At 39.6% G+C, this 144,179-nt stretch overlaps 1 protein-coding gene and 1 long non-coding RNA gene across 3 annotated transcripts in view; both read left to right on the forward strand.

Annotated features, from left to right (window-relative positions):
• The first annotated feature begins 10,909 nt into the window (after nucleotides 1–10,909).
• On the forward strand, nucleotides 10,910–110,258 carry PLPP3 (phospholipid phosphatase 3). 2 transcript variants are annotated; one of them, XM_058175113.1, is made up of 7 exons: nucleotides 11,589–11,686; nucleotides 51,695–51,774; nucleotides 53,817–53,974; nucleotides 76,942–77,225; nucleotides 78,401–78,458; nucleotides 95,903–96,079; nucleotides 108,713–110,258. In XM_058175113.1, the coding sequence occupies exons 2-7, from the start codon at nucleotides 51,741–51,743 to the stop codon at nucleotides 108,833–108,835; spliced, it is 834 nt and encodes a 277-aa protein (XP_058031096.1). In that variant the 5' UTR covers nucleotides 11,589–11,686; nucleotides 51,695–51,740; the 3' UTR covers nucleotides 108,836–110,258. The 2 variants fall into 2 exon arrangements, with proteins under 2 accessions (XP_058031094.1, XP_058031096.1); XM_058175111.1 differs by lacking the exon at nucleotides 51,695–51,774 and having other exon boundaries at nucleotides 10,910–11,686.
• Nucleotides 110,259–143,050: 32,792 nt separating this feature from the next.
• Nucleotides 143,051–144,179, forward strand: part of LOC131195258 (uncharacterized) — an 8,587-nt gene continuing 7,458 nt past the window's right edge. The window contains exon 1 of the long non-coding RNA XR_009154389.1: nucleotides 143,051–143,143. This is a non-coding gene — a long non-coding RNA (uncharacterized LOC131195258). The remainder of the gene's footprint in view (nucleotides 143,144–144,179) is intronic.

Genomic DNA, 144,179 nt, shown 5'->3' on the forward strand with positions numbered 1-144,179 from the left:
TTGGAAATCTGAGAAAGCCAGACATAGAACTAATAGCACAGTGGGTTCGTGATGCATGGGAAGATATTCCAGAGGACATGGTGCAACGTGCCTTCAAGAAATGTGGCATTAGTAATGCTATGGATGGCAGTGAAGACAGCGCATTGTATGAGAGTGACAGCAGTGATGATGACGACTGTGAACTCAGTGATGACGACAACGTATATGCGGATAACATCACAGAAGCTGAAGTAGCTGAAGCTCTGTTTGGACAAACAGATGATGAGGAGGAGAACTCCAGTTTTGAGGGATTTTAGCTCTCGTTAGCTTGGTTGCTGTTACTTTTAAAGATACTGTATTTTTGATACCATATTCTTTTTGGGGACCCCCTTTTGCACTTTTATTGTTTTCGTTCAAATAAATATTCATGTTATTTTACTTGGCTCTATCTTTATTTTTTACATTGACCAGTAGCTGCCTCATTTCCCACCCTCGGCTTATACTCGAGTCAATAGTTTTTCCCAGTTTTTGTGGTAAAATTAGGTACCTCGGCTTATATTCGGATCGGCTTATACTCGAGTATATACGGTACTTGTATATAATAATGATTTCTGTTAAAAAAATCAACTATGAATTAAAGTTTTGACTATTTGATTAAGCCATGCAGGATTATGTATTTAATTTCATATAGCACATCATTTAACCATGTTCCACTCAGACTCATATCTAAGTCCAGATAATGAAACACATTATAGATATTGTCTCATTTTGTCCCAAAAGTTTAGGGCTTTCAAGAAATATTCATAGGATCAGAGCTACGAAGTATGATCTTGTTTCCATTGCTTACTTGGATGAAATTCCCATCAAATGTCATGAAAATCTTTTTCATAAGGATTCCAAAATATCAAATCAATGTACTGGATTTACATTTAGTTATAATTAGATATTGATTGGAATTATTGCCATTCACTTAAAGTTGACAGGTCCCTTTAAAATCTCTGTAAGCCAAATCTAATTATGACAAAAACAGCACTCAGCCTATTGACTACTAACCAAGTCTGTTTTTCATTTGGAACACTAGATACTGCTGAAAAGAGTACAGCTTGATTAAAGACAGTTTTACTAACTGATCACAGTTTTAATCAATCACTTTTGCACAGTCCTTACATATGTGTAAAAAATTTCTGAATCTAGTAGCACATTTATTTTTAGATGGGAGGCACATGTTTTATGGGATTCAAAGGAGGTGCTGCTCCACATGTGAGAGACATGAGAATGTATCCCAAAAGATAAATAGAATCACTTTGGTCTAGTGGTTAAGGCACTAGACTAGAAAGCGAGAGACTATGGGTTCAAGTCCTGACTTGGCCATGAAAGCCCAGATGGGTGATCTTGGGCCAGTCACTCTCTCTTAGCCCAACTCACTTCGCAGGGTTGTTGTGTTGTGGGGAAAATGGGAGGAGCAAGCTGTGTTTGAATATGTTTCGCTGCCTTGAGTTATTTGTAAAAATAATAAAGACAGGATATAAACAAACAAAGAAAACATGACAAATCTTGCCACTTCCATCCTGAATGTGCATTTGTGTCAATAATTTTATCTAAATTTGATTCTCAATTAATTGGAGGCATATTTGAACCTATGAATAGTTTTAATGAATAATTATATACATGTAATCCTTATGTTATAACCACAATTGGCACCAGAATTTCATTCACTAAGAAAGGCAATCGCTAAGTAAATCATCATGTGACCAGATCCGATTTCACAACTATTTTTACTATGATAGTTAAGCAAATCCAGTTTCCCCAGTTGACTTTGTTTGTTGGGAGGTGGCTGGGAAGATGACAAATCACAATCACATAACTACAAAACAATACACATAATAGATACACCTATTTCCTTGCAAGAAGGGACGCGGTGGCTCAGGGGCTAGGATGTTGAGCTTATCGATTGAAAGGTCGGCAGCTCAGCGGTTCAAATCCGTAGTGCTGCCGTGTAACGGGGTGAGCTCCTGTTACTAGTCCCAGCTTCTGCCAACCTAGCAGTTTCGAAAGCACATAAAAATGCAAGTAGAAAAAATAGGGACCACTTTTGGTGGGAAGGTAACAGTGTTCCGTGCGCCTTTGGCATTGAGTTACTCCGGCCACATGACCACGGAGATGTCTTTGGACAGCGCTGGCTCTTCGGCTTTGAAACAGAGATGAGCACCACCCCCTAGAGTCGGCAACGACTAGCACGTATGTGCGAGGGGAACCTTTACCTTTACCTTTACCTTATTTCCTTGCAAACCTACTTTGGTTTTCTATTTAAATATATATTGAATTGGTGTAGGTTTTTTTTTTATGAATCATCAATGCATTTTGTGATTTTGTGCACTTAGTTTCTAATAATTGTTCTGGATTTTTCTGCTATTTTCTTCATAAGGCTAACAGGTCATCATTTCCAGAAAATTAATACCGGTACGACTTTTAAAAGAAAAAAAATTGTAAGGTAGAAAAATTCTGAAATATTCTTTTTGCGATGTTGCCTATTTTAGTGCTAAATAGAAGAGACATTGTTTAGAATCTACTAGGATCTGGCAAGATTGAAGTTCCTATTTACAGCAGAAATACAATGATTGTGGATCCAGGAGATTGAATTTCATCTACAATTATGTCATGACATTGCAACTCTCCTTAGCATATTAAAAATGAGGAGCATTTCCAAATTTATTTGGAATAAGGCAACAGTTCATGAATATTTTTTATTATGGTCCCTGATTAAAATTGCAAACAAAAGGCCCCCATTAAAAACAAAGTAAGAATAAATAAATAAAATATTACAATTGATGCAAAAAGTGGATGATCAAATCTGCTGATTTTACAGCACAGGAGACTAAGACATACTGATCTGATAACAGCTATACATAAAGATCAGAATTTCCAGCATATTTTACCAGGTAAGAAATTATAAAGTGGGTCTCTGATATACCATGTTTCCTTGAAAATAAGACCCTGTCTTATATTTGTTGAACCCTGAAATAAGCGCTTGGCCTTATTTTGGGGAGGTCTTATTATTTTGGGGTGTGTGGAGCAAGATAGGGCTCTTCTTGCCATCTTACCTCATTTCCAGCTCTGTCTCCCTAACCCTAGCCAAAGGAAATGGCGGGAACTGGCTGCATATGCATTTAAATATTTTCAGGGAGGGCTTATTTCAAGGGGAGGGTTTATTTTCAGTGAGGGCTTATTTTTGGGGAGGTCTTATTTTTGGGGAAATACGGTAGCAGGACATGAGCTATACTTTCAACAGCCTCTTGTCTACAAGGGGTCAAAATTAGCTCATAGAGCAGTGGACTCCCCAACCTTTTTGGCTCCATGGACCAGCAGCAGTGGCGGAGCGGAGGGGGTGGTTTTGTGTGCGCAGCCTAATTCTTCTCATGAGCAAATAAAGCTTGCCCACAGTTTTGTGGTTTTCCAACTCGATTGCAGAAAATATGACTTTACTAACAGAGTGGTCAATTCCTTGACTGCACTACCTGACTCTGTGGTTTCTTCCCCAAACCCCCAAAACTTTAACCTTAAACTGTCTACTGTTGACCTTACCCCATTCCTAAGAGGTCTGTAAGGGTCGTGCATAAGTGCACCCGTGCATCCTAATATTTCTTTTTACTTTACTTTTACTTTACATGTATTCAAATTATGTTTATACTGTTACCTGTTATCTTATATATGCTTCACAAATAAATAAAAAATAAAAAAATAAAAATAAATAAAAATTTATGTAGTATAATATCTTGCTGGTTTGTGGGGCAACAGTTTATCTCATATGAGTAAAAATCTCTCCCCCACCCCACTACTTTCTCTCTATTTCTAATGGTTAAAAAACAACTCTTATTCAGTCTAAGAAACATAGAATTACAGGTAGCCCTTGAATTACAACCATAGTTGAATCTGAAATTACAGTTGTAGGTTGTTGCAGTTGTTCAGTCAAGGCATTACATAACCAGACCCATTTTTTTTGACATTTTTGCAGTAGTTGTTAAGCAAATGCAGAGGTCATTAAGTGAATCAATTTTCCCCAATGGCCTCCCCGCCCCCCAGAAACTGGAAGCCAAAAAAAAAAAAAGGTCACAAATCTTGGTCATGTGACCATGGGGGACTGCAAACAACTGTAAAGGTGAGCTGGCTGCCAAGCACCCTAAATTTTATGGCATGACCATGGTCCTCATAACTTCAAAAACAAGTCATAAATACCGTTTTTTTGGAGGGGGGGTCCATAAAACCTTCAAAGGTCACTAAGCTGCCCATCTTAAATTGAGAACTACTTGTAATGCAGCATTGTTCAAAAAATGAACCCCATTTAGTATCAGGGAGCTTCACTTTTAAACACAAAATGCAGTTCTTACCTTCCAGAGCAAGGTGTGGATGATGGTAACTGTTGTCTAACACATACGGATAGTGTCTACCGTGCTGGGAAAGGCTGATGTAACAGTTGTGCTGTTTTGTATCAAGTTTCATTTCATTTTCACCAATGTCATGTCGGACACTGAAGAAAGTCATCGTGATGGAAGTCTCTAAAATATGCCTACTGTCAACTGACGGGTTTTTTTTTTTTTCATTTTAATAAAATGAATGTCAGAATCTTCTTAGCAATATTTTCTTTTATTATTGCTAATTCAATAAATAAACTCTAAGTTTATTCAGAGCATGTTCTCTAACACTTTACGTCAGAAATAGACCCAGTATGGTGTAGTAGTCAAGGTGTAGGAGTGATGTTGAGGTAACCTAGGTTCAAATCCACTCTCATTCATGAAAGGTCACTGGATGACTTTGGACCAGTCACTTTTTCTCAGCCAAGGCCTTCCCAGAGTTATTTTTTAGGGGAAAGTAGGAGGAAAGAATGCTAACTATGCTGCCTTGAGCTCCTGAACAAAAGGTAGGGAATAAACCTAGCAAGTAAACAAATAATTGTCCACATATATGACAGAGAAGCTAGCCTTAGTAAAGAAGGCCAATCCTTCACCCTACAATCATGTTGTATTAAGCTAGAAGCAAGCTTCCTTGAATACAAAAGATTTAAGAGCTTTACGTGGGATTGCTTTGTCAAAGGATCTTACTGCCAACTCCACCCCACCTACTCCACCCTGTATACTGCTAGTAATGTAGCTATAAGTATAGTCTTATTGAGCCTCTCTTTAAATAGCATTATTTTATTACTGATTGGTTTTCAAATGTACTGGGTTGAAACTGATTAATGTTCCGTGGGACCTCATTGTAGAATAGATAATGCTAGATAAAATGGATGTAACCAATGAGTTTATGTCTCCTTCCTTGTGCAATGCCCTGTCCTAATACACGTTGGTTTACCCAAGCAGATTGCCTTTTGCGTGTCTACACAAGGATGCAAGAATCTGTTCCTTCATACCGGAATTATGCTTCTTGTCTTGCTGCATTGGGAACGCTGTGTTGTAGCTCACTGCCAGTCTGAATAGTTGCACCCAAATGGCTGTTGGTCCAAGGCCAGCCTTTTTGGACGAGCTGAGATAAGATTCTGTCTGAATTTTGAGAAACACATTTGGGGACAATTTTTTTTATTTCCTTGGCTAAATGAGTATTGCATCCTTACACAGGTTTTCCAAATGCAAAATTTAAGAAGTTTATTTGTTGGATTTACACCATCCTATTTATTTAGGAGCTTACAAGGGCACACATCAGGGATATGCAACCCTAGCAATTTTAAGTCTTGTGGATTTCAACTTCCAGGAGTTGAAGTCCACAAGTCTTAGAAGTTGCTAAGTGGCATACACAATTCTCCTCCTCCATTTTCCTGACAACAATCTTGTGAGATAGGTTAGCTTGAGTGAGGGGGTGATCACCTAGTAAAGGCCAAAGGTGGATTAGAAATTGAGTCTTCCCAATAACTTAACAGCATTTAGCACAAACTAGCCGAAAATAGACCAATCAAGTCCAGGCTGATGAAGATTAGATTTCTATGTCAGATGTAATCTAACACTGAGCCAAAATCTGGTGGAGAGGGCTGCAGCCGGTACTGTTTTTATCACAGTTTTCATCTCTCTCAAACATTCTTAATTGCCAATCTGGAAAAAAAAATCTTAGAAGGAGCTTCCTGATGATGCCTTCTGTTTGTATTTAACTGAAGTGTGGGATGCCAAGAAGACAGTAAACGGCTGGAAGAAAGATAGTTGTTGAAGTAAAAGCGTGACCCTTAGTAATGATAGTAGCAGCTCCACTGAAAAATCTTGTGATGGCAGTTCCCAATTAGACCTTGCGTTGGCTTGCAATTGAAATATGGGAAACCAAAATGGCTGGGGACTGTTAGAGAGATGATTGTACGGTAAAGGACAGAACATTCACACACATCCCTCTTGGTTGTGTTACAGTTAAATACGGGCAAATGGGCAAGTAATTTATACAGCACCCATGAGAATCTCATTAAATGCAGGTAGCCCTCAACTTATGGTCACAACTGAGCTCGAAATTTCTGCTGCTGAGACAGTTGTTAAGTGATTTGTGCTTCATTTTATGGCCTTTCTTGCTACAGTTGTTAAGTGAAGCACTGCAGTTGTTAAGTTAGTAACATGGTTATTAAGTGAACCTGGCTTCCCCATTGACTTTGCTTATCAGAAGGCCACAAAATTATCTTGATCCCGGGATACTGTTATAAATAAAGTGTCCAAATTTTGATCAAATGATTGTGGGGATGCTGCAATGGTCGTAAGTCATTTTCTTCAGTGCCATTGTAACTTGAAACGGTCACTAAATGAACTGTTGTAAACTGTTGAACTGTTGTATGGACCACCATATCTCTTTTTCTTTGCCGGAAATTTTCTCTCATCAAACTAACTGGAAATTGGTATGAAAAAATGCAAAATAATTTTTCTGCAGGTCCCTAATTTGGAATGAAAACGCTGAGGTTTTCCTGAGGAAAACGCTCCCTAAATCCATTGAGGATTTTGATTTCCGACTCCACAAGTCAAAACTGCTAGAAACAACCACCAATAATCAATGGTTTTAGTTCAGAGTGAATGTCAGATGTTAGTAAGCCAACACTGCATATGAATTACGTGAATAATTTTACTAGTCGCTTTCAAATTCCCCCTATTAAAGAAAAAAGAAAAAAGAAAAAAGGAACAGGCATGTTAAAAGCATTAGGCGACATGTGCACTAGGCCATTACATTGTACGAGTCAAATCCATCTTAATAATGTAAGAATTCTGTGTCCTGCCTTTGGAGATACAGAATTATTCTCATGCCAGGCATTTAGTAGAAGCTGTATGATTCCCAAGCAGCTTCTAAAGATTAGGTTAAAAAAAAAAGCAAGAATAATAATCTTAAATGAATAATGTATCTGTGATCTCACAATTTGGGAATTGCTCTTATTCAAATCCCAATATTTCAATCATTGTGTACCATGTGAACAAACCAGCCGAGTTTTGCTTAAGGGACATGCTAGATGAATAATCCAGTCAAGGATAATGCATTCTCTTTTCCCCTATATACAGGTAATTCTTGACTTACAACAGTTCATTCAGTGATCATTCAAAGTTATAGCGGCACTGAAAAAAGTGACTTATGACCATTTTTCACATTTAGGACCTTTATAGCATCCCACGATCATGTGATAAAAATTCAGAAGCTTGGCAACTGGTTCATACTTATGACCGTTACTGTGTCCCAAGGTCATGTGATCCAATCTTTTGACAAGCAAAATTAATGTGGAAGCCAGATTCACTTAACAACCGTGTGTATTAACTTATAAGCTGCAGTGATTCACTGCAAGAAAGGTTGTAAAATGGGTAAAACTCACTTAACAAGTGTCTCACTTGACAACAAAAATTTTGGGCTCAATTGTGGTCATAAATTGAGGACCATCTGTACCAAAATAACGCCTAAACTTAAAACTTGGTTCCATACCCTTTCAGTACATCTCTAAAGGAGTGCCTTGATTTAATTATTATTCTATTTGGGAGGCCGTGCTTTGTCTTGAAAAGCTTTCTCCCTCCATTTCAGTGAAATAAATCAATTTTAAATCTTCATGCAAAATAGATTAACCAGCAAAGGTAAAACTACATTCCTTCTGGTTTTTCCCAGTGTAGACTACGTTAGTTCTCTTCCACAAAGTACAGGTGAATATGATCTGTATTTGGACAGAGTCATCATAGATGTATATTTTTGCCTCAATGAGTGACCACACTTCAGAATGGTGGTGACAATTATATTTGTGCAATGGATAACAGTATATGGGCTGCCTGTGTCTGCTCTGTATATCTTATGTAGCAAATCCTATATAAATGAAACTTTTAGTTTTCCTGGAACTGTAATTACCGTATTTTTCACTCCATAAGATGCACCAGACCATAAGACGCACTTAGGTTTAGAGGAGGAAAACAGGCAAAAAAATTTGGCGTAGCAGGTGTAGTGAGGGCAGGAGGCAGAGCCTGAGAGGACCACAGATAGGTGTCATCTCGTGTGCCATCTCTGCCTATTGACTCCTGCACGGCGGAAAGAGTTGAGCAATGACAAAGAAGTGGTGGGGTTCAGCACTGTAAAAGGACCCCGCTGCCATGGCCGGACTGCTATTCACCAAAGGACCATAAAGGACTTTTGGAGGGGGGTAGTGTGTCTTATTGGAGCGAAAAATACAGTAATTTATAAGCAAGATTTTAGAATTCTGGGCTTTCTAAAATATTTCATCTTAACTTTAGTCTCTCTCTCTCTCTTTTTTGTTTGTTTGTTTTGTTCTGAGCAGAGATATTCCATTTTATTTTCTAAGACACATTTTTTGCCTATCTGGCTATCAAGGCCATCCTTCAAAATTTAGAGGCTGTCAAAGGCGGTTTGTTTTCTAGCATACCAACTTTCTATTGTTTAAATAGCATTTAAGTAAACATTTTTTTAAAAAGTAGATTATGTCACCAAGGATTGTTTATGGATGATTTAGTCCCCACAAGCACCGTGGGTTCAAATCAAATCAAATCAAATCAGCAGGTAGATTTATGGTGGTGAAAATCTCTTATGCAGCATAGACAGCTCCTGCACACAAATATCTTGTAGGTTATCAGGTTATTTTAGATATATAATATGCAGAGACAAATATTTTGAATATGAAAGATGCATACAAAAGGTCCTGCCATATGCAGGCTGTCGCCACAGGAGACAAAATACTGCTATGTTGTGATTGTCTCTGTCTCCTTCTCTTTAAAGAAACATAATTATGGATTAATGTTGATCTGGATAATCCAAATAACCCTTATTTAGACTAATCTGCCCTGTTCCAGGATGCTGAGTCTCTGAAAGGAGACAACAAATGGATTTTTGGGAAAGCATTCCAATGGTATGGTAAAATTTGGAAACCTTTTTTAAAATAATAACTCTGTTTGGTTATTATCATCCTAACTGAAGTTTTCATCACATTTTCTTTCCCAATGTATTTGACAGAAAGTCTAATTTGACAGTCGCTATTAGTCATTTCCAAAGGCAATTGACTGAGTTGCAGGAATGCCAAATGATGGGAATGGTAATAGCTCAAGGGCTGCACTGCAAAGCACCAGATTGGAGGAAGAAACCCATCCAGTTATTATTCCATGTGTCTGTGCATGTGCTGTAGGGAAAAGAAAGGAGAAGGGAGCAACAGTTATCACATGACATGATTCTCTGGAAGCAAATATCGTTCTCCATTATGACTACCATGTTCTTTGTAATCCCTGGAAGGTTATTTTGAAAGAAATGCAACTCTTAACCATGAGTGTAAGGGACAAATATTTGTGATCAATTAAATAAAACCTCCACATGCAATTTGCTCTCTGATGCGTAGACATTTTGCACGTATTTAAAATTAATTCTATCTCAGGATTACTTCTCTTATTAAACTTAAACTTAGACTTAGAATAACTTTACTTTCCGAATGTACACTAATAGGCATACATTAAAATGAAATTTTGTTGCATACAGCTCTCAAAGGGTCACCATCTCCAATATACATTACATAAATATGACAAAATAAATAAATACAAAATTATGCTGTGTCATATAATATACTCACATATATTATATGACACAGAGAAACTACACTCTAGTTTGGAATGATATGATTTTAATATCCCGGGATGATTCCAGATTCTATAGTAACATTTTAAAAGCCACCTGTTTAAACCAGCATTTCTCAACCTCAGCCACCCCTTTTAAAATGAGTGGACTTCAATTTCCAGAATTCCCCACTAAACAATTTCTGTGAGGTTCCTCAAAACCCTTGCTGCTGAACTGCAAGGAAGAAAGAATATTATAATCTATCTTTAATGTTGATACTTTTCAGCCTTCTGGTCAAAAGGGACCAAGCAAACACCTGATTCGAACCCAATTTCTTTAGCTTTTTGTGAAACAAGAGATTCTGAAGCCAGTGTCCCGCCAAATACGATGGAATGGGTAGCAGCCCCTTTACAATCCCAACCCACGTGTTCCCGGCTGCAAAGTGATCTCCGTCTCCCTCTGGCTGTGGATAATGGGATTTGAAGTCCATTATCTATCCCTCTCGAAGGAACCAGGCTGGGAAAGGCTGCTTTAATAAATGCGTGAAATCCTCCCTCACTGTTTTTTTTGTTTTGCTTTGTTTTGCGCTGAGACTTTTCTTAAGCGGCGGGACATCCACCGAGGAGCCTGAATTTATTAGTCGCTGGCCTCAGGCGAGTTGAGGGTAAACAGTCCGCCTTAAAACCGGCCTGCCTGTTGCTTTACGAGTCACCGCTGGGGGCGCTCGCACGCCGAGTTTCTGAATCGCTTTCGCCTCTTTTCGCTCCGCTTCGGGCGGGGACGGGACGGGGTGGTGGAGGAGGGGAAACGACCGCGAAGTTAATTATCATATCTGCCAGTTGAAGGAAGGGGGTTGTACTTGGAAAGCGCACAGTGGAAAAAGGACCTGACGAAATAAAAGTAGCGATACAACCAAGCTCGATCCCATAGTACCGGTGGCGGCTCTAGCAGCGGCAAGCGCGGCTTCGGCATATTTTGGGAGCTTGAGCTCGGCTTGCGGGCGAGGTCCTCCTGGACGCTCGCCCTTCTCTCTGCCCCGGCCCCCCAACTCCATTCATTAGCAAACCAGCCTCCTGGCTGAGAAGGACTGAGCTAGTAAACCGAGCTCTGGGTCGCCGGTCGGGAGTAGCCGGATCACAGAACACGCTGTGTGTGTGCGCGCAAAACTTTTTTTCCCCCCTTCCCAACTTTTGGAAACTCATCCTTTCCAAGGAGTTTTCATTAGTCTTCATCAGGACTTCATAACGATCGAGAGGAGGGGAAGGGAGACCTTTCTGCGGTCTGGAAATTTAATTCTAAGCGGCAAGTCAACCCAAACAAAGCTTGCGACCCCCTCGACCATCGCCGCCTCCTCCTCCTCCTCTCTCCTCCTCCAGCAAGCGAAGATCCGGACGCGAAAAGTCAGCTAGCAGCATCGTTTCCAGCGCCTGGATTTTCTGCTTTTTTTTTTTCATTTTCCCCTCTGCCTCCCCTTTCTATCAGCTCGCCCGAAGACATTCGTTACTTGGGAAGGCGATTTCGGCTCCCCCTGCCCACCAAAACATGCAGAATTACAAGTACGACAAGGCGATCGTTCCGGAGAGCAAGAACGGGGGCAGCACTGCCTTGAATAACAATCCGACCAAAAGCTCCAGCAAGAAAGCTTTGTTGGTTTGTCTCGACCTCTTCTGCCTCTTCATGGGTGAGATTTGAACCGAACAGATCCTTTCTCCTGATTTAATTCTCTTTTTTTCTCCCGGATATCTTTCCAAAAACAAAAAAAGGGGCAATCCCAAACTTCCAGCCTCGGTCGTTTGCACAAACTTTTCTCCTCCTTTTCCACAACCTCCTTGTGAATACTAACCAATTCTCCCGTTTTCACTCTTCGATCGCTCTGCCTTTTTTTTTTTGCAAACTTTCATTCCAACCCCGTTTCCTGCAAACTTTTGATGGCCTGAACTTTCTCGCACTGATTTTCTGCAAGAATATCGTTGTTTGGGGGCTTGTTTGCACCCTGTTCTCACTGACCCTAGGAGAGGCTCCGCGGGTGGGTGGGTGGAAGATCTCAAACTCTCCATTGTCTTGCCTCAGGTGACTGTGTGTAAATTATTAGCCAAAGCCCTCCTTCGATTTGAGGCACGTCCCCTCTTTGGCCCTCTCCCCCTTAATGGGCTTGATTTTACTGTAGGAAAGCACCTAGCTCCGAGATTGACTCGAAATAAAAATGGATGTCCTACTACTGAGCTGAGCCTCGTGTAAACAAAGCATCACTTCCCGACTCGCAACTTTAAAGGCAACTGAGCAAATGAGGCGCCGTTTCTGTGGGCTAAATTCATTTGGTTGCTCCTGATTGAGCTACTCAAATTTTCCGGGGCGGGAGGGGTTGCTTTTCATGTGTTCCAGGTCTGAAGTGTGTATGTGTGTTTTAAACTCAAGGAAGGATCCTATTTGCAGCCGTAGTAACAAACTCGGAAAAGGTTGTTAAAGGGGTTAGGAGGGTTTAGGGGGAGGGAAATATGTACACACACCCCTCATCATAAATCTACACAGAATGGCAGTGCATCAAAGCCATAGTAATTGGTGAGCTTGAAAGTTTGTTTTGTGGACTTCTGAGGGAATTGAGAACTTTGAAGTCAGCAATATCCCTTTTAAATAAGAGTTGTCTTCTGCAACATGTGGGAAGGGGCTAACATTAATTCCCTCCTCCTTGCAAAAACTCCACTGTTTTAAGCAATTGTGTGACATGCCACAATCTGATAGAAAGCCTGCTTTTGGGCATCTAAAACTTACACTTTTAGACATAGGGACCCTCCCAGACAACATTTTGGATGATCATAGTAAGGGCTCATTATGCTTCAGTTCTCATGAATGACAGGCAAGTGGTATATGCACATAAATGCAAAGGAGGATGAGACTTGCTCAGTACATAAGCAGATGTTAAAGGATGTTTAGAAGTTCTGTCTGTCCCTGGTAAACATTGATCCTCTTCATTAACACTGCAAACTATCCAGTATTGAAAGGTGCCTCTAACTTCTTGACTAAAAAGAAAGTTTTTCAGGTAATTCTGCTGATACTGCAGAGAAATAGAACAGATGGCCATGAATGCTATATGACATTTGTACTGAGCTGTTTGTTCAAATAACCCAGTGTGGAAAAGAGAAGTATGTACTCCAAATTTGTTATGATAACATGATCTAAAAGATTGTTCCTTTCAACCATTTCTTCTCCATTTCTAATATATTAGATGTATGGATGACTTCTTCATTTTAGGGTATGCTGCTTGAAGGGATTTTACAGCTAGTAAAATAAATAAGTTTGTACTGAATTGGGATCATATTAAGGTTATTTCTGACTTTATCCATTTATCAAAGAGCAACTAGCCTCTTTTCCCCAAAACTTTATTAAATTTCAAAAAAGTATAAATTATAAAACAAAGAAAAAGGTTAAAAAGAAAGGGAAAAGGGCTGGGAAAGAAGTAAATACATGCTCTGATGAACTACATGATTTGCATACTTATTCTTATGTTGAAAATATCATATGATAACTATTAGTAGCAGACCACAGAAAATTTAGTCATTTATGCTTATTAAGAATCTGGCTTTGTTGACCTGTAATTTAATTGCAGCTGTGCAGTTTGCAGTATGATAGATTTATAATGATGTATATATATCAGATGGTTGAACAATTAAACATCTTTTAAATGGGATAAGACTATGATTCTAGAATTTCTAGTGATTGTGATTGGAATTTCTGGGATTTGAAAAGCCAGACCAACAAACTTGGGTAACAAATGAAAATGGTCCATTGGAAATAGAACATTCATATGACTCACTCAAAGTATTGCACTTTAATAAAACTTGCAGAAATGTGATCTTATTCTATGCAATTAAGACAATATATCATATTGTTAAGCATATTATAATCAACATTAAGCAAGAAGTAATATATCTTAACAGTCTTCGTGATTGGTGTTTATATTCCTAAATGCAAAGTTAATTCTATGGTAAGCAAATTAGTGGCCATCTGCTCCTGTATCACTCAAGTAATTATAAGAGATTCTGAACATAAATGTGTTTTTTTTATTCAAATGATGTTATCTCATTAACTTCAGAAAATACAGACACTCTTAGACTTCTGGCATACAAAAATGACATTTTGAAGCAAAGAGATTATTTAATAGTATGTTTATACATGTGAATTCCTTAGTCTCTTTACAGGCTAAACAAATCTCAGACTTATTTTCCTCTTAGAGTTTTTACATTGTTTCTCCCTCATCTGCCATGCATAATAATCTATGGAGGCTAATGCAAACTGGAAAAAGAACCTATCTGTAAATGAAGACTAAGGGCGCTGCTATGGTCTGTTGAATAAGGTGCAATTAAAGGTCTGATCCTGTTTCTTAAACCTAAAATAGCATATATTTTGGGATTGCAGCTTCCACTGTATTCCCCAGCTATTAATACAGGGGATGCAAATTGATTTTGGCTACTGGGTTGCACAATTTCCTGTCAGTGGGTAACATTCCTGGAAAAAAATCACAGGTTCATGATGCCACCCTTTGTATTTATGAAAGGCACTTTATATAACTATAAAATGTTTTTTACGAAACAAATCTAGAGTAACATTTATTGTGACACAGATTCTTTATAGACAATATTTTCTTATGTCATTCTGCTATTGCACTCTTCCAACCAGAGAAGTTAGAGGCTGAATTCTCTCCAGATAAATTGGGTTTCTTACTTGGAATTGTGAGGGTTGTGGGCACCCTATTATTATTCTTGAGCAAATGTCAGATTCAGTAATGTGATATGCAGAAATCCTTCTACAAATGATTGCTCAACTCACTGTTTTGTACACTTTTCACCAAGTTAACATTAGATACAATCCTTTAATGCTTTGCCCACTGTGAGATTGCTAAGCAGGTAAATATACGCTTATATTTCCTTGCTTTTATTTTAACATACTCCTGGACGAATGTTAAATAGAAAAATATATCATCAGGGTGACTTATATCATTTGAGCAGTTAAGTCATTATACTGATTTGTCATAAAATTAAGCTAGATGTAGCTGCCCTGTGAAATAGGTTTCACTCTAACCATTTAATCATAGTTCTCTCCCCTAATACTTCCTTCATCACACTGAAATAGTTCATACTTTAAACTAAACCATAATGTGGTTTATTTAACTTTACCTTGGCATGTTCTGGGAACTCAACTGTTATGGATTGTAAATTGTAGTCTAATTAACATACATGGACCTAGCCATTTATGATTTATTTCAGGCCTTCCTAGGAATAATTCCCATTGAATTCCTGATAGTTTCCTTCTGAATGAAGTTAGGCTGTCATTTTAAGCACAGGACAGCTTCTCTGCCTTAGAAGAGACACTTGAAGTGGGAGCTCTTTGGCCAATAAATCAACACTTGTTTAAGAACAGTAATTATCTGTACAGTGTTCTGTAATGAAGCCTCCAGCTAAACACTGTATTGTCATTTGCATATTCCCTAAGGTACTTCTTAAAAAATGGCTTAGTTATTGAAAAATGTAGCAGTTACAATTTTTATCCTGATGTTATGATAATATTAACAATGCTTTACTTATTCCTCCATATTGTAGCAATCAATTAGCTTTCACATAAAAATACAGTACAATAGCATGTCACTTTAATAACCACATTCATAACATAGATGGTCTCTGCTTTGAGCATATTTTTCATCATTCTGACAGTTTGGCTAATTTCTGAAGACCTCTGTTCATCTGGTTCCTATTATTAGGCGCTAATATATTAGGCAAAGATAATAGATTCTGCCCCCTCTTTGGGTTTTTTTGTTTTTTTGTTATCCCCTACAAATATGGACCTCAAGGATCTGGAAGAAATATATTTACCATATATTTTTTTTAAGTAGAAACATTCAAATACTATCAGCTTTTCTAAACTGAAAATTAAACTCCCTGATAGGTGTTTTGCTTTTATCAGCATTTAAAATATTTATATTGTAGAAAATGTGGTCCTAAATTCACTTATGGGAATAATTCTCACTGAACAAATTATTTTACTTGTGAATAAATGTTCATGAGGTTGACTGATCAAAGTGGTAAGAAGTATATTCTAATTCTTGAAGATCCTTGTGATTACCAGCCACCAAACACTTAGATGCTTCATTAATACATTGGGGTTTGTAAATAGACATGGATAAGATTATTCTGTTTTTTTTTAAAAAACTCAAGATGGCAAACATATCTAATGCTTCTTCCTCCAACTAGTCTCCCCATTATAGCAACACTATGAGGTGAGATGGACTAAGTGAGAGTGAGATGGACTAAGTGAGATCCCAGAACCACCTAGTCAGCTTTCATGCCTAACATGGGACTAGAAATCACAGTCTCCTGGTTTCTAGCCTGGTACCTCAACCATTAGACCAGATTGTTCTGGTAATGACTGGCAAAATACATGGTCATGGGATCAGTGACATAACATAATTAACAAAAAGCCTTTTGTGTTCCAGCAGGTCTTTCTATTTAGTGTCATTTAGCATGTTGACACTTGGAATGAAAAGCCACAGCTTAATGCTAGCCATTTCTACTACTGTAAGAAATAAATCCCATTGATTTTAGTGGGACTTACTTAATCCAATTAAATAATCCCTTTGGAGTATTATGGCAAAGTGCTACTCATATACCCTTAAAAAAAGTGAAAATATGAATGATTTTAAGATTTATGAGCTGACGAGCATGAACTGGCATCTTGATAAAGATCTATAGGATTATTGAGTTATCAAGCATCAGCTGAATTTACTTCTCCAATGATCTTTGTAAATGTAGGAAGAGCAAGTGAATAACCTTTTCCTGTGAGCACTCAATTAAGGACACTTAAAAATGGGCTGTGTATTTTCCCACATATCCTTGTACTATCTTTTACTTGGCTATGGGCCAGTGTTTTCACTCCATGATGACAATTAAGGAAACAAGGTTTTTGTTGTTGTTATTGGCTTCCCTTTTCTTATACATAATATATAGATTCAGATTGTCAGTCCAATTACTGCCAGTTGCTAATTTTCAAATCACTTTTTCTAAGGATGTAAAATAAATGATGGAATGAAAGTTGATAATGAAAGTTGGTAATTGTCTAATTTTAAATTCATGGAAATCAATGAATGGTTCAGATAGCTATTTTATGGCCAAAAATGTTTCTGTAATTAACAGTTATACTCATTAGGATTTCAGTAGGACTTACTGTGCTAAGGGTTTAAAACTTTACCAGAAGGTTAAGAACAACATTAATTAGTGTTTTGCTGAGATATTGGGCAAAGTTTTTTCTTTCCTCTGCTGGGTGTATACCAGATGAATCTTCAACCATAAAATCCTATTCCTGTAGGATTTTAATCCAATGATCGTTTAACATGGTTTTCAAAACAAGGAAACTGTTGAAAAAGAAAGGTTAGAATAGATTTTTTTTTTTTATTGGCCAAGTGTGATTGGACACAAGGAATTTGTCTTGGTGCATATGCTCTCAGTGTACATAAAAGAAAGATACGTTCATCAAGGTACAACATTTACAACACAATTGATGGACAATTACTTTAAAAGAGTTCTGCTAATTTGTTTTATTTTATTGGTATTCCACTTTTATTATTTTTACAAATAACTCAAGGCAGTGAACATATCCAACATACCTTCCACCACACAACAACCCTGTGAGGTAGTTGGGCTAACAGAGAGTGACTGATTCAAACTCGTCCAAGTGATTTATTTCATGGCTAAGACAGAACTTGAAGTCACAGTCTCCTGCTTTCTAGCCTGGTGCCTTAACCACTAAACCAACTGGATCTCAAAAACATTCATAAAGAAAACAAATATATTAGATTAGATTCTGTGGACAGCGAAGAAGCTTATTGACATTACAACTGAGTTACAGATGGAGTGGCCTTGGGCAAATTGTTGTTTCTGAGCCTGATTTCTCCAGTCTCCAGTCAGAATAATAATGTCAGGGCAAATGAGGTAGGAATCATAAAATACTTTGAAGAGTGGTGTGATGCTTTTTATTACTTTCTCTAGAACACATTCTTGTTTTATGATGATAGATGTTGTATACTATTTAAAAATACTAAAATGCATTTTTGAAATCCCTTCTTATACAAATATACTTAGAATCCTGTACTTGGGTAGCTTCTAGTGAAGTCTCTGGCTTGTCATGTCAACACACTGGAAATGCAAACTGGTTTATTTTATTTTTTACTGTACAGCAATAATTAGTTTTCTAGGCATGATGAAACCACCTGAGTACTCCATTTTTTGTTCTTTAAAAATTGTGAAACTGAAATAAATCAGTACATAAAAAGATATCCTGTATTGGAATAGTAGTTTGTGTAATGTACCAAGTAACAGGAGGAAAAATGGTAAATAATTGGCTTAATTGGATGCCAAAAAGAAATACATTTAATTAGTATGTATGAACTCTCCCTTCACCCAATGTAAATCATTATGATTTTTTTTCCATATTCTCTAAACTGCTTAGCATACAGGTGAAAGAATAATAATTAACACTAGAGTTAAATATCTTCTCCTTTAGAGCAGTTGCCACTAATTCAATGGGACTCACTCCTAAAAAGGGGAAGGAGATTGCATATTTATCAATAAAGATGAATTGAAACAAAAAAAGTTATTGGGTTCAAAGGATATTTATTCCATTTTTGTTGCTTACAAATTATACAGCCTTTATTTCTGAATGCCGTGTTTCCTGCCAGGGTTAACCATTTTATCTGTTTACTTACCAATTTTTGAGACTGCACAGTCATTATATTTAGATCCTATTTAAAACCCCAAGTTTTAATGACTGTGTGATCCACCAGCTAATGGTTTGGTTAAAGTTTATACTTTCAGTACAGTATCCTTCATAAAATCCTGTACCTGTATTAGATTACTGTAGATACGAAAAACAGCCTTGGAGCAGCAATGAATAGCTTGTGCATCTCCCCATTTGCCATGCTGTGCACCTCCAGGCAATCAGCAGCTACATTATCTGCAACTGCTAAGCTTCAGCTTCCACCAACTCTAATTTGCATGACAAATGGAAAGGGATGATCTCAGGTCCAACCAGTATCAATTGGAGATCTCCTTTGTACTTTTTACAACTCTGATCCATGAAGTGTTTAAAAACATTCAGCATCTGCTGGCAAAAAAGCATTGAAACTTGCTTCTCTCCGGAGGATGCTATGGATTGGCAGATCACAAGTTTTTATGTTTATGTTGCAACTGATACTTACATTCAACTACTGAGGATCTTTTCTATTGCATCAATCAGTTACTTAAGACCAAGCAGGAGCTGATGAGCCGATAATGCCTTTGTTACCTCTAAAGTTTATCCAAGTAGGTGAATCCCATGAACCATTTTTGAAGTGGATTCAAGCATGGTAGTGCTAAAAATAAAAAAGACACTTATTTTATCTGAGATATTTTCTAGCATAAAGGATATTTTAAAAAGATAAGCAGTCTAGAAGTATTACTTTGGCATTACCCAAAAACAATGAAGGTTGGCAGTTCTAAGAATGTGATTGTGGAATTCAGTCTCATTCAATCAAGAGAACAGTTGTCTAGCTTGTTCACTACTATAAATCTCAATTAATGGAAAACAAGCGCATTTTTGTCAATCCAGGAGCAGAGGGTCACTTCTATATTTTTAAACACATTTGCAATAAGAGATTATTTCGTATTTAATAGGATCAAAGCTGTTGGGAAATCAACAGCATGCTTTACATCATTCTTCCTAATCTACTATTAGATTTGAGATGCTACTCAGAGGTGTTAGATTGCAGATTACATAATTCCCAACTAGTATTGCTTAAAAGTTGTTTTTATTTTTTTTCTGGTCCTTCTACATGTTTTCATTGAATATATTGCAAGTAAAATCTGCAGTTAGTCCCAAATGCGTATGGTCAGTGGTGAAATCCAATTTTTTTTACTACCGGTTCTGTGGGCGTGGCTTGGTGGGTGTGGCAGGGGAAGGATACTGCAAAATCTCCATTCCCACCCCACTCCAGGACCAGCCAGAGGTGGTATTTGCCAGTTCTCCGAACTGCTCAAAATTTCAGCTACTGATTCTCCAGAACCTGTCAGAACCTGCTGCATTTCACCCCCGTATATGGTCCAATTTTCCAAGTTCCATCGAAAATACAAAATCATAAAATATGGTATATAAAAGCCTGATTTAAAGCCTAATCCCATAACTAGCTCCGACAGTATACTACAGGCTAGGTATTATTAAAGTTTCTCTTTTGAAGACTGGAAGCAAAAACTAAAGAGACAGCTGATACCTGTCTCAGGAGTAGTATTCACTTACTTTCCCTACCAGTCCGTGCACATGCTTTGCTGGCCTGCACATCTTCCGCGCATGCACCCGGCCTCAAAAACATGCCTAAATAGGATGGCATAGAGCCCAGGTGGGTGATTTCTGCTACCGGTTCAGGCGAACTAGTCTGAATCAGCTGAATACCATCTCTGATCGTATATAAATATACAGTAGGTTTAAACCTGGACCATATGTCCAAGCAGCGTATAAAATTACTAGTTTTGAATCTTGACCCCTTTTCCAAATCAACATGATTATCAGCATTATCAACAACTTTAACATCCATAATGAAGGAATCATGTGAAAATAATTTGACAGAAAGTAGTTCCCAGCAGGCAGGAATGGCTTGCTCCAGGTCCTGGCACTAGAGAGTTCCATCTGGCAACACCAAGAAGAGAGCCTTCTCTGCCATGGTTCTCGCCCACTGGAATATCATCCACCCACTGGCCTTTTGCAAGGCATTAAAAACTTGGGTTTGCCATCTACCCTGAGCCCCTGGCAGTAGTAGTGAGCCTGTTTCATGGTTAATTCGTATGTAGGATGTTATGAATGTTCTTGGCAGCTATTTTATGCTTTTGATTTTTTAAAAATGTGAGCAATTTTATCCCATTTTTATTTTGTTTGTCATTATCAGTTGTCCAGAATCATGTATATCTAATGAGCATCCATACAAATGTATTAAAATGCCGTAAGATATTGGGAAGGTAGAGGTTTTGCTAGATTGGTGGCTAGTTACAAGTGTAATGTCTAATCAATAAAAGTAGCTTGTGAAATTGCCAGGGGTTGTCATCACTTTGAGAAAGGCAAGTAGAAGGCAAAATGGATTGTTCAGCCAAGCTTGTACGGATTTGGGGTGGCAATTAGCACACCTGTGGTCAAGTACAACATCACCAATTCAAGATAGATATATACACTGCTTTCTTAGCTGAATACCACCAAACCTCACTTAATGTTCTTAAAAAGTACAGTATTTGTTGACTATTAAATTTAAAGGTAAAACAGCAAAATAGCTATGGCAACTTTTACTTAAGCCTCTATTCTTCCTAGCCTTTTTCTTGATTTTGGTTTTTCAAACTCAGTTTGCTTAGTAAGAGGCCTTATTCAGTGACCAGTGGACTAGGTGAGGTCATGTTTTTCCCTTCCTATTATGAATACCTATAGGCATCAAGCTATTAAAATGTAACAACATCTGCAAAATCAATCATGAGTGTCATGGCTTAGAAGTTTCAATACACAGGATTATTCTTGGGATTTTTGTAGATGATGGTTTCAGCATCCCAAATCCAGATTTACTTTTTCTCTAGGATTAGGATGTTGGTTACTAGGGTCTAAATTTATTTTGGATGACTCTTGTAGCTTCACACAAATGAAGATAGCCCTTTGTGGAAAGCTGCATTTAAGTGTCCATCAAACATTCTGCATAATATGCCAAGCAAGGAATTAATTCATTACCAAGTGGCAATCTCCTGTCTTCTGCAGGGACTTCCTCTAGAGAATGAAACAGGTCTTTTCAGGCTCTGAGGATCTTCTGCCATGAAATAATGCCAACAGGTGCTTCTTTTACATTCCTATCCAGTGTACAGAAAGTTCAGGTTTTTCTCCAGTTTAAAACATTTTGATCTTCTCTGTGATCCACAACCATAAGTACTGTACTACATATCTTTTATTCCAGATTTAGATTAGTGGCTGTTATACTCTGGGGAAAAATGGGATCAAGAAGTTAAGGCAGATAACCTGGTCCTCAGTCAAACCTTAGGAAAGGCAGCTAATTCCCTACTGAAGATTATATTGTATTGATTATATATATTGGATTTATATAAAATACATTTTAATTTGTCCCATTGACCCAACCTGCTGGATAAAATCTGTCTTGTGTATTCTTATAGTGTTACGGTATTTACTGCAGTTTAGAAATTAGCAAGGTTTCTTCTGTTCTCCTGAAGCTGTGTTAGGCACTGTGGATTGAATTAATATTCCAAAACATTAAGTTATTTGTGTCTGCTCTTATTTGTAACAGGTGGGTAGTAAGGTTAGGTCTGAAAGCAGAATCTTCAGTTGGGAAGAAAAACTTCAGAAAAAAATGGAGAGAAACTAATTATGATGGATCCCCTGTTTGGTCCAGATTATTTCTGGTTCCTTTTCCCCAAGCCTAGAATTCAGTAAATACTCCGAGTAGTTTCAGTATTTTCTTAGAAGCAATAGCTTCAGGTGCTAATTCTATGAATGCTACTTTGAGTAACACGTTAATGCACTAACTTTTTTTAACAGGCTACTTACAGCTTCCCTCAATTGCTATTCATGAAAAATGGTGGCAGTATTGCATCCCAGCCACAAATCCACCAGTGTCTTTTATTTTAAAATGGGGTTCGAGTGCAATTGTTTTAAGTAAACTTCTTTTTTTTTAAAAAAGTGAAGATTCTGCATAGGTTTGATTGGGAACAAAATAACATCTTCAAAATTGGTATTAATTCCCTTTCCAGAGTCCTTCTCCCCCCCCCCCCCATTGTAGGCTTCCTCGGAGTTTAGACATTCTGCAATAGAGGCAGGCCCACCCTTTCTTTTCATGGGTTTGCTGAAGCGTTGAATTCAAAAAAAAAAGGGGAGAAAACGAAGAGAACGTGAAGTATGCGTGTCCCAGCTCTTTGAAATCTTTGTCAGCTGTTTCCATTCTTCTGTGTGGGGAAAAGAACAAGGGAGGTGGAGAGGCATTTTCCTGCTAGTTTTTTCTTTTTCAGTGCTAAAGCTGTTAGCAGAGGTTAGTTCCTGTGGCACATAATTTGCACAGAAACCTGACTGAGCTGTCTTTCCCACTCTTATGCTCAGTGTAGGCATTGTACAAGCCTGGTCTCCATGGCAACTGGCCAAGAACACCAAGCTAAGGTCTTCTAGCAAAAGAGACCCCGTTGCCATGGTTTTCAGGCAAGAATAACACCATCCCAGAAGCCTTTTGAGGTAAACTGGTAATTTTAATGCAGTTAATTGTATTTCTCACCCAAGCAACCTCAAACAGACTTCCAGTGAAAAATTCTTTCTTCCTTGCAAGTCATCTTCTCCCACTGCCCAGGATCTTCATTAGAGACGGAATTATAGCCAATTGGACAAGGAGGCATTGGTGGCTGTGGCTGGAATCAGGAGATTCCACGAGTATGTCTATGGGCGCTTCTTCGTTTTGGTCACAGACCACAAGCCCCTTTTGGGCTTGTTGGCCGGTGACCGCCAATCGCCTCCCATCCTTTCACCCCGCATGTCCAGGTGGACCGAGTTCTTGGCGGCATACAATTACCGACTTGTATACCGTCCAGGCCGGGCAATTGGCCACGCAGACGTCCTTAGCCGCTGCCCGCTTCCCGTTGACCCGGCTCCCGTTTCCTCGGTGCTACTCCTTGATGAGTGGCAGGGGCCAGTATCGGCCTCTGACATTGCCAGAGACACTACCTCTGACCCTACCCTATCCCAAGTTATTGACTGGGTACTCAGGGGGGTGGCCATCCGCAGCCGTACCTCCGGAGTTCCTACCTTTCCAGCGCAGACAGCATGAGCTGTCTGCGCTGAACGGATGCCTCTTGTGGGGAAACAGGGCAGTGGCACCCGAGGCGCTTAGGGTGCCAATTTTAAATAGCCTTCACGATGCCCATCCTGGCATCGTACGCATGAAGGCCTTGGCCCGCAGCTATGTGTGGTGGCCCAAATTGGACCGCGACATAGAGCTGTGGGTTGGACGATGCCAGCGCTGCCAAACCTCCAGACCAGCGCCTGCAGCCGCCCCTGTCAGGGACTGGGAAGTCCCCAGTCGCCTTGGTCCCGAATCCATTTGGATTTCGCGGGACCATACCAGGGTCAAACCTTTTTAGTGATCGTCGATGCCTACTCCCGCTGGGTGGAGTTGGCACGAATGCAGTCCACCACAGCTGTTGTGTCTTGTCCGCTCTCACTGCAGCCGGGGTCTGCTTATCTGCTCCCGAACACGGAGGAATGTATGCCTCCCGGCCCCAGTTCTGGCTCCATGCCCAGACAAGCTGCAGAGGAGGGGGCACCTCCCGGTCCCAGCCCTGGCTCCATGCCCAAGCAGGCTGCAGAGGAGGGAGCATCCCCCGGCCCCAGCCCTGGCTCCATGCCCAGGCAAACGGAGCAGCTAGACTCCTCCCCCTCCTCCACAGCATGTGAGCCTGAGGAAAGTTTACTTCCAACAACAGCTGATTGGAGTGACCCTCGCATCAGAAGATTGGATAGGCGGAGGCAACAGAAGGAAGGGAGGGGCAGGCCTTAATGAGTGCTGAGTCATGGAGCCACACCCCATGGCCTATATAAAGGATCTGCTTTCTGGCAGTCTCTGAGTCAGGCAAAGTCGAACTTATCTTGCTGAAGTCACTTACTGGTCTCCTGCCTGCTCTGAGGACTTTGCTAGGACTTTGGGCAGAGCTGCAGAGGCAAGCCTGATTCGGATTTCCCTGACCCGGCTGTCAGCGGAGGAGTGGGACACGACAACAGCGGAGGCGACCATTAGGGTCTTAGAACGGCTTTTTGCAACCCATGGGTTGCCTGACATCGTAGTGTCGGACAGCGGGCCCCAGTTTACGGCGGCACCCTTTCAGACCTTCCTTGCCAAGCATGGCATTCGCCATGCCCCTACGGCGCCTTTCCACCCGGCCGCTAACGGCCGGGCAGAATGGGCCGTAAGATCGGCTAAAGAAGCACTGGGCCGTTTGGGGCCTGCAGATTGGCACGCTAAAATCTGCCAGTACCTCCTGGCGCAGCACGCTTCTCCCTGCCCAGTTACGAACCTGAGCCCCTCTGAACTATTAATGGGGCGCCGGATCAGAACTAACCTGGACCGGCTCCATCCATCTTACTGCCCAGAGCGATGCCCTCGCGGGGAGGGTGGAACAAGGTCCTTTGCAGTAGGGGACTTAATCTTTGCTCAGAATTACGGGTCACCCCCAAAGTGGGTGGCCGGCCGCATAGTAAGTTTAACCGGACCCTGCTCTTACAGGGTCCGATTGGAAGACGGACGAGAATGGAGGCGGCACATAAATCAAATCCGCAGGCGGCTCTCTACGCCCCAGGAGGCAGACCAACAACTTCAAGATCTATCAACGCCGCCTATTGCAAACCAACAACTACAAGGTCCATCAACGCCCCCCATTGTACACCAACAACTACAAAGTCCACCAATGCCCCCCATTGTAAGCCAACAACTCCAATTTCCATCAGCGTCCCCCATTGCAAACCAACAACAACCAAGACAGCACCATGCAGCTAACAGAGACTATATACAGGCCTCCGGCTCACTACGTCCAGGGCCCGACTTCAGTCTGGCTCCGGCTGTCCCACAAGCTGTTCCGGAGGGACTCCAACCCTCAAAACCCGGAGCGTTCTCGGCGGGGGACTTACCAGAGGCACTGGGTTCCAAGCTGATGACAGGTCCTGAGTCGGTGGCGAGAGCAGCGTCCCAAGCCAGGCCCGACAGAGCCTCGGCACCTCCTTCTCTGCCGGGCGCCGCCCCTGTACTCGGGAGATCTGGGCGGAGTCGACGTCAGCCCGTGCATTTGTCTGACTACGCATGCGCTAACTGGGAGGGAAGGGGTGTAGAGTCCTCGGACTTACGACGCCGGCTCGAGCCTTGCCAACAGCAGACGGCTGCTGATTGGTTAAGGCGCGAGCCGACTAAAGAGCGGGAAAACCGCAGCGCGGCTATTGGAGCCGCCTTCTGACAGCCGGCTATTTCAAGAGCTGTCAGAGTTCTCCTCACCAGTTCTCCGTTCGGGTTCTTGTTTTATCGTTGTGCCAGCTCAGCGCCTGTTGCGCTGAACAATAAAGCCTGTTTGTTCCATTCGTTGTGGCCTCATATTACCAATGCCTTACAGTACATAATAGACATCATACTAAATTTCTTTAGAATCAATACTTGGCTATTAAATATGACCTTTTTCAGATTTGAAGTGGCTTTTTCTGTATCCTGGAACTTCCTTGGCCTTGCTTTCTGGGAATTTTTGGCAACATTTCTAAGCATTTTGAAAGGTGAAGTCCCCCACACATCTAGAGGAAGACTGCTTTGAACCAAACATCTGACTTCATAGCCCACCATGGACCCTTCCTCTTTATTCACCCCCTCTACTCATTACTAGAAAGGCTAAATTGTCTCTCCCTATAACTTAAACCCTATACCATAACTTAGGCCCGTGATGGCGAACCTATGGCACGCGTGCCCAAATGGCACATGGAGCCATGTTGCCCGGCACGTGCGGTGTCACCCATTCCTCTTCTGGGTTTCTGGCGTGCATGCACGTGCAACAATAAGCTGGCCTTTTTGCATGCAGCAGTGCTGGAAACTAGAAGAGCTGGTCTTCCGTTTTCCTGCGTGAGCATGTGAGCCAGCCAGCTGGTCGTCGCATGTGCATGCGTGCCAGAAACCCAAAAGAGTAGCTGGCTGAAACGGGAAGTTCATTTTCGGGTGCACACATGCGCCCTGGGCAGCTCCTCTTCTGGGTTGCTGCCTAGACTTGTGCGTGCGCGCATTCCCTTTTCGGCACTCCATGCCGAAAAGGTTTGTCATCACTGACTTAGGCCATATCAAGATACCAAGTGAGAATGCTTCTGCATTTATCATTTTAAGCAACAACCCTGTTTTCATCTTAGCATACTGGACAAATAAATGCAGAAGCATTCTCAGTATCTTGATATGGCCTAAGGGCTGTCTACAATTCCTTAAGTGACAGAAAAGTAAGATTGTGTTTATCCCTCTCCCCCACTTCTAATTTCTATTTTGCCATGTTGAAAAACCAGAAAATGATTCTGTCTTTGTTTCCCTTCCCATTAAGCTTCACTTACTGACAGGACAATCACCACCAGTCTCTCTCTCTAACAAAGGATAGGTGATACAGACCAGGTTTATTTAGATGCATAGAATGGTGGGACACTCAACTAAGACATAGCATGTACTAAGAGGGATGGCCAGTTCTGTCTGATGGAGTCGGTGCTCCTAATTCTGTCGTTTGAACTATTTTTTGAACAGGAAATTTTAGGAAATTCTTCCTAAAAAATAATAAGTTGCTTTTCAGAATTAGCCCAGCTGGCAAGTAACAGATATGGAGAGGGCTTGGAGTTGACTGGTAGATAAGAGCAGTGATCAATAGAATAGTGTTTCAAGAAAATGACAGTTCCTGGCACTAAGGTGATATTGGTCTTTCCTGCGACCTAGGATGAATCGCCACAGAAGGCAATTCCCAATGATCAGAAGGAAAAGATACTATGGCAGTGTTCAATGTGGCCAATAAAAGCTGGGCTGATGGCCACTCCATGGTGAATCAGTCAGCAGGTGACCATTGATCATATCCACAGTGAAAATTTTGCCAGATGAAGAAGAAGGCTACTTTAAAGCCAGGACAGTTAAAGATGACTAAGCTGCCCGCCCAAGTGTGGGGGATGAAACAAGGGCAAGATCATGAGATCGTGACAAGAAAATTGATTTCTGGGCTATATTTTTGTCCTGTTTAGGGTGAACAGAGCAGAAGAAAACTGTCTCATTCAAAGATTAAGTGGGTTGGTTATTAAAGGCAGAAGGAGAATGATGAATCACAGACACAAAGCCTTCTCCTATGCCACCCAAGAATTGTTTATTCAGATAAGGCAAACAAATAAACCGATGTTATCAAACTTTATCTTCAGAGTGAGATGTGTCTTGAGTTCTGTTTTCATCAGAGGAATAGAGGAACTGAGGTTTTCTGGGATTCTAAAATTGCCTTTTTCAGACGTTACCAGTTGCTCAGAAAAGGAACACATGACAAGCTCTTTTAGTCAAGATTAGTTGATATCAACAAGCCCCTCTTCCATTTTGATGTAATTATTTGGCTGTAGCCCATTAATCAGCAACACTGTCTGCTCCTGGAATTCCATTGTGTGTGTCTCTCTGTTTGATTATATCAGTAGTCTGCCTGGTGCTTTGATTGCATTTTTGAAGGCTTAGATTGTATTGCCAGTGGCATATTTATACAAATAAGCTATTTATAGTTTGGGGCACAAACGAATCAGAAGCAGGTGGGAAGCCGAGTTTCGTACGAGGATCCCTAAGGCTTTACCAAATGGGCGTATTCCTTTGCATTTATTTTATTGAGGTCTTTACGCTGCTGTCAAAGTGGCAGCACTTTTCAGATGCTGGAAAACTGATGCCTAATTATAAAAATCTTGTGAAGTTTACAAGTTCTGGTTTGTCTCTGGTACTTGGGTTTCCTTCAAGCAGGTGGAGAAAGGCCCCTAAGACACCAGGCTAATGTTGTCATTAAATCGCTGGGTTGTGAAATCCAAAACCAGAGAGCAAGGGCCAAGTTAGACATGACTAAACATGACATCTCTTCAACAGCGTAGAGTGGAGCTGAGGCTAATTTTGAGAACAGGGGTGCTGGTGCATGAAGAATGGAGAACATTACTTATCCATATATATTTTTCTAGACCTAACCTAGTACCTTCTAGATCTATTGTATTATAACTCCTATCATCTCATCAACACGGGACCGCTACTTACGGGACCGCCTGCTGTTACCACATGCCTCCCACCGACCCGTGCGCTCCCATAGAGAGGGACTTCTCAGGGTGCCGTCCGCCAAACAATGTCGGCTGGCGGCCCCCAGGGGAAGGGCCTTCTCTGTGGGGGCTCCCACTCTCTGGAACGAGCTTCCCCCGGGTTTACGTCAAATACCTGACCTTCGGACATTCCGTCGCGAACTGAAGACACATCTTTTTATTCGCGCGGGGCTGGCTTAATTGGATTTTAAAAGTGAATTTTAGCAATTTTAAATGGGGTTTTAATTGACGATAATTTTTTAACATCAGGCTAATTTTAAATAAGTTTTTTAAGGGTATTTAAATCGTGTATATTTGTATTGTTGGTTTTATTTTGCCTGTACACCGCCCTGAGTCCTTCGGGAGAAGGGCGGTATAAAAATCAAATAAAATAAATAAAATAAAATAAATAATAACACAACTCTAGTAAAGAGGGATCATAGGAATTGTCATTATTGCAACATATCACTGCAAAAGGAAACTACCAAAAAGGAATTTGTGCAGGATAGCATTACCTGTTCTGTCTTAGACACACTTTAGGGCCTGTTCACCGCCCTGAGTCCTTCGGGAGAAGGGCGGTATACAAATTAAAATATTATTATTATTATTATTATTATTATTATTATTATTATAGATTTCACTTTTGCAGTAAGGCTGTACAGATAGTCCTCAACTTAAGAATAGTTCATTTAGTGATGGTTCAAAATTACGATGGCACCGTAACCATTATGATGGCACCGTTTTTCACATTAATGACACTTTTGTATCCCTTGGTCATGCGATCAATATTTGGATGCTTGGCAACTGGATAATATTTATGACAGTTGCACTGTAAAGGGATCATGATCAGCATTCATGACCTTCTGACAAGCAAAGTCAATGGGGAAGCCAGATTCACTTAACAACAATGTTACTACTGTAAATTAAAAGCTGCAGTAAATCACTTAACTGTGGCAAGAAAGGTCGTAAATCGGGGCAAAACTCACTTAACAAATGATTCACTTAGCAACATAAATTTTGGGCTCACTTTTGTGGTCGTAAGTCGAGGACTACCTGTATATAAGTACAATCATATAACCTCATTCTTGACCAAAGATCCATTCCCCCACCCCACCCCCAATAGATTTGTTAAGGAGGAAATGATGGAGTAACCACACATTTTTTCCTCATCTATCATTATTAAGCAATTATCTGCCAGGAAACATTCTGTATACATCTATTCTGTATATCTATTCTGCAGCTTTTCTCAAATCCTCAGAAGGCTTATCCAGATATTTGCACATATGTGAGGCTAAAAGACAGCTATGTTGTACACAAATTCTGTGTCTGTGCACGTTTGTGTCTGTGCACGTTTGTGTCTGTGCACGTTTGTCTAAAAGGGCTTTAGACCGCTGTCCATGATAGGGAACTCTTTCATATCAGTGTTCCTAGTCACATTTAGGACTGTAAATGGGTTAAGTCCAGGGGTGGTATTCACTTACCTTCGCTACAAGTTTGTAAATGTAAGAGAGTGTGTTGCTCACTTTGCTTGCACGTGCCACCTCTGTGCATGCACAGGACCTTCCATGCTTGCTCAGAGCATCAAAACCAGGATGTGACTACATCCGGGAGGGTGGGCAGAGCCTTGCACCACCTCCGCTACCGATTTGCCCAAATTGGATGTAATCGGCTGAATAACACCATTGGTTAAGTCCTATCTATTATTTACCCTCCTTTTATAGTAGTGTCTATGAACAGCTGGGTAAAGGCAGTTACTTGAAATTAAGGCTTTTGCGCATGCCTGTATGCCACCTCTATTTTATTCCTATTTCATGCTGAGTCTTTCTTGGCCTGTGTCTTTGTGGTTATGTCATTCAAGGTTGCATTAGTTTGTGAGTGAGTTTTTAGAAAATTATATTTTCCAATAGCCTCTGTTCTCCTAAAGCCCAAAGTTTGCAACACTTTCAATCTTTCCCTTTTTTAAAACTTGACATGAATTATTCACAAACCCAAATCTTTGGAAAAGTCAGATGGAACGGCCCATTTAAAGGAAGAGAAAGAAGCATCCTCACATGCTTAAAGTTACAAAGAAGTTTCCTGAAGACTTGGCTCTGTCTTTTCTTGGAAAAAATATTCCCCACCCTTTTCTTTCTCTATTTTGCATAGCAAACTGTATACCAGCAACCATAGGCTTTGGGCAATTCTCTAGCATAAACTTTGCTTGGAATGTAAAAAGTGAACAAACAATGGCTAAGTTTGGGATGGTGTTAAAAGACTACTTGCAGTCAGAGTGTATTTTTTTAATTAAGTCTTTTCTCTGAAATTCCAATCTTGATCCATGCTGTTTGGCTTGGTCAAAATTCCCCAGTGCCAATGAATGAATCCTAACAAAAATACAAAACTTCCATCTAGTGCTAGATATGCCTCTTATGCTGCTATAGTGCTTGCTGTGACAGAGCATTGGAAGCAGCCAAAAACGTCTGGTTGCTCAGAAACATCTTCAAATCATTATTATTTTTTCTGGAGAAAATGTATATGGTATTAAGGAGCATCTCTCCCAATCTTTACTTCTTGATTAGGAAGCTGAGTCTCCGTGCCACCCATTGTCTCTCGGTAATGTGAAACAAAAGTACTCTGGCTTACATTCCATAGAAGGCAATTTAGCTGCCATCTAATTGGAAAATGATTTGCTTGCTCTTCCATAAAATAAATGCCAGCATTGGAAGAGGTATTTTCCTTAAAATGGAGCAAGAAAAGGAAGGCTTAAATTTTTCCTTCCCGAGTTGTGATCCAAATAACTATGAACTTGACCCTCAGCAAATAATCTCTACATTATTAATATTTATTTACTTGTATTCTGCCCTTATTATTTTTTACAAATAATTAAAAGCAGCAAACATATTCAGCATACTTTCCTTCTATTTTCTCCACAACAATTTCCATGTGAGGTAGGTTGGACTGAGAGAGAGTGACTGGCTCAAAGTCACTGCTTTCACGGCTAAGGTGGGACTTGAACTCATGGTCTCTTGCTTTCTAGCTTGGTGCCTTAACCACTAGACCAAACTGGCTTTCCCCTATGACTCTGCTTTGATCCTTGAGGCAAAAACTTCCCACTGATTTGGATATTGCAGTGTTAGAAGAGCTTTGCCATCTGCTTCCAAAGTTGTCTTCACCTGGCAACAGAACTAAAAGCGCTGTGTGAGAATCAGATTATTTCAAAGCACTGATTTGGATTTCAGATGTGTTTCCACACTGAATGGTAATGTTCCAACTTTGCGTTTCAAGCAGAGAATCGTTGATAGCATGGAAAATATGGCTCTGCCACCTACGGTTTTAGTGCAGCAAGATTAGTTTAGGTCTGGGGGGAAAGGCTATATAAATGTATTCAGGTTGTCATTTGGTATTAATATATGGGTCATACTGACCCTGAAATACTGTTTTGAGTGACAATGGGAGCTTTATGAATGCTTATCCTTAGATCTTTGATTGAACTTTCATAAGCTGACACTAGAGTATCTTGGTATCATTGAACAATCATTTGTCCTTGGCAGTCAGTGAAAATGATGCATGTGCAACCTGTTGTAAAATCATATTGCCAGATCCCAGCTGTCCTGCTGTAAATATTCCTGATGTGAATCTTCAGCATATCTCTCTGGAATCAGAATTGAGACTGCCATTTCAGGACCAAGCTGCATGTCATCTTAACTTAATGGATTTCGTTTGGGATGGATAATTTTTGATCCACATTCAGGTGGATAAAAGGAAGACATTTACCAGTTACTTCCACATAAATTATATGTGTGTATGCTCTTAACTCAGGCAACACCCAGCTGGCTTTATGCTTGATGTGGGGCTAGAAGTCACGATCTCCCAGTTCCTAACCTGGTGCACCAAACTGGCGGTTTCCCCACAAGCTACACAAGAATTTTTTTTTCACACACAGTAATACAAAGTCACCTTGATCCCCACAATGGACGAATGGTTGCAAAAATTAATGGAGTTATCAGAGATGGCTAAATTGACTGCTTTGGTCAAAGAAAAAAATAAAAATACATTTATTTCTACTTGGAAACGGCTTCTGGACTTTGTGCTTCAGGTGGGAAAAAAATGAAACTTTGATTTGGGATTTTACTGATTAGATAGATTTGTTGTTATACAGTAGAAATGGCTAGTTTAAACTATTATGTAAAAGTAAACATTGAGGTTTGATGTTAATGCCTTATTTTATTGGCATTATCCAAAGGAATTCGCAAGTCTTTTCTTTTTTCCCTTTTCTTTCCCTCACTTTTCTCTTTTTTCTTCCCTATTTTTCCTATTATTTACCATATTTTTCAGATATAAGACACACCTGACTGTAAGAATCACCTAAATTTAAAAGAGTAAATCAACAAAAAAAAGTTTTGGCCTCTGGGCACCCCATTTTTGGGCCTTTTTCCAGCTTTTTTCCAGCCTTTTTTCGGCCCATATTCTAGGCTTTTTTCTGCCCATTTGGGGGGGCTTTTTCGGCCCATTTTTGAGGCTTTTTTTCAACCTGTTTTTGAGGCTTTTTTCAGGTCTTTTTTTCCAGAAAAAATTGGCCAAAAATCCTCAAAAACAGGCCAAAAAAAGCCTCAAAAATGGGCTGAAAAAAGCCTCAAAAAATGGGGCGTGCGGAGGCAAAAAAAAAGATGGCCGGCAAATGGGTGGGGATTTGCAATATTTAGTCTATAAGGCACACAGACATTTTCATCCCCTTTTGGGAGACAAAAAGATGCAACTTATAGTCCAAAAAATACTGCACTTTTGTATTTCCTTTGTATTTCCTTTGTATAAACTAATAAAAACTGATAGGAAAAAAATAATTATTTTTTCACATTCATAGACAATGTGAATTGCAGCTGTATCAGAGGAGATCCTAGATCGTAGTTTTGAGAGGAGGGGGCAAAAGGTTAAAAGCCATGACATGAATCAGCCATTTCATGCTGGCAATTTGGGTGTGCATCTGGAGGAAGATCAGCACTCCAGGCTGGAGCATGGTGGTATGTATTGGCTCTCACTGAGCTTTTTAAGTCTAATCATTGGTATTTATTTAGGAAAATAAATGTTTGGATTTTTTATAAGCAAGGAATTGGCAGTTGCCTTTCTGTATGCTGCCAGATAATATTGGTTCAGCAGACTATTATGGAAAGAAACAAATTCATAAATGTAACTTCGGAAAGACAAGATGGAAATGTATGTTGAGGTCAGGCTTTACTATTAAAAATAAAAGTCATACAAGTGACCTTTTTTAGAACGCATTAATTTACGCTGTTACCTCATCTACCGATTTATTTTAAAAATGACAATCACGGCAGTTGTGGCCTTTTTTGGAAGTGTTAGGCTTTTTGAACACTGAAGTGCACATTAGCAAGTAAGTTATGGATTAGAAAATTATTACAGAGAAGCTAAAGGAAAGAATCCAAAAATTTCAATATGAAGAGCTTTGGTCAACAACAACAACAAAATAAATAAAGAAAAGAAAAGCTGGAAAAATAACATGCTTTAGATTTACTTTAGAATACAGTATCAAACTACTAAAGAATGAAAACAGCCCATTTCCAGCTTTGTGGTGCTTCTTAACGAGGTATCACTGGAAAATGATGCTTTTTCATGATTTAACCTGGAGTGGGAAAATTTTATATCTCTGGTATTAGTTAAGGATAAAACTTTCATTGAAAATAGTTCTGTGCTATTCTTCGTTCTGCTCAGTGGATTCCTCCAGGTTTTTTTTTAATTGGCACTAGAAAGAGCTTCTTGATAATAAATATGTCTTAGCACTGATGCTTGAAAATCTGTTAAGGGGAACCATCGACCTGCTAAGCAGATCCTTCCAACAGCTAAGGCCCACCAACCATATTACAGGATTAAGGGGTTCACTTGCAGGGTCTGCTGAGTTGGGAGGCAACAGCAAACAAAGAAGTTTTTCAGTGGCCAAGTTGAGGTTTGGCTTTGCTGAAAACTGTCTGGGGTTGGCGCAGGACCCAGAACTCTTTGGTGAGGAACAAAATATATTGGGAATATGCAGTGAAGTAGAAAGACACTTAGCAGAGCATGGCGTTTAATGTAAGCTGATAAAGTCAGCTTCAGGGAGCTACCTCACTTGTCTTCTTTTTTTCCCAGCTTCTCTTCACCCTTCTGGGACATCTCTTCCCTTACTCAAACTGTTCTTGAGTTGGCTGTCTAGAATGTTATTGATGCATAGGATATCTGAGTACAGCCTAGTAAAAATCAGGAATTTCTACTGAAGTCTTTCATGTAACATAGACCATCAACCTACATATGTGAGATGTAGGTTGTTTTTCTGTGGAGGGAACTTGCTTAGTTTTACAGTGTAAATTCCATTCTATTTTTTTTTTCCAGTGAGACATAATACACTAATTACTGCTATGTGTACCACATTTCTTCCTCTTTTTCTGACTTGAATCCACATTATAGAAAGTAATTGGAGGAAGATGAATTGTGTTACGAAGCAGGGAGTAACTAAGTTCTTCTGTTATATGAATAAAGCCAATTACATTTTTATTTTTATTTATAGACCCTATTGTTTTACAGGGTTTCTTTTTTAATTTGAGGCAGAATGGTTTGCAGAATATTAATCATTCCACATCTCTATTCCACCGATTTAGCTCTACATTTACCCATTATCCTTGGGTTCTCCATTAATTTTCCACAAAGTGACATTTGCTATTAAATGAGTGTAACCATTCTGTTTAAAGAAATTAATAATATTGTAATGTAAATGGAGGGGTAAGGGGAAGCCAACCATGTCTAAAGCTCAGTGGTGAAGTGCCAAGTTCATATTTTCCTATTGTTTTCCTAATTTATTTTAACAATTTCTAATGATTTATTTATTTATTTATTTTGGGAATGGTTAAGACTTGCCACCTTCGATGCATGCTGAAATGTGTAAAACACAAGGGGAGTGGGGCATGGAAAGGAAGGTTTGGTTACACTAAAGACATTATGATTTCAGCAAGCCACACACTAGAAGATTTTTCTAATCTTTTTGGTAACATGAAGAACACATGTGGATTTAAGCTTAGGGAGGTCCTTAAATCACTGAAGAACACTCCAATTTTTATTTTTTATTTATTTATTTATTATTTAAATTTTTATACCGCCCTTCTCCCGAAGGACTCAGGGCGGTTTACAGCCAGATAAAATGACAGTACTATTACAAAATAAATACTATTAAAAATACCACTAAAAAACTTATTTAAATTGGCCGCAATTAAAATTTAGCAAATAATAAAACCCATTAAAAACCCATTCAAAACCCATTTAAAACCCCTTAAAAACCCACGAATTTTAAAAACTAATCCAGTCCTGCGCAGATGAACAAATAAGTTTTAAGCTCGCGACGGAAGGTTCGGAGGTCCGGAAGTTGACGAAGTCCTGGGGGGAGTTCGTTCCAGAGGGCGGGAGCCCCCACAGAGAAGGCCCTTCCCCTGGGTGTCGCCAGACGACACTGTTTCGCTGACGGCACCCTGAGGAGTCCCTCTCTGTGAGAGCGCACGGGACGGTGAGAGGTATCCGGTAGCAGTAGGCGGTCCCGTAAGTAACCCGGCCCTATGCCATGGAGCGCTTTGAAGGTGTTCACCAGAACCTTGAAGCGCACCCGGAAGGCCACAGGCAGCCAGTGCAGTCTGCGCAGGATAGGTGTCACACGGGAGCCACGAGGGGCCCCCTCTATCACCCGCGCAGCTGCATTCTGGACTAACTGAAGCCTCCGGATGCTCTTCAAGGGGAGCCCCATGTAGAGAGCATTGCAGTAATCCAGGCGAGACGTCACGAGGGCGTGAGTGACCGTGCACAGGGCATCCCGGTCTAGAAAGGGGCGCAACTGGCGCACCAGGCGAACCTGGTAAAAAGCTCTCCTGGAGACGGCCGTCAAGTGATCTTCAAAAGACAGCCGTTCATCCAGGAGGACGCCCAAGTTGCGCAACCATTCCATCGGGGCCAATGACTCGCTTCGACAGTCAGCTGAGGACTCAGCTGACTGTACCGAGATGCCGCATCCACAGCCACTCTGTCTTGGAGGGATTGAGCCTGAGCCTGTTTCTCCCCATCCAGACCCGACGGCTTCCAAGCACCGGGACAACACTGATAGCTTCGCTGGGGTGGCCCGTGTGAAAAGTACAGCTGGGTGTCATCAGCGTACAGCTGGTACCTCACACCAAGCCACTGATGATCTCACCCAGCGGTTTACATAGATGTTGAACAGAAGGCGAGAGGATCGACCCCGCGGCACCCCACAAGTGAGGTGTCTCGAGCCGACCTCTGCCCCCCTGTCAACACCGTCTGCGACCGATCGGAGAGATAGGAGGAGAACCACCGATAAACGGTGCCTCCCACTCCCAATCCCTCCAACCGGCGCAGCAGGATACCATGGTCGATGGTATCAAAAGCCGCTGAGAGGTCTAATAGGACCAGGGCAGAGGAGCATCCCCTATCCCTGGCCCTCCAGAGATCATCCACCAACGCGACCAAAGCCGCCTCAGTGCTGTAACCGGGCCGGAAGCCGGACTGGAACGGGTCTAGATAGACAGTTTCATCCAGGTGCAAGGGAAACTGATATGCCACCATACTCTCTACAACCTTCGCCACGAAGGGAAGGTTGGAGACCGGACGATAATTACCTAAAACAGCGGGTCAGGAAGGCTTCTTGAGGAGGGGGCTCACCCCCGCCTTTTTCAAGGCGGTCGGAAAGACTCCCTCCACCAAGGAAGCGCTCATAATAGCCTGGAGCCAGCCTCGTGTCACCTCCTGAGTGGCCAGTACCAGCCAGGAGGGGCACGGGTCCAGTAAACATGTGGTGGCATTCAACCTCCCCAGCAGCCTGTCCATGTCCTCGGGAGCGACAGGATCAAACTCATCCCATAAAATATCCCCAAGACCACCCTCAGCCGTCTCACCCGTCACTGCAATCTTGATCTAGACCTCCGGTTGAACGATTTTATCGATAGATAACCGTTAAACTCCTCAGCACGTCCCTGCAACGGGTCATCCCGCCCCTGATGTAAAGGGAGCGAGTCACCAAACAGGGCGGCTGGGCGGTTATCTGCCGATGCAATGAGGGAGGAGGCGAGCTACGCCGCTTCCTCATTGCCACTAGGTAAGCCCTAGTATAGGACTTCACTAGTGTCCGATCAGCCTCGAACGGCCAGACCTCCAGGAACTCTCTAGGCGCCTTCTCCGCGCTTCATCCCCTCAACTCCTCGGAGAACCAAGGAGCCGGTTGGGACCCGCGCCGGGTCAGAGGTCGCAAAGGCACGACACGGTCTAAGGCCCCGCCGCGCCCGCTCCCAGGCCGCAACAAGTTCCTCAGCCGAGCCGTGAGCCAGACCGTCAGGAAATGGCCCAAGCTCCGTCCGAACCCCTCCGGTCCATCAGGCGCCTGGGACGGAACCAACGTATCGGCTCCGTCTCCCTGCGGTGGTGAATGGCGGTCAGAAAGTCCAGGCGAAGAAGAGAGTGATCTGACCATGACAAAGGTTCAATGACTATTTCCTTTAAGTCCAGATCTCTCAACCACTGACCAGAGACAAAAACCAAGTCCAGAGTGCCACCCCCGATGTGAGTAGGGCCATCCACTACTTGGGTCAGGTCCAAGGCCGTCATGGAGGCCATGAACTCCCGAGCTGCCGTTGATGACGAGCCGGAAGATGGCAAGTTAAAATCCCCCATGACTAAAAGTCTGGGGGTCTCAACTGCCACTCCAGCCAGCACCTCCAAGAGCTCGGGCAGGGCAGCTGACACGCAGCAAGGAGCCAGGTACGTGATCAGCAATTTTGTATCTAGTTTCTAGCTCACTATTGTAAATGTAAGGGACTGCTTCTAATAAATACCAGAAAGAGAATTAGAATTTCCTAGTAACTAAAACATAAAATCTAGAACAACATGTATGCATGTTTCCTGTGGTTTGTAAACTTGAAAGCAAACCAACAATCTATCAGTCGAAGTGCAGGTAGTCTTCCACTTATGAAAACCGTTCAGCCCAAAATTTCTGTTGCTAAGCAAGACAGCCGGAATAGCTCAGGCTGTTAGAGCCTGTTATTAGAACACAGTAGCCTGCAATTACTGCAGGTTCAAGCCCGGCCCAAGGTTGACTCAGCCTTCCATCCTTTATAAGGTAGGTAAAATGAGGACCCAGATTGTTGGGGGGGCAATAAGTTGACTTTGTAAAAATATACAAATAGAATGAGACTATTGCCTTATACACTGTAAGCCGCCCTGAGTCTTCGGAGAAGGGCGGGATATAAATGTAAACAAAAAAAAAAGAGAGAGAGAGTTGTGCTCCATTTTATGACCTATCTTGCCACAATTATTAAGCGAATCGCTGCAGTTAGTAACAGATTAAGTGAATCTGATTGTCAGGGTTCCAAGTAATACACCCATAGCGTCAAAATGGCCTCGGTCAGATCAGCTTCAGGCTTGACACTAATTTCCACATTGACTTTGCTTGTCAGTTGACTTTCACAAAAGGTGAACATGACCCCGGAACACTGCAACCATCATAAATATGAAGCAGTTGCCAAATATCCGAAATTTTGATCACTTGACCATGGAAATGCTGCAATGGTTGTAAGTGTGAAAAATGGTCATAAGTCACTTTTCCAGTGACATCATAACTTCGGTCACTAAACAAATGGTTGTAAAGGGAGGACTGTCTAATCCCTACTGCTGCCTTGATGCCTTCCAGATACAATCTGGAATATTAGCATCACGAGTAACTCCCATGGCTAGACTTGAAGGATTATGTGAAAAGTATAACTTAAAACATCTTCACAGTTCCATATTATATATTTATTTAATTAATATACTTCGATTTCCCAAGTCATTTCAGAAATGCAGTTCACTGTTTTAGATTGGATATGAAGAAATCAATGAAAAGGTACACTCCAGGTTTTGGGAGTTTGTGTGTGTGTGGTGTTATGTTCTGCTACTCTACAATATTAATCCCGAGGACTCTTTGTCTTTTAAGGATTTTTTTTGTCTGTGGGGCACTTAAATATGAATAGCATCTCAAACTACCAAGAATCCTCACCGTTTTATAAAGAGACTTATTGTCTCTTTCACTCATTGTTCATAAGACAATAAAGCCAAAAGTAGGATTTGTTTAAAATGCCCAAATTGCTTGGGTTTGTACAGCACAGCAGATTGAACCAATGTTAAACCAATTGTATTATGCCTTAACATGCTTACCAGACATCAGTTAGGCTAGCATCAATTACAGGGTATTTTAAATAGGGTTAATTACAAGCCGTGTACTGTAGTCTTTAACTTTACAAGTAAGTTTGGGTCAACTCTTGTTTAGGATCTTCATCAACTTCTTTCAGTAGAGATAGTGATAGAGATGTGATTTGTACTATAATCATCTGGCTTCTGTTGCTTGTAGAATATGGAATAGAGGACTGCAGGGTATGATCTCTAAAAGACTTTGATCAAAAGACACAATAGCAGTGCTGTAGGACTTAATATACTATACCTATAATTTAATGGTTGTACATGCCTAGTGCAAGCCAGTGGACTTAAGGCCATTTGAAGAAAAAAATCATTGCTATTTACCCAGTTCTATAAGTATATGCAATATGTGTATTACCTTTTGGTAAAATAAGAACATAATTGAATTTTTCTTCTGAAAAAATAAATAAATGTGTCTTGACTATTTAATATTTGCCATTCCTTTAAAACTAGAGTCATTTAATTGCCTGCCTGATAGGGCGTGTCAAATTTTTCAACTTTCAATTTCCAAACATTAGGTCAAAAGTTGTGACATGCCTTGTGGCTTATAAAGATATTTTGGTTACTTTAATATAATTTAGATGTGCTCGGTCAGTAACTACATAAATAAATACATAACTTTTTAACATTTGTTTGTTTCATTTACAATCCCCTTCTCCTGAATCATATGGCCTATTGTTTAAACTATTTGCTTAAGATTAAGGTTGGCAAACATTATAATCTATGTTGAGCCTTCATTAAACTGCTAAATGACATCCCAAGACCATTAAAGCTCTCAGCCAATCCAAGCATCTATCCATAGCAAGAGCAGTCAAATATAGTTTATCATGCTTTCATTCTCTGGTCTTTTATCTTCAAAGGTAAATTTCATTTACAGGTAGTCCTTGACCTAAAGCCATTCGTTTTGACTGTTCAAAGTTATAATGAACTGAAAAAAGTGACTTATGACCATTTTTCACCTGACTGTTGTTGCTTCCCAATGGTCACATGATCAAAATTGAGATGCTCGGCAACTGGCATGTATTTATGAGGGTTGCAGGGCCCCAGGGTGCTGTGATCTTTTGCCTTTTGCCACCTTTTGACAAGCAAAGTCAACAAGGAAACCAGATTCACTGAACAATCATGTTGTTACCTTAACACAGTGATTCACTTGACAACTGTGGGAAGAAAGATTGCAAAATGGGATAAAACTCACTTAACAACTGTCTTGCTTGGCAACAAATTTTGGCCTCAGTTGTGGTCGTAAATTGAGGACTACAGATTTAGGACTCAAAGAACAGTCTTTTGAGAATAGCTTGGCTCTGGTGGGCCTGAAACAGGACCATATCCAAGATACTGAAATCCATAATCTTGCAATATATTACTGATATATGTGCTACTTACACGTGAATGTGCACACATATCCACACATTCCTTTGGAACACTACCGATTTGTTTCTGAAACTATACTATATGTTTGGTGTGCAGGTTACTTCATAAGTTTTTGCATTCATGAATCTCTGAATGAGCAGACTTGGCACCTTTTTGTAGACTTTAATCTAGCAACAGGAAAGATGCAGTCTGTTTATACATTCCTGTAGAGAAATAGATTTTTGGTTGTTGTAATTTGACAAGCCTTTTCAAATGCCTGTATAAGAAAAGTAGGAAAAGAGAAGGGGAGACTTTGGACAGGTTATTTTTTTTTAAAGTTTCAATTTTCTCAGCAATTAAACCATCAGAAACATTTCTTTGCAGCTTTTAAGCACATCTGTTTCTAAGAATGATTGGGAATAAGATTTTAATTGTTAAAGCCAACCTTTCGAAGAATCTGTGTCATTTAACGGGAGACAAGAAAGGAACTGAACTTTCCAGAATGAAATTCTGAGGGATGAAGGATACGCATCTAAGTTTGAGAGACACTCTACTGTTGTGTTATATCTATTGTTTAGATTACATTTATCCTTGATATATTTTATTATTGTACAGCAACATTACAAAAATGTTCGGTAATGCTGCTACCTATAGAGAGGCGTTGTCTCCTCTATAGACAGCAGGAGTGGTCTTCCTTTAATAGACTGTGGTAGTACTCTATTGAGTACTACCAAGTTTAGTTGCTGTTTGGGGGCTGTGTGTGTGCACGTCGCCCTCCCTCCTCCATCCCTTTGTGATTGTGGCATTTTCTCATAGCTTTGTTCCCAATCCCAATGATTAGATTTCATCTGGGTGCTTCTCCTTTTTTTGCTTTTCCCTTTTCATGTCCAATTTGACAAAGAGGGTTGTTGAGCAAAAGGATTTTCCATGAAAAGCCTATGATTTTCAGGCAATCATACCAGCCTGCTCTCATGGCAGTGCCATGGTGAAAGGGAATAACATTATTTGGCCCGGAGCCCTTAAGGGGAGGGGAAAGTGCTGAGAACAGAGAGGTCTTTGTCTAACATGTACTGCAATAAAATGCAAAAAAAAAAAAAAGTGAGAAAAAGGTTGCTATTCCTCAAGGGCTTTTTTCACTTTTTTTTCCTCCAATTTATTCACACATTGCCTGACCGCAGGGCACAGCATTGTTGCAGGAGGTCTGAACAGGAAAGTTGGACATTATCCTTTTTTTATTTGTAGAACATATATATAGCACGACCCAAGAGGACAAGCGAATTGTAACTCTGTTACTATCTGTTCCAGTGGGGATTTAGGAACAAGCTTCAGATTTCGACTGCAATATATGAGAAGCACATGTACAGAATAATTTCTTATTCTGTGAGGCTGTTCAGCCTGTTTTGACGATTTAGAGTTATCCGTCTTTCCCTCCTCTGAACGCAAGATGTTCAGCAGAATGAGAATTCCTCCATTAAACCACTCAGTCGTGATTCTGTGTGAAATTACATTCTGTAGCGATTCTATAGAAACCCTACTGTGGAAATGCAGATAGCAGTATTTTTAGCCTCATATTAATTAAACTTGCTCTAAACATCTGATTAAACTTTTAAAAAATGTCATTATTCTGGAATCCCATTTAGACAAAGTTCTTGATCAGTGAATTGCACAGGATAAAACGTCATGGCTGAAAGTCAAACCCGAAAGTAGAGATGAGAGTTGGAGGTTTTGAATTGCTCCAATATGGGTTCTCTCATTCCAAAATGAAAGAAATCAACCGAGGGGGAAATGGTCTTTAGCTGTCTTTGTTCAAATCCAGCAAAAGGGATGCATAGTAGCAAATCTGGGCCTAATACAGTGAATGCCATTATGTGTCTTTGCATCTGATTCTGTTTAACTGGAAGGTTTTTATATCACAGGTATATATGAATTTAATCTTTATTGCTAGTTGCTTTCTAGGTTGGTCAAGACTTACCAAGACATTGTGCTACCGAAACTTAAAGCCAAATTTTGCAAAAGGATGTGTTCTTCCTTTCCTATACAAAAGCTGTCTGGATTGGCAATTGAATCTTATTTTTAAACTGTTGGCAGTGGGGTAACATTCATCACTGAATCCATGACAGCAGAAGGTTTAGAGCAGTAGAATAAGCAATGTTTCCACCAGAAGGAATGACAGTAGGTTTCACAATGATCAGAGGATCCCGCCTCTGTCACTTAGGGTGACTGCTTTCTTTTGCCTAATGAAGGGTTGGCCTTAATGAAAGCCCCTTGGACAGTTTTCTATACTTTCAGGGTAAGAACTCCCTACAATGAAAGCTAGCGAAAGCAAGAAAATTGTAATTGGCAGCAAAGAGATTAGGGTACATACATTCCTAATCTAAATGAGCAACATATGCAGAAAACTTTTTTTAAGAAAAAGGGAAAGGCTATTCTGCTAGAAGGGGAAGTAAAGAATCAAGAGCAAAAAAAATATGGTCTTTTAGGACTAAGCTGAATATTAGAATATTTTGTTTTATGAACAGAAAGCAAGAACAGACAATAAACTCGCAAGGCTCGCAAGTTTTCATAATTAAGCGAAGAAGAAAAGAAATCTGCCTAAGACCGCAAAAAAGTGGAGTTATAAAAGGCAGATGAAGGACGAACATGAAGTAGTTGTGGCTGTATAGTACTGTGGACAATGGGGCTAATGTAAATCCACACACACACACATGTGGCTCATATAGATTTATACAGGTAATCTTCGACTTCACACCATTCATTTAGTAACTGTTCAAAGTTACAACAGAACTGAGAAAAGTGACTTACGATTGGTTTTCACATGACAGTTGCCTCATCCCCATTAAAATTCGGGCATTTGGCAACTGACATGTATTTATGATGGTTGCATCTGTGGTCACCATTTGTAACCTTCCCAGCTAGCTTCTGGCAAGCAAAGTCAAGGGGGAAAGCCAGATTCACTTAACATCTGCAGTAATTTGCTGTGGCAAAATGGGTTGTAAAATTGGGCACAACTCAATAACTCTCTTGCTTACCAACAGAAATGTGTTCAATTCTGTGTTGAACACATGTGAACGATGTATGACTGAAATGTGTTCAGTCATACATCGAGTATTACCTGTTTTTTTAAGATTTGTGGAGATGTTCCAGGTACAGCATTCAAGTAGCTCACAACCTATATTGCTGCCAAAGTTTTTTTTAAAAATGCCAATGTGAATGGTGGAAAAAAATTCCTCCTCTATGTCTAGTCCTAGTGTTTAGAGTTAGATGTATTTTTCTTGTTTTGAATCAACACTAAATCAAAATTTCACAGTTTAGTTATAATAGGCAACCCCCAAAACAAAATAGGGGGGAAGAGTGTCTGCCCAGTGCACTTTTCCACAGCTTCATAAACCATTGTGTATAACTCTGTAGACGGTAATTCTACAGTAATGTGATTATTATGTAAGCTTCAATCAGTTAGAATTTTCAGAATTACAACTTTCTTGTCTCAACTGGGTCAATCAAGGTCAGCCGCATGTAATTTGCTTCTGGAGTTTTAGCAGTTTGAAATACTACTTGCGAAAATATGTCTTCTTTGGAATTTGATGGAAAAGCATGGTTTTCTAAAATACTATATTTTCATTCCATTTCTTTTTGGCTCCTTCTAGATTGATTCCCTTTAATATACTTAATGGTTTCATCAACTATATAGTTTCTTATATTAAGCCTGAAGGTTGAGTGGATGACAAACCTCATTAATGTGAGAGATATGGAGATCTGTGTCATCAGGAATATGAGACGTTCCTAACTGGAACACAGTTGCAGTGTTTTAGACTTCCCTCATTAATATGATAACATTCTATAAGGTGAGATTTGTTTATATTATTTATAGGCCATTCAAAAATAAGAAGGTCTTGGGAGAATGTTAAAAGAATTCAATAAGATCACTGAACGAGTTTATGAGTAGTTCTCGATATACGATCGGTCATTTAGTGACTATTTAAAGTTCTGACAGACTTTTCAAAGGCTACTTATGACCCAGATTTGAAGTATTGATGGTTCCGTCCCCACAACCATATGATCACATTTTGGTTGCTCGGCAACCCGCCTGTATTTGCAGCATCCCACAGTCATGTAACCTCAATTTATGACAATTTCTTTGGCCAGAAATTGCTGTTTGCTTCCCATTTCCAACTCAAAACATTGCGTTTGATTCACTTAGATTGATTCACTTAATGACTGTCACATTCTCTAATGACCATAACATTCTCTTTACGATCTCCATGTTCACTTAACAACTGTCACAAAATGGTTGAAAAATTGGATGTGGGTTGTTACGTGGTGACTCAATTAATAACCAATATGACTTATGACTAATTCCAAATTCAGTTATGGTCGTAAATAAAGAACTACCTGTTCAATGTTTCTGCTGAAGTATCATATAAACTTTTGTGTTTGGTAGCCTAGGGCAAGCTTTGATGCAGTCCTCATGTTAGTGAGGATTGTTAGAAGGCCAGCATAGTTTTGAATAGCCCTTCCTGCACTGCAATTTTTTTGATGTGATCCTGTTTCGCCTTTTGCCGTAAAGGCTGGAGACAAAAAGATGATAGCTTCAATGCAGAATTATTTGAAACTGCAAGTGTATTAGTGTCACGTTTATTTTTTCAGTATCTACTGCACCAAAGCAATTTGGAAGATCTTTTCTTACTCAACAACTCAACCATACCACTGAAGTAGAATGATACTGCTGCATCTATATTATAAAATATAGTTCTTTTCTTCTTTGTTTATGCTGGACTGTAACTGTAATAAAGATTGATTTGATGGCCCTGTAGTAGAACACTATACCTAATATTGAAATTGTAACAAGAATAGAATTTGAGAGAGATTCTGTCAAATCTATCAATTGAATTTGACAGCTTTGCTCCAGTTTTGTGAATTTGTAGAGCCAAGAAAGGTTCTTTGAAAGTGACTAGAACTGAACAGGGAAAAGTTTATTTTTTTTTCTCTTTAAAACATCAAGAAGTGAAAATGAAAGGAAGGGAAGGTGTACAATTGGATGAATACCCATGTTGTTGTCATTTTTCTTTGGGATTTTCCCAAAGAAAACTGGAGAGAAAGAGATGTTAAATTTTAGCCTTGACTGAAAAAGCTTATTTATTTAACACATTCCAAAGTGGGATCCAGTTGTTTCCCTAAAATCAGTATTTTTTAAAACAAGCAAACAAGGCAGAATGTCAAGGAGCCAGCTCCAAAAACAGGATTACCATATTTTTGTAATTCTCAACTTACAACAGTTCATTTAGTGACTGTTTGAGGTTACAACGCCACTGAAAAAAATGACTAATCATCATTTTTCACACTTACGTCTGTTGGAGCATCCCAATGGTCATGTAAACAAAATTTAGATACTTGGCAACTGGTTCATATTTATGATAGTTCAGTGTCATGTGATTCTCTTTTGTGACCTGACAAGCAAAGTCAATGGAGAAGCTGGATTCACTTAAAAACCTTGTTACCCACTTAACAACTGCAGTGATTCACTTAAAAACTCTGGCAAGAAAGGTCACAAAATGTGGCAAAATTCACTTAACAACTGTCTCGCTCAGCAATGTTGTGGTCGTAAGTCAAGGACTACCTGTATAGTATGGTTCTTATCCAATAGCATTTTATAATACTCGATTCACAAATCAGTAGCTTGGTTTTGACCTAGTATGACGTGTGAATCTAGATAGTAAGACTTGAAAATCAGAGTTCATTGACTGTACATGCACATGTATATAAAACACTTCCAAAATATTTTGGTTTTTTTCCCCCCTCTTTTATCTTTTTCTTGAGTCAAACATAGGAACAATAGGACTTTTGGCTTCTTATCCTAACTTGAGAGATTTGATAGTGCAAATAAGAGGATTTGTGCAATTCTAGCTGTTCCGGGTTCTCTCTTTCATCCTTTGTCTCTCTAGTCATTGTAAGCTAAAAACAGAAGGGGCATAAAGTTTTCTATTTTTTGTATGAAATCTAATCTATTGATTTGTAAACTAAACATAAGCCAAAGGAAGGTATCACCATTTTAGATTAAATCATGAATAGGTTGCCCAATGACTTCCAGATGTTTTGCACAGTATTCAAGTTTATTGTGTAACTTGGTATGTAATCTCCTAAAGCTATGAGTGTGACTTAGCTTTCCAAATGTTGCCATCAAACCTAATTTTTAATGAAACAAAATGAAAAGTTATTAAATGCATGAGGAATAATCATACTAATTGTATTGCATTAATGCTATTAAATCCGAGTGCACATTCGTATCAAATTTATTAGGCTTTGCCTGTTTTCTCATTCTGGACTCCCTCAGCAGTTTGATGGTGATTCTGTTGGCCACCTGAAAATAGAAAAAGAAAACAATTCCATCTTCTTATCATATTTCCTTAACACTATAATGGTCTTATTGCTTAGATCCAATAAGAATTCTAGTCTCAAAGTCCAGAAGGTACATGTTTACCCATGAATAAAATGCTTGACTAAACAAAACTAGAGTTTTTAAAAATACATTCATGGCCTTCTAGAAGATAGTAAGAATTTAACATTGTGTGGTTGGGTAAATGTATAAGATATACATTCACATACCAAATATATGTGTACTTTTCTTTTCACTTGACATTGTTGTTGAAGGTCTTAACATGTAATGTTATTCCTTTTGTTCTTTTAAACTGCCCAAAGTCCATGAAGAGTGAGAGAGGTTGATAGGTTGCATGAATAATAAATAAATATACTGGAGAATAAGCTTTTGTAACAGTTACTGGAAATCAACTCAGGTGCTTTACCAAACTGGACTTCTTTCTGTCTTGTAACATCAACAGGGAACTGAAGAGGGTGGTACGAAAACAAAGCCAAGGGAAGAATTTGAAAGGTGGGGAAAGCAACTGTGTTTAATTTAGTGCAAAGGTGAACTTTCAGCTGGGAAGATCAGAGCTGCTTGGCTGGGTCACCACAGAGAGTCCATCGATGGGTGGCCGGTGAAAGTTTATCCTCCCACAGCCCCCATTCCCTCCCAACCTGCCCAAGTGTTAAGTTTTCAAAGGTTCGATATTTCAAAGCATTGAATCTAACAGATGAGTCCTTTGATTTTTCTTCCCAGTGCGTGCTGTCCTAAAACGTCATGCTTTTTAAAAAGAAATCACCTCCTATGGTTCTGGGATTGTTAGCATTTGCAGAGGTAGAGTAAAAAAATTAATTGGTTGTGGAGCAAAATGTTGATAAAATAATCCATTTGGTGCCTCAAACCCACCAGGATTCATCTAAACTCTACTACTCGGTATTAAAATGTAATATAGAAAACAGCTTCAATTTTTTTTTTCATTAAAGCCCCTTTGCAAATAAGACAGCACCAGTGGAGAGGAGTCAAAAAGTCACCGTGACTTCCCTCCATGCAGTAGGAGCATTGATTTTCTTTGTCTTTCATCTTTAACCATTGGAAAACCTCCTCCTAGGTCTTAACTGGACCCATGAATATTCACACTTGTTTCAACCAGCACTGCAATCAGAGAGGGTTTCATTGTATGCTGGAAAGAAAGAGATTTGTGTTATGAATATTTTAGGGCTGAATCTCCAATTAAAGAATGGAAGAATGAAGAATAGATTTCTTAAGCCAATATATTGTCATGAATTCAAGAGTCTTCCAATAGGATTCTTTCATGGCAGAGGATGAAATAGAAGCTCAGTTTCTCTACTCAGAGTCCAGCACCTCACAATGTTAAGATGAAGGGGAAGAACAAGGAAGTGATCTATGCAGTGAACAACATTAACATTAGTGGCTGATTTAGATGTTGATGCCAAGTTATGTTTGCTCTTTCTTGCTCTTTCTCTTTCACAAAGACTTCATCAAGGAGTTGGATCATCTCCAGTTTGGCTTTTTCTATACAACAAAATTAACATCAGTAGTTCAGCTCTTATTAGTGGATTTCTTCAGCATAACGAAGGTTGAACAAATCCATCTCTGCATTGCCCAGCACGTGGATGGGACTACTTAGCATTTTACTGAACAGAGGAACTGGCTCTGTCGTGCTCAGGACTATCCTCAGCCTGCTGGAAAATGGCCCCTACCTCAGTTTCTTTGTTCCATACACAGAGTAGTATTTTTTCCTCATCTGCTAGCACAAGTCAACCTGCCATGCTTCATTCCATTCTACGTGAATGCCTCCATTCCTGTTGGTTAGGGTGTGCTTTAATTGGTCGCTCCCTTGTCCCCCCATCCTGAAATTAGTTGTTAGTGTTTAGTTTGTTGTTTTTTATTTGTGGAAAGGGAAATAATGGACTTTTCTTTATTTTGTTGTATTTTGTTTTGACTTGGTGAATTAACAACAGTTCTATCATGTTTCTCCTTCTGGCCTAAGTGTTAGGATGAACTGTACAATAGTCGTTTTCTCCCAAGTCAGAGAATGGAAAGCAATTGTTGATTGATACCGTGGAATAAGTAAGAAGGGGAAAGAAGCAGGGGAGCCCACCAGTCGCAAGCCATATTAACCATAGTCCAGAGAAAATACTTAGCTATTACTGTGGGTGGGATTTCTGAAACTGGCTTCATTTTAGTTAGTTCAAACCCAGATTGTAGTTCACATTCAAGACTGCAATGCAGAGAACCTTTACATTCCAGCTGAAAGCCCCATGAATGGAGTCTATTTAGAACAGAGTGGAATACAGAAGTAGCAAAGCTGTTAATATTCCTGGTTTAACTGAAAGCAGAGATTAGTTGGGGGCTTTTCCTGTAAACATTCACACTCCAATGTCTTTGTGTTCTTTTTTCTCTGTGATTTTCATCTGTGGTGACCCCACAATTGCCTCTCCCTAGGGCCCAAGGGGAGTTTCATCTGTACATTTATTTTCAGGGTGGCCTAAATCTATGCTGGAACCTCAATGCTAACCATTCCCATAAGATGGGGTAGATGCCAGACATTGTGGGTGGTGACTGACACCCAACTCTTCAAACAATCTGGGCTCCAAAAGATAATCTTTAGAAGCAAGATTACCTTTCCCAGCACATTGGCACCACCATGTTCTTTCAGAGGGCAATGTGTGGCTAGGCCTAGATGTAACCTTTCTAAACATGGCTTCTGCCCAGGCCTCAGAATCTGGGCATGTCATGGGTTCTGTGAGCAATATCCGTTCAGCTCCTGTGGATGTGTTTATGTTTCTCATATGAAAATAGGCAATCTGAGGTTACTGCTGTGTTGGAAAAATGTCAAGACTCAATTGGCAATATCCCACCAAACCACACATTTGCAGGAGACAAAAACAAAACCCTTGAATTTCTAAAACCATGCCTGTGTATCTGTGTGTATCTGTGTATATGTTTTTATCTGTGTGTGTACACGCATGTGTAATGAAAGTAATTGAAAAGACTAAAAGATATGAAGAAGCTAAAACATATGAAGAACAGTTGTAGGATTTGGGTTTGGCCATTCTAGAGAAAAAGTCTACGGGTGACATGATAGCAGTATTCCAGTATTTGAGGGGCTGCCACAAAGGGGGTCAACTTACCAGAAGGAAAGACAAGAAACAATAGATGGAAACAAATCAAGGAGAGAAGCAACCTGGAATTAAGGAGAAACTTCCTACTAAACAGTGAGGATAATTAAACAGCTTGCATTCAGAAGTTGTAAGTGCTTCATCACTCGAAGATTTTAAGAAAAGACTGGACATCCACCTGTCTGAAATGGATAGGGTCTCCTGCTTGAGCAGGGGATTGGGTTAGAAGACCTCTAAGGTCCCTTCCATCTCTATTCTGATTGATTGAGTGAAAAAGAAAAATGAAGCCCCCAAATTATTCCCTAATGAAGAGAAAATATAATATAGTGTCCGATCTCCTGGAGAAGCCTCTTACCCTTTTGTTAAAGCCTTATTTAGCTCTCAGATAGTTTAGTTTAGTTTTATTAGATTGAGTGATAGGTTTCTTGTTTGATGGAACATATGTTTTACAGATCTGTCATGTGAAAGCTATTAAAAAAAGGAACTAGAGCAATAACAATAAGCCACGTAACCATGGTGCATTTAATCCCTGAAGTTTGACTATTAAACTATTGCTTATGCATCTGAAGCTAGATCACATCATGCTCTGTTAGCGTTTCAGCAGTAAATTTATATTGGGATGCAAACGGTTTTTCTTAAAAAAAAGTTTATTAGTATCACATACTTTTGGCTCAAAAGCCTAACTCTGTCTCCACATTGGCTGTCTCCCAACATAATTTAGGTTGTGGAAAGAGGATGTCTGCATACACTAAGTTTTGGGTTGCAAAATGAAGGCTCAATTGACAAGAATATTGCTGCTCGGTAATTATGAATGTGTTGTAAAATAGATAGTTCCATAAACAAAGCTGCTTGATTAAATTCCAGGTCAAAATTTCCTGAGTGTAATTTCCATTGTCATTTTTAACGCATGTTTATTAAAATACAGTAAATATTGCTGGTAACAAGTCACAATTAAAGAGCAAGAACATAGTCTTTCTATTTTCATCAAGCAGTGGTTTCTCCTGTCCCCAAATTTATCCTAGTTTCAGGAAGATAATTCAGTTTAATTTATTTGATTTGCATTTTTCTCTGCTTTTGTTAGCCCTTAGGACAGTTAATTAAATGTAGAAGAAAAACAACTTATAAAATTGTGAAATGGTCATATTAAAATTATTGATAAAATGAAGGGATACGGCCATCTTGTGTCGTGATAAATGATGGCTAACACACTGAAACCCTAATTCTGTGGGAATTAGGATTTAGATTCTAGTGCTTTCTTCCAGATAGGGATACTTTCTTCCTGCTTGTATAAGTTTACCAACTCTATGGTCAGAAGGCTCAGAAGCTTTAGGGGTAAGTGAACTGTGCCAATCACAGGCAGTGTGCAGCCATTAGAGCAAATCAGGAAAGGTCCATGTACAGTGTTGGCATCTAGAAGCATATTTGAGAGGCTCTTCCACCAAGTTCATGAAAGAACTACATGAAGCTTGATAGTAAGCTGTGTAATGTGAGCAAACTGTCTCCCATCAAAAGCCGATAGTAGGGCTTTGAAAAAGACCAGTTGTTCTGAGAAATCCACATGCTCACAGCCAGTGAGACTAAGTGAGATCTTAGTAAATAAAAGGCCTTGAGTACTTGAACTTTTGATTCCCAACTAGTCACAACGGTAGTATTCTACCTCTGATCCTATTTAGTTTCTTGTCAATGTCAGTCTGGCTCACTGGGCAAGGTTCAGCAGATGTCAGAATATGTCCCAGTCCATATACCACAATGTAAGTGAAGTAAATGGTAAAATGCTGATCTTGCTGATTGCTGGATCCACAGAGAAGTGGCACCTTTCTTAATGCCAATTATGTTAGTGCTAGATCTCTCCTTTTGTATCAATCCCCACTGTCGGCCCTGGCACAATAATAGCACCAGCTGCAGCCATCAAATCTGTACCATTAGCAAGTTCCAGAGTCATGGGGAGGTTTTTAATTTGCCAATTCTCAGGGAGAGGAGCATTGAGACAACAAATTGGCAAGAGCATTGGAGAATACGCATATACACTTCAAAGAGAGAAAAAAAGTTACTTCTCCTATAATTCTGGAAGTATCCCTTTGAGCAGAGGTGAGCAATTATGGCCCCTTTACATCTGTGGACTTCAACTCCTAAAATTCCGGAGCCAGCGTGGAATTCTGGGAGTTGAAGTCTACAGGTCATAAAGTGGCCAAAGTTGCCCATGCCTGCAATTGAGATTTAGTGTTTCTGAAGCAAAAGAGACAAAATTCTATCCTTTCCCCTGAGTTAGAAAAAGTTGATGTTGGTTGGCTATCAAATAAGCCGAAGACTTGTGGGCCCCCTATGTTTTGTTAAAGGGGCATTTCCTAAGCACAGTGGTTTCTTTCATCAAGCAATATGTTGCTTATTTCATAGTAATTCATATAGATGGACTAATAGAAACCATATTTCTGTTTGGCAACTTTCCAAGTATGTTTTAGAGATGATTACATTTGCTATTGGTAATGTAAACTTTATTCAAGATCTTCAGTTTAATCTTGTGAACTCACCAGGAAGTTCATTTTGATTATTTGTGGCTGGGCAGCATATAATTTCTCTAGCTTTTGCTAAGCAGAAAAAAAAAAAAGGAACTATCTATGTCCATCCCACCTTTATTTTCTATTACTACAAGGTAGATGAGTCTTGAAATAAAATTGCTGTAAATATAACAATTTTGCTAGGCTGGATGGTTGTGCTGTTATGGATCTGGCTTAAGATAAAGCTGCAGGCTTTCACTGAATTCTTAGTAATGAAGATATCTTGGTGATTTGGCTGAGTTTTCTGTTTCTTACAACTTTTTCTTCTTTTGCTTTTCTCCTCATCAGCTGGATTGCCATTTTTGATCATTGAAACGAGCACAATCGCACCCTATCCACGGGGATTTTATTGTAATGATGAAAGCATCCGTTACCCTATGAAAAGTGGAGAGACCATCAATGATGCTGTTCTGTGTGCTGCAGGCATTCTTATTGCCATACTTGCTGTAAGTAAGACAAATAACAGAAATCTGCATCTTGTAACCATATTTGCAATAAAATGTTTTCTGTCTTTAAGCAGAACAATTGGCAAAGCCATAATGTTGGTTTTTTTTGGTTGACATGCTTCATGACTTCAGCCGTGGTTTGTTTTTAAACACGACGGCTTAAATTAAACTCAACGACTGGATCGTAAACAAAATACTGTACCTGTGTTTTGGTACTATTCATAAATAGCTAGTCATTAAACTACCTTTTGAAAAAAAAAGTAGTGAAGCAACTGACTTTGATATTAGTTTCAACTGTAAAATACATCTGGCCACTATACGGATCAAAATAATGTAAATGAAGTTAGGGTATCATTGTCCTATTTTTGAGGGTAGAACTAGATAATTAAAATATAGCACTTGGAGAACTTTATGAATCAAAGCATATACAAATAATCTCAAAGTAAGGACATGATGGCCTTTCAGAAGAAACAGGGAAACAACATAAATCCCACAAAATTTAATTCATATCATTTTTACATTTCAGCTACGAGTTTCGAAGGTTCTGGTGCACAGTATCCTTAGACTGATAGGGTTTTGTTTTCTTTTTTGGTATTTATCTATATTTCATGACAAATCATTAAGTATATTCTTAGAATTAGCCATTGTATGTCAATATTTCTCACATGCTACAAGTACTCCTCGACTTACAACCACAATTGAGTTCAGAATTTTTGTTGCTAAGTGAGAAATTTGTTTAGTGAGTTTTGCCCCATTGTATGACTTTCTTGCCACATTTATTAAGTGAATCACTGCAGCTGCTAAATTAATAACATGATAGTTAAATGAATCTGGCTTCCCCATTGACGTGAAGTTCACAAAAGATGATCACATGATCCCAGGACAATGCAATTGTCATAAATGTGAACCAGTTGTCAAATATTCGAATGTAAATCACATAACCAATAGTCATGCAACAAGCGTAAGTGTGAAAAATTGTGATAAGTCACTTTTTTCAGTGCCGTTGTAACTTCAGACGGTCAGTAAACGAACTGTAAGTGAAGGACTACCTGTATTGGGTTCAGAGATAAAAAATAAAGAAGTATAATTTAAAATGAAATGTAAAATTGAAAAAAATGAAGAGAATTAGGGTCTGTATTATATAGGGTCTATAGCAGGCGTGAAATGCTACCGGTTCACTCCAGTTTGGGAGATAAAAACTACCGGTTTGGGTGAACCAAAAAAATGCTTTAAAATTTTTTTAAAAAGAGGTTCCGACAATCACAGCTGTGCCGTGTGATCGTCAGAACCTTTTTTTTTACTTTTTAAAAGCATTTTTTACTACCTATTTGCTGAAACCAGTAGTAAAAAAATTCTTTAAAAAAGTTAAAAAAAAAGTTTCAACGATCGCGCGGCACAGCTGTGATCGTTGGAGCCTTTTTTTTACTTTTTTAAAGCATTTTTTTACTATCTATTTGCCCAAACCGGTAGTAAAAAAATGTTTTTAAAAGGTTAAAAAAGGGGGGGGGGAGTTGGCCACACCCACCCAGTCACATGAACACCCCCCCCCAAACCATGCCCACAGAACCGGTAGCAACAAATTTTACATTTCACCACTGGTCTATGGGCCTATCCTACCACAGTTCTGAAATAATGATTTGCTTGATACTCCTTTGCTTGGAGATATTTCTACAAGCATTTTCTCATTATTAAATAAGATTTTTGATCTTGGAAGAAGTGAACTGAGTATGCCACAGTCTAGGGTGTCCAAACTTGGCCCCTTGAAGAGTGGTCGACGTCAACTCCCAGAATTCCCCAGCCAGCATGAACTATAAATATGAGCAAGTAGCTGGCTGGGGAATTCTGGGAGTTGAAGTCCACCACTCTTCAAGGGGCCAAGTTTGGACATCCTTGCCATAGGCAGTAAAAGGACATTATTTTATGCAAAGACACATAAACGGAACTGGTTTTATAATTGGATTTTCCTAACCAATCAAGCTCCTCAATCTATTTGGGATGCCAAAGTAATTAGTATGTGCAACAAGAATTAATCTTTGGCTATGTTTTTTAAACCATAGTTTGTCATCCCACAAACTGTGATTTACATTTGCTCTACAAAGTAGATGAAACTTTGGTTTGTTAAAATAAAGCAATTAATTCCTTGAAATGCTTAAGAGGAGAAGTAGGAGAGAGTTTATGAAGTCAGGGATAATTTTTACAGTAAGAAATAATGTTTTGATATACTTATGAAGTAAGTCATTCCGATAAATGCTGGAAAGTTGAGTTACGTTTTGGATTATATCAGGAGATTTTAAGTGCAGGGCTACACATGATCGGTTACACAAAACCACTGATTTGTAGACAAATGTAATTTCCATATTTCAGGAAAATTACAGTAACTATTTGCATAAATAATCTTATGAGAAGAAGTTTTTGTTCGCATGAATGGCCAACTTTGTTATTTCCTCTCCCAGGAAATTCATTCATTTTTGAATGCCAGCAGGATGACTGGACTGGTCGGTCAGATGCCATATTTTTAGTCTTCTTAGCTGAGAGGCTGTCCTTTCCCCACTTTTTCCTTTTTAATTGTTTTTTTTCCCCTCCAGATTTTTTTTTAAACATGTAATCGAATTGTCCTCAGCCTCCAGTTTTTACACATTTGGAAAACTTACTCACTATCCCACTTGTCTCAATAGTTACAGCAGTGGGATAGGGATGAGAATCAAAATGTCCAGTGAGAAGCAGTGCTTAAAAAAGCTCAACCATAAAACACAAGCTGATTTTCAGATAGAAAGTTTGGGTGTGGAAATTATTTTATAAAAAGTTAGTTTAATAGACTAAACAAAATCTGCTTCTGATTTCTTGCATGCTTTTCAGATAGTACTTGCTTAACCACATAATTGGGATTGGAAACCCCATTAAGTGACCTGATGATCAGTTGAAAAATCATGTGATTTCACCACTTATCGAGAGCAGTTCTGGCTGCTGTTGTTAAACAAGGACTGCAGGATTATTAATTAATTAATTAATCACATATTGACTTCTGACTTCTTACTAGCTTTCTTATTAACTTTGCTTGTAGGAAGCCAATAGGAAAGGTTGCAAATCATAATCATATGAGAACTGGACTTAAGTCCTGTTTGAAACCTATAGCAAGTTTGAACAATTGCTGGAACAAATGCTCATTAAGCAAGAATCTCCTATATTGTATTGGTCAGTGATTGAAATAAATACAATAAAGTGATAAAGTATGTATTATTAATTGTCAAGTAACTACTAATCAGCTTTCTTACAACAAAAAATGGCAGATTAATTAAAAAAAAAAGAAACAACCAAACAATTAAAAAAAGGCTTCTGGGTTAGATTTGCAGATTAAAAGAAAATTAAACTAGGTTAACTAAGTACTGGGTAATATAAATGAATTGGTACTATTAAGACTTAAAAAGCGAAGAAAGCTTTATTAGTTACAGTGAAATAATAATAATAATAATAATAATAATAATAATAATAATAATAATAATAATAATAATAATAATAATAATAATAATAATATTTTAATTTTTATACCGCCCTTCTCCCGAAGGACTCAGGGCAGTTAACAGCCAGATAAAAATACAATTCAATATACAATAAAACCCATTTAAAAAACTTATTCAACCTTGGTCAAATTAAAACTATAAAAGACATGATATAAAACCCCCATTTAAAATCCAATTTAAAACCCATATTATGCCAGTCCTGCTCGGAAGAATAGATAAGTCTTCAGCTCGCGGCGAAAGGCCCGGAGGTCAGGAAGTTGACGGAGTCCAGGAGGGAGCTCATTCCAGAGGGTAGGTGCCCCCACAAAGAAGGCTCTCCCCCTGGGGGTCGCCAGCCAGCATTGTTTGGCTGACAGCACCCTGAGGAGACCCTCTCTATGGGAGCGCACTGGTCGGTGGGAGGCATATGGTAACAGAAGGCGGTCCCGTAGATATCCGGGTCCTATGCCATGGAGCGCTTTAAAGGTGATAACCAACACCTTGAAGTGCACCTGGAAGACCACAGGTAGCCAGTGCAGCTTGCGCAGGAGAGGTATCACCTGCGCAGCTGCATTCTGGACCAACTGGAGATACAATAGAGATACAATTCTGACTCTTCTTTAAAAAAATAGAGATGGTAGAGGTAGAGATGATACAAATAAAATAGTTACTGCAAAATTTAAAAACAGCATTTTTTATTAGGTTTATTCTAGTTAATGCAACTATGTTTACAGCTTAATACTCCCTATACTAGTTACAGGGAGTATTTTGTTAACACTTGTTAACACTTCAACTAAATAAAGCATTGAATAGAATAGAATAGAATAGAATTTTATTGGCCAAGTGTGATTGGACACACAAGGAATTTGTCTTGCTATTGTGTACATAACCTGCTCATTTAGAAAGGTAATGATTGATTAATGGGTAATGAATAACCCAGTGACAAAAAGAAGATATGTTTAAATTACCATTTCTATTCTGTATTAATTTTAGAGCCATAGTAGCTGTAATCTCTGCAAGTTGACAAATTATGATATATTTTGTTGTTTCCAAAATATTTTAGACTTGCAGGCAGCTATCCAAAAGACAAATACATGTTTCCTTCAAAAGATATAATTTTGGTTCCAGGAGTATTTGAGTAGAATATGAATTCTTTAGAAATATACAGAATCCCTATTCTTCTCTTATTCTTAATGATTATTCTGTTTTCAAACAACATAGGAAGGTTGAGGAAGAATAAGCATTCAGTTTTATTGCTAGAACTTTTTATGGGTGGTTTTTTTTTTTAATCAACAGAATATCTGTGAAAGGTCTAGGTCATGTTTTATGAAGCTTCCAAGATCCACAAAGTTCTTGTTAAGTAAATTTTAGAGGTTATGACCTTTGTCTCCTATGGTGCATGAGAGGATATGAATGCATAAGGCACTTGAGATACTAATTGCCTTAGGGACCATGCTTCCAGACCTCCCCTATATATTCCCAGAGATTATCCCGGTCTGTATTTCTTTCACTTTAGAAGATACAGCTTAACTTTTGAGGTTCTCATTTTATCCACTAGTCCTGGTCATGATTTATAAAGTTTCCCTTAAAGGTCAGCTAGTAATGTCTCAGTTGTAACAAAAGACTTTCTCTTTCCATATTTGAGTAACTAGGATTATTCATTTCTTGACTTCTACTTGACTTCATTTCTTGACTTTACTTTTCTAAAGATTTGACACCTTTAGAAAAGACAGTTGATGGACAGATGAAGTTAAGATCACATACATACTTATATGAGAATACATTTAAGTGAACACTCTAGTCTTTGCTTCTGAATAAACATAATTATGTTGCATGTTCTTGGACAGGATTTAAATTGTCGTTTTAGATGGTAGATTACACTGAAGTTCTTAAAAGGATAGAAAAATAGCACCTCTTAAGAGGATAGGAAAATTCATATGCTAGATCAGTGGTAGTCAACCTGGTCCTTACCGCCCACTAGTGGGCGTTCCAGCTTTCATGGTAGGCGGTAGGGATTTTGCCTGATACTGAAGCACTTTCCTTTTTTTTAAATTTAATTGACTTTTAAAAAAATTTTCATAGCATTATTTAAAAACATTTTCATTAGGTTTTCATAAAATTCCCCATGACAATTTAAATTTCTGAAAATATATTATTTTTATTGTCCATGCAGAAGTTTAGTTCACGTTATGTAAGTGAAACTAAATGGCACTATAGTGTGACCGCAAATAAAAGAGCCTCATCCCAGAATAGTTCGCGCATCTCCCCCACACCACCTAGCTGTAACAGACAAGCAGAGCTATAGCCGGCGCCCCCCCAACCCAATCCATGATGCGCGAGAGGCATGCGCAGACAACGATACATGGCGTATTACTGTGGAACCGGTGGGCGGTTAGAAAATTTTACTACTAACAGAGATACAAAAGGTATAAAAAGGTTGACTACCCCTGATCTAGATATACCCATATTTAGCTACAAAGTCTGGCAGAATATAGTACATTTTGGGAGAGCAAAAGAGAAACAGTTATATTTATAAAAAGATAGCATTAAAAATAGGATAAATATGTGTGCTAGTAGTCCATGCTTACCAACCATTCATTCAGTGACTTTTCAGAGTTATGACAGTGCTGAAAACCAAGATTTAAGCCTGATCTTCAACATTCCAGCTGTTCCAGCACCCCCACAAACCTATAAGTGTGATCTGGTCATTTGGCACCCAGCTTATACTTACAATGGTAGCAGTGTTCCACGGCTACATGATTGCCATTTGTGACTTTCCTTGCTGGCTTCCCACAAGGAAAGTAAATGATGAATCATAAATCATTTGCACCCTCCCCTTCCTAGTAGCCCTGCTGTGCTATCACTGTGCCTTACCTCCCTGCCATCCTGCCTGTGAGCTGCCTGGAACATTCTTAATTGAGCACGTTAATTCTTGCTTAATGATGGCTGCATCGCTTAACAACATAAATTCTGATCCCAGTTATCATTCTTAACTGAGGACTGACTACCTGTATTCAACTGAAATCTTACAATTTTCCATCTGATTAGATCCTTAAAAATATAGGTGGTCCTTGATTTAGAACCACAATTGGGGTCAGATTTTCCGTTGCTAAGCAAGGAGATTGTTAAGTGAGTCGTGGCCAATTTTACAACCTTTTTGCCATCCCTGCAGTTGTTAAGCAAATCCAACTTCCTTCCTTGATTTTGCTCATTGGAAGCTGGCTGGGGAGGTTGCAAATAGTGATCACAGGATGCTGTAATCCTTGTAAATAAAAGCCGGTTAAGCTAGCAGTTGAATTTTGACCCTAAATCACGTTTTTTTGTCCTGTTGTTACTTTAAGTGGTCACTAAATGAATGGTCGTAAATTGAGAACTATCTGTATAGTAACTTGAAAATTAATGATTCCTACTCAGGAAGAGAGTAGGGTGACTTGACAGAATCAGAGAGGCAAGTTCTGTTAGAGGCTTTCCAAGTATTTGCTAAAAACCGTTTTCAGTCCTGTTTTCAGCATAGTGAAATGCTGTGTACTTTGTTCTTAACATCACTACTCCCCTTTAAACATTTCCAGCAGTTCACACCACATGCATCCTCTTTGCTGGAGACACAAGTCAGAAGAAGAGCTTAATATCTTTAAAACTTGTTTATTCAGGATGAAGTTTCAGCTTTTGCACATCTGTACTGAATTAGTTGCCCGAGCATTCTTTCTTTCTTTCTTTTCTTCTTACAAAAAAAAAACACCCAGGGTCAGCATTTGCCAAAAGAACAGGATTCTCCTACTTCAACTTATTAAGGGTTTTGCCACAATTTTGGCTATAGGAGGATGGGGTCATGGCTATGTAATAGCATGCTGTTGGGGAGGCAAACTCTCCAATTTTCAAACTGCTATATTAGTGCAATTATCAAGACCACCAGCAGTTTAAAAGAAAACATTAATCTTGTCAAATCCTCACACATGTCCCTTAGGCAAGTTATTAATACCGTATATACTCGAGTATAAGCCGAGTTTTTCAGCACGTTTTTTGTGCTGAAAAACGTCCCCTCGGCTTATACTCGAGTCTACGTCTTCGGGAACCCCGCACAGGAGGGGGTACCGAACGGACTCCCATGGGAGGGACGGGGAGCGGGCCCGCCGAGGTCTCGCGGGATTTGTCGCCCCCAGGCCGGCCCCCATTCCCGTGTCTGGTGGGCGGACGGCGCAAACTTGGCGGACTGTGCATTGGCGCGGGGAAGCCCTGGTGGTGTTGGGGCAGCAGCCGCCAAGCTCAGGCCGGACTCGGCAGCTCCCCATCAGCACTCGCACGGCGCGATTCGGGCAGGAGGAGTCGGGCTCGCTCTGTGGCGGTGGCGCCGCTGCCGCCGCGAGCCACCCAAAGGCCAGAAGAAAAGGTCATTCCATCGAGTAATGGGCGGCTCCTTCCTCTCCCGCCTTACCCATGCTGTGCGAGCCCGGCTGGGCTGCAACCCCGCCGCCGCTCCTTCCTCAGCCTCCGGGGCTCGCGCTCTAGCAGCCGCCAAGCTCAGGCCGGACTCGCAGCTCCCCATCAGCACTCGCACGGCGCGATTCGGGCAGGAGGAGTCGGGCTCGCTCTGTGGCGGTGGCGCCGCTGCCGCCGCCGCCACCACCGCCACGGAGCGAGCCCGACTCCTCCTGCCCGAATCGCGCCGCGCGAGTGCTGATGGGGAGCTGCCGAGTCCGCCTGAGCTTGGCGGCTGCTAGAGCGCGAGCCCCGGGAGGCTGAGGAAGGAGCGGCGGCGGCGGGGTTGCAGCCCAGCCGGCTCGCACAGCATGGGTAAGGCGGAGAGGAAGGAGCCGCCCATTACTCGATGGAATGACCTTTCTTCTGGCCTTTGGGTGGTTTCGCGCGGCGCAGAGCGCAGCGCCATCCCGCCCGCGACCCTCAAACTCGCCCGCTTTCTGGTAAATTGAGACGCCCGGTGAACAAACAATGCAGCAACTCAGAGCAAGCCGGCGATTGGCCAAGCTCAACCAGTAGAAAAAGGTTCTCCCGTGTCGTCATTGTTGCTAGGCAGATGTTCAGGCGCAACGGGAGAGAGAAGAGGGGAAAACCTCCTCCCTCAGCCGAGAAGGACTGCACCGCCAGGGCTTCCCGCGCCAATGCATAGCCTGGCGGGAGTTACTGCAGCTCACCGGCTCCGCCCCAACTGGTGGTGTTGGGGCAGCAGCTGCCGCTTAGCAAAAAGGTCGCCGCCCAAAACTCCTCGCCTTCTCCTGGGAAGGGCTGGATGGCTAGCCGGGAAGGGTTGAATAAGCAAGCCAACCTCCTCCTCCTCCTCCTCCTCTCCCCGCAAGCGAAAGAGCGTTTTCCCGTTGGAAGAGAGAGAGAGAGAAGAGGGGAAAACCTCCTCCCTCAGCCGAGAAGGACTGCACCGCCAGGGCTTCCCGCCAATGCATAGCCTGGCGGGAGTTACTGCAGCTCACCGGCTCCGCCCCAACTGGTGGTGTTGGGGCAGCAGCTGCCGCTTAGCAAAAAGGTCGCCGCCCAAAACTGCTCGCCTTCTCCTGGGAAGGGCTGGATGGCTAGGCGGGAAGGGTTGAATAAGCAAGCCAACCTCCTCCTCCCTCCTCTCCCCCGCAAGCGAAAGAGCGTTTTCCCGTTGGAAGAGAGAGAGAGAGAGAGAAAGGAGGGGCCGTTCCTCCCCTTCTTTCATTCTTTCTTCTCCCTCCGTGCTTCACCGTGCTGGGCGACCTGGAGCAGCTGCTCTTCAGCCAGATGCTCGGTGAGTCAGCCCGTCCCCTTCCTTCCCGTGGGGGTCTGCCTTGCTGGTGAAGGTTATTGGGGCTTTTGAGCAAGGGAGGAGGAACGCGAGCACCGCCTTCGGCTGGCATTCCGGGATTTCCTTTGTTTAGAGCTGGGAATCCTCCTTCCCCTTTGCACTCCTCCTCCTCCTCTCTCTCTCTCTCTCTCACACACACACACACACACACACACAGACTTCTAAAGTCGATTGGCACAATGCTAAGCAAACACAGCAGTGGGTCAAGGGTGAAGGGCTAGGAACCTGGCAGGTGAAAGGTTGAGCGACATGAAAGGCAAAGACCACAATTGTTTTAAGAAAGAAGCTTTAGCAGTGAGGGGGATGGAGGGTGTTTTAAGTTTTGGCAAACAGCCAGGCCAACTGTATTGGAGAAGGTCACACAACTGGCCTTAACATTTTAGCTGCTGTCTTTTTCCTCACACTTGGGTTTAATGATATTAGAGATCCTTATTGCCCTGCCAAAAAAAAAAAAAAAGAGCCACCCCAACGTCTATGAAAATTAACCTTCTCTGCCAAGAGACACTGTGCAGGGTATTTTCACTATTGGTGTGCATACAGGCTTAGATTTGTGCTGGGTTCTTAGTGCTTAGAGCACTGACCTTCAGAGGCACCCTGGTCCCTTGGAAGCTAAAGGAGGACTCATTTTCATGCTTGCAGTTGTATTGTCAATTTCTGTGAGACAATGTTGTTGAAGTAACTCACTCACTCATTCATTCATTCATTCATTCCTTGTGTGTCCAATCACACTTAGCCAATAAAAATTCTATTCTATTCTATTCTATTCTATTCATTCATTCATTCATTTTATTTTGTCAAATACATATTAAATAATTATATAAATATAAGCATGAATTGAATACATAAAAGGAATACAACTAAAGGGAACATTAGGACAGGGACGGTAGGCACGCTGGTGCTCTTATGCACGCCTTACAGACCTCTTAGGAATGGGGTGAGGTCAATACTAGATAGTCTTTGGTTAAGGCTTTGGGGATTTTGGGAAGAGACCAGAGTCAGGTAGCACATTCCAGGCATTAACAACTCTGTTACTGAAGTCACATTTTCTGCAATCTAGATTGGAGAGGTTCACTTTAAGTTTGAATCTATTGTGTTCTCGTGTATTGTTGTGGTTGAAGCTGAAGTAGTCATTGATAGGAAGTACATTGTAGCAGATAATTTTATGAGCTATGCTCAGGTCATACCAAAGGTATGAGTTCTAAATTTTCTAAAGCTGGGAATCCTCCTTCCCCCTTTTGCACTTTTATTGTTTTTCGTTCAAATAAATATTCATGTTATTTTACTTGGCTCTATCTTTATTTTTTACATTGACCAGTAGCTGCCTCATTTCCCACCCTCGGCTTATACTCGAGTCAATAGTTTTTCCCAGTTTTTGTGGTAAAATTAGGTGCCTCGGCTTATATTCGGATCGGCTTATACTCGAGTATATACGGTAGTTTTTTAAAGGGTGCATATTGTATAAGCCAAAGATAGAATCACTGCAGTTTTTGTTGCTATTTTTTCCCCTCTTCTCATTCAGTTGTAATCATACTCCTGGTTACATAAGATTAAGTTCAGTTGTGCCCAATCTGGGTTGTAAATTTTAAATCTTACAATGTTTTGCTATATTGGGTAGAATTTATTTCTGTATCTTTGATGGTGTATGCAAAATAATGAGAAATGAAGGTACATAGTTTCAATTACAGTTTGTGATTAGAAATTTGAAGGCATTAATATTTGATTTCACCTGATCTCAGAGTCAATTTGCTAAAAAAAATTAGACCACGGGCTATAATGGGAGAAATCAACATTTCTGCAGCTGCTTTAATTCATTTGGTAGAGTTGAAAAGAGCACACATAGAAGAGCTTTTTAATTTTAAGGTCAAGGATTTGCTGAAATAATTTTTGAACCTCTTTTAAGGTAAAGTTAGTACGTATGAGGAACTAATAGCTCCCGAATTGTGTGGCATATTAGTAAGCTTTCCTTACCAGTATAGAAAGTATCCTCCTTCACAATAAAATTGTGAATTTTCCTAAAAAGTTTTCTACCTCCTGTTCACTTTTGGCATGATTAATTGACAAGGTTAACTTTTGGGAGGAACAATGTATTATATATTCTTTGTGCAAACTTTAAAAAATGGCAGATAAGTGTTAATATCACTATTGCCTATTATTATGAAATCTATAATATAAAAATAGTATAGTTCATATACTGTAGCTGAAACAACAGCTAAGTAGTCTCAACTCAGTCATGCAGACAAAAAGATAAATTTATCAAAAGAAGCCAAGACACAAAAAGTTGCAGAATGGAAACAGAAATTACTTTTGTTTATTTTTGAGAGAAGGTGGGGAGAAATAAAATGGGGACTTGGGAACTGCAAGCAGTTTTGGGAAGGAGACAGATATAGTTTAAGAATTAAGGACAAATAAGCCCCAAAGGATTTTATATGTGGGATTGGAGAAAAATGGAAGATCACAGAATAGATTTGGGAAATGGTAAAGTATCATAAAGGAAAGAGGAATTAAAAAATTAAAAAAATCTGAGTCCCTATTTCTCTCCCCTCACCCACCGTCTATCAGAAAAGTAAGTCCAAACAGCAGGAGCGTACTTCCAAGACCACTGTGAGAATCAGGTGTTGTGCAAAGATGAGCAAATTCATTGGTTGGTGAACTCAAACATTCTTCCTCATCCTTCTGTTATGTATTAACAGTTGTGCCTTTAAATATTTGAGCGGGAAATCAGCACGTTGCTGATTGGACGAAGCCTCCAGCAGAACTGTATAAAAGGAGAGGTTTTTCCCCCAGCCTGTTGCTGGGTTCACCCTATATTAAAGAGCTGTTGTCACTACCCTGGTCTCCAGCCTCGTTACTTCCCGAACCTAACATTGGCGACGAGGATGGGATCTCGAGGCTAAGGAGAACCAGAACCGAGCTGAAGCACGCTAGTCCCGAACCCAGCAAACCCAGGGCAGAAACGCGGAAATGGCAAACACGCCACCCGCACCGTACAACCCGGGCAAGGAGAAATGGGGAACATATATGACCCGTTTCGAAAGCTTTCTAGAAGCCAACGAACTACAGGGGATCCCTGATAACCGCAAGCGGGCTTACTTCCTAAGCCATTGCGGGCCGGAGGTAATCGAGATTGCGGAAGCCCTGGCAGAGCCAACGCCGATACAATCGGTATCGTGGCCGACTCTGCAGACTTTGCTGAAGAACCATTTCGCACCGACGCCGTCCAAATACGTGCAGCGGTTTGAATTCGGAGAACGTAGACAGATGGAGGGCGAGTCCATCGGTGACTACATGGCCGCTTTAAGAAGAGCGACCAAGGACTGCGGATACCGAGACTTAGACGGTGCTACTCGAGCAACTCATCCGAGGGGTCAAGGACATCCGCCACGGCGGCGACTGCTAGCCAGGAGCAACCTGACACTAGCCACCGCTCTGGACGAGGCCAGAGCACACGAAATGTCTACTAAAGCAGCAGAGACTCTGCAAAGCCTCTTCAATCCAAGACGAGCGCAAAGCCAACGCCAGTACACCAGGAGGAGATTCAGTCCGAATCCGAAGGTGAGGCGAGGATGAGGAAGGGTCTGCCGGACCGAGAAACGCGACACTGAGGACCGTGACGAGTGCGGAAGCTGCGGAGGGCAGCATCAGCGCCAACGTTGCAGGTTTAAAGACGCAACATGCCGGCGGTGTGGGAAGAAAGGACACTTAGCTCAGGTGTGCAGAGCGGCCCAACCTTCCGCCGAAAATTCAAATCGGCCAATCAAAACGCTGAACCGGAAAGGCGGCCCGCGATTGGTTCAAACAAGAAAGGCGAAGTCTAACCAAGCGACTGTCATTATAGGCCGCGCCCCACCCAAAGTGGAAAAGAAGATTTTCACAAAGCCCAAGATCGAGGGAGTACGGTGCAGGCTTGAAGTGGACACGGGATCAGCGATCACCATCATGTCCTGGGACACCCAGGCGAAGTCGCTGCCATCCGTCGCGAAGCGCCATCTGCAAGCACAGCGGCTACGAGTGCACGACTACCAGGGGAATCGCATCCCTGTTCGAGGGACCACCTCCGTCCGAGTCGAGTACGGCCCTCACAAAAAGACCCTGCCCATCACGATCGTCGAAGGAACTCTGCCCAGTCTGTTGGGACTAGACTGGTTTCGTGCCCTGGGCATGGGAGTGACTGGCATCTACAGAAGTGACTGCAATTTGAAAGACATTCTCTTTAACGAGTTCGAAGATGTCTTCAAGGACTGCCTGGGCAAGTACAAGGGGACCCCTATTTCCTTCAACTTAGACCCCCAGGGAGCCCCCATTAGGCTTAAGGCGGGGAGAGTCCCTTTTGCCCTAAAACCAAAATTGATAAGGAGCTGGACAAGCTCATAAATCAGGGGGTTTTGGTGCCAGTCGATCACGCAAAGTGGGAGACGCCAATCGTCACCCCCATCAAATCGGACGGGTCAATTAGAATTTGCGCTGACTACAAGGCGACGCTTAACAAAGCCTTACAGAAAAGCGCGTACCCGGTTCCCGTAGTGCAACATTTATTGCACTCCTTGGGGCAAGGGCAAGTCTTTGCAAAGTTAGACTTGGCCCAAGCCTACCAACAACTGCCAGTAGACGCCCGCACAGCCGAAGCCCAAACGATTGTGACGCACAGGGGGGCATTCAAGTGCACCCGATTGCAATTTGGGGTTAGTGTGGCACCAGGGCTGTTCCAAAACCTGATGGAACGACTACTGCAAGGGCTCCCAGGGGTAGTTCCCTACTTCGATGATGTCCTAATTTCAGGGGAAAACATGGAGGAATTGGGGGAGCGGTTAAGAAAGGTCTTGAGCATTTTCCGGACAGCCGGATTAAAAGTCAAGACAAATAAATGTCAGATAGGGGTCGAATCGGTCGATTTCTTGGGCTACCGGATAGACAAGAAAGGAATTCACCCTACTGAGAGCAAAGTTAAGGCAATTAGGAAGGCTCCAGCGCCCAAAAACAAAGCAGAGCTGCAGGCATTCCTGGGATTGGTTAATTTTTACGCGGTCTTTTTGAAGAACAAAGCAACTGCTATGGAACCGCTGCATAGGCTCTTAGGGAAAAATACTGTTTGGTCTTGGGGAAAGTCAGAAAATAGGGCTTTTGAAGCAGTAAAGAACCTGCTCTCAAGTGATAGCCTGCTCATCCAATATCACGACTCACTACCCCTAGTGCTGGTTTGCGATCGTCCCCTTATGGGGTGGGGCTGTACTCAGCCATAGACTTCAAACGGCACAGAAGCCCCTATAGCGTTCTACTCTAGAACGATGTCCTCCCCAGAGAGGAACTACAGCCAATTAGACAAAGAAGCATTAGCCATTGTATCAGGGGTCAAAAAATTCCATGAGTATGTCTTTGGGCGGAATTTTGAAATCGTGACTGACCACAGACCGTTACTTGGATTACTGGCTGGCGACCGGCCAACGCCTGTGGCACTTTCGCCACGTTTGACTCGATGGACTATATTTTTAGCCGCTTACTCATACAAGCTGCAGCATCGACCGGGAAAAGAAGTGGGGCATGCAGACGCATTGAGCCGATGCCCACTGCCAGGGCGACCGAAGACCCCACTCCGGGACACCCATCCTCCTTATTGACTCGTTGGACTCTGGCCCAGTCACATCAAAGGAAGTGGCTCGGCATCATACCGACATTGTGTTAAGGACTGTACTCGGTTGGGTACAGAGAGGGTGGCCCGCTGCGCCGGGCGAACGGTTCAAAGAATTTGTTAAGAAACGTGATGAGCTCTCGGCTCAAGGGGGGTGCCTGTTATGGGGTGATCGTGTAATAATTCCTGTTAAGTTAAGGGCAAGGTATTGGACCTCCTCCACGAGGGTCACCCAGGCATCGTAAGGATGAAGGGTTAGCTAGAAGCTATGTATGGTGGCCACTCATGGACGCAGAGATTGCTGAGAGGGTAGGGAAATGCCAAGCTTGCCAAGAGTCCAGACCGCTACCCCAACAGCCCCAGTCAGAGAATGGGAAAAGCCCCAAGGGCCTTGGTCAAGAATCCACATTGACTTTGCTGGCCCCTTTCACGGCCAAACGTTCCTAGTGGTGGTGGACGCATTTTCCAAATGGTTAGAGATCATACTTATGAAGTCCACCACAGCCGAAGCAGTAATCGCAACCCTGCGCCACCTATTCGCAACTCACGGGTTGCCGGACACCATCGTGTCCCACAATGGGCCCCACCACGGCAGCCCAGTTTGAAGAGTACGTGGCAGAGGAAGGCATCCGACATGCCCTCTCTGCACCTTTGCACCCGGCGTCGAATGGCCTTGCAGAGGGTTCCGTGCAGAGCGCTAAGGAGGCATTGACCAGGCTCAAGCCAGGTGACTGGCAAACAAAAATAGACTTTTTCCTAGCCGCCCAGCACAGAACCCCAAGCACAGCCACGGGAAAAAGCCCAGCCGAATTGCTAATGGGACGGAAACTCCGGTGCCCACTTGACCGTTTGAACCCCCATTACACACCCGAGGGTTACAAGGGGGAGCTAGAAAAAACAAGGAAATGAGCATAGGCGACCGGGTGTGGGCCCGAAACTATGGGGACGGCCCGAGTTGGGTCGCCGGACAAGTAACGAAAGTAACAGGGCCAAAATCGACGTGGTAGAGCTACCAGACAACCGAGTGTGGCGGCGCCACATAGATCAGTTAAGGAAACGAATAACTGACCAAACCAAACCAACAGAGACAGGTAATGACCAATACCACTTTGAATCCACAGCTGACAATGACCCGGGAGAAGCGCAAGACTTACCTGAGGTTCCAGAGTTCCAGCGGCGCCATCAGGTCCCCGAGGGAAACAGCAGGAAAATTCCAAAATTAATCCAAGGCCGGATGGCCAAGAAAAGAGTCGGCCAATAATCCAGAGCCCGATGGCCCAGAGAAAGAGCTGGGAGGAAAACAGCCCTCCGACCAGCTCAAAACACCACCCAGAACTGAACCGCGCAGGTCAGAAAGAACTAGGAGACGCCCAGGTTATTTGCGTGACTACGTCGAAAAATAACATGTAAATAAATATGTAAATAAGACCAAGTGTTTTCTGGGAGGGGAGGAGTGTTATGTATTAACAGTTGTGCCTTTAAATATTTGAGCGGGAAATCAGCACGTTGCTGATTGGACGAAGCCTCCAGCAGAACTGTATAAAAGGAGAGGTTTTTCCCCCAGCCTGTTGCTGGGTTCACCCTATATTAAAGAGCTGTTGTCACTACCCTGGTCTCCAGCCTCGTTACTTCCCGAACCTAACACCTTCCACCCCTACTTGGGTAGAAACCAGCAATAATGTTTTGGATATTGCCAACCAGAAAGTCAACTGACTCTCAAAATTGCCTTCAAATCTCTCTGAAGTTATTTGATAGGTCCTAATTTGATCTGATGCAGAGGTGGGTTTCAGCAGGTTCTGACCAGTTTTGAAGAACCGGTAGCGGAAATTTTGAGTAGTTAGGAGAACTGGTAAATACCACCTCTGACTGGCCTCGCCCCCATCTATTCTCTGCCTCCAGAGTCCCAGCTGATTGGGAGGAAATGGGGATTTTGCAGTAACCTTCCCCTGGATTGGGGAGGGAATGGAGATTTTATAGTATCCTTCCCCTGTAGTGGGGTGAGAATGGAGATATTACAGTATCCTTCCCCTGCCACGCCCGCCATGCCATGCCCATCAAGCCACACACATAGAACCGGTAGTAAAAAAAAAATTGAAACCCACCACTAATGCCCTGAATTGATTTGATTATTTGACTTGTTCAAATAATTCAATCAGATTTTCTTCAAAGCAGATAAGCCCTTCTTCAAAGTTCTGCAGAGGACAAATAGACCTGTATCAGATATATTGGGTGGAAGTATTAATCGCTGTAAAATTCAAAGTTTTTTTGTTTTGCTTTGTCATGTCTTTATGCATTAACCATTCATCCATACATACCCCAGGGAAGGATTTGAAACAGTCATACGGATCAACTTACATTTCTATATTTTTCCTTGTATTTAATCAAATATATTGAATATAGGCTTACTACAGGCCATATTTGTGCATATGTGGTGGAAATACATTCCAAAGTGTCCACAGAAACCACAAAGGATTTGTAAGCAATTCATCTTCCAGTAAAGGAACAATGTTTCAGTTGCCTGTAAATAACTGCAATAGACCATCTGGCAATTAATTGCATTCTTCCAAAGAAAAAGAGACAGAGATGCTTTTATTTATCCTGTATGCAAATCTAGTTCTTGGCTTTCTGCCTACATTTGAAGGTAGCCCAACAAATAGGTCATCAGCTGAGAAGCACTTGTATCTCAAGGATTTCCAGCAGATTTTGGAACAGGCCAGGTTCTAAACCTAGGTAGCTTTAGTGAAGCTCCACAGCTTTCATATCAATTTACATTTGGGAAAGTATTGCCGTTTTGCAGTCCAAATAATGCATTGAGTTTTATTTATAAACCAAAAATACCTTTATGTTTTTCTTAAATTTTATACCATGAAGTAGCCATGAATGCTCCAGATTTAAATTAATGCATTTCCCTGTTTTCTCTTTCACATCCTTATTCTGTATTTACATAATGCATTGCTTCATTCAGCTACTGTTTTTCTCAGTCCAGTTTCTCAAACTAAGAAATCTAGAATCTTACTTCCATCTTTTTTGAAACCACCTCTTGTCTCCTGCAAACTGGGTTTGCGGGGCAGAATAATCTTCTATGAATTATATCTGTGTATACTGACTGCTATCTTAGAAATAATTTTGCTTTGACCCATAATTGTTTCTTTTTGGACACTCTTAACCAACAATCAGTAAGCTCAGTGCCTGCTCAAAACCAGCAATGGGTTTTTGAAGCATTTTTTTTGTTATTGTTCTTAGGTGTGAATGTAGAGGAAATGTTCTAAACATTAAAAAGAAAATTTGGGAGATTTGTTGAGCAATCTGATGTCCTCATCTGTATCAAGTTGTTTCCATTTGCCTTAAGATTTTACATTTAGCTTTATTTCCTCTTGTTTCTTTTAGGCTTTTGTGGCTTTGGCATAATGACTTTTTATTTTATCATTCTGTGCTATATTGATTTTTCAGCTTCTTCTTTCTTCCTGATTGAATATTTGGAATTTTGCTTTAGAAATTAAGGTATTGAAAACTAAATCATAGATTTTCTTCAGAAATAACAGTAAACAGATAGTTTCCTAGAAGTGGTGTAATCCATTGATTCTCACCTTGTATCTAGTAAGTAGACTTGAGTTCTTGAAAATTATCTTTTTCTTTTGCTTGAGACCTTTTTAAAAGTTTTAGTTCTTTAGTTCTATTTTTAGTTTCACTAGAGGCAATTAGTAAAATTGGAGTTCAGAGCACCTATTTTGAAAATATGGCAAAAAGTAATTAAACTTACATTTCTCTTTCAGTGAGCATAAACATTTGGACTTGATTAAATTGTGTATTTTCATTAAATTGTCTTTAGGTTTTGAGATTAGAAGATGCTAGGCAAGCATATTTATACAGATGATGTAGTATTACTATCAAGTCCAAGGCATTTCCGGTAGATGTGGAAATAACCTAGATGAAGCTTGTGAGCTTCATATCAGAAGCAGCAGAAAAATATGAGCAAGTATGAACTCATCTATTATTGTAAGGACCATTACACTAATAATTGAATGTAAACACAATCAAGAGGTGCTCCTGAAAACTCTTATTCAAATATGCCTATGCTGATTACATTTCAAGTTACAATACAAATTTATTATATTATAAAATATTTTAGCATCAGTTCTGTGCTTGCTTGCTTACTTGATCCTTATGCACAATTATTTGCATTGATCATGTCATCTATCTTGAAGCATGTGCCCTGATTCCCTCTTCTTTCTCATATACTTCCAGGAAATTGCAGATTTGTGACCCTCTCTTCATTTCCAGTCCTCCATCTAGAATTATATATAGCAACTGGATGGCATAAGCATATAATTTGGAGGCAAGCTATAAATGCTGATTTTTAGCACTAAAAAAATGAAGCCCTTGCCTGATTAATTTCACTGTGCTTTCTAAATAATGCCATGAAACAAATTTCTTTTTGAAATGGCCTTTCTAAATGTCATCTCCTTGTAATGATGCTTTTAGTAGAAAACCATTGTTGATGGTTTGAGTAAACACTCATATAGCCTTGTACAATACAGTGTAAGCAAAAGGTCACAGATATTCAGCATGACTATATTTTATTTTAAATGTCCTTAATCTGGTACTCCCAAGACAGTTTGGTGCCTATCTTCTGGAAACAAAGTTCTCTTCAAGAGTCAGATGGCCTTTACCCTGCTGTTATTTAGATGAGCTGTGAATACTAACCCTTCACCCAGCCCTTTGACAAGGGAAAGTGAGATCTCTTGTTTTATCATACTTTCCATCTTTATTTTTATGCTTTATTGTGATTTCTTTGATGGTTGGGATCTCCCTATGTTCATTTAAGTTTGGGCACATACAAGTTGGTGTTTATTATTAAATTATTATAATCCTCATTATCTCAGCTGGGAGAATACTTATAAGCAGAATCAGTATAAACAATACTATTGTTAAAAACAATCATTTTTAACAATTCAGGAGTATTTTTTCCCATTATAATAATGGGTCTGTGGTATAATAGAAGTGAGACTCAACCATGAAGTCTTTTTCAGGATAGTTTGCAATTTTGCCTTACATAAGTGGTGTGATAAAACAATCAATTAAAGGTAAACCTAAATATATTTATGAGCTATAAAGAAAGTGCTTCTTTAAACACTATAAAATAAAACTGGAGATGAGAGAACAGACACCACTCATAACATTCTTAAACAGGAAGATTAGATAAATAAGATGCAAGGGCATACATGGAAAGTAAACCTCCCTGTGGTTTAGACCAGGGTGGATAACAATAGAAACTTTATTGTCTGTGGACTTCAATTCCCAAAATTTCTACATCAACATGACTGACTCAAGAATTCTGGGAAGTCCGCAGGTCATAAAGTTATCATAATTGCCCACCCCTGACTTTGACTGTTGTTTTTTCAACCTTGGCAGTGTTGAGGAATTCTGGGAGTTGAAGTCCACACATCTTCATGCTGCCAAGATTGAGAAACACTGGCTTAGACATATGGGTGCAGTTATAGTAGTAGCAGTTTAAAAGCTCTCAGTCCAGAAGGCAAGCTTGAACTCAGAGGATTAGTTTAGGAACTGTTGTACCTGTGGAATTACTTGCAATTCTCAACTACACCTGAAGCTTATATTTTGCAATGTCTGAAGACCAATTGTCCAATAAGTGGTATAATGATGCCAGAAACGCCCACAGCTTTTTGATTTTATTTTATTTGGTTGCTTTCAGGTAATAGGCAGTACATGGCATGTTCAAATGAAACCAGCTGGACTAGTTTTTCTAATTATGTCTCTAGGGTTGTCATGGCCTGTAGGGTAAGACCTGGAACAAAGATATCAGGATAATCCTAAAGTTTGCAACTCTTAAAACAGTAACTTACACAATCTTCTGATTTAATATTAAACCCACATTATATTAGTAGTTTGGGGATCAATAAATTGCTCTGAAGTATTGTAAGTCTGTATCCTGATGCGTATGTTCTTTTTTTCAAGAACAGATTCAGTGACTGGGAAATAACCCAACCACATTTGTATCATGTGAACTCTTTTCTTCAAATGTATAAACACCTGAAATATAAAAACAGAACAACTGCCCCCCCCACCCCAGTTTTAGGTTGCACAGAAATCTTTGGTACAGCAAAAATGAAGTAGATGTAAGAATTCCAGCTATTGGGTGATGTGTACCATAACTCACACCTGTAGCATCTTTAACCACACTTAGCAGAGTAGAGCTACAGAGGTAGAGTGGAGGATTCCATTTTATTATTCAGAATAATCACATCGTCATATAGAAAAATGGGCTTAGCAAGTCTGAATATGAAGAATATGGGGACCTGTCATTTCACCGGTCAATAGAGCACAGATTTGTTCTTCAAGATGATGTAAAGCTAGCACGACAGTAACTCATTTAAGCAGATCTTTATTGCTTGTCCCATACAGACTCCTTTGGAAAGCAATAAAATAAATATGTCTTGTGAACTACAAGTTAATTTGTTCAAGTATATTGAAGCTGAAATAGGCAGCCCAAAGTACAATACACTAGTTCCCCTGAATGAGTTGCTCTTTTTCTGATATATGAGCAGTATTTAATGGAATTAGAAACATATTTTTTTTGTTTAAATCACATCTTTTTGTCAATATATTAAAAAAGCCATATAAGATTTTAAGAGGGAGAAGCAGAGAGAAAATCAGATTCATAGAAAAGAAAGACAAAACATTGTGTTTATTCATAGAAAGGATGATACAATAGCTTAGCAGTACATTAATAAACATAAGCTACCTGCTGCAACTAGTTAGATACTCGGGGCATTTAAGAGGAACTAATACAGTCAAGGATAACCCGCAAAATCAGAGGAGCAAACGCATGTGCCAATAGACACTCCCATCTATAAATTAATATCTGAGAAGCAAACATAAATATCTGTTAATCTTCATCTTCTTCCATAACTGTTGTTACTTCACTTCACATCATCTTCCCTCCAATATCAGCTAGAAAATACTATCTGTAATATACAGGGTCTGGATTTAATTTCAGGTGGACTGGTACTATTATTGGAATTGAGTTGATTTGTCAGTGGATCAGGATAGATGATGGTCTTATCTGCTGCTATTCCAAACTACTACCCAAAACAGCTGCTTCATTATGAAGTTGTAAAATACTGTGGCTAATTTGTTGCTCTGAATACCCTCTCATGTTGGCTGGTAGGCCAACTGGAAAATTAGTAGTGAGGGTGCATCATGCTTGAGGCATTGAGTACTCTTTAGTTAGATTAAACTATTTGGTATGTAAATGCAAATCATTTCGAAAGACCATATTAGATAAACTATCAGATGTTCAGGCAAAAACATCACTATCCCAGACTCTGGCAGTAACATGGAATTATTTGGTACACAAGTAGATTTTTGAGCAACGAGTATGAGTTTATGATGTCAATATCTGCAAGAATAAGGACTCAAAACCACATTGTGAGGTTTGATTGAATTCTACTCGGCTTTGATGGTATATTTCAAAAGCAAACTTATATGGGAAAAAAACGCACAAGCACATTTTAACATTCTGAAATATATTACTAGTTTAAAAATGAACACTTCAAAACCCTTAATTTGAGTTAATCTACTTTTACTATCTACTTTTCTGCCTGTGATGATCGTCACTTTATTGACTATATTTCCCACTATTAAATGGAAAATTGTGATTTAATAGAAGAGGCAAATCACCTTTTTTAAAATGAAGTTAAAATATCTTTCAAGACAACTTCAATAGAGGTGAAAATAGGCAGTCAGTTGTTTTCTTGGCAACAATGTCATTTCCATTTTATGGATGCTTTCTCAACTCCACAGCCTGATATTTCCATGTAACCTCCCCAAAAATATATTGGATCCAGTCCAGATTACCTTTTTGATACCCGTCAAGTTCAACTAGTTGCTGCCAATAGTTCATTACTAATAAATCATTTGGTGAATAGATTTCAGCAATTACACTGTGATCAGCTATTGTTTTAAAGCTATATCATCTTTAATGTGATTGAATATCCTTTAAAAAAAGATACACCTTTCTTTTTTGCAGATTATTATAGGAGAGTTCTATCGGATCCACTGCCTTAAGGAGAAATCTCGGTCTTTTATCCAGAATCCATACATTGCAGCATTATATAAGCAAGTGGGTTGCTTTGCATTTGGCTGTGCTATCAGTCAATCCTTTACTGATATTGCCAAAGTGTCGGTGGGACGGCTGAGACCGAATTTCATTGCAGTGTGTATGCTAGACTTTACAAAAATCAACTGCTCCCAGGGCTATATACAAGAATATCAGTGCCTTAATCCTGATGAAAGCAAAGTCCAAGAAGCAAGGTAAGAGTCTTTTTTTTTTTCCAAAAGACATCTGTAGCTCAACCAAAAGGATGTACTTTTGTCTATATAGATTTCATAAATCTTGCTAAAAAAATATGTGGAAGAAGAATGCAAAAGAATGTTAACATTATTGGGAAATCAAAGTTTAAAAAAGCAATTAAGAAGTGGTATGACTGATATATCGAAATAAGTTATTTTCCTAAAAGCATAGAATCTAGTGGTCAAAGGTGAGCTTGAAGAACAGTACTCATACCATTCATAATCAGGATTTCAGATAGGATTATACATACCAGTTTAATTCAACTGTAAAAGTGAATTGGACAATTTCTCTCAGGAAGACATCATCTATGAATCTATATGGCGTACTAAATACATACTATATAGTGTAAAAGGAGAAGTGTGCTTCCTCATGCTGGGCACAATGATGATTGCATTGTTTCCATTTTCTACTTCTCAATAGTATGTGAATGGACTTCATAGGAAGATTAGATAGCAATAGCACTTAGACTTACCGTGTTTCCCCAAAAATAAGACCCTGTCTTATATTTTTTTGAACCCTGAAATAAGCGCTTGGCCTTATTGCCATGCGCTCAAAAGCCCGATTGGGATAATTATCAGGGGATGTCTTATTTTGCGGGAAACGGGTATATACCGCTCCATAGTGTTTTGTAGCACTCTGTTGGTTTACAGAGCCAGCATATTTCCCCCAACAATCGGGAGGCTGAGGCAACCTTGAACCCTGTCAGGATCAAACTCCTGGCAATGAGCAGTGAGTTAGTTTGCAGTATTGCATTCTAATCACTGCGTCACCACGGCTCACGATAGTTGTTTTGTAAAACCAAACAGAGATATTCAGTCAATTATTAAACGTTACCCAGAATTACTTTGTGTGAGATGGGGTGGCTGTATAAATGTTTGCAGTGACAAGCAGTTGATAACTAGTTATCCTGTTGATTTATACTACACATTGATCAGGTAATATTTCATCTTAGATGTCTGCTGTCTCTGTGAAAATTATTCAATCCTGAATTAATAGTTACAAATGAATTTGGATAGAATAAAGAGAAGTTTTAGTTCTGTGGATTGTTCACCTTAAGAGATGAGAAAGCAGAGTAACTGACTACTTATTCAAATAACATATTGAATGCAATGCTTCATATTTTTTTCCTTTTCAGGAAATCATTTTTCTCTGGACATGCTTCCTTCTCACTCTATACCATGCTTTATTTGGTGGTAAGTCTAAGTTATTTTACTTAGCAAATCATGTGAAATCTCTCTCCCTCCCTCCCTCACTTACTCACTCCATGTCCCCTTCCCTCAGGTTTATAATGGGAAATGAACGAATATTATGAACCAGAAAAAGTAAAAGATCATACTACATATATTTCATGTAATAGAATCATAGATTAAAGCTTTAATTATTAAAACCTAGAATACAATTTCAAGGGCTTGTCTCTTAATCATGGAGTTTACACAGTCAAGGCCCTATATGGTGTTGTTTATGCAAGAATAAATCTATAGTTTAAAAAAAACTTGTTATTTATAAAGAAGCATAGACACAGTAATTCAGATTCTATTAGTTCATAGAATATATGTTTGAAACTAACTTGATTTTTACCAGTTCATCCATCCACATATAAAATTGCTTGGAAAATGCAGCAGTGTAAACATAAAGAAATGCAGTCATGTGAACAATGTTATTTTGGCTTCCAGCCGTCATTTCCATATAAAACAATGTGTCACGGATCCTGCAATACTGGTTTCTTTCTCTACTATTAAGAGTTTCTGATAGTTGTTTGGCATCCAGGAGAATCAGGGAGATACAGGTTTTTTATCTAGAAGATCCAGAATTCAACGTGTGGGATAGTGTTAGGAAGGACTGAAATACTGGAAGATCTCTGAAATTCAGTGGTAGACTACCATGAGTTTGTTATCAAAGGGGGAAGAAGTGAAGCAGATAAATCACTATGTTTGGAAATTAAAAAGCGGCAAAAGCTATATTAAGAATGTATTGGATGGAATGGAAGAAGAGTTACCGCAGAAGGATTCAATAATCCTACATAGAATATATCAATTGATAGCCCAGATTAGTTGCTTGATGCACATAAAAAAAGGACACCACATCTCAGCTCAGGTAAAGTAATAACACAGAGCCATGTGGCAAAGGTGTGTAGTCCCTCCCCCTTGTGTCAGCCTCACTAGGTAGATCAGACCAGAAAATCAACTCCACTGGAAAGATGGCAAAGATTGAGATTAGCTGTAATACCAGAATCTTGTGAGTTGTACTGCAATTCCACTTCCTTATAGTTCAGTGAATTCGGAAAGCATCTGCTGAGATGCTTTTGAATGTTATCTCATTTTATCCTTTGTTGATTTAGTAGTCGACCCTGCATATCTCCATCAATGTCATCTTCCCTACTCTCTACAGCAGGGTGACCACTAACCACAAATAAATAGATTGGCATTAGAACCATAATTAGGGCCAGAATCTGCTTCCCCTGAGGAAATTAAATGAAAATCCACTCAAAATTGCTGTGCTCCACTTTGAGATGTAATGTTTGGTTAAGTATCACGCATACCCAAAATTTCACTACGGAACAGTGAAACTTGCTTTTGATATAAAAAAATGTTTAGTTAAGTTAAGAACACAAGAAAGGCTTTCCTACAATGTAGAGGAGAATATTTGGATTGATTGATTGATTGATTGAATGAATGAATGAATGAATTTGTTTTCAATTAGAGTTGTCTTTTAATTCTAAAAGAGAAACCTACTCTAATTTTAATATATTAACTTTTTAATATAAATTTAATTTAATATAAAACTTTTTGTTTATTTATTTATATTTTTGTCATTTTTTGTGTAATGTATATTGGAGGTGGTGACCCTTTGAGAATTGTATGCAATGAAATTGCATTTTAATGTATGCCGATTAGTGTACATTTAAAGTGACAATAACATTATTCTAAGTCTCTAGTTAACTGGATGCAAAGATTTTAATACATTAACTAGATTCTCTCCTTGTTAAACAGCCTGGTTAGCTATCTAGTCAGCATTAAAAACAAATCCAGGTTAACTATTTATTTATTTATTTATTTATTTATTTATTTATTTATTTATTTATTTATTTATTTATTTATTTATTTTATTAAATTTTTATACTGCCCTTCTCCCGAAGGACTCAGGGCGGTGTACAGCCGGAATAAAATACAAAATATATACAATTAAAAGAAATTAAAATAAACTATTACTAAACGGCCGGTAATTTAAAAGATTTAAAAATTTAAAATATTACTAAAACCCCAATTTAAAATCAACTATTTATGCCAGTCCTGCTTGAATGAATAAATATGTTTTTAGCTCACGACGAAAGGTCCGAAGATCAGGCACTTGACGTAAGCCAGGGGGGAGTTCGTTCCAGAGCGTTGGTGCTCCCACAGAGAAGGCCCTACTCCTGGGGGCCGCCAACCGACATTGTTTGGCGGACGGCACCCTGAGAAGGCCCTCTCTGTGGGAGCGTACGGGTCGATGGGAGGCATAAGGTAACAGCAGGTGGTCTCGTAAGTACCCGGGTCCTAAGCCATGGAGCGCTTTAAAGATGGTAACCAGGATCTTGAAGCGCACCCGAAAGACTACAGGAAGCCAGTGCAGACTACGGAGCAGTGGTGTTACATGGGAGCCACGAACGGCTCCCATTACCACTCGCGCAGCTGCATTCTGGACTAACTGCAGCCTCCGGATGCACCTCAAGGGCAGCCCCATGTAGAGAGCATTGCAATAATCCAGCCGAGACGTAACCAGAGCGTGAGTGACTGTGCATAAGGCCTCCCGGTCAAGGAAGGGACGCAACTGGCGAACCAAGCGAACTTGGTAAAAGGCCCTCCTGGTGACGGCCGCCAGATGTTCATCAAAGGACAGCCGACCATCCAGGAGGACGCCCAAGTTGCGAACCACCTCCTTTGGGGCCACTAACTCGCCCACAACAGTCAGCTGCGGGAGCAGCTGATTGTACCGGGGTGCCGGCATCCATAGCCACTCCGTCTTGGAGGGATTGAGCTTGAGTCTGTTTCTCCCCATCCAGACCCGTACGGCTTCCAGGCACCGGGACAGCACTTCGACCGCTTCGTTGGGGTGGTCCGGGGTGGAAAAGTACAGCTGAGTATCATCAGCGTACAGATGATAACTCACCCCGAAACCACTGATGACCTCACCCAGCGGCTTCATATAGATGTTGAACAGGGTAGGCGAGAGAATCGCCCCCTGAGGTACCCCACAAGTGAGGCCCCTCGAGGACGACCTCTGCCCCCCTGTCAACACTGTCTGCGACCGGTCGGAGAGATAGGAGGAGAACCACCGGTAAACGGTGCCTCCCACTCCCAATCCCTCCAACCGGTGCAGCAGGATACCATGGTCGATGGTATCAAAAGCCGCTGGGAGATCTAATAGGACCAAGGCAGAGGAACAACCCCTGTCCCTGGCCCTCCAGAGGTCATCCACCAACGCGACCAAAGCCGTCTCCGTGCTGTAACCGGGTCGGAAGCCGGACTGGAACGGGTCTAGATAGACAGCTTCCTCCAGGTGCCGGGGAAGCTGCCATGCAACCACACTCTCTACAACCTTCGCTAAGAAGCGAAGGTTGGAGACTGGACGATAATTTCCCAAAATAGCTGGGTCCAGGGAAGGCTTCTTCAGGAGAGGTCTCACCACCGCCTCCTTCAAGGCGGCGGGGAAGACCCCTTCAACCAAAGAAGCATTTATAATCCCCTGGAGCCAGCCTCGTGTCACTTCCTGAGCAGCCAGTACTAACCAGGAAGGACACGGGTCCAGTAAACACGTAGTTGCATGCAACCTCCCCAGCAACCTGTCCACGCCCCTCGAGCCACAGACTCAAACTCATCCCAAATAACCTCAACAAGACGAGTCTCTGCCACCTCGGCTGAATCATCGCAATCATGGTCCAAGCCATCACGAAGCTGAACGATTTTATCGTATAGATAACCGTTAAACTCCTCGGCTCGCCCCTGCAAGGGGTCATCCGTCCCTCCTGTTGAAGGAGGGAACGGGTCACCCGAAACAGGGCGGGCGGGCGGGTATCTGCCGATGCAATGAGGGTGGAACGAGAACGCCGCCTCCCTCATTGCCACTAGGTAGGTCCTAGTAAAGGACCTCACTAGTGTCCGATCAGCCTCGGAACGGCTGGACCTCCAAACACTCTCTAGGCGTCTTCTCCGGCGTTTCATCTCTCTCAGCTCCCCGGAGAACCAGGGAGCCAATTGAGATCTATGCCGGGTCAGAGGCCGCAAAGGCACGACACGGTCCAAAGCCCCAGCTGCGGCCCGTTCCCAAGCCGCAACCAGTTCTTCAGTCGTGCCGTGGGTAAGATCCTCAGGAAACGGCCCAAGCTCCGTCAGGAACCTCTCCGGGTCCATCAGGCGCCTGGGACGGAACCAACGCATCGGCTCCGTCTCCCTGCGGTGGTGAGCAGCGGTTCGAAAGTCTAGGCGAAGGAGAAAATGGTCTGACCATGACAACGGTTCTTTCACTATATCTCCTAAATCCAGATCATTTACCCACTGACCAGAGATAAAAATCAAGTCTAGCGCGCTGCCCCCGATGTGTGTAGGGCCATCAGTTACTTGAATCAGGTCCAAGGCCGTCATGGAGGCCTGGAACTCCTGAACCACTGTTGATGACAAGCCGGCCGATGGCAAGTTGAAATCTCCCAAGACCAAAAGTCTGGGAATCTCAACCGCCACGCCAGCAAGTACCTCCAGTAGTTCAGGTAGGGCTGTAGTCACGCAGCAAGGAGCCAGGTACGTGATCAACAACCCCATCTGATTTTGGTGGCCCCACTTCACAAGGAGGGATTCACAGCCAGCTATCTGAGGAACAGTGGACTCCCTCGGCTCCAGACTTTCTCTAATCACAACCGCCACCCCCCCACCCCTACCCTGGGCCCTCGGCTGATGGAATGCACGGAAACCCGGAGGGCACAGTTCAACCAGGGGTACGCCCCCTTCTGTGCCCAGCCAGGTCTCCGTAATGCCCATAAGGTCCGCGGATTCCCTCTGAATCAGATCGTAAATCAGGGGAGCCTTATTAACCACAGACCGGGCATTGCAGACCATCAGCCGTAGACCCAAGCTCTGAGGATCCTGACCATCCGGGGAACGAGTGAGGACTGGGGGGCCGGAGCACGTGATCGCCTTTAAACATCGGCCACGTGCTCCCAAAGAACGATACGGCCCCCTGCCTCCGCCATATCTGCCCCTCCCACTTACCGTACAGATGGAATGATACTCTTTGCTCTGTTCAGACCCCTCCCCTCTGTCTTCGGACCAGCTAAAATAGTGTCGTGAGCACGCGCTAGGACTGGACATACCCTCCCCGACGGGTTTCCCCCAACACCCGCCCTTGCCCTCCCCCCCCTTTAAAAATTCCCTATTTAAAAATCCCCAAAGGCTCTTCCTCGACGCATGCCACCTCTGTGGGTCCCAAGACCCGTCATTGAGGCCGGCCCTTGGTAATTCAGTGGGCCATTCCTGCGAGGCAGGGGCACCTCGCAGGCAGAGGAATTCATGTGCGGAGTATCGCATGTTGAAAAGTAGAGACAGCGAGAGAGAGTCATATCCTCCGAATGGACAAGGCAAGAATAGATGGTCCAACCAATGGGAGGCCCCTTTTTCCGATGGAAAGTCAAAGTCAAAAATAGGCCAACAAACCCATATGGCAAGTAGGTGAGAAGCGTCGTCATCCCCACCATCGCTGGCACTGTCAATTCCCGGAAAGGGAGTCCCTGGAAAGATCTTAAAAAACCGGGTGGAATCCCCTCCCCCACCTCTTCAAACAGGGCGGGGGGGGGTTCAAAACCCGTCGAAACAACAATGACCCAGCAAGGAGAATAGTATATGGGGCCAAAAGGACGCCGTTCTCAAAGCTCACCCCCCGCGGCCTTAATTCCATGCCGCGGTCTCATCCAAACTTCCAACACCGATGATGAGGGTGGGCGTAGATGTAAAACTCAGCAGATCAGGCGCCGATAGAAAAACTAATACTACCTATGAACTATGGTTGGTCGATCTTGATTATCAACTGTCATTTATTAGCCCAGAAAAATTGTTAAGGAAGTCAGCATAATGTCAAGCTTCTAGGAAAAGGAAAGACTTTTTTGAGGGGAAAAAAAATGAATTTAACTTCAAAAACATCGTTGTAGCCTAAAGCAGCAACTTAGCCTCTTGTCTGCATCAGACAAAACTTGAATTCTCTGAAAGATCATTAAAAGTCCTTTGCTTCCAAGAGTGTGGCTGCACCACATTTTGTGTCCAACATGGGCCAGTGAGTGACATCAAACAGAAATGGGTAGAAAAACACAATCCTTGAAATGGGTCCATTGGTTTGGATGTCATTGATTCTTCAGAATGAATGATTGGAATGCTTGGAAATCCTTATCTGCATAGATGTTCCATTCCTAGCTTCATTACAACAGCATCAAGAGCGTAGAAAACAGGGAGGGGGGGGGGAAAGGCACAAAATGTACACCCTTGCACATACTTCATTTCATCAGAAAACATAATGAGATAATGTTAGGCTGCTTATCTGGGATTTGCATACATTGAGTGAATATTATAATTATCTCTTTCATTAGGCGAAAAGGGGAAGGAAAAAAAAAACCTCGTTTACCCAGAAGCACTCCAGGAAGCAGGGCAGGTGGATTTGACTTGCCCACATAGTTTCACTCAAAATTTCTGGCTCTGGCCTTGTTTTTCTTTGTCAATGAAAAATGGCTCTGCCCTTCCTTTCCTCTGCTTGTTATGCGAAAGTGCTTCCTGGCTGGAAGTAAGCTGGGTAGAACTCCTGAAAGAAACCTTGCATAGGTCAGTTATGGGTGGAGCAGCCCTAAGCTCTTTGGAAGGAAGAGGGAGAGATTTAACGAGTGATTTGTGATTAAAATATAACATGGGAAGGACTCCCCTTTTCCCCTTTTTGAGACTTTCCTATGATCCGTAGGAAGAATATTTGCCATATTCTTAGGTATGAAATAGGAATAGGGCTACCGAGAAGGGATGCAGACTTAATTGTATAAAAACATTAACTATATCTATGAATAGTCCTTTCCTATTACAATTCCTTCTTGTTGCTGTCCAAAAAGATAAATTAAGACAACACCCTGCTGTTCCTCCTCCTCCTCCTTTCCCCTTTCCTCTTTAAGTTGGTAGCAATCTTTGTAATTTAATTACCATACATTCAGGCTTCTTGATAGTCTATGTGAATTTATTTCTTCATATTTTCCTCTCTCTCTTTTTTTCCCCTGTAAGGATTTCAAAGTTACTCCATAAACATTTATACCATTTCGTCTCAGCAATGCTAAAATAACATGACCAATGAACCGGAGGGACGAGCATCAATGCAAGAACGGTTAGAACTTGATTTTGTTCCCAGCAATGCATAGATGGGAGTATTTTGGCTTTTAGTTATTAGCAATGAGGTTCATCTCTTGAACATTTGGATAAATGATTTGTGTAACTCATCACCACTACCATTGCTGGGACAAGGTGTCACTTGTCCCACCTTGTAAAACAAGATTTTATCCTGCTTTATTAAAAAAAAAAAAGGCAGCCTTGCATATAAAGAATGTCAGAAGACAAATCTTTATTTAAAGACATTATTTATTTGAGAACTGGAGAGTAGTATTGACCCTTATTTCTAATTTCCTTAACTAGAATAATGGAGAGGAGTGCCAACAGCTTCTGGAAAGCCACATGGTTTTGAATCCTTTTTGTTTAAAGGGTTAGACCAGTGGTTCCCAACGTGGGGCCCAAACCCCACAGGGAGGCAATTTGATTTTTAATGGGGGCAGTTCGAAAATGTGTGGTGTCTAGAGATTAGACTCTAAACCAGGGGTGTCCAAACTTGGCCCTTTGGAGAGTGGTGGACTTCAACTCCCAGAATTCCCCAGCCAGCATGAGCTATAAATTTAAGCAAGTTGCTAGTTGAAGAATTCTGGGAGTTGAAGTCCACCACTCTTCAAGGGGCCAAGTTTGGACATCCCTGCTCTAAACCCATGATGGCAAACTTATGGCACGTGTGCCACAAGTGGCACACAGAGCTCTCTCTGCGGGCACGCCAGCTATCGCCCCAAGCCAGTTCCACTGCACATGTGCGCACACCTCCTGCCAGCCAGCTAATCTTCGGGTCTCTGCCACACATGCACGGGGGCTGGGCGCATGGGGGGGGGACACAGGTGCACATGCACAGGGGGTGGGGCAATACACGGAGGGGGTGCAGGTTGGTGCAGGAGGCTTTCCAGGCCCAAACTCAGGTGTGGGGGGTTTGACGCTGCGCTCCCGCTCCCTGTTTTGGCTCCCAGGTTGGTGCAGGAGGCTTTCCAGGCCAAAAACAGGGTGCAGGGGGGCTAGGGCTCATGCACCAGGGGTGCTCACATTGCATTTTGGGGGTTCGGGCACGCATGCATGCATTTGCGTATGCACGTGCATGCTTTGGGCACTTGACACCAAAAAGGTTAACAACCACTGCTTTAGACCTTAGCAACACTTTTTAATATATGCATAGACAAGACTCAAAGAATTATATGTCACAGGGGGGCCTCAGGATTTTAGAGATGCTTAGGTGAGGCATGGCCAAAAAAGGGTTGGGAACCACTGGGTTAGACAATCCAACACTATTGGTATGTAGAAAAGGCCATCTTAATGTGACAGAGCAGAGACATGCAGGTCCATGGTGTTTCTTTACTCAGATCATAATATTGTAGTCATTTCTAGATATAGATGTGCTGGGTTATGCAGATTTTATGAAAATGTAAAATTTATTGTTGGCAGTCTTCAGTCTACAGTTAAATTATCCTTAAATTATCCTCTTATCCTTAGAATATACTCAGAATTGGGGTTTTTTCCCCACTTGTTTAATCAGAAGAAACTAATTGTCCTTCTTAGAACTGGAACGTGGAGAAAAGTTCTTAAAACTTGGCTTTGCACATCAAATTAAATCATGCTTTTTTAAAAAAGCCATTCTTTGTTTTTAAAAAACCCGAAAATATCTAAGTGCAAACACAAATGCTAAGCCATAAGCCATGTTTGTAAATCACAGTGCCTAGGTCTAGATGTTGTACAAAGTAAAAATTAGTCTATACCTGGCCTGTACAACTCATCATGGTGAAATATTGATTAACTAAAATTGATAAACTAAATTGATAACATTGATAAACTAAAAACTCTCAAGGGCCAGAAAAAAAAAATACTGGAAGTGTCCATCAACTATTCTGTGGCGAATAGAAGAGCAGGAACACTGGATCTAGCTGTGGTGGCTCTAAACTGATTACTTTTAAAAAATTGGTGGGTCTCACAAAGCTGTTTAGCAGACTGTATGCAGCCTATAAGCTTCATGTTGTGAGGGTCTGATCTGTATTAAGGATCTGTACTGCAGTGGCTATGTGACAATCTCACTGGGGGGAAAACTCTGATAAAAGTTTAATAAGAGCAAATAGCTATTTGAAGAATCGCATTGGATTTATGAGAGTGGGATTGCCACTGTTAGTGTCAAAAGTTCTAGGAGGATGAATTTTTGATTTGAACTGGTATCAGGCTGAGTGTACCTGAAAAGGCTCAAGATCTGTAAATTCTTTCACACTGTACTGATAAGCCAAGACAGCAGCAATGGAAGCATAGCAATTTGTGAAATGTACCCCCTTGTTTGATTCAGCATTGAAAATCTCCAGAGTAAATCACAGAATTGATGCCAGTGGAAATAGATGGGTAAAAAAATGGGTGCAAGGAAGTTTTAAGATTCACCTTTGGTTTAAATTAGTCACTCTCAGTTTGGATTGTTTTAAAAATTACTGGCGTGCTCAAACAAGTATTTCATTGCTGCTGTACTGGGGTCTGTCTTTGCATGTTTTGTCTTATGCAAAAGTGTTGCTAAATGTTTTCCTCCCTATTATATATAGTACATATAATCAAGGCCCTTGCTGGTTTTCAACCTGCTGAGAACTTTCTGGCCCAGCTGATCATATAATTAAATGCAACCTGTTATGCTACTTTCATTTGTTAGAATTTTGAAAAAAATGAAACTTGAAGCGCTGACTAATGGCAAACTTTCCCATAAGGTGATAATTTTCCTTCATTCTCAAAGTGAGGAAGGAGCCACTATTGAGGCCATTTTCCTTAAAGAATTCTTTTGTCTACCTTCTAGACCTTCAGGAAATGGATCTTCATGAAATTTGTCAAGGTTGCGGATTGTGGCTGGTTTTTTTTAATTCCACCAAGATTAAAACTGTGTTTCCTAGAGCCCTTGACATATTAAAATTTTTAAAGCTTCTGTATTTATAAACTCATATTTGGTTCCTGTTAAATTTTTAAAATTCAAAGAAATGTTTGCATATAGTTTGAGGATTCAGATTTTGCCTCTGCTATTCAACCCATGTTTAGAGTAAGTGACATGTTATGTGATACATGTAATATACCATAGTTAGTATAACAGCTAGCATATTACATATGTATATGGAAAAGTTTAGGGGAAATATGACAGTGGTCTGTAATTGGTATTCAATAATATGGAATATATGAAGTTGTCTCAAAACACTGGTTTTTAAAAAGATTTTCAAATAGTGATGCCTTTTTTTAATAGTTCTAAGCAAATGCCTATATATCTGAATGCAGTTTGTTGTTGCTATAAGACGGCATTTCATCACATATTTTTAACATGTTGATCTATTGTTATGTGGAAATAAATTAGCCCTTATTGTCTGTGAATATAAAACCAAGCACTGATTAATTCGTGCTCCTTTGGGCTGCATATCTCATGATATCCATTTAAAAAGATTTGAGAAATAATGCAGACTAACAGACAATTCATTCCTTTCTTTGATCCTTTCTTTTTTTAAAAAAAATACAGTGTTTTTGCTAAGGAGACACTGGCATTATGTACTTTCCGCACTTGGATCTTTGCAATTCGTTTTAGTTGGGTGCATGGATTTTGCTTTATCATCATGGTAAAAAAGCAATGGTCTAAAGTAAAAAGTAGACATTATCTGATAAAATTAGCTGTTTTTGCAGAAATTTCATGCCAGAATGTCTATATTAAACTTGTAAATAGATGCACCAGAAATATTTGGCAAATAGACTTCTACATCTGGGGCTTTGAAATTGAAACTATCTTTCTCAACTCAACAACAGAAGAGTGATTGAAGAATCAGATGTGATGGTTCAATATAAGCCAACTTTGCTGACCTGATGCCCTTTAACTCTGTTGGGAATCAGCTCCATATTGTAAACTTTGTACTGTTTCTTACAGAGAATAATATCTTAATTTCATTTTCAGAGGCATCATTGATTAAATATGGTAGACTTATTAAGTGACAATTAGCTACTGTATATACGTGAAAGAATGTTGCATTGTCTTTATATAAATCAGTAGTTCTGCAGTGAGTTCAAAACCTCAACTTCTGTAGATTTACCTCAGCAAGGAGAAAAAAAAGGAGAACGGGGTAACCTGAAATCCCAGGACCACATAACCCTTGATCCCCTCCCCCCTTTTTCAGCACCTGGTTGCTGATAATTGGCCCCACAGTTTCATGTCATTTTTTAGTGTAGCAAAAAACCGAAATTAATATAATCCCCAGTTGGGTATAACATAGTTGATAAAATAAAGAGGAAAAGAGAATCCTCTCAATATTTTAGGAAAAATACTTCCAGTTATATCCATACATATAATGAGATCCTGCCATTGAGGTATTTAGCACTCTCAACAATTAGAAATGTGGCAAATTATCAATCAGTTGCCTACCTCTATATTAGAATTTGTTAGACCAAACCTTATTTTACCCTTAATGTCCTGTTCTGATACTACTGTGTCAGTCTTCAAACACTACATGTTTCCTTTGTCTTCCTTAATATCAATTACTGCCTTAATGTTTGCCAGGGTTTTGCTACTGCAAGTCAAGTATATAATGGTGCCCAAAGAGACCATGCATGTGCCAACAATCATTGGATTGCTTTCTTATGTAGCCTTGCTAAGATATCTTTAATTGTGCCATGATAATTAGGAAATCAGCTCTTATATATCTTTAATATTTAATAGTTGAATTTCTAGGATTGCTTGATATTTGTTCTTAGCTACTGGAGCAGACCTAAAACTATATTTTAGTAGGATGATGGCCAGTGTATTATTCATTAGATAAACATCAGTGTCTGATTTCAAAGTGCAAATTCAACAAAGGAAATATTTCAGTCTTTCTCTCTTGCATTTTTCTAGCTGATCTGAACAAGGCCAAATTCTGCTACTCAGTCACTTGTAAGATGTTAATATTTACTATCATAAAAAGCTATGAATCTATTTTATAGCCACATTTCAATTAGTCAAGTAGTATTTACATGCCTTCTTATTTATCTCCAAAAACAACATTACATTGTATACTAAGCCACCTCATCAGCCTCATCACTAGTTTGTGTGTGTGTGTGTAAATAAGTATATATATGATAAATAAGTATATGTGGTATATGTGAATTACAAAGTATTTATTCTTTGTAGTTGGTTGTATCTTTCTTCTCCTTTCCCTAATCATCTCCAGACTGATACTCTACAAATGTTTGGAGATTATGATTAAAAGCTATAGTTCCAACACATTTTCAGTTATCAAGTCAGAGGAGGATGTCCACTTTGGGTTGAGTCCCTCCGTCCTTCTTAGCAATTTTAAATGGCACAAATTCATCTCTGTTTAACAATACGGAGTATCTAAAAGTGCTTTGGTTCAGCCAGGACAGATAAGATGAAAGTTAATCTGACGTGCACAAGCTTCATTATATGTGTGTTCACTAATACTACTGGAAATAGCAAAAAAATGACATTTAGGAGGTGAAATTAGAAACATGGCTTGGGTTACAGGCTGGAATGAGCCGCCTTTTTTATATATATAACGTATTCCGAAAAGTAAAAATATAAGCAACTATTAATAGTTTTCTCATGCTGTTCTGTAACTTGCTGAAGAAACATGGATACCTCATTTTTATTTGCTTAGAATCTCTGGCTGACCACAGTCTATTCCCGCTGACATCACTGGAAGTCCCCTGGCAATGGCGGTGCTGCATATTCCCCCAGAGCTGTTGGTTATGTGGTGGTGCAGCTCTTGCCAGAATTTTAATACTTGTATGATTTTTCAGCAACTCTCGCACTCGATGGTCACTGGGTCATTGCTTTCTTCCCTCCCTCTTTGGTTTTGTCACACTTTTCTAGTCCATGCTATTGGTGGCTGTTTTTCCCATGGCTGCCCATTGGTCTGGCGCTGTAGTTGCTCAATGTTTTGTTACTATCCAAACACCACCTTGGCGCCTCTGTAAACCTCCTATGACTGAGTTTGCAGCAGTTGGAGACTTTACGAAAAAACCATATATAATTCGCTACAAAAACAGCTAGTATTTTTTTTAAAAAAATAAAGTTTTGTTTTCTTTAGCTTGGTTTCACTTCATAATGAAAGCCTTTAAGAAGTAAGGATAGGATGGCAATGTCAAAATGGATCATGAATGAGACAGGGGAAGATTTGGTTAGCAAGAACTCAATTAATTAACCCTTCATGTTTAGTAAAAGTCTTGGACAATCCTGCTGTTTTTATAGCATTTGATCATAACAAATTTAGATGCAGATTTTAGCCTGAATTCATCTGTGATAAAGCCAGCTTCTGTTTCTGTTTTCCTAGGAGGGCTTTTTGCAAATTTGTTACCATTTCGTATTTTGAGACATATCTAAATTTTTAGGGGGGAATTTGATTCTATGGGTATATGTATCACTCTTATACAAAAAGTGTAGGTTACAAGCCAGACATTATCTTTTCATCATAAAAGGATATGCATATACTGATTAAAATTTTAAAATTCAACTTAAAGCTTAATTTTAAAAGACATATCAAGAGTAAAATTTCACTGGCTGTAGTTTTCTCTTTCAGAGCACTTGAGTAACAAAATTGCCCTTATGGGTGGAATACTGTGGTTCTATTTATTTAAAAGAAACATAGGACCTCACATCTTAGAATACAACTCTGAATGACTCACAATAATGGTAAAACCAAGAAACGGTAAAAAATCATCTTAAAAACACATTTCAGTCATTCTCCTCTGTTACCTGCAACTAAGCCACCTTCAGTTTTCTATCTTATTCTATCCCAGTGCGAGGGGGTATATCCAGCTCTTTACAGCCTTCTGGAAGGAGAAGAGGGTGAAGGTCTGATGGCTTCCCAAGGAAAGGGGGTTTCCCAAGATAGCAGCAGCTACAAAAAAAGTCACACTTCCTAGGTCCCACTAGATGATAATATTTCAGGGCAGGGCTATTAATGAACTATTCCCATTTTCCAGCAACAATAGGTAGGTCTTGTCTGTTCCACTGCCCCCAAAATAGTTCTAATATGCTAGATAAGAACTGGCAAAAATGGGATTTAGACATAGCGCTTGTCCTCAAGCTGGTCAACCTGCCTGTCTTCGTCAGTCAAACATGTACATTTGATCTGGGTTATTGCTAGAAAAAGTTTTTAAGCATTTTCTTCCCATTTTTTTTACAGCGCTAATGCACTCTTAATCACGCTAACATTATCAAAGAAAAACAATATCTAATATAGGGCTGGACTTAGCTGAAATAACTTTTCAGTGTGAGAATGCATGGCAGTTACAGGATGGCACACAATTGGACCCATTATGTTGATAGAAATAATCCAGGGAGAAGGTATTTGGGGGCAGTTGTGGGTAACTCTGCTCTAGAGATATGGGACCATGTTCATCAATCTAGGTCAGGGGTGTCAAACTCGCAGCCTGTGGGCCGGATGCATCACATGCAAGCCCCACCCCACCTGGTTTAGCGAAAGGGGAAAAGTCACAATACATCATGTGACACTGCCGTGATGACGAATCCGCATATAGACGAGAGGTCGAACGATTAGCCTTGTGGTGCAACCAAAACAATCTGGAACTGAACACACTCAAAACCGTAGAAATGGTGGTAGACTTTAGGAGAAACCCTTCCATACTTCCACCTCTCACAATACTTGACAACACAGTATCAACAGTAGAAACCTTCAGATTTCTAGGTTCTATCATATCGCAAGATCTAAAATGGACAGCTAACATCAAAAACATCATTAAAAAAGGACAACAAAGAATGTTCTTTCTGCGCCAACTCAGTAAGCTCAAACTGCCCAAGGAGCTGCTGATTCAGTTCTACAGAGGAATTATTGAGTCTGTCATTTGCACCTCTATAACTGTCTGGTTCGGTTCTGCAACCCAACAAGAAAAACACAGATTTCAGAGGATAATTAGAACTGCAGAAAAAATAATTGCTACCAACCTGCCTTCCATTGAGGACCTGTATACTGCACGAATCAAGAAGAGGGCCGTGAAAATATTTGCAGATCCCTCGCATCCTGGACATAAACTGTTTCAACTCCTACCCTCAAAACGACGCTATAGAGCACTGCACACCAGAACAACTAAACACAAGAACAGTTTTTTCCCGAAGGCCATCACTCTGCTAAACAAATAATTCCATCAACACTGTCAGACTATTTACTGAATCTGCACTACTATTAATCGTCTCATAGTTCCCATCACCAATCTTTTTCCACATATGACTGTATGACTATAACTTGTTGCTGGCAATCCTTATGATTTATATTGATATATTGACCATCAATTGTGTTGTAAATGTTGTACCTTGATGAATGTATCTTTTCTTTTATGTACACTGAGAGCATATGCACCAAGACAAATTCCTTGTGTGTCCAATCACACTTGGCCAATAAAATTCTATTCTATTCTATTCTATTCTATTCTATTCTATTCTATTCTATTCTATGACACGACTTTGACGCCCCTGATCTAGGAGATGAACTTGGGTGGGAAGGTTTTGAATTCCATACACACACCCGGAAATTACACCCACTGCATTCAACCAGAAATACTTTGATCAGGACTGAATATGAATTAGTTTTAGATACAGAAAATTGTATCAAATGAGAGAATTCTTCTAAGGAAAGTTTGAGAGGCTTGGGATTCAGACAAGGGATCCCTTGTCACAAAAAACAAGTGCAACCTCAAGATTCAAACATGTCATTCAGTAATTACGTTCCAGCAAAGAATCTGATGGCATTTCACGTTCAGGGAATCAGAAACATTTGTTGGATATTTTCTTATTAATTGTAAGCTCTCTATTCAGCAATATGTTGGATTTTTTAATGCACTCTTTGTAAGTGTAACGTAACAGTTCAATTCCTCCAATCAATATTACAGCTCAGATCCTACATGGGACTTTTCTGTGACCTTGTCACATCCCATTCCTTGCTTCCTATGCACAGGAAGGCAGTAGCTGATGAGGTATTCAGTCAGGCCTACATTCTCCACACCCTGACTTTTGGGTTGGGCCAGCTACCAGCTCCTTTGATTTGTGAATAGACGTCTATGTGTTTCCTGCAGCCTCTTTCCCTTTTTGCCTCCCTGGTTCCCACAGGAACCTGAGAAATAGGCTGTGCCCTCAGCTTTTGAGAGGAAACTGGATCAGGATAAGTGGGGAGGAACGAAGCAAGGGACAAGTGTCCATTTGACCTCATTCAGCTACTTCATCTTAGGTCACACCCTCAGTTTTCAACTGAGTATATGTCTGCATATTTATAGGTTTCTGCTCCACCTCTGTAGCAAAAATGACATTTTTCACTCTAAATTTTATGTTTAAGAAGCCTTAAACGTTGAAAGTAACTCAATAGAACTTGAATTTCAGGCAAAACTAGAAAAGAGGTGAAATTCAAACATATGACTTCACAATGTAAGAAACTACATAGTAGTTTAAGATATCCAGCAGCCAGTTTTGAAAGAGCTTTGTAGATTTTTACAGAGCACAGAAAAAGAGAAGCCAAAAGGATTAGGGCACCTTTCTTATGAAGAAGCTCTTAAGTGTGGAATATTTATTTAGTCCAAGGGGAAAAATGACAAAAAGGTAATAAAAGTGAGACAGTATCCTTGTAATTATCAGAATGAGACTCAGGGTTACCCAGTGAAGTTTATTAGCATCGATCCAGGAAAGCCAAGGTAATTTGCTATAAACGGTTTGAACATTCAGATTTTTAATCTAAATTGGAGTGGGATGAAATGAAAAGTAATCTCCCGCCCGGAAGAGTAATTAACTTTCATAAAGATTGGGAATGCCTGTCAACTTCAAGGTGTTGCTGACTACAGTTCCCAACAACCATGGCTGACATAACCCAGAACTGAAAACCCCCTGAGTTAAAGAATTCTCTGCCATGTGATGTGATACTTAGTGGCATAGATAGCCCTCACACAGCAAATGGAAAAAATATTTTCCAGTCTTGTATTTTTGCTCATCTGTATCGGCTTTCTCCAATGTTACACTTGCTAGGTGTAATGGGAGTCATAGTCTAATATGTCCAAAATGAAATTGGTCAGGCACCCTGAAATCAGTAGAAAGATGAAATTGATACCCCAATATTTAGTACTAGCTTTTGTATAGGAAGAACTGGCTAAGTTGAAGAAGGTTGCCCAGAAGTTGGTTAGTCTGCCATCATTAGTATAGCATTGAACCAGGATTTTGGAAGTTTCATATTGGAGAAAGTTGACAGTGTCATTTGCTTTGAGGACAGTATCATTGTGCTTTTCTGTTACTTTCTTTGTCATTACAGTTGTACCTGCAAGCCAGATTTACTTGGAGAGGAGCCCGCCTGCTGCGCCCGTTGCTGCAGTTCACACTGATCATGATGGCATTTTATACAGGACTTTCTCGTGTGTCCGACCACAAACATCACCCCACAGATGTACTGGCAGGCTTTACACAAGGAGCCCTGGTGGCATATTGTATAGTAAGTCTTCTATATTACCAGCTTATTATTTCAGTAAATGTCTGTAAATATCACATGTAACAAAATAGTACTCCGTTCCATGGTAGAGACTGCGATAGGACTTCATGTAACTTAAAACCTCCACAAATTGTAATATGGCACATAAAACAAACATTACTCTTCAAGCACCATATATAAGAATTTTATCTCCATCACAAGTGTGGAATATATATCCAACAGGGAGGGAGACTCTGCTAGCGAGACACTTGGTTTGTTTGTGTATGTAGAAGATTTTTATACTATACTACATCTGAGAATCTTACACTAACAATCTAAGCAGTAAAATAAACTAAACAGTAATAACACTTAGAAACGGAATAGATTAAAATCTGCAAACAAGGAAGTGACCAACAAGATTTCTTAAAATATTTCTAAGATAAATACACAAAGCTAGAAGGATTGAGAAATTAGAACATGTTTTACATAATAATAAAGTTAGCTCTTGGCAAATGTTCCTGGACAGGATTTTTCCGTCTCCTAAATATTATCTTTTTTATCTCTGATCATGATGGTACCTGGAAGCAAGTACAGCATATGACCTTATCATTTGAGCATACTTGTGTAAGGAAAAGTGTTCCCTTTAACACCTATATTGCAAGTTGTTTTATGTTTTTAAAAGTGTCTGCCACCATTACACTTGAAGGGATCCCAGAGGTAGAGTCTTTCGAAATTAGTTTTTGTAAAACTACTTTTCTCTGTGTAAATCTAGGATGCATTTTTAAAACATGAAACCTACTTAATTTAAATTAATTTAACTTCATTAATTAAATGCAATTAACATAATTACCTCCTACTAATTTGACAGTGAATTAAAATTGTAATTCAGTTGCAACTTTTGGAAGGGCTCAAAGCTATTCTTGTGGCTTTTGGAAGCTTGACGTGAACTCTGAGTAGCCCTCCTAGAAAGAAACTGAAAGTCTTGGATTCACATTCTCGCAAAATGTTGATTATTTCTTGGGAATTGATTTACTTAAATTTGTTGAAATGCTAAAATTGAAACAGAGTGCATCATCTCAAGTGATAAAGTATTGAAATTGGATTTTTGTTTTGTCCGGTCTAAAGGTTATATGTTCATTTTAATGTGGGATAAGCCTACTTGTATTATGAAATCAGCCATCATAAAGAACAGAACTTGTTACTGTAAGACAAGAATAATTGCTACAGAATTTTAATATACTGGTGATAGTTTTGAATGTCAGCTGAGAAGCCAAGGTGATGTTGCATGCATCATGATGACATGATGCAGATTATGTACTTACATCATGACACATCCAGTGTCTGTTGTTATGGCTTCTATCAGACATTACCAGGCATTGATTTCTGGGATACTGGCACTGTAATATGCTAAGAAATTGTGGCCCACAGGCAGGTTTCATACTAGATAGCCTGATTAATACTGCTGCCAACTAAATTTGGGGTAATAGACAGTGTCCCAATCTTAGAAGCTCATGGTTAATTGCATGGGGAGAGACACCTAGATACTATCAAGCAGCAGTTATGTACATGGAAGGGAAAGAGACTCTGAAGTTTAGCACAGACTGAAAAACAATATACTATTTTTTTAAAGTTGGTACAAATATCATTATAACAATACAACAGAATAACAGAGTTGGAAAGGACCTCGGAGGTCTTCTAGTCCGATCCCCTCATCAAGCAGGAGACCCTATATCATTCCAGTCTCTTTTTGAAAGCCTTCAGTGATGAAGCGGCAACAACATCTGAAGGCAAACTATTCTATTGATTAATTGCTGTCACCCTTAGGCAATTAATTCATTAATCCTTAATTCTAGGTTGCTTCTCTCGTACTTTCCAACTATTGTTTCTTGTCTTGCCTTTTGGTGCTTTGGAAAATAGTTTGATCCCTCTTGTCTTTGTAGGAGCTCCTCAGATATTGTAACAGTGCTATCATATCCCCACCGCTCCTTCTTTTCATTAGACTAGAGCCATACCCAGTTCCTGTAACAGTCCTTCGTATGTTTTAGCCTCCAGTCCCCTAATCATCTTCGTTGCTTTTGTCTGCACTCTTTCTATATTTGCAATATCTTTTTTATATCATGGCCACCAAAACTAGATGCAATATTCAAAGTGTGGTCTTACCAAGGCATTATAAAATGATATTAACATGATCTTGATATTATTCCTCTGTTAATGCAGCCTAGGACTGGGCTTCCGGTTTGGCTCCGCTGTGTTAATGGCGGGCGATTTCAGTCCGCCCGTTCTTTGTGATTCTGTGAGAGCTGTTTAGACAGTGCTAATCTTCTGTCAACAGCTCGTAAATCTCTGCCCTCGGGCAAAGAGGGGGAGATGAGCATTTGAACTGAAGTTTGGGCCCCCAAGAAAAGCCCCAGAATGATTTCTGGTGGTTTGATGGGAACGCTCCTTCGATAGTTCAAAAAAAGCTCCAGAGTCCAGAACGCCTCTGCAAAAGCAGAGCAAAACGCAGCGTCCATCTCCGTGACTGAAGAGGATTAATGATAAATTGTCAACACGGAAGAATCGAAAGCAGGAGGGCTGGCATTTGCTTGTAAGATGATTTTAACTCCCTGACAGAGAAGTTATTTGAAGAGTGGAGATGAAGAAAGATGGCGTTTTGTTTTTTGAAAGCGAAAGCTAAGGAAATGCTGATTACAATTGCTGGTGTGGAACCTCTAAGAAGAAAATAACAAGATTTTTTTTTTCTAAATGGAATTCTTTTTTTAAAAAAAATCTATTTCTTTTTTTATTATCTTTTTTACAGTGTTTAAGAAGAAAAATTTATTGGGTTTTTTTTCTTTTATTCCTCCCCTTTTTTTTTTTCTTCTTCTTCTTGATATTACTTAGTTTAAAAATGGCTTTTAAGCAAAGAGATTTAACCACTTCTAAATTATTGGAAATATCTTCACTTCAGGTACGGAAATTGAGAGAGGATATTAAAGAAAGTCTAAGGAATTTTTACAGGGGCTTATGGGGGGTCATCTTTCAGAAATAGATCAAAATTTAATGAAATGGAGAAAGAAATACTGGATTTTAAAGATTTGGTGGAAGAGCAGAGTAAGGAGATGAAAAATTAAAGGAATCAATTACTCCATTATTGTTATCTAGTACACAGACAGAAGAAAGACTGAATGAATTTAACCAAATTAATTTAGATTTGCAAAGGAAAATAGATGAAGTTCAAATTAATTTGAATTTAGAAAATAAAATAGATGATATTCAGGTTAAGGCTGATAAGGCAGAGGAAGAAAGGGTTATATTACAATATAAATTAATGGAATATGCTATAAGGGTAAGGGTTTAAGAGAATTTAAAGAGGAAAATTTGAAAGAGATTTTTATTCAGGCCTTTGCCCAGATAGAGGGAATGGAACCAGAAGATTTTGAAGTTAATATTGAAAAATTTATCGTGTTAATTCCTGGTGGGCAAGGCAGAAGTGTTTACCGAGAGATGTGGTTATTTATTTTACAAATAAGAGGATTAGGTATGGAATTTTGCAAGCATTTTATAAAAATAAATTTCAAATATTAGGACAAGATATAATAATGATGAAGGAAATTCCTCCTAAAATGTTAAGAAAGAGAAAAGAATTTGCCTTTCTGGTGGATGAGCTTAAGAAACATCAGATATATTTTAGATGGGAGGTTCCAGCAGGTTTAACACTGAATTATAAAGGAAGAAAAGTATTTTCTCAATACAATTTGTAAACCACTAGATTTTTATACTAATGTATTAAAGATTGGGAATTCTTTCTTAACAGATGTTAAGTTGAATGGTGAATAGATGGTTGAAAATGTGTAAGATAGAAGAAGGAGGAGAATGTTTAATTTTATTAAATATGATTATGGTTAATTTTTGTAAATGATTTATTGTGGATATAAATGTGTAATTTTAGGGGTACTATATGATATATTAAAGGTATAAAGGAATAGGAAGATGGAATATTGTTTAATTTTGGAGGATAGATAGTAAAATTTAGGAACTTGGATTAAATATTATATTTAAGAGATGGATGTAATGTTAATTAGAATGTAATTGTTATAATAGATATATTTTGGATGTTATAGGTGTAATTTTAACAATGTTATTTGACATAAGTAAGGTAAAGTGAAGATTTTAATTATTACAATTGACACTTTGGATATTTGTAATATTATTTGTTGTATATATAATGTTAAAGATGTGAAAAGATGGACTATTGCTTACCCCTGAAGGTTGGACAGAAAATTAAAGAAACTAAGTTGGAAATATGAACTATTTTTGAGAGACTGCTAAGGGAAGAAAGACATTTTAGAAGAAACCTTGGTGAATATTGGAAGATGGAACGTTGTTTTGATATTGATTGATGAAGGTTGGATATTAAAACTACGTACTTTATTCAAGAATAAACACTAACTCAATTGGAAACTTTGAGAATTCTAGGAGTGGAATGGTCTGATATATAATGGAGTGGAAGAAAAGTATCTTCTTTGTCTTTGGAAGGAGTGGAGGTTTTAAGGAACGACTATGGATTATGATTTGTGCTAGATTTTAATTTTGTTGTTAGTTTTATACCCTGTACTCGGTTCTCGGAAGTCCTGGGGGTGGGGGAGGAAGGAAGGAGGGGAGGGGTAGAAAATGGATTGATAGTTAATGTACAAAGATGATTGAAGATGTATAATTAATGTAAGATCGGACCTGCCTGGTTACTACTTTAGAATGAAGGGAAAGAAGGAGAAGAGAGAAGGAGGAAAGAGAAGAGGAGGAGGAGGAAAAGGAAGGAAGGAAGAGGGAAGAGGGAGAAGAAGGAGTAGGGAGGAAAGAGGAGAGGATGTAGATAAGAGAGGGGGAGGATGGTTATGGAAAGTAGAAGAAGGTAAAGAAGGAGAGTAAAAGGAAAAGGAAGGGGGTGGTGACCGGGCAAACCCGATTAATTGTATATGAGGGTACATTAAATATGTTATTGGATATGTTATTGGATAAGAATGTCAAAATAAAACTTTTTAAGACCAAAAAAAAAAAAAATGCAGCCTAGGACTGTGTTGGCTTTTTTGGCAGTGGCAGCAGAGTGCTGGCTCATATTTAAGTAACTGTCCATTAGGACTCCAAGATTTCTCTTGCACTTACTACTATTGAGCTATTATATTAGCTGAACACATCAGCAGCCAGGAATGGATTTGGGGAAAGGGAGGAGATTGTCAATAGATTGGATTAGGTTGGCATTGGTAAAACCAAGTAAGAAAGGCAAGGATACTCTTAAGCCAAGAAAACAAATGTAGGATTTCTTTATATAATGTTAGGAAAATGGAAATATAAATGCTAAGTGACCTCTAGCCTTTCAGGTGTAATGTACAATGCTGAAATTCATATGAAGCAGCTGTTTTCTGCATTTCCTTCCAAAGATCGAGGTTTGGCATGTTTAATGTTTGGAGGGGAAAGCTTTCTTTGAATTTGTGCCAAACTGGGCATATTACCACCATAGTGTATTTTATTTATTTATTCATTTAAATAATTTAAATGAATAATTTCATTTATTCATCAAATTAATATCTCGTGAAAAAATCACTCTTGAGCAGAGTTGAATGAAAACCATAAAACAGTATTATATAACAAACAATTATTATCCAAAATTGTGATTATGCAGTAAGAGAGGACAGCAGAGGTCAACAACAGTGGAGCCTCAGTACCTCACTGGGGCCCCTGGGGCCCCAGGCCTGCTGGCATTACAAGATTTTGAGGGCCTTCTTTTTGGAAAACAGGAATCCAGCCTCACTTCAGGGCGAAGGATGTTTCATAACACGGGTGCCATGGCAGAAAAGGCCCGTCTCCTGGGTCCCACTAGCGGGACCCAGGAGATGAGATCCATAGCATACCTGTTCTGCTGGATCTGGTGCAGTGGTGAAATCCAATTTTTTTTTACTACCGGTTCTGTGAGTGTGGCTTGGTGAGCGTGGCAGGGGAAGGATACTGCAAAATCTCCATTCCCTTTCCACTCTGGGGCCAGCCAGAGGTGGTATTTGCCAGTTCTCCGAACTACTCAAAATTTCCGCTACCGGTTCTCCAGAACCTGCTAGATTTCACCCCTCATCTGGTGGTATAGGCAATTGGGGAGAGGTGGTCTCTCAAACAACCCATGCCATATTTCACCTAGGTGAATCCATAAATTATTATAGTGGCTCTTTTTCCCCTTCTTTCCTAAAAGATTTAAACATTTTTGAAAGCTGCTGAATATTTTCTCTCTTTCCTTCACCCCTCTCGTGTGCCATCTAGGCAAAGCAACTTTGCTGAATGAAACTTGTTTGGTTTTGGTTTTTTGCTGTAGCTGCTTTGAGCAGGAAATAAGAAGGCTAATGAAGTAGCATTTTATGCCATGATACTTTTTTTTAGGTCTGCTTGATAGGAGTCTACCACTTATTTGGCATTTCATGTAGCATCTTTTCAAATACTAAGGGTATTTATAATCCTATGCTTAATAGATACCAATTGTCCTCTAGAAGGGAAACAGAGGCCTACGGCCCCTTATCAGTATCGCTATAAGGCAGCAGATTAGGAGTATCACGAAAAGGTGACTTTTTTTTTTTGTAATCATAGTTTTGTTCTCTGCCCTAGATAAAGCATAGAATTCAAGGTGTATCAAATTATTGATGATCTCATGACACAGGAGTGAATAGCTTTAGGCAGACAATAGAAGACATGGACAGTTTCACTGTTTCCTGTGCAGTGACAAGTTACAAATCCAACATACTTTTCCTGAGCAATTAACAGATGGCCTGGTTTACTGAGGCAGAAGAGGGTTTGGCTGCTTCACTTTGACTTTCCTGTGACGAGGTAGTGGCCGGAGGAAACAGCTGCATGCTCAATATCAAGCACATGTATGGCTCTTTCCTTTTTCACCCCAATCATTTTTTACCCCGCCAGCTCCAAGTCTTCTATATGCATCAGGCCTGAGCCAGGATACAGAGAAAGCATTTGTCACCATTTGCCCAGGCTTGCAATGAGAGGCATGACCAAAAAAAAGGAAACTGAGAAGAGGGATGTTCAGCAATTTTCTAGTGCCCCCACCCCGCCCCGTGATTTCATGGATACAGAATATGTAATTCCGTTGTTGTAGGAATAATGTTTTATTCATATATTTATTTGATTTATGTGCTACCCATCTCATCAATGTTTATTGAAGTCTGATTATTACTTCCTTCATTGAATGTTTATTTATTTATGCCTTAAATGGATTTCTCTAGTTCCAGATCGTGACTCTGCTTTAGCTTCTATAAAATAGAATTAAACAGAATTATAATTATTTTTAATTCTGACTGGGAGTGAGACACACCTACAAAACTGTCTATCTTGCTGTTTCCCCCTCCTGTTGGTAAAAGTCTGTACAGCCAAACTACTTCTTGCTTGCCCTGTTTTTCTTCTCTTCCTCTCAGCCTGCTTCCAGTCTGAAACTGATACGTAAAATGTTTTGCAGAAGGAAGATTTATGAACTCGAGAACTTCTCTCTATTTTTTTAAATCAATCGGTAAAGTAAAATCTGACACTCTTAACATAACATAACATAACATCAGAGTTGGAAGGGACCTTGGAGGCCTTCTAGTCCAACCCCCTGCCCAGGCAGGAAACCCTACACCATCTCAGTCAGATGGTTATCCAACATTTTCTTAAAAATTTCCAGTGTTGGAGCATTCACAACTTCTGAAGGCAAGTCGTTCCACTTATTAATTGTTCTAACTGTCAGGAAATTTCTCCTTAGTTCTAAGTTGCTTCTTTCTTTGATCAGTTTCCACCCATTGCTTCTTGTTCTACCCTCAGGTGCTTTGGAGAACAGCCCGACTCCCTCTTCTTTGTGGCAGCCCCTGAGATATTGGAACACAGCTATCATGTCTCCCCTAGACCTTCTTTTTGTTAAACTAGACATGCCCAGTTCCTGCAACCGTTCTTCATATGTTTTATCCTCCAGTCCCCTAATCATCTTTGTTGCTCTTCTCTGCACTCTTAATCGTCTCATTACCACTGTTGGACATTGGCAGTCTGGTGTCATCCAGATATATGGGGTTACTGTTCCATAACCCTTTGTGATAGGGTGGGTTTGATGGAAAAGAGCTTTTGTGTCATTTGTAATAGTTTTGTTGTAGTTATTAGTGTTCATCTATATAGAGAATCAGATCTATGACCTGAACTGGAACTTTCATTGATGATCCGGTCACCTTAAGAATTCTAGGTTGTTACTTGTGTCACAGTGCCCTGCTGCACTATGCCCATCGAATTAACTTTTATTTAGTTGCTAAACTAATCCCCCCCCCCCAAGAATCACCCTTAAGCAAAAGCCAAAATTTACATCCAGACGGAAATTCTTTGACTTATCTTCTAAAGTAAAAAAATAAACAGATTCTTTCCGCTTTGGATTTCTAGCATGTTTTGGAGGAACAAGTCAAGAATCTTAATATAAACAGCTTGGTAGTAAACTTTTGACTTATGAAGCCACTTCAACAGTAGGCACTTTGAGACAATACACACTGCAGTCTCTTCACTTAAAAGCTAAAAGTCTGATTTGATCATGTATAAGGCTTTAAAAGTAGGAAAAGCGGAAGGAAAAAGAAAATGATAGCCAGCAGCAAGGTGGAGAGATACAATTACAGTAGCAATGAATAGTAGTACACTGTTGGGAAACTTGAAAGAACAGGTTAGGGACTGATTGGTATGGAGAAAACCAATCTATGTGGTAGGTAACAATTAAAAACAATGATGGCATATAATCAGTTCATCCATCCATCAGTCAATCACATGCTAATCAGTCTCTATGCACGTGTTGCTAAGCCAATAAATAGGATATGGGTCTCGTGATTTATTACTTGTTATGTAATGTTTTTTCATAAGAAGGTTGTGATGTTGCATTTGAATTTATCTCGTTGTTATTCAAACCCTCTAGTAATAAGTAGAATTGATTGTTTGATTGATTTCCACAACTGAAAAACAAAAACAATATAAAATTTGTATTTCAACAGCTGAAACATACTTGAATTCTCTGTAGCATAAATATATTGAAATTTGCTAAAATCAACATACAGCTTAGATTCAGACACTATTACCCATGTAGTTACAAAATTAGGGAAGTCATGAATCTAAATCCATTTCCATCTCAGACTGTTTTCAGGTATTTCCTTAAGTACTGTTGACCCAATAAAAGTTTTTAAAATATCTACTGATTATTTCAAATGACTTTGTATAGCAATTTTTTACGGGCAAAGAACACCTTCTACAGGAAATGGAAATCCAATCCAAAATACCTTGTAGATTTATTTTACATTTTTTGCACTCTGCATACAAAATGTGAACTTTTCCATGACCTTGGAAGGTCATGTTTTACCTTACATAAACTTTCTGTATGCATCTGCATAACCTCAAGTCTTCACTAAAGCAAAATACAGATTAAAAGAGAATTAATGCTATTGCTACCCAGTATCTAATTTAAAGCCACACAAACCCCTGAGCTGCAGAACAAAGGCTAAGGAAGCCAAGATGATACCCTTTCCATAATTTACTCATTTATAAAATTTGGGCCAGATAGAATCTAATCTCTCCATCGGTCATTTATACTGCATGACCACTATTCCTCCTGCCGCAGATTGATCTGTCATGGAGTTTTCAATATATAATGTGGATATAGCTGAGATTAAATGAAATCTTGGCAGGCCTTCAGCTGTCTACTGCAAAAAAAAGCTACAGCAGCATTTGATTTGGAATATAAATAGAAATACCAATAGTACTTAGACTTATATGCTGTTCCATATTGCTATACAGACTCTCTGGGTGTTTATAGTGTTAGCATATTGCCCCCAACAATCTGGGTTCTCATTTTACCAACTTTGGAAAGCTGGAAGGCTAAATCAACCTTGAGCCCTGTCAGAATTGAACTCCAAATTGTGCCTGCAATACTGCATTTTAACCACTGCTCCAACAGGGTTCTTAGAGTTGTGTACATACAATACAAATATACAATACAGTTGTGTTGTAATTTGATTGAAATTTACCTTTTCCAATTGCAAATCTAGAGAAAACAAAATATGCCAACAGCATAAAAAAAATAGAACAATAAAGAGCATTTGGTCTCATTAATTACGTAGTCCAAGGTTCTCTTTAGAAGTTACCATTAGTGAGAGTATACCAATATACTCTTTGAATATATGCCTACACTAACTTCAGTTCATGCTCTAACAACTTTAGGAGGAAACAGAGTGCAGATCTATTAGAGTTGTCTAGCACAAGCAACTTGAATGAATGGCAGGATATAGCATATGGACTAATGAAAGTAAGTAGGCAGGTGTGGTCATGATTATGTAAGTGCTTTGATTTCAATAGAATTTAGTCAGAGTTAAGTTTTGTGATTGATTCTGACTATGAGTTGTTCACAGATATTTTTCTTACAGGGTTTCTCTGCCACTGAACTCGCTCATGCTCTCTTTAATGGCATTTAGAATATTGTGAGCAAACATATTTCTCAAAAGCAAAAGAAAAAAGTTCTGGAAGGCCAATTGGTCTTTAATTTAACTTAATTTTCAAACAAGTTTTACGATGACAGGGAGAAAGAAAGAACTTACAATTTAACTATGATTTTTCCTTGTATTACCTCTTTTTCTCAACAAAGTGTAATTCCTCAGTGAAGTAACTGCTTCAGTGCAATATTTAGATGCAGAAATATTATAAGACCATTGAAAGTCTCAATTTAACACTTGTATCCATAAATGAATCATTTATTAAATCTATAATGTGCTTGGTGACTTCTCACTCTGGGAAAGCACTGAATGATACTTTGCTGGCATACTGAGGATGGCTGAGCTTGAACCTAGTCCTGAAAGAAGTTATATAATCTGAACAAAACAGACTCGTCCTGTCTTATTCTACTTCAGTCAATCTTGTAAGCCATTTTTTAAATATTTATAGTATAAGTCATCGTCACTTCTTGGATTGTAGCTTCTGATCCTTCATTAACCTCATAGTGTTTGATGAGCAATATCAGTCTAATTCTTCCATAAATTAGAATAGAATAGAATAGAATCTTTTATTGGCCAAGTGTGATTGGACACAAAAGCAATTTGTCTTGGTGCATATGCTCTCATAAAAGAAAAGATACCTTCATCAAGGTACAACACTTACAACACTTAATGATAGTCATAGGGTACAAATTTAACACTTAATGATACAACACTTAATGATAGTCATAGGCTACAATAAGCAATCAGGAAGCAATCAATATCAATATAAATTGTAAGGATACAAGCAACAAAATTACAGTCATAAGTGAAAGGAGATGGGTGGTGGGAACAATGAGAAGATTAATAGCAGAGCAGACTTGGTAAATAGTTTGACAGTGTTGAGGGAATTATTTATTTAGCAGAGTGATGGTGTTCGGGAAAAAACTGTTCTTGTGTCTAGTTGTTCTGGTGTGCAGTGTTCTATAGCGTCGTTTTGAGGGTAGGAGTTGAAACAGTTTATGTCCATGGTGTGAGGGGATCTGTAAATATTTTATAAAGTAGAAATATTATAATAAATTAGAAAAAGTTCTACTTTCAGCAGAAGTGTATAAATAAGTGCACATGTGCATCCATATGACGAGGGTTTTGATGACTGGAATATTATTGTATAAGAGAGATTATTCTGCTGCTTGCAGAACCAGGCGCTGTCTGGATCTCTTCCTTTCTGGCCTCAGAATAATATTTCGCAAGAGAAAAAGCACTCCCATTATGTTAGCCTGATAAGATGTTCAACTACTACATTAGAGGAGGATGTTAAAGTTTCCTCTCTGGGATTTTTCATTGTGTGGCTGCCTCTGTGAATAGCTAAACGAAGTTCACATCCGTAACTGTGCTTACCTCATTGGCTATTTCAGGGAAAAGTGGCTGGGAATCTCTCTCAATGCTGCCCCATAAATACTGAACAGTCATCCTGAGTAAGTGTTAATATATTGATGGAGAGGAAAAGATGGTGAAGAAGAGGAAGGAGAGGGGAGAGGAAAGTGAAGAAACATCAGACTAGTCCCTGACTAATAATTGCAGACAACTGACGCTTAAGGAAAATTTATTAATAGCACAGTTTGGATTACCAGAAGGAATGCAACAGGCTGTGATTTTTGTGTGATGATTTAGAAAAGTAAAAGTTGAAATTGGACTATTTCCACATTTCCAAACCCTTTTCCCAAAAATTCCTTACTTTAGGACACTTTCTGCCTAGGTATTCCCACGCAGCAAATTAGAATAAATAGTAAATTATATTGTGAAGAAAGGCTAATCCAACAGAAGGAGAAAAAAAAAAATCAAGAATGAAAAGGGAAATTCTCATAGATAAGGGAGCAATGTTGATTTCAGTTGCCAAAAATGTATTTTCCTGTGTATTTTTGTGCACGTATCTTGCTTGTTCTCCATTACACAGATTCAATTCTCTAACATAACTGGGGACTCTATAACTTCTGAACAGCTATTTTAGCCTCTTTTAACAACATTCACTGCACGTACCTGAAAGAGGTACCAGGCTAGGGGATTTTTTTTTGCAGTATCATCACTTTATGAATGAGAGACTTGACTGAAGCCAAATGCAGTAGGAGTAAAACTTGTAAGCCCTCATTTTAAATATATTTGTTTTTATTGACAGGTCTTTTATGTCTCAGACCTCTTCAAGCAGAAAACCAAGGTGTTGCAGCCTCCTCCCATCCGGAGGGAGATATTATCACCTGTGGACATCATTGACAGGAACAACCATCACAACATGGTGTAGACATTTGACTTCTTTTTTATTTTTTTGTTTTTTTTTATTTTTTTGCAAAATGACTGCTGACAGCAACTACCTGCTGCTCTCAATCTCATCTGACAGTAGAATGTAGGGAGAGACTTTTGCCTGACTGCAAGGTCTTACTCTGTGGCCTTTTTACTCTTTACAACATTTGCATAAAATGGATGTTGTTCAGCCAAGTCAGAGGCAACAATCACAAAACAAGTCAACACATTGCAGGAATTTCTAAACGTGCAATTGGCTGAGTGTTCATGTTGTAGTGAATGCTAAATTGTTCATACTGTAATGAACACTAAATAATTGTTAGGAAACTGGCCATCTCTATTTTCTTTGGTTTTCCATCCTTCCTTCCTTTCTTCCTTCCTATGAAGATTTGTAATTTTCTGTTAGGAAAGTGGGACGGGGGTATAGAGAGACAAACCCTCACTAACTAAATTATAGCACTATGTACAAGAAATAAGCACTGACATCGATTGTGGTCACTTTTTAAGGATAATCTCTTATCTATATATCTATATATTTTGCGTTCTTTCCATTCCATACTGTGACTTAACTTTGGTTTAGATGAAGCATGCCCTGTAAAATATTAGAAAATATTTTTTCCTATTGTACATTCCCCTGAACAATAATACCACTTTCTATCTGATGAGACATAAAACAAAATTGACTTGGCAAACAGAACTCAGCTGATGTCCCCTGTTTGTAAGATTCATTCAGTATTTGTTCTCGCAAGTGATACATCTCTAAACATTGGAGAATAGATAGGATTAATCAACTTTAGGACATTCAAGATATACAGAATTAAATACCTTTATTAGGTATTGTCCATAATCCTGTTTGGTATCTCTGGCCTGTGTTTACTCAATAGCCCAGGAAATCTTCCTATCCACTACCACTAATGGTGGAACTGTATTTTGAACAGTCCCCACTCATAAAAGATTTTCTGTGTGGACAGTCTTGTTGATGTATGTTAGCACTATGAGGTCTGGGGTTGAAACTCAGAACACTAATGCTCCAGGCGGGTGACGGACTGCTGGGCAGAGCCGTCTTATCCTGATATTCAGTTAAAACTCTTCTTAAATTTCCCATGCCCTGAAGAAAACAGGAGATTTGTAGCTATTCATTACGCCCATTTTCTCCATTTTGTCGCTGTTGGGGTGAACTGGACTGCAATTCCCGTTATGATTGGCAGAACTGAATGAAATGGAGGAAGTTGTAGGATATGCATTGAGGGCACCAAGTTGGAGTGCAGCTCTCAAGAAAACCAAGGACAGGCAAAGGAAATGAATGAGAGCAGAACTAATTTCTGACCTTGGGGTTGGGGGGATTCTGAAAGACAGATGTTTAAAATTTATTTTAAGAAGTAAACCGAGCAGGCTAACTAAGCAGACTGGCCTTTGCACATCTTTGCCATGCAAAATCCGTCCTATCATTTCAATTCTAGCAAGCTATGTTTTTATATATATATATAAATATATAAATATTATATAAATAATGTATAAAACATTACAAATTAACTATGTAAAATATTATTTCCAAACAATGTTAGATATATCCACTATGATCATAAACTGTGTTTTGACCTGTGTTTATTTACATGTTGCTGCTTAAAAGGAAAGCATTGGTTTAATTTTTTTATATAGTCGATTAAAATATTGTAGTTCTTTGGTAGCAATATTTTAATGAAAATAACAACTAAAGACAATTATATAAAATTGTATTAAATTGTCTGTATTTTTGTAATGTTTCTTTCTCCTTTTTTTGTAAAAAGAAGAATATGCAAGACTTTTGTAGAGTACAGAATTAAAGTTTGTATTTGCAAAAATATTGTTGTACAAATGTGCTTTACAGAAAGAATAACAATTTCTTGGGAAAATAATCAAGGGCTACATTCCTATCAAGGGCTACATTTTAGGAGCTGCTTGCCTTATGCAGGGGGCAGATGTTGATTGTGGAATTGTCAAACGTCAGGAAATTCAGGCAGTTCAAATGAGTATAAAGATTTATTGCAAGCTTAAGCTCTCTATAAGAATCTGATGAAGGGAAATGAGCGGGATATAAGAGATACATTCAGTATGGACTGGACTTTGATCTCTTGTGGGCGCACAGAGACTCATGACTTATTATGTATTTGACCCCTCCCTCAGGCTCAGCCTGGTCAGCTTCTACAGGACTAGAGCAATGGGACATACTGGGCCCAATGGAGCAGGATCTATTCTGTCTCCTTCTGATGGAATAATTCTGCTTTTCTTTCTTAGTTATTGTAATCCATTCCTTTATCTCTTCCTTCCTCCCAATTCTGCAGCCAGACAGGAAACAAGGGGATCATTCATTCTTAGTTGAGATCTGAATCATTCTGAGGCTCCCATAAAGCTTTAGTGCTACAGATACTTCATCCTTGCTTTACATTAATCTTGCATCAGAAAAATACAATTACTGGTTATTTTTTTTATTATTATTAAATCATGGTATCTATGTTTCAATGCTAATGAAAAGGTATGATAAAATTATTGCCTTTTCCAAAACTATTAACGTTACTCATGGTATTATCAAGAACACACCTCAGCTTTCAACTTACTTCTTCCTGGAATACCTGCCTACCAGTTCATTTTTTGGAAGGCAAAACTTCATGTTACTCTGTTTCCAGATCAGACTTGCATGTTTTACTTCATGGACAAGCTACCCAAATCCAGTTGCTCTATGCACAGACAACTGAAGCAAATCAAAGTGAATTTCATTTACGTATCAGTCATTTATTGGAGTTCACATGCAGTTATCACTTGGTCAGTAGAGAAAAGGAGTTTTAAAGAAGAGCACTGAGCACCAGACTAATCGGTAAAAACTGCCACAAATAATACCAGAAGCTTGATGATTTTCTGATATCTATTTTACCCAGTTCTCCATTGTGCTGAAGAAAGAATCCAGGAATAGGTGTTACTCTCTCTTCTGCCTGGAGACTGAGCCTGTCATCTTTTGGGTGACGCCTCCCCTGCCTGGTGACCTCCCAATTCGGCTCAGTCTTCAGCCAGTAGAGACGTTAAAAAAGAAATGGCTTGACGCACCATTAATTCCTGGATTCTCTTCAAAAACTAAGAAAAAGGGGAATCTTAAGGATCGCAAAAAAGTGATCAGGGCGGCAATCTGGTCCACTGATTAGCCGCCTCTCCGGTTATTTCAGGAGCCGAGGTCCCTGCCATTCCCACGATGTAGATTTGTGGCAGAATCTGTTTTAAAATTGTAAATTGAAAACTTTGAAATTGGAATCTGAAAGAAACATGAAGAGCAGACAATATTCCCTAAAGTGATAGAGAATAGTTTAAAAATGAATAATTCACAGGAACTCAAATGCTATGATGCCATAAGCCCCTAAAATGAAATATGTGTGAAATCCTAGCCCAACTGCATGAAGAAAACTAATTATTTCTTAGGGAACAAGACATGGCCAAAAAGAAAAAAACCCTAGATTTACAGTTAAAATTTAATTTATGCAGATAGTCCTCAACATATGACCACAACTGAGGAAAGCAAGACAGATGTTAAAGGAGTGTTGTCTCATTTTACGATTTTTCTTGTCATGGTTGCTAAGTGAATCATTGCAGTTGTTAAATTAGTGACAAGGTTGTTAAGCGAATCTGGCTTCCCCATTGGCTTGGCTTGTCAGAAAGTAGCAAAAGGTGATCGCATGACCCTGGGACACTGCAACTGATATAAATACATGCCTGTTGCCAAGCTTCTGAATTTTGATCATGTGACCATGGGGATGCTGCCACAGCCATACATGTGAAAAATTACCAGAAGTCTTTTTCTTCATTGATGTGGTAATTTCAAATTATTAAATTATTTTAATAATAATTTATTAAAGCGCGTATGTGCGCCAACACCCATAATGCAGTGCCCTCCCGCAGGCCTTGTACATGCGCATGCATGCCCCCTGCCGCCATGCATGTGCACATGACCCTCCCACGTGACCCCTGCGCATGCACGCACGACCCCATTTTGGTGCTAGCAGGCCTCCCGGAAGCCACCTGGGACCAAAAACAGAGTGGAGGGCGCTCCACCCCCCCACGCCCCGTCTTTGTGCTAGTAGGCCTCCCGGAAGCCTCTTGGAACCAAAATGGGGGTATCGCATCCCCCTACCCCCGTGCAAGAACACACAAGCCACCCACCCACCACCCCATGCATGCACACTCATCCCCCAGCAAAGACCCAAAAATCAGCTGGCTGGTGGGAGAAGCGCGGTGATGCACGTTGGAGCTGACCTGGGCATCGGCCTGCATACCCGCAGAGATGACTCTATGTGCCACCTGTGGCACACATACCATAGGTTCGCCATCACGGTCTCAGGGGTTCCCATATTTCACAGAATCCCAGCCATTTGTTTTACAGAATGGAACAAGTGAGGAGCAAATTCTGGAAGGATGTTTGTCAATATTCACATTTTTCCTATGCAGTCAAAGGAGAAGAGCTGTCTAAACTTACCTCACTTTTTGTTTCCACAGCAAAAAAGCTGTGAGTAAGGTTCGGAGAATGTTTTGACAGTACTGCCACGTGATCAGATTTTTAAAAAATATGAATCCCCTCTAAATTGCCCATAAACCCTGATCCACAGTTTGAGAAGGCCAGATGCAGTTGGCTTCATGCTCTAATGCTCAGCTTCCTAAAAGCTTCTCAGTGGCCACTATTTGTAACCTGACACAGGGCTTTTTATAAGCCAGCGGGACTCTTTTTAAAGTCTTCGATGCCTTCACTGCCAGTCATCCATACATTCTCTTAATAAAAACGGTAAACTGAGAAAAAGATGAATCCCATGTTATGCATTACACTCTGCCAATAGATTTAGAGGGTTGAATAATCCCATGGATGCTAAATTACATATAAATTTTCAGCATTACAGTAGCTATCACCGCAATGGGGTTACCTTTATGGAATGAAATAATAAGCAGAAGATTCCATACTGAGCTGTGTGGAAATATCAGGGGCCTCGGCTAGGGCTATACAGAATGGCAGCTGGGTTTATGGGGAAGGACTATCATTGCAGCAGGAATGGGCAGCAATGGATATAATTCAGCAGAATTTGGAGTACCAATAAAGGCAAATGTTTGTAGCTCAGGGTTGAAATGAGAGGTCTTTGGTGCTCTCCGAGATTGCTTGTTTGCTTGCAGACATTTCATTACTCAAATTAGCACTGCTGATGTTACCTAGTTTAGGTGATGAAATCAGAGGTGGGTTTCACCGGGTTCTGACCAGTTCTGGAGAACCGGTAGCGGAAATTTTGAGTAGTTCGGAGAACCGGTAGTAAAAATTCTGACTGGCCCCACCCCCATCTATTCTCTGCATCCCGAGTCCCAGCTGATCGGGAGGAAATGGGGATTTTGCAGTATCCTTCCCCTGGAGTGTCGAGGGAATGGAGATTTTACAGTATCCTTCCCCTGCCATGCCCCCCAAGCCACGCCCAACAGCCATGCCATGCCCACCAAGCCATACCCACAGAACCCGTAGTAAAAAAATTTGAAACCCACCACTGGATGAAATGTGTACAAGAAAACAACAAGCTCAGAGAGCACCCAGGACTTCCTTTATTGGTACTCCAACCCTCTCAGATTTGGAGTGGATTTTATTTTTCCACTGTTGTCCAGCCATTTCTTTCATCAGGTACACATAATGCAATTTTTTGCATAACTCTACTTGAATTTTATATTGCATTACTGCTAGTGAAACAAGGTGTTGTTGGAGGAACTACTACTCTTAGTAGTTGTTAGCATTCTTAATAACATTAGAGAATAGCCATATTCTTTATAGTGGAAAAAATGTTTCATATCTGAATATTAATCTCTACTTGTGCCAAATTACTGTCCTCCTTTTAATCCATGCATTGTTCATCTTTTCTTCATTGCTTACAATGGACTTCCAGACTTCCATATCTCAAAGCATTACTCAGTTGCCTTATGTGGAATCATTTATATGTTTCCATTTATATGCCCAAAATTAAAATGCTAACTAAACATGGTAGCTTAACCTCAAAGAGATGTTCTTTCATATCCTTGATCATTCCGTTTGCTCATTTCTGTTTTAATTTTCTTCCTGCTGTCTAAAAACAGAAACTGTGCACCTTATTTTAGTGTGACCACGAAATAGATTTCTGTAAAGAATTGCAATATTGACTTGGGTGTATTTTTCTCTTTCTTCTTTTTTTTTAATAACACCAACATGGAATTCAGTTGCACACATGAGCTGATCTTTTTAGTGAGCTGGTATTTTTTACTTAGCTTTTTGTGAAATGACTACACCTACTTTTCCCATGACATGATTCCTTGTTGATTTCATTTTCTATCAATAACCTTGAAAATGTGCCATGTTCTTAAATAAAAGTAAAGAAGTGAGAATGACGACCAAAGCTGGAGGAAATTAAGATGAACTTTAAAGTACTCTGTAAATACCTATCAAGGAAGCTGTCCAAGAATCAGCAGATCCATTTGGAGACAGAGCTGCTGGCTAATGATGGATTATGCCATTATCACTAAAGAGCTTCATAAACTGTTTACTTTTGCAAACAGGATTGTCACATCCTATATATCAGTCGTAGTTGCTTAGGAGTTTTTAAAAAAAAGCTGAAGACTTTGAATGCCCTTTTGGACCTGTTTAGCAGAGCAAAGGCTAACATCTGGCAAAATCCTAAGAGGAGAAAACATTTTTTTAAAGATAGCTTAAAAATAAAAGACGGACAAAAGATTAGCTGTAAATAATTCAAAAGACGAGTTAGTTGTAATATTAAAAAAAAAATAGGATAAATGATGGCCCCCAAAATAATAATAATAATTTATTAAACTTACATGCTTGCCCAACTCCCAACTACTCCAGTTCATGATTATTAAAAACATGTAAATACAAAGAATAATACAAAAACACAAAAATAGCCCAAGACAAAAAAACAATGGCAAAAAAACCCAAAAAAACCCACTTCAAACCAGAGGAGAATAAGGAAAGAGGCAACAGTCTTCCTCCCAAAGACCTACAGTAGGTGAAGAGACAGACTTTTAAGGTAAGGCTCTTTAAAACATCAGTCCCCAACTCTTCCAGCTTTGCAGACTGGCAACAGTAGGGATGGGTGGGGGATGGGATGGTTCTCTCAGCAGCAGGCGAATACATGAGCATGCCCACCCACCACTCACACAAGTAAAGTGTGCGTACACACGTGCTTGGCAGTGCTTGCATGGCCCAGGTCCAAATGGGCCACAGCCACAGGGGTTGGGGTTCCCTGTTTTAAAATATCAATAGGTTAGGGGGCATTTGAATCTTGGGGGGACCCTCAGTCCAGAGGGCAGGCACCCCTCCAGAGAAGATGTGCTTCTGGGGTCCAGATAGAGGGCAATGTTTAATTGATGGACACAGAGCATGCCATCCCTGCCAGATTGACCTGAGTAGATACTAAAGGAGAGAGGTGGCCCCTCAAGTAACTATGTGCTATGCCATGCCAGTACATGCTTTCTTAAGGCAAGATTATGACTATAACATAGGGATAAGCAATCTGGAGTTCTTTCATTGTTTTGATTGTAATTCTAATCAACAGCGAAATCTGACATTAGGAATTCTATTTCTAGCAAATCCTGTTGATGCCAAAGTAACACCTGGGCAATTATAGTATCCATGGTGGTGCAGTGCTTAGCATGCCATATTGCAGGCTAAGTCTGCCAACTGACAGCAGGTTCAAGATTGACTCAGCCTTCCATCCTTCTGAGGTCAATAAAATGAGGAGCCAGACTGTTGGGGACAATATGCTGACTCTGTAAACTGCTTAGAGAGGGCTGTAAAGCACTATGAAGCGGTATATAAAACTAACTGCTATTGCTATCATGCAAATCATGCATTGTGAATTTGTGCTCCATCATCTCATGGAAGTCCATAAATTACAGCATTTGTAAAAAGAAGTCACATGTATATCTTGTCATTTTCCTCACCTTGCTACCTTGCAGATATCTATGGGAAGGTTGTAGATTTTCTCCGTCGTACAATTTTACTAAGTCTACAAAATCTCTCTTGTCTAAAATTGCGCCGCTATCAAAAGTTTGACCTGCACTTTCACCAGGGAATTTACAAATGTGAAACAAGATTCTCCTCTCACTGTAAACCATACTACTATGTGCAACTATATTAACCCAATGAGAGCGCTTGGCGCTTGTTGCTGTTGCCTAGGGCCTAAATAGCAAATAATGCAGCTGTATTATTATTATTATTATTATTATTATTATTATTATTATTATTATTATTATTATTATTATTATTATTATTATTATTATTATTTAGATTTTTATACCGCCCTTCTCCCGAAGGACTCAGGGCAGTTCACAGCCAATATAAAGCAATGACAATTTACAACTAAAACAGAGATTAAAAAACTTATTATATAATTGGCAAAATTTAAAACATTTAAATCTAAAAACCCCTAAAGTTTATATTAAATATAAATTAAAATTCAATCCCTATTAAAATTTAAAATTTAAGCCAGTCCCACGCGAATAAACAAATACGTCTTCAGCTCGCGGTGAAAGGTCCGGAGGTCAGGCAATTGACGCAAGCTAGGGGGAAGTTCGTTCCAGAGGGTAGGAGCCCCCACAGAGAAGGACCTTCCCCTGGGGGCCGCCAGCCGACATTGCTTGGCGGACGGCACCCTGAGAAGTCCCTCTCTGTGTGAGCGTATGGGTCGGTGGGAGGCGTGAGGTAACAGTAGGCGGTCCCGTAAGTACCCTGGCCCTAAGCCATGGAGCGCTTTAAAGGTAGTAACCAAAACCTTGAAGTGCACCCAAAAGACCACAGGCAGCCAGTGCAGCCTGCGCAGGAGTGGTGTTACATGGGAGCCGCATGCGGCTCCCTCTATCACCCGCGCAGCTGCATTCTGAACTAACTGGAGCCTCCGGGTGCACTTCAAGGGGAGCCCCATGTAGAGAGCATTGCAATAATCCAAGCGAGAGGTAACAAGAGAATGAGTGACCGTGCATAAGGCATCCCGGTCAAGGAAGGGGCGCAACTGGTGGACCAGGCGGACCTGGTAAAAAGCTCTCCTGGAAACGGCCGTCAAGTGATCTTCAAACGACAGCCGTCCATCCAGGAGAACACCCAAGTTGCACACCCTTTCCATTGGGGCCAGTGACTCGTCTTCAAATGGCTTTGGCTGAAAATTATTTTTGTGCAAACAAATACATATTATAAGTGGAGTCTGTTCCTTCCCAGATCACAGAAAACTTAACAAACTTATACAGACATATCATTGCTTCATCTCATTTTGAACTGGCTACCTTAATTGGCAGCAGCTTTCTAAACTCTCAGACTGTTAACTTTCCCAGACATACTTAGAGATGCAGACTGAACTGGCTATCTTCTGCGTATAAAACATATGGATTGTCATTAAACATATGTTGCCAACAGCCTGTTTTCCATGCAAGTGGTCTGGTTGTGCGAGGGATGGGTAGATAGACATTTCTTGGAAAGATCAGTACAATGCAATGTCCATGCATCCCTCACCCCACTCCCCAAAAGAAGAGGTGGGGGAAAAAGAGGGAAAATATCCATAGGGTGGCTTTATTTATTTATTTATTTATTAAATTTCTATGCTGCCATCTCCCCTACAAAGTAAGCTTACAAATTATTAAACAAATCATTGACTTACTAAAATTGTGTAGCTGTTTGGTTTTGATAGTTGCAATTTGCAGAACAATTCCCAGTTACAGTTCTTCAGTCTGGCACCCTTCAAATAAGTTGGACTACAATTCCCGTCACCCAGAGCCAGCCTCTCATGTGTTGCCCAATTGAGAATTAACACAGCAACAGCCCAAGACAAGAAAAGTAGTTCCCTGTAAGGTCACACTGTAAATCAGGACTGTCAAATTCCCGGCCCACATCCGGTTTAGAAACAGAGAAAAAAGTCCCAATATGTCACGTGACACCGCCATGACAACATAAGTTTATTTATTTATTTATTTATTTAATCAAATTTGTATACCGCCCTATCTCCCAAGGGACTCAGGGCGGTTCACAGGCAAATAAAAACATATAAATACAAATTAAGATCACAATTAAAAAACTTATTCTAAAGCCAAATTAATTAAAAATGATATAAATACTAAAACCAATTAAAATCAACCTAAATTTAAAATCTAGTCCAGTCCTGCGCAAATGAATAAATGTGTTTTAAGCTCACGACGGAAGGTTCGGAGGTCCGGAAGTTGACGAAGTCCTGGGGGGGGTTCGTTCCAGAGGTGGGAGCCCCACAGAAGGCCCTTCCCCTGGGTGTCGCCAGACAACACTGCCTAGCTGACGGCACCCTGAGGAGTCCCTCTCTGTGAGAGCGCACGGGTCGGTGAGAGGTATTCGGTAGCAGCAGGCGGTCCCGTAAGTAAGCCGGCCCTATGCCATGGAGCGCTTTAAAGATAGTCACCAAAACCTTGAAGCACACCCGGAAGGCCACAGGTAGCCAGTGCAGTCTGCGCAGGATAGGTGTCATCTCTGCTGTAAATTGTACCACATTGTAAACTGTAGTGCAACTCACTAAAGTGCCTCTTGATGTTACAGGTAGTCCTTGACTTACAACAGTTCATTTAGTGACTGTTACAGTGGCACTGAAAAAAGTGACTTATGACTGTTTTTCCCTCTTACAACTGTTGCAGCATCAAAATTGTGATCAAAATTCAGATGCTTGGCAACTGAGTCATATTTATGACCCTTTCAGAGTCCTGAGGTCATGGCATCACCTTCTGGCAAGCAAAGTCCGTGAAGAAGCCAGATTCATTGAGCAACCACACTAGTAATTTAACAATTGTAGTTATTCACTTAACAACTGTGCCAAGAAAGGTCATAAAGTGGGTCAGAATTCACTTAATAACTGTCTCTCTTAGAAACAGAAATTTTGGGCTCAATTGTGATCGTAAGTTGAAAGCGACCTGTATTTGAAAAAGCATCTTTATCAAGATGCTATTCAGAAAAAGTTGCAACAAGATCCCTCAGCAATTTCTTTTAACCCCCACCTCAATTGCTGTTTGGTTGATTTTATGGCCAAATCCTTATTCATCTCATTTTGAATTATTTTCAGGAGCAATCTAACCACAGTGCCACCCAGGCTCTCTACAGAGATACATAAAACTCTAAGTGATGATGATATCCATTCATCATCTTGGCATATGTGACTCTTGGCAATTCTAAGGGCCACGTCTCTCCATGTCTTCCCATCTTGCACTATTTCTTTGAGTTGTTCTATTGTTTGATGTTGTGACTAGGCTCAATTACCAGTAGGCATTACAAGACACAATTAGTCTTAAACAAACCTATTTTATTATAACAGCTGGGAATTACTTCATTCCCAGTTTACTCCAAATTAATTCCAAAACAAAACTTTAGAAAAAGTCCTTTGGCTTATCACAAACCTTTATCTTCTTTGGCACCCTGCCAAAGGCTGTTCTTGGCAAAGCCCGATGAAGTTCAGAAACAAGTGATGCCTACTGGAAACAGATTTAGCAACGTTTCTTTCCTACAAAGAGCCCAAGAGCCTTTGCTGCTCTTTTAAGCCTTATGGGAGGGGCCAATCATCTCCTGGCCTTACTCCTGAGTTGTCTTTTTTACTTTAGCTGCTCTTGCCTTCTGGCAGCTCTGCGCATGCGTGCACTAGGAACAGGCTCCTCCTGTTCCTCTGCCTCTCTGCTGTCTGGCTCTGCAGGCTCTGGAGTTGGTGCATCGCTCCCAGATGGCTCTGGCCCCATCTCTGCCTCCAATGCAGAGTCCTCGTCCAGGCCTTTCCCTGACTCCAAGACTGGCCCATTGTCCTCCCCAGCCACCTCACTGTCCGACTCCACTGCCAGCTCCGCAGGCTCTTGGTGGACCACAACATCTGGCTGGTGTCAGCCTTGAAGGTGAAAGCCATCAGACTTGGGAAGACAATGGGACATGGAGTCAACACCAAAGGTGATTTTTTTCAGGTTCTCTGCATTTACAAACTTTAGAGTATCTGCCTTACATCCATAATATTTTTGCCACTGATCCCTATCTAATGCTGCTGTATATTTAAAAGAAGCCTGCAAGCACAGAGTTATTCTAATTCCTCATTGTGCCAAAGAATATAGCAGATTAATTAGAGCAATAAAAGTATATTCAATCCAATTTCCATTAACAAACATTGAAGACATTTGCGCTCTGCTGTGGGAAATATTCATTGGTAATGAATAGACCTTTAAGATACTTAGCATAGTATAATGTATTAAATTTCATTCTTGTTTTTAATGTACCTTGAGGGTTTTTTTTCCTGTAAGGATGTAAATTTCAGCAATGAAAAAAGAGAAAAGGGTAAGTAAGAGTGATTAAAAATCAGTATGAGCACAGCTGCACATATAATAAAAATGCAGAAAAAGAAAAAGAAAAGAAAAAGAAAAAAAAACACCAACCCTCCTCCAAATATCCCAAAGAAACAGCAGTTCAAAAATCTAGCAATATTTGCAATGTAGCAGGGATAGATTTTTCTTGGAACAATCTAAAATGATGCAAAGGATACTTAAATTTTGATTATGTTCTGAACATTGTATTTTGCATTTATCTTCTAAACATACTGGCTTAAAAGTATGTTTAGAACAGAGATGGGTTTCAGCAGGTTCTGACTGATAGCAGAAATTTTGAGTAGTTCAGAGAACCGGTAGTAAAACTTCTGACTGGCCCCGCCTCCATCTATTCTCTGCCTCCCAAGTCCCAGCTGTTTGGGAGGAAATGGGGATTTTGCAGTAACCTTCCCCTGGATTGGGGAGGGAATGGAGATTTTACAGTATCCTTCCCCTGGGGTGGGGTGGGAATGGAGATTTTACAGTATCCTTCCCCTGCCACACTCACCAAGCCACACCCACCAAGCCATGCCACACCTACCAAGCCACAGAACCGGTAGTAAAAAAATTTAAAACCCACACTGGTTTAGAAGATAAATCATTTTAGATTAAAAGACCAAGATTCAATATTTACTCTGGAAACATTTGAGAGCTTACCAGACCCAGGTTCTTTACTAGCTAAGGCAAAATTTCTAATAAACCCTGATGGCATTTCTCCCCATCTCTTTTGCATTATTAACATGACTAGACAGATATTGTCCTGTTCTGGCCTCCTGTCCCTATAAAATTTAGCTTTCCAAAATGCACTGTTACCTAACTTCCTTGAATAATTTTGCATGTCTCGTAAAATACATGGCATTCCAGGAAGTTTGAAATTAGTCAAGAGATTCCAGAGAACTCACGTTAGTTGTGATGTTTTTGTATGCAGAGATCCTTGACTGACGAAAAATTGCAGCACAGGTAAATGTAAGAGGGGACTATACATATTGGCATCTTTATTCCATGACTAAAGAAGTTAGAACTATTCCTAAATATAAATACCAATCTGTTAATTATAAAGTGTCTACATGAACAGAGCCTTTCTTTGGTTTTCTTTCATCCTTTCATGTCTATAAATGTGTACTAATTATGGCCAGGGATGAAATGCTACCAGATTGGACTGGATCGCGCGATCCGGTAGTGATTGTGGCCAGTAGTTCAGCAATCCAGTAGCAATGGTGGAGCAAAACTCCACCCACCCGCCCAGGTCATTACTTCCTGGCTTTAACCAGGAAGTAATGTGTTTTTTACCTTCTGCCAATGCGCAGAAGGTTTTGCACATGTGCAGAAGTTCTGTGCGCTCATGTGATGCACTCGCACTTCCAAGCCGGTAAGGAAGGGAAGTAGATTTCACCCCTGATTGTGGCCGAAGGATCGACAACCTTGTTGGGCCTAGGGACGGTGCTTGGTATTTTGTAGGGAGCACAAAATATGGAGGACAAGAATGGAAGCCAGCTGTGTTATGCCATATAGGTTGAGATAAATGGGATTTTTGAACATTGAAAGGCAATCTCAGACTGTGTTGGCTAATTTTATTTGCCAACATTTGAAAGGATGCGTGACAAAGCTGGTCAATATGTCAAGGAACAGTAGATCAGTGACAATCCCAGAAAAAGTATCTTCTATGAGTGGTTATACATAGCTTACACAATGCAAGAAGGCCATTGAAATGGCTGCAGAAGTCCTCAAGAGGATGCAGCACCTCAGATCTGCAAAGCAAGGGATTCAGCCATATCCCGAAGCAAACTACTTTCTGGTTCATAAAGCCCTATAATTTATGGATTATGCTACAATTTTTCTCATCCGCTTGCCAATTCTCAACAATCACACTGCTTAAATTTAACAACATATTTGAAGAAGGGTTGGGAGGCATGAATAAGGATTTGGGATTTGCTTGTAGTCTTAGGGTGCACAGTGTACACCTCTGCTTTAATCTCCAATTTAACATCTAGTTTTTCAGTAAAATAGAGTGCTTTCAAACAAGTTGTTTATTGTGAAATCACTCATCCATCTCTCTTAGGATGGATCCTGATGATCTGGGAAACTCTTCTATCCTTTCTCCCATCACTTCTCCCCTCTTTTTTAACTTACTATGACAGCTTAATATTGATCAACATCTTTTGACTATTAAATCATTCTGCAATTCTCACACAGTCACCCTTGGTAATTGACCAAGATCTTAAAAAAAAAAAAAGCAAGGGAACCCACCAATCATAGAAACCCCTGGCTAGCATCTCTATAAATGTTTGAATCCAGAAAGCTGTTCCTTAAGCCAGCTTCAATTCTTAGGTAATGTCAGCCCAGGGGATTTAAGGATTTAAACTGTGTGCAGTTGTCCATTGTCTAAGATCAAGAACCATAAAACTATTATAAAGTAAGATCTAATCATAGAACCTTACTGAGATTACTGAATTTGGAAACATTTGTGGAACATGATAAATGTGAATTGTGGAATTACAGATTGTTGCAATGCATCAATATTAATATCTATCTGTTCGTCTTTAATTGTATACTGCCTAGAACAGCATTGTGAATTAGAGATATGGTCTCTAAATTTGATATATAAATAAAAATATGTCTGTCTATCTACCTATCATCCATCTATCTATCTATCTATCTATCTATCTATCTATCTATCTATCTATCTATCTATCTATCTATCTATCTATCTATCTATCTATCTATCTATCATATATTTTGAGAGCCTCCCTAAATTGGAAGTTCATTTTTGCCATATGACATTCTTCCTCTTTTAATTGCTTTTTCACATGCCTGGATATATGGACGAGGCAACTATTCTATAGTCTTCTGTCTTTTGTAAACAGACCAGATCAGTCCAAAGGAAACTGGGTGTAGCCTGACTTCAGGAAAACAAAAAAAGCCAATCAAGTTAGGCCTGGGAAGATTTCTTCTTCTGTTTCCATTACTGGGAAACACATACATAAGGAAGTAATATTTATAACAGTTGAGGAAAGACCATTTCCTGTGGCCATCCAGAAATGGTAGCTATTTTCAGTGACCTGCAGTAAGAGGAGAAATTAGATTAAAAACTCCAGCATAGAATTGATACAGGGAGTTTATAATCTCCAAGTCAAATTGTAAACATCTTTTGCAGTAGTGGGGACATGGGGAGTGGAGGTGATTTGAAAGAAAAAGGCAAGCTTTAGTGAAGTAACCCATGGAAGATTAGCATTCGACATCAGTAAAAAGAAATCATCTGTTTGTATGGAATGTAGGGATGACATCAGGAGCAATCTGTTACTAAGAAAAAGTGCATAGTTTGAGTTTCTGAAATGGAATATGCCCCTTTCTCTCTTTTGAATTAAAGGCAGGGATGAAATGTTCCTGGGTTGGACCAGATCGTTTGATCAAGTAGCAATGGCAGCAGGTGGTTTGGAGAACTGGTAGCAGCTCCTTCATGAGCTGAGCTGCATGATCACAGAGATTTTAACTTTTAAAAGCATTTTACAACCTCTTAGGCCAAAATGCTTTTAAAAGTTTTTAAAAGTTTCTGATGATGTGACAATTAGCTGATCATCAGAGCCTTTAAAAGCATTTTCTATAACCTCTTCTGCTGAAGAGATTGTAGAAAAATGCTTTTAAAACTACAATCCTGTTGCCTGATCATCAGAGGCTTTTTTTTCTTTAAAGGCAAAATAATGCTTTTAAAAGAAAAGCTCTGATGATCAGGCAACTCAGCTGGGATCATCAGATTTAAAAGCATTTTACAACCTCTTAGGCCAAAATGCTTTTAAAAGTTTATAGAAAAATGCTTTTAAAAGTTAAAAAGTTACTACCTGTTACATTACGAAGCCAGCCTCAGAACCAATAGTAACAAATTTTACATTTCACCACTGATTAAAGGTGACTTCTTCCTCCAAAAGTTATCATTAAACTATAAGTATTGATGTACTAGTAGGGAAGATCTATCACAAGAACTTTTGCAATCATTTTAATTAGTTTTAAAACTAAGCTTCTAAATTTAATGACATGCACATTAGTCAAATCAAGTTCTTATTCTAACTCAATCCATGTTTTGAAGCCTGTTTCTAGGTGTGGCTCGCAGCTTGGATATAAGTTGGAATTTATATTTCATGGCATAAGGAAAAGTGAACAATACAGTGGTATGGGTCAAACATCAGTTATCTAGGCCAAAACAAGAAAAGTAGTTCCCTGTAAGGTCACACTGTAAATCAGGACTGTCAAATTCCCGGCCCACATCCGGTTTAGAAACAGAGAAAAAAGTCCCAATATGTCACGTGACATGAGTTTGACACCTCTGCTGTAAATTGTACCACATTGTAAACCGTAGTGCAACTCACTAAAGTGCCTCTTGATGTTACAGGTAGTCCTTGACTTACAACAGTTCATTTAGTGACTGTTACAGTGGCACTGAAAAAAGTGACTTATGACTGTTTAATATAGCAGATTAATTAGAGCAATAAAAGTATATTCAATCCAATTTCCATTAACAAACATTGAAGACATTTGCGCTCTGCTGTGGGAAATATTCATTGGTAATGAATAGACCTTTAAGATACTTAGCATAGTATAATGTATTAAATTTCATTCTTGTTTTTAATGTACCTTGAGGGTTTTTTTTCCTGTAAGGATGTAAATTTCAGCAATGAAAAAAGAGAAAAGGGTAAGTAAGAGTGATTAAAAATCAGTATGAGCACAGCTGCACATATAATAAAAATGCAGAAAAAGAAAAAGAAAAGAAAAAGAAAAAAAACCACCAACCCTCCTCCAAATATCCCAAAGAAACAGCAGTTCAAAAATCTAGCAATATTTGCAATGTAGCAGGGATAGATTTTTCTTGGAACAATCTAAAATGATGCAAAGGATACTTAAATTTTGATTATGTTCTGAACATTGTATTTTGCATTTATCTTCTAAACATACTGGCTTAAAAGTATGTTTAGAACAGAGATGGGTTTCAGCAGGTTCTGACTGATAGCAGAAATTTTGAGTAGTTCAGAGAACCGGTAGTAAAACTTCTGACTGGCCCCGCCCCCATCTATTCTCTGCCTCCCAAGTCCCAGCTGTTTGGGAGGAAATGGGGATTTTGCAGTAACCTTCCCCTGGATTGGGGAGGGAATGGAGATTTTACAGTATCCTTCCCCTGGGGTGGGGTGGGAATGGAGATTTTACAGTATCCTTCCCCTGCCACACTCACCAATCCACACCCACCAAGCCATGCCACACCTACCAAGCCACAGAACCGGTAGTAAAAAAATTTAAAACCCACACTGGTTTAGAAGATAAATCATTTTAGATTAAAAGACCAAGATTCAATATTTACTCTGGAAACATTTGAGAGCTTACCAGACCCAGGTTCTTTACTAGCTAAGGCAAAATTTCTAATAAACCCTGATGGCATTTCTCCCCATCTCTTTTGCATTATTAACATGACTAGACAGATACTGTCCTGTTCTGGCCTCCTGTCCCTATAAAATTTAGCTTTCCAAAATGCACTGTTACCTAACTTCCTTGAATAATTTTGCATGTCTCGTAAAATACATGGCATTCCAGGAAGTTTGAAATTAGTCAAGAGATTCCAGAGAACTCACGTTAGTTGTGATGTTTTTGTATGCAGAGATCCTTGACTGATGAAAAATTGCAGCACAGGTAAATGTAAGAGGGGACTATACATATTGGCATCTTTATTCCATGACTAAAGAAGTTAGAACTATTCCTAAATGTAAATACCAATCTGTTAATTATAAAGTGTCTACATGAACAGAGCCATTCTTTGGATTTCTTTCATCCTTTCATGTCTATAAATGTGTACTAATTATGGCCAGGGATGAAATGCTACCAGATTGGACTGGATCGCGCGATCCGGTAGTGATTGTGGCCAGTAGTTCAGCAATCCAGTAGCAATGGTGGAGCAAAACTCCACCCACCCGCCCAGGTCATTACTTCCTGGCTTTAACCAGGAAGTAATGTGTTTTTTACCTTCTGCCAATGCGCAGAAGGTTTTGCACATGTGCAGAAGTTCTGTGCGCTCATGTGATGCACTCGCACTTCCAAGCCGGTAAGGAAGGGAAGTAGATTTCACCCCTGATTGTGGCCGAAGGATCGACAACCTTGTTGGGCCTAGGGACGGTGCTTGGTATTTTGTAGGGAGCACAAAATACGGAGGACAAGAATGGAAGCCAGCTGTGTTATGCCATATAGGTTGAGATAAATGGGATTTTTGAACATTGAAAGGCAATCTCAGACTGTGTTGGCTAATTTTATTTGCCAACATTTGAAAGGATGCGTGACAAAGCTGGTCAATATGTCAAGGAACAGTAGATCAGTGACAATCCCAGAAAAAGTATCTTCTATGAGTGGTTATACATAGCTTACACAATGCAAGAAGGCCATTGAAATGGCTGCAGAAGTCCTCAAGAGGATGCAGCACCTCAGATCTGCAAAGCAAGGGATTCAGCCATATCCCGAAGCAAACTACTTTCTGGTTCATAAAGCCCTATAATTTATGGATTACGCTACAATTTTTCTCATCCGCTTGCCAATTCTCAACAATCACACTGCTTAAATTTAACAACATATTTGAAGAAGGGTTGGGAGGCATGAATAAGGATTTGGGATTTGCTTGTAGTCTTAGGGTGCACAGTGTACACCTCTGCTTTAATCTCCAATTTAACATCTAGTTTTTCAGTAAAATAGAGTGCTTTCAAACAAGTTGTTTATTGTGAAATCACTCATCCATCTCTCTTAGGATGGATCCTGATGATCTGGGAAACTCTTCTATCCTTTCTCCCATCACTTCTCCCTTCTATTTTTTCTTACAAAGGAAGCTTAATATTGATCAACATCTTTTGACTATTAAATCATTCTGCAATTCTCACACAATCACCCTTGGTAATTGACCAAGATCTTAAAAAAAAAAAAAAAGCAAGGGAACCCACCAATCATAGAAACCCCTGGCTAGCATCTCTATAAATGTTTGAATCCAGAAAGCTGTTCCTTAAACCAGCTTCAATTCTTAGGTAATGTCAGCCCAGGGGATTTAAGGATTTAAACTGTGTGCAGTTGTCCATTGTCTAAGATCAAGAACCATAAAACTATTATAAAGTAAGATCTAATCATAGAACCTTACTGAGATTACTGAATTTGGAAACATTTGTGGAACATGATAAATGTGAATTATGGAATTACAGATTGTTGCAATGCATCAATATTAATATCTATCTGTTCATCTTTAATTGTATACTGCCTAGAACAGCATTGTGAATTAGATAGATGGTCTCTAAATTTGATATATAAATAAAAATATGTCTGTCTATCTACCTATCATCCATCTATCTATCTATCTGTCTATCTATCTATCTATCTATCTATCTATCTATCTATCTATCTATCTATCTATCTATCTATCTATCTATCTATCTATCTATCTATCTATAATATATTTTGAGAGCCTCCCTAAATTGGAAGTTCATTTTTGCCATATGACATTCTTCTTCTTTTAATTGCTTTTTCACATGCCTGGATATATGGACGAGGCAACTATTCTATAGTCTTCTGTCTTTTGTAAACAGACCAGATCAGTCCAAAGGAAACTGGGTGTAGCCTGACTTCAGGAAAACAAAAAAAGCCAATCAAGTTAGGCCTGGGAAGATTTCTTCTTCTGTTTCCATTACTGGGAAACACATACGTAAGGAAGTAATATTTATAACAGTTGAGGAAAGACCATTTCCTGTGGCCATCCAGAAATGGTAGCTATTTTCAGTGACCTGCAGTAAGAGGAGAAATTAGATTAAAAACTCCAGCATAGAATTGATACAGGGAGTTTATAATCTCCAAGTCAAATTGTAAACATCTTTTGCAGTAGTGGGGACATGGGGAGTGGAGGTGATTTGAAAGAAAAAGGCAAGCTTTAGTGAAGTAACCCATGGAAGATTAGCATTCGACATCAGTAAAAAGAAATCATCTGTTTGTATGGAATGTAGGGATGACATCAGGAGTAATCTGTTACTAAGAAAAAGTGCATAGTTTGAGTTTCTGAAATGGAATATGCCCCTTTCTCTCTTTTGAATTAAAGGCTGGGGTGAAATGTTCCTGGGTTGGACCAGATCGTTTGATCAAGTAGCAATGGCAGCAGGTGGTTTGGAGAACTGGTAGCAAAAATCTCTCCCCTCCCCCATGCCCAGCTGAGCTGCACGATCACCAGAGATTTTTTTTAACTTTTAAAAGCATTTTTTCTTTGGCCAAAAAAATGCTTTTAAAAGTTTTTTAAAAAGCCTCTGATGATCGCACGGCTCAGCTGGGATCATCAGAGCCTTTAAAAAGCATTTTTCTATAACCTCTTCTGCTGAAGAGATTGTAGAAAAAATGCTTTTAAAAGGCTCTGGCAATCCCAGCTGAGTTGCCTGATCATCAGAGGCTTTTTTTTTTCTTTTAAAGGCAAAATAATGCTTTTAAAAGAAAACAAAAGCCTCTGATGATCAGGCAACTCAGCTGGGATCATCAGAGCCTTTTAAAAGCATTTTTACAACCTCTTAGGCCAAAAATGCTTTTAAAAGTTTATAGAAAAAATGCTTTTAAAAGTTAAAAAAAAGTTGGCCACGCCTACCTGTTACATTACCCGCTCCAAGCCACGCCCTCAGAACCAATAGTAACAAATTTTACATTTCACCACTGATTAAAGGTGACTTCTTCCTCCAAAAGTTATCATTAAACTATAAGTATTGATGTACCAGTAGGGAAGATCTATCACAAGAACTTTTGCGATCATTTTAATTAGTTTTAAAACTAAGCTTCTAAATTTAATGACATGCACATTAGTCAAATCAAGTTCTTATTCTAACTCAATCCATGTTTTGAAGCCTGTTTCTAGGTGTGGCTCGCAGCTTGGATATAAGTTGGAATTTATATTTCATGGCATAAGGAAAAGTGAACAATACAGTGGTATGGGTCAAACATCAGTTATCTAGGCCAAAAGAAGAACAAGGATCAACATGTCAACAGGTGCTAACTATGAACCTTTGCCACTTAGAAATAGCTGATTCAGTTATAACTCACATTCAGTTATCCTGATGTTTACTTTGAATGAATTATTGGTTAGCATTATTGAAGACTGGAAGCCTTCTCTGCACACTTTCCAGGACCTCAACCTCTTTTTCAGTCACCATGATACAAAAAAAATAATAATATTGAGACCCTGGAAACCATGCAGAGAAGAGCAATAAAGATAAGAAAGGGTCTGGAGGCTATATTGTGTAATTAGTGGCTGAGGGAACGAGATATGTCTAGTCCAGGGCAAACTTGGCTCTTTTAAGACTTGTGGACTTCAATTCCCAGAACTTGCTGGCTGAGGAACTCTGGGAGTTCAAGTCCACAAGTCTTAAAAGAGCCAAGTTTGCAGACCCCTGGTCTAGTCTATTGAAGAGAAGGACTAAAGGGCATGATAAGTGTTTTCCAGTACTTGAGGGGCTATCTTGATTGACTTATTCTCCAAAGCACCAGAGGGCTGGATGAGAAATAATGGGTGGAAACTTATTAAAGAGAGATCCACTCTGGAAGTAAGGAGACATTTTCTGACAGTGAGAACAATTGATCAATGGAACAGTTTGCCTCCTGCAGTTGTGGTTACTTCATCTCTGGAGGGTTTCAAAAATATACTGGACAACCATTTGACTGGGATAGTGTAAATCTCCTGCCTTGAGCAGGGGGTTGGTTTAGAACAGGGTTTCCAACCTCTTGGTCCCTTTAAGACTTGTGGACTTCAACTCCCAGAGTCCCTCAGCCAGCTTGCTGGCTGAGGGACTCTGGGAGTTGAAGTCCACAAGTCTTAAAGGGACCAAGGTTGGAGACCCCTGGTTTAGAAGACCTCTGAGGTTTTTCCAGTCCTATGATTCTGTGTTTTATGTTCTAAGCCCATTTGGTATGATCAAGAGACTAGAAAAATGGGAATCTGAGAGTTTTAATTCTTCCTTGGGCACATAGTCAGCTGAGAGATCTTGGGTCCCTCGATCCCCTGTCTTAAATCTGGGAATTGCAAACCAGTTCTGAAATATTGGCAAGAAAACTTCAGAGATTAGTTCAGGCAATTGTCAGGAGTCAAGGCTGACTTGAAGGCACAAGTACATAATTAGGTATATAAAAATGTTGATACAAAGAGCCAGGATTGAATGAACTAGAAATAGAATGAAATAGAAACTGTTTCTTCACCAACACCTCAGGAATTTGGTAATAAATTTTATTAAAAGACATGAGCTTGCATGAGTTGAGCTCACTTCATAATTCCTTCTGCCAATTCACCAACACAATGACTTATCTATGAGAAGCCAACTTCATCTTTTCTCAGTCAAAAACTGGGGAGTAAAGCATGGCAGCAGTCTCTCAATTTTCTTCCATTTTGAGTGAAATGAATTCTTCATTTTACTCAAAATGAAGGGCAAAAAAATGGATGCCTCTTGGATGCCCTTTGGTTCTTTTTTGTTCATTATTCCTTGCAAGCTCCTCATGATACATATCCATTTGCTGTAAGTAGAGTAAGAAGACGTTGCCTGACTAGGTGGCTCAGTGGCTAAGATACTGAGCTTGTTGATCAGAAAGGTCAGCAGTTTGGCGGTTCGAATCCCTAGTACATGTCTCCTACGTGAGCAGGGTGTTGGACTAGATGACCTCCAAGGTCCCTTCCAACTCTGTTACTGTTAACGTGGTTAATGCCCAGTCTCCATATGGGTCAGAAATGCAATTTACAAATAGGCTGTTAATCCATTTTATTGTTTTTAACAATCTCTTCACAGACTTCAAAAATTACAGATAAGTGTAAATTCAAAACAGTTATTTCTGTATCATGAACCGCTGTGGTGTGGTGGTTAGAGTGCAGTACTTCAGGCTACTTCTGCTGTCTGCCGGCTGCCTGCATTTTGGCAGTTCAAATCTCACCAGCTCAAGGTTGACTCAGTCTTTCGAGGTTAGTAAAATGAGGACCCAGATTTTTGGGGGCAATCGGCTGACTCTGTAAACCGCTTAGAGAGGGCTGTAAAGCACTATGAAGTGGTTTTTAAGTCTAAGTGCTATTGCTATTCACTGTTGCATTTCATATACAGTGGTCCTCTGTGGCAGAAAAGGTTAACCTTCTTAAATGTTGAACAATCATGCCCATCTTCCCCCATAGGTACTACCTCCATTCTAAATAGTGTGTTGTACTGAACCATTTCTGAAGGATGCTAAGTTGGGGAAGGTAGCTATAGATCATGCTAATTATTATATCCCTGATGTACAATCCCTAACATGACAGACTGAGCCACAACTTTCAGTCTGCTGCCTATTTTAAACTTTCAGGTCTGAGGATGTATTAACAAAGAACAGACTTACACTTGTAATTGCCTTGGGAGGAGCAGTTTTCTTAAAATGAAATAGAAAACAATAGAAAAGTATTCGTGCACATGTGGATAAAAGTATGGTGAAGAATTCTTTCCATAATTACACAATTTGAAATCCACATGGAATTCCACTTTTTTTTTTTTTTTTAAAAAGTGAACCTTGGCTTGACAGGAACCATGTTTTCAGCCATTTCCACCTGAATGTTCTCATCTTTCTGAAGTTTTATAATGGAGTGAATTTTTATTTTCTTCATCAGTGATTCCAGTGAGCATTCCTTTTCTGTAAATAGTTTGGCATTTGCAGTGTACCAGAAACTATTTAAGAAAGTACTACAGGAATCTGAGTTCCTGGTCCTCCAAATACTGCTGTAAGCTGCTGTGCACCAATAATTATTTTAACAATGTAGGCTGTATAAAATGAAAAAGATCAAATGTACTATGATACAATGAATATTGCATGCTTTAAGCCTCCTTAAGTAGAACCGGCACTAAATCAGTTTTTCCAAACTGGCTCTACCAAGATATAGGAGGATTAAAAATTCTAAAATTTCCACCCATTGCAATCTTTCTGATCGGTCCAGTTGCAAGACATCTAGACAGTGCCAGCTGGGGACTGCTGGATTCAATCAGTGTTAAAAGCCAAGAAACAGGCTGTTTTGATAAGAACCCCTGGTAAAAAAATAATTGAAGCTTTGCGCAGGTTTCTGAGAGTCGGTGTAAAGTGATGGATACCAGCCACAGCTGATTCCAATGTTGGCTCCACTCTTGCTTGCCTGTTGAGAAATGCTTGAGAAAAAGATCTGGCTTCTAGAACTTTCAGAGGATGCTGTTTTGCAGTGATTTCTTTCTCTATCAACAAACTGGGATTGGCATTTTGACCATCGAAAGCCACTCAGTAAATTTTTAAAAGAATCATTGGAAACACTTGAAACTGAAGAACCATGAGCTATAGATAATATGTGGATAATTTTTGTGCAATCTGGGCCCCATGAACAATATGTCTATTTTTTTGTGCCACTATAGGCCACCATCTCCCTCTGCCATTTGTTTAACTCTATCTGTTCCACTAAGAGTTCTGAGTCAAAATCTGTTGATAACATCTCTCTGATGAAATCAAAACCTTATAACAGAATGTAGACAAAACTGTAGTGGAAATTTGAAATTTGAAACTGGAATACTTTTATTGTTTTGCTATTTTACTTTATAAATTGATTTCAGATACAGAGAGAAAGCTGAGCCATAAAGTTGCTGCTCCATATAAATATACTCTACTGTAACATAGTAGAGATAAGAACTCACTGAGGAGTAGCCAGGATTTGGGTTATGTATGAGAAAAAAAGGACAACCTGAACACATTATTTTATTTTATCTTTTGTCCCTCAGACTAGGGAGACCTGAGCTCACCAATTAAGAATTGGCAGTGAGTACTTGGTGTCAGAAACCAGGAATCAGGAGGTAGACTATTATGGGTACTTATTGCTGAGGTCACTACTAATGCAAAACAAATTTAACACCCACAACTTTTTTTATATATAGTCTGCTAAAAACACAAGTTCTTCTTGTTTGAGTTGTTATTGGGATAATGGAAGTATTCTTTGACTCCATAAAGAGAGATATATCTGCTGAGCTCACTTTCACAAACCCATTTATGAGAGGTTTAAAAACTGAATGAAAGATTATAATAATCACAAATATATTGCAAATAAGGCAGTTATAGGGGAAAAAGCAAATTAAGATGAGTGGGTCATTTGAAGGTTTTCATTGAAAATAAAATAAAATTAAAGAATTACACAAAAAAATATTTCCAGTGGATGGGATAGAAATAAAATAAATGAATAAAAATGAAGTAGAGTTTAAGGAAGTCCGGGGACTGGATGAAGAAAGTAATAAGGAGAATAAAATGAGCAGAAAATATAAAGTTGGATTACGTACAAAGAAATGAAAAGAGATATAAAGGAACAAAATGATAACGAGTTAAAAGTGAGATGTTTAGAGTGATTGTAAAACTGCCCACAACTCTTGAGAGTTGGGCGGCATTTAAGTGTAAGCTGTTGTTGCCCTAAATAATAATAATAATAATAATAATAATAATAATAATAATAATAATAATAATAATTATTATTATTATTATTGTGTGTGTGTGTGTGTGTGTGTGTGTTATTATTATTATTATTATTATTTAGGAAAGGATAGCACTGGGTGGAGAAGCAGAAAAGCACTGAGTAAGAGGAAGAAAATTAAGAAGCGGACCACATATGAAAAAAACTTTACATACTTAATTGGTTTTATTATTTTTCCCCAAACAATTCAATTGCTCTTTGTTACATTTTTGTCTTTGAGACAGAAATGGAAGTGCCTCCCCCGCAAGTGAGATCAGTCACCACCCTCTTGACCTACCAAAATAGCCTGTGAGCCTGGTTTTGCCAACTGGCTTCGGGCCCCAATGGGGAACATCCCATACAAATTTAATAGTTAAATATATAAAAAGTACAGATAAGAAACAAACACAACAAGGACAAGTTTTGCATGATGGGAAAGGTGTTATGAGGAGCAGCCATATGGAAGATGAAAGATCATTTGACTGAAAAACTGATAATATTTTCCTTTTATTGTCTTCCCACTGAAATTACCAAGACACACACAATGAAAGTTACTATAGCAAACAGCAGATTTTCACATCATTATGTAATTTCAAGTGAGAAAAAAAATTCATTGATTCCCATATGTACATTCACATAGAGCTAGAAATTACATATGGTGGGATATTTGATCCCAATCTTATTAGATTCATCTTTTTATGGAAATATTTCCAATTTCCCAAACCTATCTGCAAACTAGGAAGCATTACACATTGATATCTGTACTTCTCTAAAGTTGCAATGCCCTCTACAATTCAACAATGTGTGCACTGGGGAGATCCAGGCGCAATGCATTATTTCTAAGACATAGCATAAAAATGTGCATTTTTATAGGGCGGAAAATGTCTATTCAAATGCATATCTTAAGGGAATCACAGAGGTACAGATTTAAAAGGAAAAAACATAATTATATGTGAAAGTGGAATGGAATAGACTGAAGATTACATGAATAGCTGAGTGAAATAGAGTTGAAGAATTCACTCATTCCTCCCTGTAGGAATGAATATGTGGCCTATGATCCGCATCAACAAGATCTTTGTTTCATGGAGATGCATCATTTTGCTAGGGCCACATGCTTCCTGGATGGATGGGGCTTTAAGGGCACAAAGCCAACATGGGACTGATCTCCTTTATTTGACCACTTGGCTTTGTTAAAGATGGCTTTTTGAGGAAAATGAAGTGGCCGGGTTGAATCCCCTTGAAAAGGAGATGTTGCTTGCTTCATGACTATGCTTTGAAGGAGCCCATTGATTAAACCAACTGCTGCCTTATTCATGCTCAGATTTTAGAAAGAGTGGAAATTATATATAAAAATACAATGGGCCGTGGTGGCTCAGGCTGTAAGAAGCCTGTTATTAAAACACAGCAATTACTGCAGGTTCAAGCCCCACCAGGCCCAAGGTTGACTCAGCCTTCCATCCTTTATAAGGTAGGTAAAATGAGGACCCAGATTGTTGAGGGGGCAATAAGTTGACTTTGTAAATATACAAATAGAATGAGACTATTGCCTTAAACACTGTAAGCCGCCCTGAGTCTTCGGAGAAGGGCGGAATATAAATGTAAATAAAAAATAAAAAAAAAATAAAAAAAATAAATCAGTTTGCACATTCATGTGCACATTTACAATTTGCACATTCAGAATCTTAGTAGGAGATTCTGAAAACAATGTTTTTGTCCTTTTTTTTTTAACCCAGAAAATAAATGGCAGGTAAACAACAACAACAGTTATAAGAATGTAAGAGAATATTGGAACCATTTAGGTTGGAGTGTCCAACCTTGGCAACTTTAAGCCTTAGTGGACTTCAACTCCCAGAATTCTGGGAGTTGAAGTCCACCAAGACTTAAAGTTGCAAGGTTGGAGACCCCTGGTTTAGGTGACTTTTTAAGAAGAGGGCTGGCTGTAGGAAGGCACGCTTACATTATTTTTAATGAAATGTGTGATTTTAATTAGCTGCCTTGATGTCAGCAGCTTCCTTCCATTAGTACATTTTTTAAAAAAGGTTAGGTGAAAAATTCTCTCTTCTTTCTTTTTAATGCTGTTTTCATATGGCTTGGAATTTTCAGGGAACAGACCTGTGAGAAGGAAGAGGTCGAGGATGTGAACTCCCACAACACAAAGAAAAGGAAGGTTACGTTTACAAGCTCTGCTGAAATTCTTCTCAGGAAAATGAAGATGGTTGTAAAAGTTAAAAATATAACGAAAGATAGGATGTGGGGAAAAGCCAACACCAAAACCATAATAAATTGTTAAGCCTCCTGAGGTAAAGATGGGCTGGGTTTTTTTCCCCCATTTTAATACAATCTGAAGTAATTTATACTTCCTGAATTAATATGCGTACTAGAAAACATGCAATTGAAAAACCTCTGAAAAAGACATTGGCATTCCTCAATAACACTAAAATTACTATTTTTCACTCAGCAGTTTTACAAATATCCATTGTTTGTTCAAACCTGTAAAGTGAGGATAAAATTATTACCTAGGATTCTGCCGATATTAGGGAAGAATTCTGTACTTAAAGGAGCAGCAAGTGGAAATCTCATCAGTTAACTTGCCCACTTGAAGGATTAATTTTCTCAATTTTTTTTATGTTGTTGGTTTCATTTTGTTTTTGTTGTTTAAAGTAATTTGCTTTCCCCCTTCTTTTCTCTTTATTTGATATAACATAACATAACATAACATCAGAGTTGGAAGGGACCTTGGAGGCCTTCTAGTCCAACCCCCTGCCCAGGCAGGAAAACCTACACCATCTCAGTCAGATGGTTATCCAACATTTTCTTAAAAATTTCCAGTGTTGGAGCATTCACAACTTCTGAAGGCAAGTCGTTCCACTTATTAATTGTTCTAACTGTCAGGAAATTTCTCCTTAGTTCTAAGTTGCTTCTTTCTTTGATCAGTTTCCACCCATTGCTTCTTGTTCTACCCTCAGGTGCTTTGGTGAACAGTCTGACTCCCTCTTCTTTGTGGCAGCCCCTAAGATATTGGAACACAGCTATCATGTCTCCCCTAGTCCTTCTTTTTGTTAAACTAGACATACCGAGTTCCTGCAACCGTTCTTCATATGTTTTAGCCTCCAGTCCCCTAATCATCTTTGTTGCTCTTCTCTGCACTCTTTCTAGAGTCTCAATATCTTTTTTACCTCATGGCAACCAAAACTGAATGCAGTATTCCAAGTGTGGCCTTACCAAGGCATTATAAAGTGGCACTAACACTTCATGTGATCTCGATTCTATCCCTCTGTTTACGCAGCCCAGAACTGTGTTGCCTTTTTTAGCAGCTGCTGCACACTGCTGGCTCATATCTAAATGGTTATCCACTAGGACTCCAAGATCCCTCTCACAGGTACTACTATTGAGCAAGGTACCACATATATGGTACCTGTGCATTTTGGTTTTTTGGCCTAAATGTAGAACCTTACTTTTTTTCACTGTTGAATTTCGTTTTGTTAGATAGCACCCAATGTTCAAGTCTGTCAAGATCCTTCTGTAACTTGAGCCTATCTTCTGGAGTGTTGGCTATTCCTGCCAGCTTGGTGTCATCTGCAAATTTGATGAGTTCCCCATCTATCCCCTCGTCCAAGTCATTGATGAAGATGTTGAAGAGTACTGGGCCTAAAACAGAGCCTTGGGGTACTCCACTGCATACTTCCCTCCATGTGGATGTAGTTCCGTTGAGGACTACACGTTGAGTGCGGTTGGTCAGCCAGTTACGAATCCATCTGGTGGTGGTGCTGTCTAACCCACATTTTTCTACTTTATCTAGTAGTAGGTTATGGTCTACTTTATCAAATGCTTTACTGAAGTCCAAGTAAATTATATCGACAGCATTCCTCTGGTCTACTAATTTTGTCATTTTGTCAAAGAATGCGATAAGATTAGTCTGGCATGATCTGTTTTTGACAAACCCATGTTGGCTTTTGGTTATTACTTTGTTTGCTTCTAGGTGTTCGGTGATTCGTTGCTTGATTATCTTTTCCAGAATCTTCCCCGGTATTGAGGTCAGGCTGATCAGTCTGTAGTTTCCTGGATCTGGTTTTTTTTTTCCTTTTTTGAAGATGGGAACTACATCAGCTCTTTTCCAGTCCTCTGGCAGCTCCCCTGTGCTCCAGGATCTTTGAAAGATATAGTTCAGTGGTTCTGAGATCACGTCTGCCAGTTCCTTCAGAACCTTGGGGTGTAATCCATCCGGTCCTGGTGATTTGAACTCGTCTAGGGTAGACAGGTGTTCACTTACCATTTTCTTCCCTATTTTAACTTGATATGTATTGATATGTATTGATGCATTTGTTTTTACCAATAAAGGAGAATATTTGTAGCTCAGAGTTGAAATGGAAGGTCCTTGGTGCTCTCTGAGCATGGTTGTTTTCTTGCAGACATTTCATTACCCAAACTAGGTAACATCATCAGAGCTAGTATGGAGTGGGATTTGCTCCCAGGTTACTAGAAATAAACTGAGAGCACAGCCCACTCCTTACTAGCACTGATAATGCTACCTAATCTGGGTAATGAAATGTCTGCAAGAAAACAACAAATCCAGAGAGCAACATGGCAGTTGTTTTTACAAGTAATCCACTGGCATAGTAAATTGCTAGTGAAAATATATACCATAATGATCCTTACAGCGCAACTGAACTCACAGTTTCATTTTAGTTTAATTTACTCTATATTTCAAAAATATGCTATCAGATGTTTTTCCTGGATTACTTGATCAGAGAATGTCAATTTAAAAACAGTGGTGGAAGTGACTATATGGAGAGGTCATTGATTGATATAGCCTACAAAAATTGCAAGCAATCTAAAAACCAGCAAACGTGCTGTCAAAGGACATTCAGGAAATCCCGATTCAGAACTTCCCTGAACCATTAAACTCACTGACTGCTCTTGGATTAGTCACTATCTCTTTATATAAAAACTTCCTTGTAGATTTATTAAGTGAGTAAGATAGTCAGGGAGGATTATACATGATGGTTTTAACCAGGGGTGAGATTCAAATAATTTAACAACCGGTTCTCTGCCCTAATGGTTTCTTCCAACAACCAGTTCACCAAATTGCTAAGAAAGTTAACAACCGGTTCTCCCGAAGTGGTGTGAACTGGCTGAATCCCACCACTGGTTTTAACCCCAGGGAGATGCAAATGAACAAATGAAGACAAATTCTGTGCTCCTTAGGTTTAAATGTCAGTCAGCAGCAGCAACAGCAAAAGTACATAATTTCAGATGAATGTAAAGAGAAAAATAAACATTCATTTCAGCAAGTAAGTAATTGGAAACTGGAAGGGTGGCCACCTCCTCAGGGATGATCCACTGCATTTGCAAGTATCTGCCTGCCTCTCAAGGACTTCTAGAGAATTCTGTGCATATTAATGAAATCCTAATTAAATATCTCTGCTTTGGTTATTCTTTTCACTCGCTTTCATCTAGCAAAGTGACCCAAATTTTTCTCAAGGAAGAAAACAAAACAGACTTTCTTTTGTTCAACAGTCAATGGTAGGAGGATCTGTCTGAAGAGTTCTGAATTCATTAACATTGTGAGCTTTTTTTCTTCTTCTGGCTCTGAATATAAAAAAGCACTTGTTCTTTAGACAAGTGTACATGCACACATCCATGGAGCCTCATTGCCGAGCAAATGAAATGAACAAGAGGAAAAGAACCACATTCATGAAAAGAAAAGGCTGAATTAAAATAATTGTAATACAATAAAACAACATAAAGCTAGCAAAGCATCTGGAGGAACATAAAGCCAAAAGATCAAACCATCCAGTTCTTTTGGGGAAGCATTTGTTAGTCTTCTTCTATAGACCCTATGAATGAATATTGCAAGATATTAATACATGATATAGCAATCATTGCAAGGAACATAGGTTACAATCGATAACCACCAATTTAGCAATAATTCCTACTGAGTCAATGATAGTTAAACTATTTAACACTACCAACAATACTGCTACCCTTCAAAAAGACCTTGACTTTGTGTTGGCAATTCCAAATCTCAACCAACAAATGCTCTGTCTTACACATTGGAAAAAAGAATCAGAACACTAAATACAAGCTTGATGGACATGATCTTCTAGATGACCCTCACTCCATCAAAGACCTTGGAGTTCTCATATCAAATGATCTAAGTGCCAAAGCCCACTGCAACTACATCGCCAAAAAGGCATTAAGGGTTGTAAATCTAATCTTGCGTAGCTTCTTCTCCAGAAAGATTACACTACTAACCAGAGCATACAAAACATTTGCTAGACCAATTCTCAATTACAGCTCGCCTGTCTGGAACCCACACTTCATTTCGTTAAGTGTGCCAGAAATATTTTACAAGAAGAGTCCTCCACTCCTCTGAATAAATACCTTATGCCACCAGACTTGAAATTCTGGATTTAGAAAATTTAGAACTTCGCCGCCTTCAGTATGACCTGAGCATAACTCATAAAATCATCTGTCCTTCCTGTCGAAGACTACTTCAGCTTCAACCACAACAATACACGAGCACAATAAATTTAAATTTAAAGTGAACCACTCCATTCTTGATTGTAGAAAATATGACTTCAGTAACAGAGTTGTTAATGTCTGGAATGCATTACCTGACTCCTGGTCTCATCCCAAAATCCCCAAAACTTTAACCAAAGACTGTCTACTGTTGACCTCACCCCATTCCTAAGAGGTCTGTAAGGGGCGTGCATAAGAGCACCAGCATGCCTACCGTTCCTTTCCTAATGTTCCCTTTGGTTGTATTCAATTTGTGTGGTTATATATATTGTTGTGTTTGGCAAAATAAATAAATAAAAAAATGAAACTTGTAAGTTAACATGCGTAGGATTTTGTGATGTTTTTCTAGGCACCTCCAGTTAGCAGTTGAAGTTGGCCAATTGTCTCCTTTGATGCAAAAAGAAAAACCATAAACATCAAGTTCAGAAATATCGTGGAACTGGCTCTTCTGCCAATAAAATGACATATGGGCTTATGTGTATTACCTTCCAAGAATCTTAAGCTACTACTTCCTAGAAAAGCTACAACTGATTTTTCTGCATTATCCTTCCTCTCTTCACGAAGAAGAATCTGAAGGGGAAGACCCACCCATTTCTCAAACAAAACTCTAAGATATTCCAGATTATTCATAGAATTTCACTTGTTGAAGAGGGATGAAAACATTTTATTGATTTGATAAGATTATTGAAATTTTAATTGGCTTCCGTTTAGTAATCATGAACCACAAACTCAGATTTGAGCCAAAGCTAGACATATAAACTAATTTTGAGTGTTGTTAATGAAATACTAGAAATTCTCATTCTATGTGATGAATAGAATGGAAATTTCCACATTCACAAATAAATTATGGTGTCTTGATTTTCTAGATGAAGTAATTACTAGTAAAGCCAGATTTCATTGTAGCGTAAACTAAATATATAAACTAGTATATATATTTCCAGTGACATCCAAGTAGAAGAAAAAGGAGCAAAGCATACATAAAGCATATAGAAACTGGTCCAATTTGTTTTGCCACATACTTACCTAAACAAACTATGACATGCTTCTGCATTTCAGCTCAGCCTATTTATAAAAACAGTAGGCTAGGAGAAGTGGAAAAAGGAACCTAGCTGGAGTTAGGTGTTATTTTTCTAAACATTTGCTCCAGTAAGCAGGCAGTCTTTCAAAAGTGCATAGCCCCATTGAGATCTTAAACTGCACAGCAAAGAATTTATTAAAACAAGCTTTCTTTTACTAAGTTCTAGATCTTTGCAGTCAGTCAGTGGAAAAGATGGAATAGAAATGAAAAACAATATTTACCGGGGGGGTGGGGGGAATCTGGATACTATAAATGGATGCTCCTTAAAGTTAAGGTCATCTGAAGCAAAATGAAAATATGAGGCTTTCAAAAAACATATGTGCACAATGGCTTACAGCCCAGTCTTTCATGGCTATGGCTCTGTGTTAAATAACAGATACTGGGTCAAGTTGCTACAGCTTATGATTGAGAGGCAAGCCATGCAATAAGATTTTGAAACAATTTGAAATTCAAGCTCTTATGGCTAAAGCAAATGTTTTCTTCTAGTGAAAAAGAGTTGCATAATAGGGAATAATTATGATTAAAAAAAATTCTTCCACCGCAATCTGGAAACCCCCTTTGTGCTAGCAAAAACCTGGCTTTTAAGAAGGCCCCCAAATGTTATGATCTACTTTTAAAAATGAAGATGTGAATCAAAACTAAGCTTTTGACAAATGGTTGTATCTAATGTCTGTGCTATAAGCGAGTGACAATTATGTCATTCCTCAGCCTGCAGAAGCTATTATTAACATTACTTTTACTGTTCATTGCCAACAAGAGAAAAGAGCTTTTCAGATTGTGTTGTTTTGTTGGATCAAGTGCATACGAAGCACAGATGGCTTCCTCACCCTATGGAGCTTCACAGGAATTCAGAGTTTGTAAGAGATTTAAAGAAAACTCAGTATATTATCTCTCTCTCTCTCTCTCTCTCTCTCTCTCTCTCTCTCCCTCCCCTTCCCTCCCTCCCTCCCTGTGTGTGTGTATCTGTGTTTAGTGTCTGGAGGGGCAGTGTGGAAAATCTTTTAAGAATCACATCCAAAATGGGGTTGAACTAAGACACTCTAGGTCCCTTCCAACTCTATGATTCTATCTAATAATAATAATAATAATAATAATAATAATAATAATAATAATAATAATAATAATAATAATAATATCAGAGTTGGAGGGACCTTGGAGGTCTTCTAGTCCAACCCCTGCCCAGGCAGGAAACCCTACACCATTTCAGACAAATGGCTATCCAACATTTTCTTAAAAATTTCCAGTGTTGGAGCATTTACAACTTCAAATTCCTTAAGTCTTGCTTATAGAAAGCAATACTTCCCTTGAAAATTTAATAGGCTGCAGCCTAGATCATGGTCCACTTGCGAGTGATTGAATGAGTATAGTGGAGTCCATAGCTATTTGAGCATTTAGCATTGAGGCATAAAGGCAGCTTCATAAATGCAAATTATTCCTAACCAAATCATAAATACCTTTGATCATTTTTTTTATTTTAGCATTGATTAATGCTATATATAAATCTATAATGAGAAAATACCAAGATAATTAAGAACCAACGAAAAAGGTTAAAAGCAGTCCTTCAAGAACCAAACAGTGAATAAAATAATGCAAGGAAATAAGAAATGAACAATAGCATATTGGTAAAATGAAATTGGTTGTATATTTCAAATTGCATTGATTAGTATTTTAGTATGTTTTGTTTTGTTAACATTAGTATGTTAATAAAAATGTTATAAACCATAAGCTTCCAGAAAATTATAGCTGACTGTGGGCTTTCATAAAATCAAAGAAATTTAAATTTGAAAGAAATCAAGCTCTATTTTAAGCCTAGACTATCAGAAATTATGGCAGTAAAGAAAGATATATAAAAAATAAAAGAGGAATTCTCAGTAAATTTACCAAACTCTCTTA

This window comes from Ahaetulla prasina, chromosome 3 (assembly GCF_028640845.1).
Source record: "Ahaetulla prasina isolate Xishuangbanna chromosome 3, ASM2864084v1, whole genome shotgun sequence".
In the NCBI taxonomy this organism is placed as follows: domain Eukaryota; kingdom Metazoa; phylum Chordata; class Lepidosauria; order Squamata; family Colubridae; genus Ahaetulla; species Ahaetulla prasina.

What these genes read in the sequence shown, in the direction of transcription:
- PLPP3 (XM_058175111.1), top strand. Translation starts at nt 11,548, where the DNA reads ATGCAGAATTACAAGTACGACAAGGCGATCGTTCCGGAGAGCAAGAAC. An exon ending in CCTCTTCTGCCTCTTCATGG is followed by an intron (nt 11,687 to 53,816) that starts GTGAGATTTGAA and finishes TCTCCTCATCAG; the next exon opens with CTGGATTGCCATTTTTGATC. An exon ending in CCCTGGTGGCATATTGTATA is followed by an intron (nt 96,080 to 108,712) that starts GTAAGTCTTCTA and finishes TTTTATTGACAG; the next exon opens with GTCTTTTATGTCTCAGACCT.